The sequence below is a fragment of the Diplotaxodon limnothrissa genome, linkage group LG18, assembly GCF_057381915.1.
Source record: "Diplotaxodon limnothrissa isolate DT_005_m linkage group LG18, D_limnothrissa_male_GT1.1, whole genome shotgun sequence".
In the NCBI taxonomy this organism is placed as follows: domain Eukaryota; kingdom Metazoa; phylum Chordata; class Actinopteri; order Cichliformes; family Cichlidae; genus Diplotaxodon; species Diplotaxodon limnothrissa.
In genome coordinates this window covers 16,140,723-16,284,901 of record NC_140613.1, presented here as the reverse complement: position 1 = coordinate 16,284,901, position 144,179 = coordinate 16,140,723, and the positions used below count along the sequence as shown (strand labels likewise).

Genomic DNA, 144,179 nt, shown 5'->3' with positions numbered 1-144,179 from the left:
CAAAGTTTACTGCAGGTCCTCTTGATAGGAAACATCAGAAAAATTTATTTTCCTTTAAAAAAAAAATTAATCTCGTTTGGCGTTCGCTGTAATGGTCCTTGATTAAAAGAAGATTCCCTCATAGTTTGCCACATGCACGCCAGCAGACTACAGCTGATAATGGTGGGGTGTTTCGGAGGTTGGTGTGAATTATAGTGAATTATAAAATAGGATAAAGGATGAGGTTCATTATGTACAATACAAGCACTGCAGCGGGTCAAATAGTGCTCAGTCACCTGAGATGCTGTCTGACCCGGCTAATATACAAACACTACTACCCTCATTTCGCTTGGCTAATGACTTTCACACAGACACGCATTACCTCAAATAACGTGAATTAATGGCTCCCTCATTTCATTTCTCACGCTGCAGCTGCAGGCGAGGGCTTGGCTCTTCACGTTCCTCATTTAGGGTGAAAGATAATATGCTCCGCAAACTGACTTTGATTCAAGTTCGACCCGCAATTTTGAGAGATACTCTCGCTGTCTCTCTGTCTGAGAATAGCAGTCATGCAACCAGCCTGTCTTGTGAACCGATGAGTGGCGTATCCTGGGCGACAAGGATGCTGACACTGGTGGCTTTCTTCTATTAGCAGTCTTGTCAGGTGAAGGTGCTCCTTTCATGTAGACCTTTTTAAGTCAAGGACAGGACAGGCATCACAATTAGCTGGGGATGAGGAAGGATACGCAGAATGCAAATGCATGCAGATTAGCGTGTTTTAAACGGTTCACTGGAAACACACACGCCGCTCTCACACTCGCTCGTGGAAAGCAGGGAGATTCAAATGCAGAGGTCGATTTGATTTGAGCCACTGAATTTCACAGCTTCTTAATTTGTCACCATTTGATATAATAATACAATGTGATGATATAATTTGGGTTTCTGTGTCTCAGCGTGGAACAGAGGGTACAAAAGTGTTATTTGGACTCGCAGAATGCGGCTTATAAGCCATATATCAATTGTTTTCTTGTATATTTTGTTATCCAAATTGGTTGTTTATTACTCAGAGCTGCTATTGTGGTTATTTGGTCCGACATTAGCCTTAACAAGAAGAGTAATTTAAAAAAAAGAAGAAAATAATAGACACCAAAACCCTGTTTCCTAATTTCCATGTTCATTCTGCAGCGAGTATTCTCAATGACATTTCATTTCATGGCCAGTTAATTTAGTCATGGAGGGATGATGAATGATTTTATCTCTCTGACTGTTCACAGACAAAGACTGGGATTTATTTGATGCAAGAAGGTAATGAGGAGCCGTTTAATATTCGACTACACTTGGCCAAAGATATTCTGACCATTCAAGAGCAAGATGTCATCTGTGTGTCAGGAGAGCCTTTCTATTCGAGCGTAAGTAACCCAGTCATAATTACAGACGCTGAAATCAGTAACGTATACAGCAGCGCGGGGTAATGAAGGTTACAACACAAAAGTGCTGAGAACACAGCTCAGTGTCTGTGTTAATGGAAAGCCTACATGAGTGAATCTATTCCTCATAAATCAAGTGTAGTCATTAAATAATAATTCACCTACTGAGTTTAACATTTAGCTCTCGCTTGTCATCACCCCTGACAACTTTTCCTTCACATTAATTATTGCGCGGGTTTCTTGTGCGAAAAAAAATATTCAGCTGAGACCCGAGACCGTGACCTTTCCCAAAATGGAATTATTCATTCAATAACATTTTCCTGGATAAAAATCCTCAAATGACAAATGGAGGTTTGTGTCCTGTGAAACATCATTAATAATCAGCGAAAAGGGCAAAGGCACCGGTATGCAAATACAACTGCAACGTATCAGTCCAAGTGCTGGTGACCAAGTTCAGTTGAATATTTGGATTGAATTTTACATTTCATTTAAGAAATTGCTGAATACGCTGCATGCATGCACCTTGAGCAACAGAGTGTTCATATTCGATGCCATACAAACCTGACTGTCATTGAAAAATGTATCAGAGCCCACCCGAGACAACTTTTAACTTCAAAAGTTGTTGCAAAACATAAAATACACTCACTGGTGACGTTAGTACCGTAATTGTCGGGCTATAAGCCGCTACTTTTTGCACAAGCTTTGAACCCTGCGGCTTTTAGTCAGGTGCGGCTTTTCTATGGATTTTCCATGATTTTTGTGATATCGTAAGACGATTTGTTTTGTTTGTTCCGCTGTTGTACGGCACTACGTTGCCTGGCGGAAGGATCGGGGTTCAAGAGTGGTATGTTAGTCACATGTCCGTCCGCCAGGCAACATAGTGCCGTACGAAGTAGCGCGAAAAACAAACTTCAAAGTAGCGCTACGCATTCAGCGGGAGTCGTGGATGACGAGCGGCGATAAACTTGCGAAAAGCAAGTTATGCCCAACTCCACCGGTGGATTCTGACAGCGTGGAAAAGTGCGAAAACATCCACGATCACCAACGGATTTTGAAGGGCTGGACTGCTGCATGATGGAGAGGAGGACACCGCCACGGCCCTTCTGAGGGTGTTCGACTCTGACACTGACAACGAGGATTTCTTTGGTTTTGAAAGTGACAACGAAGGAGAGAAGCGGAGAGTGGATGACGAAGCCACCCTGAGCCTGTTCGTTTCCGACATTGGAGAAGAGGACTTTGGTGGTTTTAGAGCGCAGGAAGAAGAGAAAGATGGTGAATGACTGACTTTTCTTCTTGTTAAAGCCGTGTCACTGCACCTGAGCCTAAAAGGTAGTCCGAATCTATTTTCTGGTGTGCTGTAGGTTACTGTTATGTACTACATGTGCAAATATGTACCCATAACTTGTTTTTCAAAATATTGTAACGATGGTTAAGTGTTACTGGACAGTGACATGTTGGTTTTCTCTGCACACTGTTGTTGTTCCTTTAAGATTCATGTTTGGTTGGGCTGCAGGAAGTAGTGAGGGTGGTGTACAGGAAGGGGTGGGGGGACCTGGTGGTTCTGTGTGTGTGCCAGGCTGAAGAGAGGTGTAGTTCGAGAGCGCTTCCCCCTGAGTTAACAACCCGCTGGCTTATGTGCCGAATAAACGGACAAACTGAGACCCCAACCGTCTGGTTCTTGTGAACATTGGTGTCAGAAGTGAAGAAAAAAAAAAGAACCCCAGAACGCCCGAGACCCTGTTGCCGGCGACGCTTGCCGTTACGAGACGAGGATGTTGCCGGGCAGGATTAAGAAGGAGACGGAGGAGAGGGAGGTTCGTCCGCGCTCGCCCGCCCATGGAGTGAGGGAAACGGCGCTGCGGCTGTCTGCCGAGGCTGGATTTTCTCCAGGTTTGACTAGGCTCGGGAACTGTTCGCACAGCGGCCACGATTCCGGCGGGAAGGAGTCGACCTCGCTTGGCGCGCCGTCACGTGATGTAAACAAACATGGCGGCGCCCAGCAAGCTGCAGCGAATATAAAAACGCCTAAGTTCAGCGGCAAGACGCCATGGGAAGTGTTTATCGCACAGTTCGAGCTGTTAGCTGTTGCAGCTGGCTGGTCTGAGGAACATAAAGCTCTCCAATTGGCTTTGTGCCTGTGTGAGGATGCAGCTGCATGCCTGCTGCTGCTGACCGAGGAGCAGAGGGGAGATTATAATGCTCTGGTCGGAGCACTTCAGAGGCGCTTCGGGCAGTATAACCAACCAGTGCTGCTGAGGTCGGAGTTCCACAACAGACGCAGATTGCCAGGTGAGCCCCTCCGCATTTTGGCCCATGAAGTCGAGTGCCTTTGCCGGAGGGCGTATGACAGCATGCCACCATCAGTGCAGGCGGAGTTAGCTCGGGACCAGTTCCTGCAGGCCCTGAGCCCTAAAGAGCTCCGCATGCAAACTCAGCTTGCTCGGCCGGCCACACTCAGTGCAGCCCTGGAGCTAGCGTTGGAGAGGGAGATGCTTGCAGGATCCTCTGGGGGCGCTGACGACGCACACGTGGTGAGGGCTGTGTCAGCACCTGTGGAACAGATGGAGACGCCAGCGGGCCTGTGCAGTTTGGTGCAGACAGCTTCGCTGCAGTCGCCTTCCCCTCGGGCTGGCCCACACCGCCGACCTCAGAGCTGCTGGGGATGTGGACAAGTCGGACACCTCATCAGGCAGTGCCCCAAGCTTGCAGCGGTTCAGGGAAACGCCCACGGGCCCGTGTAGGCGGGAGTACACGGGCCTGGGAGAACGACATCCCCACACCACCGCCACCTCCACCCGGTGCGGCCATCACTGTGGGCTGGACCCAGGTTGGCGGCTTTTGCCATGTTCCAGTGACGATTGCGGGGGTGTCCTGTACGGCCCTGCTGGACACGGGATCCAATGCAACGCTGGTCCGACCCGATATTGTCCCAACCGGAGCTGCTGTACAACCGACTAACGTGCAACTTAAGACTGTGACCGGTGATCTGGCCCCAATGAGAGGGAAGGGAGTGTTCCAGTTCAAGGTGGGGGACCTCGGTGTGTCTTATGCTGCCTGGGTGGCTGACGTGCAGGACGCCTGCATCCTTGGGCTGGATTTTTTACGAGCCATTGGTGGTGTACTGGACTTAGGCAAAGGCCTCCTCGTACTCCCTGATGGGAAGAAGGTGCCGCTTATTCCTCCCCCGGTCTGCACAGCATCTGCCGCGGCGTCCACCTCCACCGCAGAGACCCCTGCAGACCCGCCAGCAGAACAGCGAGCGGAGGAGGAGGAGGAGGAGAGGCTCTCAGCAGTGAGGAGTATCTGGTCAAAGAACTGTGAGGGGCTGACTCCACAGCAGCAAGAGAGTCTATGGCAGGTACTAAAAGAGTTTAGTGACATTTTTGCCCTGAAAGAAAGTGATGTTGGCTTGACACACTTGGTAGAGCACGTCATTGAGACCGGGGATGCCCAGCCTATTAAAGTGCGCCCCCGCCGCCTGCCCCTGGCTCATCAGGAGGCTGCAGACAGGGAGCTGTGTGAAATGATGAAGGCGGGCATCATAGAACCATCTGATAGCCCGTGGGCCTCCGCGGTGGTGATGGTGCCTAAGAAAAAAAGTCCTAGGATGCGTTTCTGTGTGGACTACAGACCACTCAACAAAGTGACTAAGAAAGACTCTTACCCCCTTCCCAGGATTGATGAGTCCCTCGACTTAGTAGCCGGGTCCTCCTGGTTTTCCACCCTGGACCTGCGGAGTGGCTACTGGCAGGTGCCACTGTCCCCGGAATCCAGACCGAAGACAGCCTTCTGCACTAACAGGGGACTATGGCAGTTCAAAGTCCTGAGTTTTGGCCTTTGCAACGCTCCTGCGACCTTCGAGAGGCTCATGGACAGTGTGCTGGCTGGCGTCCCACGGCAACGGTGTCTGGTTTACCTGGATGATCTTCTAGTGCACGGGAGCTCCTTTGATGCTGCCCTGGATGCCCTGAGACAAGTGTTGGAGAGGGTGGCGGCTGCAGGCCTGAAGCTGCATCCCGACAAGTGCCACTTCATGAGGAGGGAGGTGGAGTTTCTGGGCCACAAGCTGGGTCGTGAGGGCATCAGCACTTTGGAGGAAAAAATTCACACCATTACCGAGTGGCCCACACCAGCAGACCAGAAACAGCTCAAAAGCTTCCTAGGACTGGCGTCTTATTACAGGAGGTTTGTGAAGGGCTTTTCCTCCATAGCCGCACCACTCTTCCACCTGCTGCAGAAGGACCGTGACTTCATCTGGACCCAGGACTGTCAGCAGGCGTTCGACACCCTCCGCAGATCGCTGACAGAGTCCCCAGTCCTTGCCCCCCCTGACCCCGCCCTGCCTTTTGTCCTGGACACTGACGCAAGTAATGTGGGGCTGGGAGCGGTGTTGTCGCAGGTTGGACCGGAAGGGGAGAAGGTGGTGGCGTACTTCAGCCGGGTCCTGAACAGGAGCGAGCGGCGCTACTGTGTCACACGACGAGAGCTGTTGGCTGTGGTGGCGGGGGTGAGACACTTTAAATACTACCTGTGCGGCACAGCATTTGTTGTCAGAACTGATCATGCTGCCCTTCAGTGGCTGATGTCTTTCAGGGAGCCAGAGGGACAGGTGGCTCGCTGGCTGGAGGAGCTCCAAGCCTTCAATTTCACCGTGGAGCACAGAGCAGGGACGCACCATTCTAACGCAGATGCCCTCTCTCGCCGCCCATGTGCTGCAGCTGGCTGCCGTTACTGTGAGAAGCGAGAGGAAATAGAGCGGGAACTCACGACAATAGACGGAGCAGCACAGCTCGCCTGCAGGGTTCTTCTGGTGGTGGATGCAGCGGAGTGGAGGGCACGGCAGGAACAAGACACAGACCTGCTGCCGGTCCTGCAGTGGCTGGAGAAGGGGGAGCAACCCCTTTGGGATGAGGTCACTGGGTTTTCCATCTGTACCAGGGGGCTGTGGGCCAAGTTTGCAGCTCTCAGGCTGAAGGAGGGGGTGTTGGAGCGTGCCTGGAAGGATCCTGCCACGGGGGAGGAGAGGTGGCAGGTTGTGGTGCCAAGGTCGCTGAGGTCAGCTGTGCTGGGAGCCTGCCATGGGAGCACTGGCTCTGGCCACTTTGGGGTCTCCAAGACTCTTCGCCGCCTCCGCCAGGGCTATTACTGGGGTCAACAGCGGAGGGATGTGGAGGACTTTTGCCGCAGCTGTGATGCATGTTCCTCACACAAAGGGCCACAAGACCAGTCCCGGGCTCAGCTTCAGCAGCAACCAGCAGGAGCCCCAATGGAGCGAGTAGCTGTGGACGTCATGGGCCCATTTCCTCGCACAGACAGAGGAAACCGCTATGTTCTTGTGGCCATGGACTATTTTACCAAGTGGCCGGAAGCATACGCCATCCCAGATCAGGAGGCTGAGACGGTCGCTGATGTATTAGTGGAGGGGATGTTCAGCCGCTTTGGAACAGCAGAGACCCTCCACAGTGACCAGGGGCGTAACTTTGAGTCCAAGGTATTTGCTGCCATGTGTGAACGCCTTGGGACTAAGAAAACCCGCACCACCCCACTTCACCCCCAAAGCGATGGGCTGGTGGAAAGGTTTAACAGGACGCTGGCCCAGCAGCTAGCCATCCTTACCTCAGAACACCAACGGGACTGGGATTACCATCTTCCCCTTACCCTCATGGCCTACAGGTCGGCAGTGCAGGACTCCACCCAATGTACGCCTGCCCTGCTCATGTTAGGGAGAGAGCTGAGAACTCCTGCAGAGTTGGCTTTTGGGAAACCCCCGGACGCGCCAGAGGCACCACCGGGCCGGGACTACGCAAGGAAGCTGCAGGACCGGCTGGATTCTTCACATTCCTACGCCCGAGAGCAGCTGGCGAAGGCAGGCCTGCGCCAAAAGAGGAATTACGACATCACCACTAAAGGGAGGCACTTCCGTGCTGGGGAGCTGGTGTGGGTCTACAGCCCAAAGAGGAAGAAGGGACGGTGTCCTAAACTGGATAGCAGCTGGGTGGGGCCTTGCAGCGTCCTAGAGCGAGTGGGGGAGGTTGTTTACAGGGTGCAATTGCCTCCTAGGGGGAGGATAGTAGCGCTGCACAGAGACCGGATGGCCCCCTACAGAGGACAGTCCCTCCCCTCCTTTCCAGAGGGACGTGTACAGAGCGTCCATGACCCTGCTCAGAGGGGCCCCCGACCGGGGCTGCGTTCCCCCCCCTCGGACTCTTCACCCCGAAGCTCCGCGTCCTCCTCAGGGGCTCAGGAGGTCAAGGAGGGAACGTAGGCTACCGCCCCGCCTCAGAGACTGTGTCGTTCCCTCGGGGACGAGGAACTTATTGCTGGGGGGGCAGTGTAACGATGGTTAAGTGTTACTGGACAGTGACATGTTGGTTTTCTCTGCACACTGTTGTTGTTCCTTTAAGATTCATGTTTGGTTGGGCTGCAGGAAGTAGTGAGGGTGGTGTACAGGAAGGGGTGGGGGGACCTGGTGGTTCTGTGTGTGTGCCAGGCTGAAGAGAGGTGTAGTTCGAGAGCGCTTCCCCCTGAGTTAACAACCCGCTGGCTTATGTGCCGAATAAACGGACAAACTGAGACCCCAACCGTCTGGTTCTTGTGAACGTTACAATATTAATAAAAGGGGTGTGTCTCCAAACAGCCATCTTTTTCCTGACAATTCCCTTTGTGCATATTCTCTTACATATGATGAGTCAACATTGAAACACCTGCGGCTTTTAGTCAGGTGCGGCTAATGTATGTACAAAACAGGATTTTCCCCTGATTTTAGCTTGTGCGGCTAATATTCAGGTGCGCTTTGTAGTCCGGGAAATACGGTAGGTACACCTTCACCTACACTTCTTTAAATTCTCATGGCATCGATTGAATAAGGTGCTGGAAACATTGCCTCAGAGATCATCTTTTGGACCATGTTGACACGACAGCGTCACACAGTTGCGGCGGGTTTGTTGGCTGCACATCCACGATGTGACTCTCCTGTTCAGCACAACCCAGAGGTGCTCTACTGAGACTGTGGGGGCCATTTGACTGCAGTGAACTTATTGTCTGTCAGTCTGACTTGAGCTTTGTGACCTGCTGCGTTATCCTGCTGGAAGCAGCCACTAGAAGATGGGTACACTGTGGTCATAAAGGGATGGATGTGGTCTTCTGTGTGGCAGTGTTCAGGTAGACTGTGGTGTTTAAAAACACAGAAAATATCCCCCACACTATTACACCACCACTAGCAGTCTGAAATGTTTACACAGGTCAGGATGGATCCACGCTTTCATGATGTTTCTGCCAGATTCTGTCCCTGCCATCTGAATGTTGCAGCAGAAATTGAGACTCATTAGACCAGGCAACGTTTTCCAATCTCCTGCCCGCTAAGAACATGAACTGTATCCTCGGTTTCCTGCTTGTAGCTGACAGGAATATCACCTGGTGTTGTCTTATGCTGCTGTAGTCTACGTCTTTCAATGTTCTTGATTGTAACTAGCTGATATTTGCCTTTCCATCTGCTGGAAGCAGTCTGTCCATTCTCCTCAGACCTGGCATTTTCACCCAGCACTCACTGGATATTTTTACTTTTTTCTGACGATTCTGTAAACCCTAGAGATGGCTGTGTTTGAAAATCCCAGTAGATCAGCAGTTTCTGAAACATGTTTCTGAGCACAAACAACCACACTACATCAAGACTACTTCAAAATCACCTTTTCCCCTGCATTCTGATGCTCATTTTGCACTTCAGCAGCTCGTCTTGACTATTTCTGCATCCTTAAAGACACTGAGTTGCTGCCATGTGATTGGCTGATTAGATATTTGCATTAACGAAGAGTTGAACCGGTGTACCTACTAAAGTGGCCAGTAAGGCACTGTAAAAGAAAATCCATAAACTACACCTGAGAAAAGAAAACACACCCAATGCAACAAAAAGTACCAAAAGAAGGCAAATATTTGTAAAATGCTCAAACTTATGCTGAAATCAATAAACCACCTTCCTGTTTTGTATTAAAAAATGTTGTAATCATTAAAACAGTTAAAGAAAAGCTTCAGGAGTTAGATCGTTTTAATTCCACATTTCCACAGCTTGAAATCATATCCTGCAGTCTAAACTCGTCTTTCTAACTGCAGGAGAGGACTGTAACGATCAGGAGACAGACGATTGGAGGGTTCGGTCTGAGCATCAAGGTAATTTAGATCCCAGCAGATTAGGGCCGCTCCTCCCAAGCTCCTAGAATTAAGTCTGAACAAGTGGCATTGATTATTTCCTTGTCAATGTGCAACAACTGTGTCAGCCAAGGATGTTGATCTCAAGAGTCTTGTTCTCCATTTGTGATACCTTCGTAATCCAATTCTTTTTGATTTCTCTCTGTAGGGTGGAGCAGAGCACAAAATCCCTGTTGTGATATCAAAAATATCAAAGGAGCAGAAAGGTATAACGTCAGGGTTTTTTCTCCCCACTTCCCGTCATTTTCCCCCTCCTCTTGTTTGTTTGCGTTAAAGCGACTGTTCTCTTTCCAGCTGAACTGTCTGGGCTGCTTTTCATCGGAGACGGCATCCTTCAGGTAACACGCCGCATTAATGCGCGTTTACACATCTCATCCCACACCGCGAGCTAACACGTTTCCTCGTTCTTTAATAATTCATGCGCCACATGTCCATAAAACTGTGTGGCGTAATTATGCGTCCCTATAGGCTAATAAAGGTCTTTAATTTGTTGCATCTCTTTCAGCCAAAATAAATAAATAAATCGATTAAAGAAAATCTCCCACATGGCAACAGTTTTTGCCGCAGATGTCATAACAATTATTATGCTGGCCCCATTAATCATTTTGAAGATAAAGCTACAGTGATATGATGCCAGCAGTATCATTTAGGCTAACCGTGTTATTGTTGTTTCCAGATAAATGGAATAAATGTCAGGAGCTATCGCCACGAGGAAGTGGTAAGCTGTCAGCTCATATCTCATAGTTTCTCACCGCTGCAACAACTCTTTCAACAGCTTATCTTGTCTCACTTCATGATTTGTATCTTTCTGACATGTAAAGCCATTTTTTCTCTTTCATTCCTGCCTAAATTCATCTGTAAGCAATATGTGTGAGTAAGGAGCATAAAAGTTGCACTCTGTAAATCCCTTATCTTGGATTTCCATTCTTAGCGAGGCTTTGGCACACCATGTTTCATCACAGCAAGCATTCAGCGAGAAAAACCTCACAGTTTACAGCTTCTGTAAAGAAGACCAAAAAAAAAAAAATATTCCCAAGGTTTGTTTGTTTTTCTGCTTTCCAGGTCCAGGTTTTAAGAAATGCTGGTGAAGAAGTGACTCTCACGGTCTCTTTCTTAAAGAAGACTCCAGCCTTTTTGAAACTGCCCCTTTGTGAGGACTGTACATGTGAGAACCCTCTCATTCACCCCGGTATTAGGTCTAAGTACATAATCACTATTACCGCTGTGGAAAATAATTGGCCAAGAGTATTTATAGCTGGTGGGGTTTTTTTTTCCTGTCTAGAATTGGTCGCCCTGGAAACAATAAATTTGAGTCGACTTGAGAGAAATAAAGAAAAATACGCCCAGCTCCTGCTCCATTTATTTTGGACTTCCTGTCTTGTTAAGCACTGAGTAAAGATGCTGCTTTGAGGAGTAAACCCATCTCAAGCTTCAGAAAAGATGCTAAAGACTAAACTGCAGTAATTAACAAAATCTCAGGATTGATTGCTCTCGTATGTCAGAGCTTTATTGTGAGACATGAAAGCATTTCATGAAATCCTTTCATTTGCGTATATAGGGCAGGTTGACTGGCCATCCAGCCAGTCAACGGAATACAAATTGGCAGAGAGCTGGAGCCGACTTGAGCAGCAGAACAAAGTAACACGCTTTAGATGATGGCTGTGATTCATTGCTGCTAGAAACCTTGAAATAGACGGGGGTGTAGCTGTGGGTTTATTGTTGTTTTCCTGTATGCTGCAGGCATCCCCAGTGACCAGAGTAGTGGGACCTCCTCTCCTCTGTGTGATAGTGGCCTGCACTTGAACTACCATCCTAACAACACGGTACTTTTTCATTAGCCTTTCTTTTGATTGGCTGATTTAGTAGCTGTCCTTTTGTAACTACGCAGCAGCAGATGCCAGAAAGTTGTTTCCATGCAACTGTCACTGCTTGCTGATAGCTAGGATGTTCTATCTTTATCTTTTGAGGACGGCAAATCACTTTTAATCTGCAGCTTGTGCTGTCTGTGCATCCGCAACAACCGTATAGTTGCAGCAGGACTCGGGCTCTTTGACATGGGAACAGCTTCAAATGCTGGAGGTGGGAAGGGGCTATCTCTTCTAACTTCGGTTTCACACTTCTGCAGGACACCCTGTCCTGCTCGTCCTGGCCCACGTCCCCAGGGCTTCGCTGGGAGAAGAGATGGGTGGACCTGCGCCTTATTCCTCTGCTACACTCACGCTTGTCACAGTATATCCCCGGCTCTGACGTTTCCAGGTGAGCTCTGGGACTTCGTGCTGAAGTGTCAGTTTCTTTCTTCTTAAGATGTTAGTGCAGAGATCTCTTACATTTTAAATGCTTGGGGATTTTCAAATAGAGCACACTGCAATGCTCCATCTATAAATAGACTGTGTAGAGTGTACCATTAAACACACGATCAGTATTTGGCTGGGTTAACACTTTAACTTATGCCTCACTGGTGTCTTGTGATTTGGTTGGGTTAGTGAGTAAAGCCAGATTTATGTTCCTCTGCTCGTGTCAGTTTGGGCAACTCTTTGGATACGCAGAGAAAAGGATTATAGTAACTGAACCAAAAAGCCAATAGTTCGTTGCCTGGCGCCTGTCTGGAACAGAAAAGGGACATGATAGTGAAGTTTACCACAAAGCAAAAGAAACGATTTTATATACACAGTAGTACATACACTGTATTTGTAGTTCCAGTTCACAACAGCTGTCCGATGGTGCTTTACAGTGTAAAGTAAAACCCTGCAGTATTAGCATGAACTCCCACAATCATACAGTCCCTGTAGGAAACACCCGGTGCCACCTGTGACTCAGGAGGTAGAACAGATCATCTACCAGTCGGAAGGTTGGTGGATCAATTCCCTGGCTGCTGTTAAATACACCTTAAAGTACTCTTGTGGAAGATACTGAACCCCAGATTGTGTGCACCCAAAGCTTGTATTAAGTGCTCAGTTAGAGCAGAAAAGCTCTATATATATAACTTCAATAAGGAAGATCTGTAATCACTGAGCAGCCTGCTTTTTAAAAATTTTTTTTTTTTTTTTGCCTGTCCCATTTGGTTCTTTAGCCGTCAGAATTGTTGTCTGAAGACCAACAAGGATACCCAATGGATTTACTTTGCCAAATGGATCATCACGGCATTGCCGTATTGGTCCATTTGATCAACCTTTGTTGTTATTGTTTATTTTATTTTATTTTCAGTTGTTACAGACGGGACAGACATGACTGAGGGATAGGAAAGGGAGAAAGAAAGAGGAAGGAAAAGAAAAACAGAAGGGAAGAGGGACAGTGAGAAAGGGCACTTAAAAAGAGAAAGAAGAAAAGAAGATCTCCTGGATCACCTGTTGAGAGAAAAAGAAGAGAAAACAAGCTCTCAATAAATATCTTTAAATCGTCCAAACGATCTCTCCTTATTGAATTAGCAGAGGACTTAATATGTGTTTCTAGAAAGATTTGTATAACACACAGAGACTAACAATTCTCTACCATTAGATGGCATTTCATAAGTATGAGCAGCTTCACTGTCTGCATCTCTTTATATTTACTCCTGCAGGTTCCCTTTAAAAAAAACTAACTGTGTGAACACAAACCAGAAACAGAACATGGCATATGATGCCATGCAGCTGCCAATAAATGCATTTAAACCTGGAATCTGGGCAGATCACATACAGTGGGGCAAAAAAGTATTTAGTCAGCCACCGATTGTGCAAGTTCCCACACTTAAAATGATGACAGAGGTCAGTAATTTGCACCAGAGGTACACTTCAATTGTGAGAGACAGAATGTGAAAAAAAAAATCCATGAATCCACATGGTAGGATTTGTAAAGAATTTATTTGTAAATTAGGGTGGAAAATAAGTATTTGGTCACCTCAAACAAGGAAAATCTCTGGCTCTCACAGACCTGTAACGTCTTCTGTAAGAAGCTTTTCTGTCCCCCACTCGTTACCTGTATGAATGGCACCTGTTTGAACTCAACGTCTGTATAAAAGACACCTGTCCACAGCCTCAAACAGTCAGACTCCAAACTCCGCCATGGCCAAGACCAAAGAGCTTTCGAAGGACACCAGGAAAAGTATTGTAGACCTGCACCAGACTGGGAAGAGTGAATCTACAATAGGCAAGCAGCTTGGTGTGAAAAAATCAACTGTGGGAGCAATCATCAGAAAATGGAAGACATACAAGACCACTGATAATCTCCCTCGATCTGGGACTCCACGCAAGATCTCATCCCGTGGGGTCAAAATGATCATGAGAACGGTGAGCAAAGATCCCAGAACCACACGGGGGGACCTGGTGGATGACCTGCAGAGAGCTGGGACCAAAGTAACAAAGGTCACCATCAGTAACACACTACAATGGCAGGGAATCAAATCCTGCAGTGCCAGACGTGTTCCACTGCTGAAGCCAGTGCATGTCCAGGCCCGTCTGAAGTTTGCCAGAGAGCACATGGATGATACAGCAGAGGATTGGGAGAATGTCATGTGGTCAGATGAAACCAAAGTAGAACTTTTTGGTATAAACTCAACTCGTCGTGTTTGGAGGAAGAAGAATACTGAGTTGCATCCCAAGAACACCATACCTACTGTGAAGCATGGGGGTGGAAACATCATGCTATGGGGCTGTTTTTCTGCCACGGGGACAGGACGAGTGATCCGTGTTAAGGACAGAATGAATGGGGCCATGTATCGTGAGATTTTGAGCCAAAACCTCCTTCCATCAGTGAGAACTTTGAAGATGAAACGAGGCTGGGTCTTCCAACATGACAATGATCCAAAACACACCGCCCGGGCAACAAAGGAGTGGCTCCGTAAGAAGCATTTGAAAGTCCTGGAGTGGCCTAGCCAGTCTCCAGACCTCAACCCCATAGAAAATCTGTGGCGGGAGTTGAAAGTCCGTGTTGCTCGGCGACAGCCCCAAAACATCACTGCTCTCGAGAAGATCTGCATGGAGGAATGGGCCAAAATACCAGCTACTGTGTGTGCAAACCTGGTAAAGACCTATAGTAAACGTTTGACCTCTGTTATTGCCAACAAAGGTTATGTTACAAAGTATTGAGTTGTATTTTTGTTATTGACCAAATACTTATTTTCCACCCTGATTTACAAATAAATTCTTTACAAATCCTACCATGTGAATTCATGGATTTTTTTTTTCACATTCTGTCTCTCACAGGTGAAGTGTACCTCTGGTGCAAATTACTGACCTCTGTCATCATTTTAGGTGGGGGAACTTGCACAATCGGTGGCTGACTAAATACTTTTTTGCCCCACTGTATGTAACTGTTCTGGTTTTATCTCAATAACTGCATATTGCTGAATATGTTTTTGCATTTATTTTTCATATTGCAGGCACAGCTTTTGGATTATATTAAAAAAAGAAGTGAACATTTAATATTTTGAGGTTTTTCATCACCTGACCAGCCTGTTCCAAAAGTAGTGCAGTATTCAAAAAAATTAAAAGAGAGAAAGAAATATAAATTCCCCCAAATCTGTTTTCATATTATGCATGTGGATCGCCAAAACAAGCAAAGTAACTAATTAGTGAGCTTGCACTTAGCTTACGTTGCTAAATTAATTAATCTTGGAAAATTGGACGCTCAGTTTTTCAAGTTATTAAACAGCAGCATTTTTCACCACAGTCAGTTTTGCTTAGTTTGTTATCACAGGAATCCCAGAGGAAGAGTTTCCAATGCTGGGATGCAATGAACTGTCTCTAATCCCCTTTTAAAATAAAAACAGAAACTAAATATGAATGTGTAAAATATTTGAAATCCTCCCCTGATCTTTGGCTTGTGTTTCTTTTACTCTTTCAGGAAAAATGCTTTCCAGGTCATAGCAGTGGATGGTGTTTGCAGTGGAGTTATACAGTTTCCCACAGCAGAAGAATGCTTGGACTGGCTTCAGGCAATTGCAAGCAACATTTCCAGCCTCACCAAGCACAATGTGAGTAAGAAGCAATAACAGTTGTTAGCTCTCGTGGTCCCACATGTAAACCAGCAGGAAATTGGTTTGGGTGTTCATGCAACACGCTTGCAGTTTGTGGATTATCTAACAGTTCCTTTCTGAATGTCACAACATTAAGGGCCGTAGACACGTACTAGTGGGCCTTCTCACTACGAATAAAGTTAAATTTTATTCCTGAGTGCTCGAAGTCACAATAACAGCAGCCTCGCTGTACTACACTTATTCCTTCCAGCTGCCAGTATGCACTCATATTATCTATAATTCATCCAAAAATATTGCATTAAAATGAAACCACAAGGCAGAAAGAAACAAAGAAATGACTGCGTTGTATTCTTTCTCTTATTGTGAATACAATTTTCCAAGCTCTACTTCAGCTTTGTGGAAAACCTGTTTATGTGTTTTCAGATGAGTGGTCATGCTCGGCAGGGGTCTGAAATACCAATACTGCTTAACAAGCTCCATTGCTGCACATCATTGCTCATATATGAAAAATTGATACATTTAACATTTTGTATTTTGGTTTATTTTCATTCATTTCCATGTAGAAACTTCTGGTATTTTTTGGGAATTACTAGATAGATAAAAACACGGGACCGACTGAGCAGCAGTAAAAATCAGGGATTTGTAATTATCGTGTGTGTGTGTGTGTGTGTGTGTGTGAGTGTGAGAGAGAGAGAGAGTGTCTTGGGGGGATAATGGAGCCCTGATTAATTAGAGTGGACGAAGTGAGGGACATACTAAACATAACACTGATGACTCACTGCCAGCAGTTTTAACAGTTGAGAATGTATTCCTGTTCTGGCCTGAGTACTTAGTGAAGGATGTGAGTGAGCTGGTAACATACAGTAGATGGATTTGCTGAAATAAAATGTGTCTTATTGCATGACATTTTAAAAAAATGTAGTGATCTTACGGTTCATTTTGCAGCTTGTCACTTGTCTTTTGGTCACATGCTGATGTGACTGAGTAATTCACATCAGCATGTGAATTGCATGTGAATGTGAATGCAGAGAATGTCCAGATGCAGTGTAATATTCCATGTGAGATGGGGTTTTTTTTTCTGCACTGATTTGTTCATGAAGCATCACCGACTTCAGCGGTACTGCTGGTGGTGGCCTTGTGTCCTTGAGCGAGATACTAAGCCCCAGATTGCCCTGGATATTTCCGCCGGTGTGTGAGCTGCTGTGATAGCTTAAGTGCTTGGAAAAAAGCACTGTATGATGTGTGGATGGCTAAATGTGGCTCGCAGTGTAAAAATGCTTTAAGTGGTCAGCAAGACTAGAAAGTGTTACACAAATACACATCCATTCACCACTCACCATGGTCACAAACTGCATTGTTGTTGTTTACACTGCATCATTTACAACCTTTCACTGTTGTAGGAGTGAGCAGATTGAGGAAAATGCAGTGAAATATTGCACACAAATAAATTAAAACTCCACATTTAATACTATGCGATCATCAATGTGATTACAGTTCATGATGAGAGGATGATGACTAAAAGGCTGAGAGTGCAAGCTGTCCAGTTGTTAACACAAATGTCAGAAGATGAAGATGGGCTTTGAAAAAATGTCAGGGGTTCCCTGTATTAAAATTGCACTCTGTTTTCTTGGGATTTACAAATCTGTTATACTAACTGAAAGATATAGCCTCGAGGTCTGAACGGTAAAGCTAGTGGAAGCTGCATTCTTTCTAATGGCCAGCAGGAGGCGACTCATCTGATTACAAAAAGGAGAAGGTTGCAGTAGGGCTACAAGAAAAGTAGCCCACTACTCACTGAACCCAAGAACACTTTCTTCTAGTCCCCTATTCAGAAGGAGTCACTGCAGTGGGTAGCTCTGCATATTTTCAATTGAATTCAGTACAATTTTAATTATTATGGCTTCAAATTTATAACAACAGTTGTCTCAAGATGCTTTATGTTGTAAGGTTAAGACCCTCCAACAATAAACAGCCCCCTTTGAGTAAGCAGTGTGATGGTGAAAGGACTATTTGATGCCCTTCCTGACGCAACCCCAAAGGAATTTGTGTCTCCTCACAGCATCAAACCATGGTTGGCACATGTGTAAACCACTATGCTGTTGAATTACTACATTGAAAATATATTTAAAAATGATCCAAATCAAAAAAATTGTCTTACGGGAGAAATCAAGGCTCCTCCTGCTAGTGCTTTGAAACTGTTGAACATAAAGCTTTAGGTGACATCATGGCGACTCCTTCCATGCATGTTTGGGAATCACAAATCTGTCCAAAATCTAAATCCAGATGCAGATGTTGAGATATTTTAGTCTGGAGCAAATCACCAGACCAACATGTCTGCACAGTGTAGCTAACCACACATACTGTAAGTATTAGAGAGTATTACATAACTATTTAATTTGCGTTTTCCAGCTACATTGTGAGTCCAGATACACTTTAACCAGTCAGGGTCTGGCATATTTTAGAATTTGCATAATAATTGTATTTATATTACATGCTAATGTGCTTTGTGGTTTCATCCTGTTGTTATTCCACCACTATAAAACTGATTACGCTCCAGAGACAAATAAAGGATTTATTGATTGCTTGATTGTGCTGCACATCAGCCACAAATTGTCCTACAAAGATTTTAAAAACACCATAAAACCGCCAAACTTATTTGTGGCTTTGCATCGTGAGCTCAAAGTAAATGTTAATAGAGTGACTTAAGAACCGGAGAAAATCATGGAAACGAGACAGAGATATATTAAAATTAAGGCTCTGATGGGGGCCGGGGGTCATCCTTCGCTCGCTTACATTTCAGCTGATCTGTTTGTACTCAAACACTGAAGCATTCGTCACGAAAAAAGTGCCTCCAGTTCTCTGGGCGATGATGGAGGAGGAAATCCACTCAGCACTGCACAAATCCCCATAAAGACTCCGTGATGTTCAGGTCTGGTGACTGGAGAGGCCATCCCAGTGTTCATGAAACCACTCTTTAATTTATTTAGCAGCGCACTTTAAGGCATCATTTGAAGGAGTGTGGAAACATTAGGAAGGGAAGTTTTTTTTACTCCATTGCTTCTAACAACTCCCACTAGTCAGCTGCACAGCGAAGCAACAGATATCGTAGGCTGAACTCGTCCTGCCGCCTCCCTTCCAAATGTAATTGTGAATCAAATCAGAAGTAAGAATGAGCTTGAATCGTGACTCATTCGTCATGACTCATTTCTTTCTTGTTTACTGCTCCCCACACCAGGTTATGTCTTTGTGCCTTGACCTTGTGGTTTCTTTAGCACAGCTGTGCTTCAGGTTTTCCAGCTCGTTCCAGTATTTTCTGCCGAGACTTGGGCTCAGAGGAGCTGATTCGATTCCGAGGCAATTTTCAAAGCTGTAGCTCAGTGGCATTGAGCAGCTCCACTGTTAAGTGTCTGTCCACCTCTGTCAGCGAGCTGTTCACCTTTCATTATGCAGTTGTTTGGTTTACAGTGTGCTGTCATGAATTTTGAGGCCAATTTTCTTAAATTGGAAGGCAATTTAGTTGTTTTTATAACAGCCGAAGACTGAATTGCTCTGTTATTTAGTTTCTAGAAACAACCGAATAAAGCACAAGCTCCCAGTGGTGGGAAGCACCGAAGTATATTTATACAAGTACTGTGTTTAAATATAAAGTTATTTATATTTTCTCTGATGATTTTCATTTGAACTAAACAATATTTATTCATTTAAAGGTTTTAACTGCAGCTGTTAACTTTAAGATTTCAAATAAGTAAATTAGAAGATATCAACAAGGAAGAAAAAAAGGTGTTTTTTTTCACTTCTGCTGAACAGTGATGCTTATTATATAGATTTATTAAAAACCCCTGATATTTATCATATACTGGCATATATCACCTGTTGGAGAGTCTGGTACCCAGTGGATACTATTCTTCTTCTACTATGAAGTGCAATCCTGTGTAATGTGTAATCCAGTAAATTCATCATAACTTTTATTTTTACACTTACTGGCTAAATTTGTGCAGTTATACTATATAACTATATGAATATAGGGTGTTTTTGCTACTGGGCTCGTTAGCCTTTGGTGCAGTTCATTTGTGCAGCACTTGCACTCATTTGTGGACCAAGCAACCACCAAAAGACCCTTTGGAGGAGGGTTGTCTTTGTGCGGTTACAAACAAACTCCAAAGTGGTTTATTTCTTTTTTTTTTTTTAATTCATATTTTTATTAAGGTTTCAAAAGCAGGCATTCACAGTATGTACATCATGTAAGCATTCTTCATACTTAGGTTATCTGCCTTAAATACTGAAATAGTATTTTAATTTACATCCAAGTCATAAGGGAAGAATACTTACAACGATAGAAGTAATTGAAACCATCACATAATCCGAAAATCAAAAAACAAAACTAACAAACCTAAGAAAAGAGAAAAAAAAAAGAAACAAAAAAAGAAACAAAAAACAAAAAAAACAAAAAACAAAAAAAAACACGGATGTGTTGGTATGGGGTGATCCTATAAATATATATACATACATCATAATTATTGGTTTGTAATAGTAAAATCTGGCCTATGAGGCGTGATATATTTAACCCAGTTTTCCCAATATGATGTAAATTTCTCCAGCTTGTGGTTAACAGAAGCTGTTATCTTTTCCATGTTATAAATTTCCATTGTGATTTCCATCCATGTACTTATGTTTGGGCTCTCTGGGGATAACCATTTTCTGGTGATATTCTTTTTACAGGCCACCAATAAAATATTTATTAAATGTTTATCATATTTAGGCCATTCCTGAGGTATATATCCAAAGAACATAGTCTTACTCTCGAGAGATATTTCACGTTTAAAGATATCCTGTAAGGCATTATGTATTTCTCTCCAATAATCCCTCAAGATTGAGCAGTCCCAGAAAATATGGTAATGATTTGCACTTTGATTTCCACAGTTCCTCCAACAAGCAGGGGGGTTATCATCATAATGAGACTTCTGAGAAGGTGTTATAAAGTATCTAATTAGGCACTTCCAGCCAAATTCCCTCCACTTTTGTGAGCTGGTACACATCCACTGATATCTCCATATTGCCGTCCATTCTTCCTCTAATATTTTTATCCCTCCTTCCTTCTCCCATTTTGTTCTAATATATGAAGTCGAATGTGGTTTCAAATCCATTAGACCCTTATAGAGACATGATACAATTCTATCAATAGTTTCTGAGTTATAGCTTTTTATAAACAGTTCCATCAAGCGTGTGTTTATCATTGTTACGTTTCTCATCTTCGTGTCGGCATAGTGCCTTAACTGCAGATATCGATAGAAGTCTTCTTTTTCTAATGAAAATGTTTTTCTAAGCATGTCAAAGCTGAACAATTTTCCATCCTTCATTATACTGCACAGGGCTGTTATGCCCTTACCTGTCCAGTCCTTGAATCTAGAATCCAGTTCATTAGGTTTGAACTCTGAGTCGTAAGCACACCATTTAAGAACTGTAATATTGGTCTCGAGTTTATATTCCTTTATAATAGTTCTCCATGTTTTAAGGGTCCTTTTCACCCACATGTTATCAGTATTTTTTATATAGGTTTGTAAGTTATTGTCAGCTAGAGTTGCCTGAATAGGTATAGACAGCATTTGTTCCTCAATGGTTTTCCATTGGGCAGTGTATGATTGGTTACACCAGCATATTATTGCTCTCATCTGCGCTGCAAAATAATAATATCTGAGGTCAGGGAGGCCCCATCCTCCCTTTTGCTTAGCCAGCTGTAGTGTTTTAAGGCGAACCCTTGGTCTTTTACCTTGCCATATATATCTAGATAACATTTTATCCCACTCATTAAATTGACTTTGGTTAATCTCTATTGGTAGGGTTTGAAATAGATACAAAAATCTTGGCAATACATTCATTTTAATAGAATCAATTCTTGAATTAAAACTAAAGAAAGGAATTAAATTCCATCTTACTATATCTTCCTTTATTTTTTTGTATAAGGGTAGGTAGTTCTGTTCGAATAGTTTTGTAAGGTCTTTCGGTAAATTTATGCCTAAATATTTAAAACACTCCGTTTGCCATACCAGAGAGTAGCTACATTTTATTTCTTCTGGTGGGCTGTAGTTATATGAGAGTAGCTGGGTTTTACCTATATTAATTTTATAGCCTGATAATTGGCCGTATTGTTCAAATGACTGCATCAGCTTGGGTAAAGAATATGTTGGGTGTCCAAGGTAAATCAAAATGTCATCCGCGTAGCAAGCCAATTTATATTGTGTCCCTTTGATAAAAATTCCCTTAATGTCCTTATTTTGCCTGATGGATTGAGCTAGTGGTTCCAAGTATAGTGCAAAAAGTAACGGTGACCATGCACAGCCCTGTCTAGTGCCCCTTTTTAGGGTAAAACTGTTGGATAGGCATCCATTAATTTTGATCCTGGCTGTAGGATTATCATATAATCCTTGTATCGTTTTAATAATCATATCATGAAAGCCAAATTTATATAGTACCCTGTAGAGGAACTTCCAATTGACAGAGTCAAAGGCTTTTTCAGCGTCTACACTCATCACAATTGCTTTGATTTTGTGTTTTTGTATATGGTCCATAATGTGTAGTGTCTTTCGTATATTGTCCTGTGTTTGGCGTTGATGTATGAAACCTGTTTGATCATTACATATCAGTGTTGGTAGGAACTCTTCTAGCCGTTTGGCCATGATAGATGTGAAAAGTTTATAGTCCACGTTAAGAACAGAGATTGGCCTGAAAGATCCACATTCCATTTTATCTTTGCCTTCTTTTGGTATAACTGAAATAATTGCCTCCTTCCAACTGGGGGGCATTTGTGCCTTTTTCAAAACCCAATTCAATGTAGGCAGTAAGACAGGTATCAGTTCCTTTTTAAATTCTTTATACCACTCTGCCGTGTAACCATCTGGTCCTGGTGATTTACTTAATTTAAGCCTATTAATTGCAGCTTTTAATTCTTCCTCAGTTATATTCATTGTCATTGCTTGATTTTGTTCTTCATCTAGAGTGGGTAAGTCTAGAGAGTTCAGAAAGCTATCCATCTGAGCTTCAGTCCCACCCGGGGCTTCAGAGTATAGGGTTTTATAAAATCTTTCAAAGGCTTCCTGTATTTCATTTAATTTATTTTTTATCACTTTTGTACTTGGGTCCCTAATTTTATAAATTGTATTTTCCGCTATCTTTTTTTTCAATTTCCACGCCAATATTTTGGTAGATTTAATGCCACTTTCATATTGTCTCTGTTTCAAAAACATTAAATCTTTCTTGATTTCTTGTGTGGCTATATTGTTAATTTCGTTCCTAATGTTTTTGATGTCCCTTAATATATCCTGTGTTAAGTCCCTTTTATGTCTTCTTTCTAATTCCTTTAGTTTCTTACTCAACTCTTCTAATTTTCTATTCTTATCTTTTTTCCTAAATGAAGCTATTGCTATAATTTTCCCTCTTAGTACCGCCTTCAGAGTATCCCATAGTATGGGAGGTGGTACTTCTCCGGTATCATTGAACTCTAAAAAGAGACTAATTTCTGATTTAATTTGTGCCTTGAAAGGTGAATCATTCAATAGACTTGAGTTCAATTTCCATGTATTATTTTTTAACCGTAAGTTAAAATCAATGGATAAATATATTGGTGCATGGTCACTTATATCTATCGTTCCAATTCCACAAGTATATATTTTATCCTTATCTTTACCAAATGTTATAAAATAATCTATCCTTGTATAAAGAGAGTGTGGGGCAGAGTAGTAAGTATAGTCCTTTCTATTAGGAAAAAGGTCTCGCCATATGTCCATTAATCCTACCTCCTCAAAAAGTGCATTCACTTTGATATATGGAGATTTCATATCGTATGTTTTCTTGCTAGACGAGTCTAATTTTGGCTGCAGGTGTATATTTAAATCCCCTCCACAGATCAAAAGGCCTTCTGTTTCTGTTACCATAATATTAATAATCCTTTGGAAGAAGCTAATATCACTCTTTGGTGGGGCATAAACATTTAAGAGGGTGATCAAATTCCCATCTATTTTCCCTTTTACTAGAATAAATCTGCCCTCTTTATCACCCATTTCAGATACTTTTTCAAAGTTTAATTTGCTTGAAATAAGGATTGCAACTCCTCTCCTATGTCCTGATTTGTATGAAGAAAAAAACAGATTAGTAAAACCCATTCTCTTTAATTTTACGTGCTCCTTATCTGTCATGTGGGTCTCCTGTAAGTAGACTATATGGGCTTGTTCTGCTTTCACTTTAGTTAGGATTTTAGTACGTTTAATTGGATTTAACAGCCCATTAACATTGAAAGATATAAATTTTACTTTATCACTAGCCATATGTAATCAGCGTATGTCCATAAAGCAAGTAAAATTAAACTTATCAGATCTACTCCCTAAACAGACAAACATATCAAACATAAACATCAAATACAGAGAAAAAAAACAAACAAAAAACTGTGATTCCAAGGCTGGGGTCTCTAAGAAATGACCCTGTGTAGAGCTAGAGAAAACGTCTAGCTGTGGAGGAAAGCCTCTCCCATATATGGGCTGAGGGCCCCCATCATGGCACTTGAGGCGGCAGAAAACAAAGTCTCAAAGTGGTTTATTTCAGGTGAGAATGTGATCAAAGCCTGATCCAACCCAACTACCAGGTGTACGCTATCCTGTTGCCAGGTATTCTTTCCAGATATGGAAAAGTATCATAGCTGTGTAAAATGAACCAAGGGCTCATTTGATATCTGCTAGTCCAGAACACAGCACCTTCTTCCTGTACTTACTTTTGCTGCTCCCGCCTGAGACAGATCTGCCCAATAACAGGACTTGAGCGTTCTCATGTGGTGTGTAGTGACACATTTTGATTCACTTTTGAGAGTTTTCTCTGTGTGAAAAGAAACCAACCCACAAGAAAAACCTGCAACTTTACAAACTGATCAGCTGATTTAAATTGCAGGTGTGAAAATGCCCTCAAAGAAAGGGTCCAAGTACTCCTTTCACCACTGCCAGCTCCTGTTGTGACGTAGGGTGTTTTTAGCCTCTTTAAACATTGCTTTGTTTTCCCCCTTGGTGTGGTTCATTTGTACAGATGTGGGCACAGTAATCATACTCAGGTAAAGACCAGAAAAACTGTACTGAGTCCGTTTGAAGGTGTTCTCAGTTCTCAGAGTGCAAACTCCAGAGCAGTTTGTTTGTTTTGCCTCGGGTGCCTGAAAAATCACACAGATAAATAAAAACTCATTAGGAGTAAATTATCCATGTTTTCCACTAATCCAGAATATGGTTCCTTCTTCCTGTGTTTACTTTTATGGCTCCTGCCTCAGACACATCCGGACTGTAAGCAGACTGGTTATTCGTGACGCATGTTGGTTCACTTGGAGCTCACTTGGAGTTTTCTTTGTGCAAAAAGAAACCAAACAATGAGGAAAATCTGCAAGTTCACAAGCTCATCAACTCATTGGAAGCAGAATGAACAAACTATAGGTGTGAAAACGCCACCTCCAGGGCGCCCACAAACTTCAGTCAAACTTCTCCTGTTTGTATTTTTAGATACGGTGAAATGTGCACAAGCTCCTGCAAAACTTGAAAAACCGGACCCTTCAGAATTTCCTAATTTGTGTTAGAACAGGATAGACCTGCCATCTGAACAAACCCACCGTCACCGCTCACATATATTCAAACCCGGCTCACATCCTGACAGTTCATCTTCTGGAAAAAAAAAACCAAAAATCGTGTTTTCTCTCTGGACCCAAACTTCAGCTACATCTCACAGTAAGCTGCTGCGACATTTTCCTCCTTCTATAGGAGGACGGCATGAGGACCGGACAGCTTAATTTGGTGTTCAGCTCCTAAGGAAGAGTTATTTTGATAGTAAAGTGTGGATTAGGTGCAAGCGATACCTGTGATCTGAGGAGAATGTTTTAATTTAAAGGCTGACTGCTCACTCTGTAGTCCCCCCGCTTTTATTACCACAGAGAGAATGGATTTTAAAAAAAGGATTTCTTTTAGGAACAGCCTCGGGTCCTTGTGGAAATGACTCTATCTCATTTTGAAATTTGCATGCTTTGACTAAATGAAGTATCTCAAACCGTTTTCCTTCAGTGCCGTGGTTAGTATGTTAGCACGGAAACTGTAATTCATGTTTATTTATTCTTGGAAGCTTTGTCACTGATTGGCGGGCCTCGTGGGCTCCTGCAAATATGTCGACCTTGTCAGCTGTGTCTGATTGTTAGCAGGAGATATTTTAATGAGTTACTGACATTCTCACAAAATTTCACAGGTGAAGAAGATTAACCGGAATTTTCCAGTTAACCAGCAGGTAAGATGTTTTTCCTCCTGCAGCGGTTGCGTCTTAAGATCTTCATTTTGCGTTGTCGGGCATTCATTTCATCCTTATCCTGACAATCAGAAGTGAATATAACCAGTCAAGAAAAATAAATAAATTAAAAAGAAGCCATCTATTGCAGCACAAGAGGAGCGTTTGCATCATTTTTGTCCGTCCACTGAGACATGATCAGAAAACTGTTTAAGCGCTTTCAGCCAGTTAACTCGCAGAGCGTCATCTTTCATTTAAAAAAACCACAGCGAGGCTCTTCTTTGTTACTTTTTCAATCTGGTTTTCTGACCCACAAAGAGACATGAATCCACTTGACAATTCATTCAAGAAATGAAACAGCGTGAGACGTGCCTGTCCCAAATCTTTCACTTGCTTGCAAATTCTTTAAAAAAACCCAAATAAACAAACAAAAACCTGCAAAAAGAAAAGCAAACAAATAATTTTCTCTTGGCACAGTCAACCTGTGGCTTCCTGAAGAGTGATGCTATGATATCTTTAATATCTGAACTGATGTCTTGCAGCACTGCCGATTGAGGCTTTGCTTTCTTTTTCTTCATTTCCCCGTCTGTCTAGCTGCTTGTCCTTGCTGCGAGTGCTAAATTACAAAGCGTTTGCTGGGGTACGCAAAAGAATGAAGTACACACATCAGCCACAACATTAAAACAGACAAAGTAACATCACATGAATGTCAGGCACCAAACTTTCCGAGCAGAACGCTGCACCGTAGCAGGTGGTAGGTGGTTTTAATCTCGTGGCTGATGGCCGTGTGTCATCATGAATCAGTGTCAGTTTTCTCTGTAACTTTCCTCACCCATACACATCACATGTAATTGTTTTGGTCAGACTACAATATAAAGGACTGAAAAGGTGTACTTGTGTAATTGGACACATAAACAGATCCGTAAAGTGTGAGAAATGAAACTTTCGGGTTAATTTTTTGACTCACATTAATAAACTTTAAACTAATTCATCAGAGAAGAAAAAATGCACTAATACAATCAAATACTAGTCACTATAGCTTTACAGGTGATATGAAGCTATGGTCAAATATATATTTCAGCTCAGTTCAATTCAATAGTTTATTGTCCTACAAGGCAAATTAGGTTAACAACAGGGGCCACGACAACTAACACCTGCAGTAGGTCACTACAAAAGCTCAATGATGGCCCCTTATTAAATATAACCCCTAAAAAAAAGTCTTGTGTCTGCTTAAAGCAATGGGACAAAATGCTATAAACTATTTATTAAATGCTGTTTTTAAAAGCTTAATAGGTAACTAAACCTGTCATACTGCAGTATTAAACACCTATAGGCATTGTAAACCTTTGTGGGCAAATCTAATAAACTGTTGCTTTCTTGTGTTTTTATGTTTACTTTGTGACCTTAATTTATCAGGTTTTTCAATCTGTTGGAAAAAAAGAAAGACTACTGATTTCCAATCCTAAAAGAAAAGTTTGTAATTTTAGTAAATTCACTTATTCGCTGTCCTTTCTGAGACTCTGATTTCACTCTCTGTGCTAAACGTGAAGCTACCACCCTCAGCATTGAGACAGGAAATTGGGGAAAGGATAGTCTTTCCAAAAATAACAAAATCCTACAACATCCCTAAAGCTTAATGATTAATACCTTGTAGCTAGAGCTGGGCGATATGAGATTTTTTCATATCACGATATGTTTTTTTCATTTCAGGCGATAACGATATCTATCACGATATAAGCCAAATAACTATATTTGTAAGATTTAAATGTGCCGTTGCTCACAAGTAAAATGTGAAATAATCAGCAGCTTGTTTTTATTTAAATATTTATTTCCCATAATAAGTTCAACAGGGTAGATGTACTTAAGGAACATGAGACTTTTTCAGATAGATAAAGGCAAATATTGCAAACTACACAAAAGGCAGCCGCTAAAGCGTTTAAGTTTCAAAATAGAACAAACGAAACAGACTAAATTGTCAATTCCACTTAGAAACAAAATATTAATTCTAAAAATAAATCTTAGTTTGTTTTACAGAAGAACAGACAAAACTGACTAACTTTTGTCAATATCAAATAAACTGAGAACTAAAAGGAAATTCTCAATCTCTCCTTGTTGTATAGCTGAGCTTTTCAAACAGTTTTAACAGTTACTTTAGTCTGACAAAAGCCGAATGACGAATTAGCGCTTCCAGTCAGAGACTGAGGCTACGTCCACACGTACACGGGTATTTTTGAAAACTGAGATTTTCCGTTTTCGTTTTAAAAAATAATCCCGTCCACACATAAAGGCAGAAATGAAGGAAAACGCTGCTATGAACATGCCAAAGCAGCAGGTGGCGCTAGACTCCTAACCGTGCCGAAATGCTGGCCAATCAGAAGTCTAGAAGCCTCGGTGGGAAAAAGTAAACAAAGCTGGGGCATAGAAGCAGAACCGAGTCGTATGTGTGGAGGGACAGTAACTGTGTGTATATGTAAGCATTTAAACACTGCAGAGAGTAGAATTAACAGTAACAGTATTGTAGAAATTCATTTCACCGAAACAATAACGCGGCGCACAGTGTGACGCATGCACCAGTTTATTGTATTTCCAGACTTGCTTTCGGCACAATTTACAGTGCACGCTACTCTGTTTTTTTTGTCAGACTTGAAATAGCCGAAATACCTTCACACTACGGAACTTCTTTGGCTCTTCCGTTCGACAATCTCTCCGGCATTGGAACCGTCATCTGTTTTCTCTTCGGTCACGCTCGGTTGATTTTTCTAGTCGGCACACTCATTTCCTCCATTACCCGCTGGCTGCTTCCCAAACAAACACACGTGCGGCTTGGCACTTGTGCTATACGGTAACAAGTCACGCGACGTGACGCTGCGGCTGTGATTGGTTCGGCTCCGCGCTACTTAATTTGGATTGGCTGACCTTTTTTTTTTTTTTTTTTTTTTTTTTTTTTGAGGACAAGAGCGGCGAGGTCTATCGCGATAGCTTAATTTCTCTATCGAGTAAAAGTTATATCGCGATACATATCGTTATCGTTCTATCGCCCAGCTCTACTTGTAGCTTATGTGTTTAATCTTTCCAAAAAAAACCACAGTGTAAAACAACAAGCCAGCGTCAGCACCAGGCAGAGTGTGGACCCAATTGCAGGATTTAGAAGCAGAACTAAACTCAAAACAGCTTTACTGCTGGAAAACTCACAGGAAAACTAAAATGCAAAAACTAAGATAGCTGGAGTCAAAAATGCAGGAGACTCAGAATCTAAGAGAAAACAGGTAAAAGGGAACATGCAGCTCAAGAGGACGACGTGACAAAGAACTGAGGACTTAAATACACACATGAGGGAAGAAGGCAGAGTGGAGAGACCTGATAAATCATCTCTTAAAACCAAAACAAATCATGAACTCAGAAAGAGCTCAGGGTCCAAAATGCAGGGACCCTGAAAACCAGTCACCAGTTTGTTCACTGATCTTGGCCAATTTGGAAATTCTGAACTGGGTTATTTATAATAATTGATAATTTGGTACTTTATCTTTGGATTTTTATTAGAATAATAACATGTTCTATTTGCTTTTAAGAAATTATAGAGTTAGCTTTGTGAGACGTTGGCAACTCTAGGTTCAGGGTGTACTCCTTCAATGAGTCCTGCACGTGTTTGTATAAACGACTCAATAATAATCAATAATGCTCAAAAATAAAATATATAGCATAAAACATATAATAGCTTTAAAATAGTAAAAGGGGGGTTAGGTGGGGTTAGCCAGTTTTAATCGCATTTTGACTAAAACCCAGCGACAGATGCACTAAGCCAGCAAATAAATTTATGTTAGCAAAACAAATTAATTTAAAGGCAGGGGCTGTTTCAGTTAGCAGGGGGGCCCACAGGAAATCCGAGTATTTAAACTGAGTCAGTGTAGAAACAGCCCCCCCCCCCCCGTCATCTCTGTGACATATTAAAAATGTATTATTATGTGAAAAGTGGCACTGCACAAGGGTTTAAATATAATTTTGTGTTGGGAAATTGTTTTGTAAAGTGAAAAAACTGTATTTAGATAATAATAATAATAATAATAAGAAAAGCTACAATCCTACTTACGTAGCTTAATAGTGCACAGGTCACATATTCAAAATATATTTAAAGTAGCTAAAGTAAATGTTTTCATTAGGTGGAATAACCGCTTTCTGGGCCATATACGTAATATTTACTGAATATTGAATTACTGACATGTAAATCTTCATATTGCTGCTGTTGATGACTGATTTTAATCACTTATATTGTTGTTGATCTGTTATGATACATTTTAACAACGAAACAACAAGTAATTAAAACTTTCAAAATAAAAGCAGAATAACGTGGAAATCAAACCTCGTTAAAGTACTCGTTAAAGAGCTAATATGCTCCATTCTAATGGTGTTGGAGATCACAAGATTAACAGTACTCTGATCTAGTGCTTTGGTGGGAAGGATACACCAAGTAATCCAGGGGGGCTGGTGCCACCCCATGGTGGGGTTCTGGACACACCCTTGAATATAGACATACTTTTTTAAGTTTTTTAAAAGTTTTTTTTATAGTTTTTTTTTTTTTTACTTTGATGAGAAATACAATTTTAAACAATTAACTCTGCTATTTTCCCTTTCATCTAATTTTTTGTGAAAGCCACAGGAAACCAAAGGCAGATGGGAAAAAGAGCTGTATGTAGCCATGGAGCCACACGTTTGAGACATCTGAGCTCGATGGAAAATAGATTTTAATTTAAATCTTTTGTTATTAAAGGATCATAAAACCCATAAAGTTTATTCAACTTTAATATTAGATCAGTATTTCTCTTAAAGACTACAGTGCACTGCTTTTCGTTGCCCTGTACCTGTGCATGTGCAATGACAATAAAGTTGAATTCTATTCTATTCTATTCTATTCTATTTTATGACTACCGTACAAGCCATTTGTACTCGGTCAAATATAGCAGCACCGAATAACCACTAAACTAAACTGACTAAAGTCTGTTTTTAGAGCTTTTCAACAACTATTCATTAGATTTTACAGAGTGGCATAAAATAACATGCCTTTGTTGTCTTTACCCTCTGATAGATTATCTACATGGGCTGGGTTGACGAGAAGGAGCAGGACTCCGTTCAGGACCGAATGTATTCACCAAAGTTCCTCGCTTTGAGGGGTTCCTCCCTCTTCAAGTTTTCAGCACCTCCTGTAAGTTTTCCTGCCAGCGTCTGCATTTGAATGGATGTCATTCAGCTCCATCGGGAGATTTTCATTTGATGCTAATGTATTGTTTAGGGAGAAAATGCTTAGGCAAAAAGGAAGCAGCTCACTCATAATCATTTGTGCTGCATTGATCTTTCACTTGATTGATGGCGATCATTAAATCTGTTTACATTCTGCCAGCCACTTAGGTGATTATGACAAGAGGGATAAGCTGTCGATGGTCCGGGAGATGAGAAAAGATTGATAGATAACTGAAATTGCCTTCTCAATGTGAATGTGCTGATATAAATGGAAAATGCTAATGTGAATAGATGGTGGGATGTAGGAGCCTGCCTATTCAGCAGTGACGACCAGATTCTTTATTGTTGAAGTTACCTGTGACAAATATTTCCATTCACGTGGCAAGGAGACAGCTGAGTCCGACAACCATTCATCAATAACTGTGGACACAAATAGCTATTGTACAGTCATGTTTTAGAAATCTGTGGATGGGCACGGCAAGCCTTGAGGGCTTTGGATTTCAAACATTTCTATGAAACTATAAAGAGTATAGGTTGGTGGCTTCTTTTCTGTAGACTTTTCAAAACCAAAAATGTAAACGTTAAAGTGTAAAAGATTAATAAATGAGTTTATCTGTTGTGTTATTACTTACAGTGTAACCTCGGATTTGTTCTAAATTACATAACATTAACCAACTGTTTTATATCAGTGGGTAAAAGATTACAGTAAAAACAATTCTTGCTCAGTACAACAGACTATATAAACTTTTTAGAGCCAGCATGATATTACCTATTAGTATCACTGTAGGAATCTATAGAATAGGTAGGAGCCAGGTGCTGCTAAACAATGAACTGATCATCAGCAATGCCAGTCTTCCCAGGAGTGGATGCCCCTGCAAATTTACTACATGATAAGACCATGCAATGCTCAGAGAAACTGCAAAAAATGTTCATGATAATACAAATAGAAAAAGACTCAGTAAGTATGAAAGGAGAGAGCCTCTGTTCTCTAAAAGAACATGGCAGCTTTAGGTTTGCAAAGTTGCATTTGAACAAACTCCAAGACTTCTGGGACAATGTCCAAAGTGGAGACGTTACCCACAATGTGCAACATCACAGCATATCAGCACAAACACCTCATACTGACTGTCAAGCACGGTGGTGGAGGGGTGATGATTTGGGTACCCTGCAGTCACTGAGTCATCGTGAATGTCAGTCTGACTCTGGAAGCTAAAGTTTGTCCTGTTACACTGGATCATGTAACAGGACAGGGATCCCAATCACATCAGCAAATCTAATACAGGATGGCTGAAAAATGGCCAAGTCAATATCCATGTGTCTTTCTGTTGTAAACTTTCTATGGGGATTGGCCCCTCTTTTGGAGATAGCCTCAAGTGGTCATTAGAGGAACTGCAGTTTTTGGAGTTTATAGTAAATATAGCGGCTCTTTATTTGATTTTATATTTCAAGAATGAAACACAAACTTATCTTTATGTTGTCCTGACATTGTTTTGGTTTTTTTTGTTGCAAATAATTGCAATATTATTTAAAAGTATTTCTACCAAAACAAATACATTCCTCAAATAAAATTTGAAAATTGGATGTGACATTTTCAGGTGACAACATGGGACTGGACGAGAGCAGAGAAAAGCTTTACTGTGTACGAGATAATGTGCAAGATTTTAAAGGTATGTCGGTCCTTCTTTTAATCTGCTTCCCTGAACATTTACAGAAGCATCTCTCAGATCGGATACACTGAGAATACTAAGTAGCAAACTGAATCTGAGGAATGCCCTTATATAACTCACTTATTAATTTGCATGTGTTCTTTTCCAGTCCCACAGAGACACTCAAGGTTCACATTTCATTGTTCATTCTCTCCAGGTTCGAGGTCACTTTGAATTTCATAGTGGGAATTTATCTTGAGTTCATTATCTAGAAACTCATTATGGCAAACCTAATTCATATAGATTCACATATTCAATCAGATATACAGTAGGCTGACCTTAGACTGCCTGTACAATTTAGGTTATGTAAAGCTATGCAAAGACCCATAAGAGGAAAACATTGTCTGCTAAAATGCTTTAGTAATTCGCTTCAGGAGACTGCCTTGCTGTACTTATTTTAGGACAGTGACCTTCTGGACAAGAGGAAGCACTGCTTCAGTGTTCAGACAGAGAGCGGGGAGGACATGTTCTTCAGCGTGGAGCTGGAGTGTGAGCTGCTGATCTGGGAGAAAGCTTTCCAGATGGCCACTTTCCTGGAGGTGGAGAGGATACAGGTCTGCGCCTGAACGGCAGGAAATGTACCGGGAATTGTGACAGTTTAAATCTTGCATGCGGTTCCTTCTCAGTTGTTTTAGTGCAGAGATTGATAACGCCCACATGACTTTTAGCAGAAGAGCAAAGATGCTCTTGTGTCCTTATGTAACTCCTGTGGTTGACATCTTCTTTTCTTGTTATGCAGTGTAAAACGTACGCCTGTATTATGGAAAGCCACCTTATGGGACTCACTATTGACTTCGGCATGGGCTTTGTGTGCTTTGATGCTGCGTCAAAGGTGAGTGAAGGACAGTGTTTTGTCATCAATACAAAAATGGGACACTTACAATAGGAGATTCATTATTTTACCCAGTTTGATGAACCTAATCACGGCACCCCAGCTTCCCCTTTTCCTTTTTATGGTGCTGCTAACTTATTCTGCACTGTGTGCATTTTGAGTTTGAGCACATTCGTTTTGACAGCTGGTTCCCCCAAGCTCAAACGTCTCACTCCTGCCTGCAGTTCATTTTGGCCTTTCACCAGGTCTTAGAGCAGACTACTCAACTGGTGCACATTATGTGGATGAGCAGGACACAAGCACTGACATATTGTTCTGTAAGATTTTGGCCCTAATTCCTGCAATATGAAGCTCCAGTGTCCCCCAGGGATGATAAAAAATGTTGCCAGAATATTGTTTACAGGCAGAAATGCACAAATTACAATCCAAATGTAAACTGCAAGTGCAGACAAATACATGGAGCAGAATTACTCCATGATTGAAAGCTGGAAAAGGCAGGATTTAAAAACCGGGTTAATGTGAATTTCAGTGAGGAAGAAAAAAGGCAGGAATATAACTGAGGTGTTTATTCATCAGAATTTGCCTTTCCATAAAAAATCTTAATGAAACATACAATTAAAAGGTGAAAGCTATCAGTATGATATCAGTACAGTAGATAAGATAAGATATGGAGACAATATGGCAAACACAGGAACATGTATAATGTAAATGTGGCTAGAACTTGTGTGTAAGACAGTCTCTTTTCAGCCTACAGTGCACTATTACACTCATGCAACACAAATATTCACATCCTCCACTTTTGCAGGCTGAGTGAAAAAAACACATGAGAAAAAAACATCATTTTTTTCTTGATGGTTGTTTTTTTTTGGAGATTTTAAATCAAAGGGCCACTCGTGTATCATAAAAAAGAAGTACACCCTGGAAGAAACAGTTGTAACAGTGATTTATATAGGAAACAAAGAAATCATGGCTCCCGCTGACACTCTTTCTCTTGTTAAACTGATGACTGATGCAGTCACTCTGGTGCTTATTTTTGGAGAAAAAAAACTGAGGCACTTATAGTGCTGTTTAACCTATACAAAACAATAGAAAATAATCAGAGCAAATACCAAGCACTAGGTCACTATGTTAGATAACTTTGGTTACTGGAGACAAAGTATGCAATCAATGAGAAACGTTGAAAACATCACATCTTTAAAATCTTCTTGCTGTTTATTTTGTTCTGTTTCTCCGGCCACTTAATTAGATTCAGCTGTTTGGTAGCTAAAATATCTAATCAGCCCATAACAGGATCTGCAGAAGTTCAAACTGAGTATCAGAATAGGAAAGGAAGGTGATTTCAGTGACTTTGAGCATTGGCTGCTCTGAGTATTTCAAAAACCTGGATTTTCCCACAGAACTGTCTCTAGAGATTATAGTACAAGGTCCAAAAAAGAGGAAAATATCCAGTGAGCGGCAGTTCTTTGGGGTAAAGAGCATCAAAGGATGCAGCAGATGCAGCAGGAACAGTAGCTCAAATAACTACGCGTTACAACCAGCGTGCAGAAGAGCACGCCAGGTGTCACTCCTGTCAGCTAAGAACATGAAACTGAGGCTACAGTTCACACTGGCTCACCAAAACTGGACAAGAGAAGGCTGGAAACACGTTGCCTGGTTTGAAGAGTCTCGACTTCTGCTCTGACATTCAGATGGTAATGCCAGAATTTGACGTAAACAATATGAACGCATTGATCCATGCTTCCTTGTATCAGTCGTTCAGGCTGGTGGTAGTGGTGTTGATGGTCTGGGGGGTATTTTCTCAGCACATTTTGGATTCCTTAATATCAACTGATCATTTACTCACCAAACCCTTCCTGGGTAATGTTGCTAAACCTGTCAATCCCTTTATAACTACAGTCTATTCATCTTCTGATCGATTCAGCAGGATAACACACCATGAGCTCAAACAAGCTCAAACTGGTTTCTTGAACATGACAGTGAGTTCTCTGTACTCAAATGGCCACAACACAGTCACTAGATCGCAATCCAATAGAGCACATTTGGATGGCAGTGGAACGGCAGATTCACATCATGGATGCGCAGCCGACAACTCTGCCGAACTGTGTGATGATGTCATGTGAATACAGACCAAATCTCTGAGGAATTAGTGCAATACTGAAAGGAACTAGGAGGGTATACACTCGCCTAATAAAGTGGGCGGTGAGTTATTTTGCAGTTAATTAGATCATTTGTCCCTGAAATGAACAGCAAGACTGAAATGATAGGTTTTCATATAGTCTGTATATGACCTACTCATCGCAAGCAGCTTTTGCTTATCTAGCATTACAGTTGCCCTGTGAATGAAAAATAATATCTGATTTCAATAAACTGAATATTTAAAACAAATAAGCAATATAAATGATTGTTACAAACATTCTCATTATACAGGTCATTAAGCACTCGTACTGCTATATTTTGGATTGTAATACTGACACAGTAATGTGCAAGCCTTGGTTCAATGCTTCATGCAGTCAAAATGGAGATGCTTTGATTTAGTTCAGGATTTGTGGTAATTTAATCATATCAGAGTATCAATATTTACTTCTTTCTTTTCATCTGTAAATGAACTGCAAATTAATGTGTTGATTTTGTGGTACAAAATAGAGGAAAAGTAAAAGCAGGAATAAAAATGAGCATTGCACTGGTCGGGTGTGGCTTTAGGAGGAAGCTGATTTTGTTCTTTATCTTTCATGCAAGAAAGATACAGAATATGAAATGCAGTGATTGACATGAAGGAGATGGTGATATCGGCACCTCTGACAAGGTTAGCGGGAGCCAGATTGAATTTTAAAGGCAAAGCAGAGGAGAGGTGACACTTCTGTGGCTGCACACCGAAAATGCTTCGTGAATATCTGCTTTAAGTTAAATGAAAAATGTTCATCTGTATTGCAGGGCTAAAAGATTTAATCAGACTGATGTTGCAGTTTTAATTAGGCTGGTGGGAGTTGTTTCAACAGTATAGGAATGTGCAAATAACTTGGCTAGCTGTCTACAAGAGGAGCCATGAAACTGAGTCAATGCACAGCTTTTGTTTATTCGGTTCGGCATTAATTGAATCACCGAAGCTCTGCTATGCAGGTGAAATTACTGTGGCTGGTTAAATTTCCCCAGTGGTAAAAATAACACTCCAGTTTCTGGTTGATCTGCTGACGTGCCCCATTTCTCACCGGATCCGCGTGGATTTTAACGTGACTTATTCATGAAAAAAGTGACACCAGAAATGATTCACAAATCTGAGCGCGGAAAATAAAGACATATTGTTTTTGCTTTAGTTATGTTGTTGCGTTTGCGTTTCAGGCAGTGCTGTGGAGATACAAGTTCTCCCAACTAAAAGGGTCGTCTGACGACGGGAAAAGCAAGATCAAGTTTTTATTCCAAAATCAAGACTCCAAATCTATCGAAGCAAAGGTAATTAAATTTGACGGATGTTTAATGTTGCATGCCAGAAAATAAGTCAACAAGATTTTCAAAGCAGCACGGCTCTATAAAAATTAATCGCTCGTGTGTGATTTGAGGATTGATTTTCTGTCTCTCTCAGGAGCTGGAGTTCTCAAACCTCTTCGCAGTGCTTCACTGTATTCACGCTTTTTTCGCTGCCAAAGTCGCTTGCCTGGACCCGATGTTTGTGGAGAGCCAAGGCACCGCGACCACCACTGGGATCGCTTCTCTTTCCAGTCTCTCCTGTAATTCACAGACACCTAAGCTGAAATACGCCACTTGACAGGTGCTGCTTTCACTGACCCCTTTTAAAAAAGGACGCTGCACTTAATCATGAATGTGGCCTGTGTCGATGGTGGACAGGAGACCTGGAACACGTACAAACTCGGACATTATGGGGGGCAGCTGTGCGCACTGCTGGAATAAAAGACCTCTTTGTGAGAGATTACTTGACGTGTCTGCAGATTTCTCAGATTTCTGGAACAACTGTGGGCTGAAACTTCACAGAAAGACTCAATGGACACATAAGGTGTGACTCAAAAGGGTTTTTTTTAAATGTGATTTTGTCTCAGACATCCTTATAATCATTTACAAAAGAAAATGCAGTTCTTTTCCCAAGCCAGTCTGCTTTTCTATGTAATTTTATTGACCACTTGCAGTTTAAGCAACATAGATTCTAGCCTTTTCCCCACTTCAGATGGTACATCACTTGAATTTCTGCAAGGTAAAGCGTGGACACTGGATATGATGGTATGGTGTGTAATTTGTGATACTTGATACCTTACGTTTTCTTTTTTTGGTGTGTTTTTGAGGTGGAAACTTTTATCCATAATTCAATTTGCTGAAAGAAAAACCATTTTTCAGATTAGAGTCTAACTAAAAGCTAAATGGCAACATCAGTCTGGTCTTATAACACAAAATCAGTTTAATTTTGACAAAATTTAATTACACAGATGTTCGCTGGCAGCGTTGCTGGATGAAATGGATTTCTTTATATTAATTTCCTCTTTTCTTTATATACCTGTGTGAGGTAAGAATATGTCTATGTCTTGGATTACTGACTATGAAGGCACTTTGATGATCAGCTTCACCATCAGCTCAGCCATAAAGGGACGAAAACACTCGAAACATGATTAGAAACACCTTCCACGATGTTTATAGCACTTTTGATTTTTTACCCCCAAACCTGATTATGTAAATAAACACTGACATTCAAATGAACTCAAAGAATTATGAATTATGGTGATTACTTGAGGGATTACTTGTAGGGATTAAGGCATTTGTTAATTTGATGTGCACCCTAGACAACTAGGTTAGGTAGATAGCTCATAACCTTGTGCTCTCTTCATCATTTACTCTATGGACCAATTTAGAGGAATAAAATCAGCTATGGTGTATTTTTGAAAATATTTTACCTTTGTTTTTTTGACCTGTAAATAAAACAAAGAGGAACTTTACATTCACAAATGAGAAAAAATGTTTGTAATGCTGCAGAGCGACAGCTAAACTATCATAGTCAAAAAGAGTTCAGGTCAATTAGCGCAATTAGTGATGCTCTTACCTTCCATTTACAAAGAGGAATCCAAACACAAGGGGCCCGTTGGTAAGTAAACTCTAGAGGATTGCGAATTAAACGGGGTCAGTGCTTTGTACTGTGCGGCCTTGTTAAGCTGATACGAGTGTTTGATGGGAACTAATGGTGGTGCAGTCTATGCAAAGAAAGTCTGAGCTTTTGTGCTTTAAAATTATCCTGGTCGCATATACCCTTATAACACGAGATCTACAGAGTGAGGTTGATTTTATTTTTTGCAGATGTTTTATTAACAAATATCCTGTGTAATAAATGAATAAATGAGACCTTTTATATCATGGCTCACTTGTGGTCGGCTTTACTTTTTTACAGTTTCTGGCTACGCCGCTGATTTTACGAAGAGAACTCACTTTACTTTTCTTGAGAAGTCCTCAAAGTTGTATTTTAAAATTCTAGTACATATCCGCAGCATACAGCAATTTTGTCAACTCTCCTTTTTTTTGTCAGCAATAGAGATGTCATTATACTCATCTTTGCTGAGGTTCATAAAAAACTTTTAACACTGAATAAAAGATGCCATTGAGTACTCAAAGTCAAGATTTCTCTGCCGCTGCTCCATTTTCACATATTCTTCTTTGTGTCTGCCTTTTGTCTGTCCCCACAGTGCGCCGCTGGGCTCCCTTTAAAGTCAGAGAAGCCTTTTTTTCATATTTGTGCAAATTAAAAAATCAGTTTTAAACAAATGGTATATACTTGACTTTTTTTTCAGTAGTTTTAGTTTATTTTAAACTTTTGTTCTCAGTTCAGTTCAGCTCACATTTACTTTAGTTTTTATTCTTTCACATTGCTCCATTGTTAGCTTTAGCTTTTCGTTATTATAATGCAGATGGTGTATGTCAGACCCAAAGTTTGAGACGTTTACATCAGGTATTATGGGACAAACACACACAACTGAGGGCACTTTGTACATATTTATACTTTAGTCTTGGGAATACACTTCTCATTTTTCTCTTTAAACTCCTTAATTTTGGTTAACCAAAACAGTTTTCCACACTGTTTTTGGCCTAGTGTTACTTAGATATAAAAATCCTTGGGTAAAGCAGATTCATAAAGTGTACATTTTCTTAACAAGCAGCACTGTGATGCTGCATAATTAAACTGGGCAGCCAAATCCACATTACTTTCTACTATTAATGTCAACTATAATGTGCTAAATACATTATATTAACACATATTTTAAATATAGACATTATTATATTATTAGAGCTGTCTTAGAGGCAGGATACACCCTGGACAGGCCGCCAATCTGCTGCAGGGCTAACACATAGAGACAGACAACGATTTGCACCTATGGGCAATTTAGAGTTGCCAATTAACCTATCCCAACTAACTGCATATCTTTGGAATGTGGGAGAAAGCCAGAGTACCCAGAGATAACCCACACAAACACAGGGAGAACATGCAAACTCTACACAGACCTTCTTGCTGGGAGGCAACAGTGCTAACCACTGTGCCACCGTGCTGCCCCTCTGGAGCATTTAGTTGTGTTTTAATACAACACCACAATCCCAGCAAATTCACTCCAAGGTCAGATTGTACAATGCTCAGTGAAGCTGCAAAAATCACCCAAGAGCTCTAGTACATCATAGACTTTAAAGGCCTCAGTCACATATGATAGAAAAACACTAAACAAGGATAGCTTGTTTAGGAGGGTCTCTGAGAAAAGCTTCTTCTCTATAAAAAGAACATGGCAGCAAAGCTGAGTTTCCAGTGAACTAACTGCATGACTTTCCTGATCAATTTCTTTTGAACAGGTGAGACTAAAGCAGAGATGTTTGGCCATAATGCACAGCGCCATGCTTAGTAGAAACCGAACACGACACGTTAGCACAAATTTTATACCACATGTCAAGCACTTTGGTGAAGGGGTAATTATTTGTGTTTGTTTTGCATCCACAGGATCTGGACACCTTGCAGTCATTCAGTTGACCACGAACTGCTCTGCAAGTATTCTGGAGTCATATGTGACAGTGAAATCTAACTGGAAACTGGAGGTTTATAGGTCATTATAAACTGGTCATAGGTGTGTGAGTGCGAATGGTTGTCTCTCTGTGTTAGCCCTGCGACAGTGTTCCCTGCCCTGTGGTAGCTGGGATAGGCTCCAGTCCCTGATAAGGATAAGGTGAAGAGAATGGATGGATGGATCTTTTTCATAAATGGTAAATGGCCTGTATTTATATAGCGCTTTACTAGTCCCTAAGGACCCCAAAGCGCTTTACATATCCAGTCATCCACCCATTCACATACTGGTGATGGCAAGCTACATTGTAGCCACAGCCACCCTGGGGCGCACTGACAGAGGCGAGGCTGCCGGACACTGGCGCCACCGGGCCCTCTGACCACCACCAGTAGGCATGTCACTTTTTTTTTAATTGCAGAGTTTACAGTTTCATAAATTTCACATTCATAAATTTGCTGCCAATAAATTTACCGAACTTTCCAAAGTCCATTAAACCCAACATTAGCCGACTTAGCTTAAATATACCATGGTCCAGTGGGTCATCAGATATTATTCACTCCACAACTACAATGTGACACAAGAGCAGCGGCAAGAAATCTAACGAGGAGAAAAAAAAAAATTGTAAGGACTCCTTTAACTAACAGACAACATTTAGACATCATTGGTAAATAAATAAGATTGGAAAAGCAGAGTAATTAGAATGATTAGAAGACACATAATGTGATCGTGACCTTTATTTTTGTGCCAAACGTTACGGAGAAACACCACATTTTCAAAATGAACTGCACACACTATGAGTAATCAACCTATGCCTGAAGAAAAAAAAAAAGCTAACAAAAAAACAGGAATAGAACTCTTTTGGCTCTGAACAAATGATCTTAATATAAGAGCACATAATTGGTTATGACTTGGTATTTACCGGCTGCCATTTTTGTAGTCGAATCTCATCCACATTAAATGTAATCACAGCAGTCCCATTAACTTTGGTGCAAGGCGCGACCTGAGAGTCGAGGTTGTAGGTCCCCTGCTTTCAATACTTAATGTGCTCGCTAATTAGCAATTACATTTTCGATAATGGTATATAAACTGTTGCATGGCTGTAATTGGTCATGTGAATTTTAATGGATACCAGGCAAATAAAATGGGACTATGTTGTTATTGGTAATTATAAGCTGAGAAATTATTCCATTATTGCTTACTTGCACAGCTCTGCAATGAATTAATCTATTAAAAAAAAAAAAAAGCCTTACAGAAAATAAATGTTACCTCTTCACACACAAAAACTACTAAATAGAATAACCAGCCCCGTTTTCAAACAAAATATTCGTCATTACACCAGAACAAAATGAAGACCTACAGCACTAATATATCTTATCTATTTAACAGACAGCAGTGGAGATTTGATCTACAGAGTTCCCAGTGTCAAGATACAGTACAGCAAGAGGGCGCTACAACAAATCAACTGCAACTTAATCCAACTGTATGCAGAATCATATGATAACAATACATATATAGATATATCACTTTAATATTGAATAGAATTAATATCAACAACATTCAACTCAGCTTTTGGAATACTAAATTTATGCATTCAAAGTAAGATGAAGGAACTTTCCAAATGCTGTGATGGTAAAGCGTGAAGAAAAACGGTGACCTGTCGGATCAGTGATGTGCCGTTTTGTTTTTAGGGTTTTTTCCCCCTTTTTTTTCTTCTTTGTTTTTTTTTTTTTGTTGGTTTTTTTCTTTGTTTTTTTCACTGTGGAATGTTTTTGTAGAAATATATCATCCTTTATGGGGGAAATTTACTGTGCTGGAAAACTCACAGAAGTCCTAATGTGATGGGGCGAGGGATGTTGGCACTTAAAAGTCATCACTATCAGGAAGGTTCTGCAAGCAAATTGTACTTAAAGAGGATTTACATTACATTAAGTCCAGTCCACAATACAAATGAAGCCCAAAAAAAGTCATCTTTTTATTTTTATTTTTTTCCTTTTTTCTCTGTCTTGAGGACTGCAGATTAAGGTGCTTTGTTGTCCGTGATACAAAAGGCGTCAGATTTTGCATTGTCGTTGATTTTGTTTAAAAAAAGAAAAGTACTATACAGAATTCGAGATTTGTGTCAAGGCCATCAATCTGGTTCACCATCTTGAAACCTTTTTTGTTGTCATTTGTAAAGAAACATTTCAAAGTTTGATCACTTGGGACATCACCTCCAGTGACCAATCACAAGGAGCAAAGTCAGGAACACCCATATACAATATATTCATGCATGTATTCATTATGTATGAACATCATGCCTTCACCAGTTCCCCTCGAAATTAGGTGAATATTTAAATCACCATCGTATCCATGTCACCCTTATTTTAAACCTCTGATGTGGTTTATTCAAATACTAAGAATTACATCATTATATTATAAGAATCCAGAACAGGGCAAAATAAAAAGAGAGAAGGAGGCCCGCGACAGCCTATCAGATCAGGTAGTAGTGAGGAAACAAGAATGTCAGCACCCTGTAGAAAAAGTTTCATTAAAAGGTGCCCTGTAGAAAAAATTATGAACCACTCTGGTCTTTCAGTGAACTCTTGTAATAGGAAGTTATAAAACACATTAACCTGAAATGAAATACCAAGAAGAGTAATGACATACGTGCCCCATTCGGGCTTATCGAACATCTTACTCTTTAACTCTCTTTAACAAAAAAAAAAAAAAAAAAGAAAAAGAAAAAAAAAAATGGGAGAAAGTGGCTTTATTTGCCTTTCAGTGTCTCCTCTCAGTATCATTAAATCATCACACACTGAAAGTAAGTTAAAGCTTCTAAAAAAGGTGCAATAAAAGTCTTCAACTTAGCATGATCGTATTTTAACAAATATAGTAAGAACTCTTTTTTAATACAATTTTTAATCTGCACATTTCTGCAGAAATTCTGACATTGCGATAAAATCGGAATCTCAAAATTGATTTTTGAAACTATTTTCATTTACTTTATATTTTTTTCCATTTATAAACCAAAAGAAAAACAAACATGTCAACAAAAAAAATTAACACTCAGGACAATCATAACATTATTATCCAATATTATCTGTGACGTCTCTTTCCGTTACAGTTTTGCCATCAAGATTAAGTGGAAATAATGCTACATTTGTACTGAAAAAAGATGAAGAAAAGCATTTCAGCATTTCGCTGCACCCATTAAGAAGGGATATCAAGTGAATAAGTCATTTCTCTCTGTAATACAGCAAATATGCCTTCAGTGACTCAGGCAGCGGTAAAGCCATTATTTGGTCTCTCAACACGTTCACTTGCTTGAGGATTTCAATGTCGCCAATGTCTCTGTCCTCCTCTTCCTCCACCTCTTTGTGCTCTTCCTCGGTGTGCTCCTCCTCTTCGCTCTCCACCATCCGCGGGATCAGCTGGTTGCCTACAAAAACGTAAGTGTTGATGCGTCGCCTGCGACAGCGCCTGCGTTTGCGCTTCTGGGGGACTCTCTGCGTCGTCCCCTTTCCCTGGCTGTCCTCGTTGGCCAGGTTTCGGAGAGTGCGGCGTATGTAGATCCGAGAGAGATCCTGAAGGCTGCGGACAGTCACTGGGGCTGAGGACAAAGAGAGATGACACGGTGCTTCAGGGCGGTGCGCCACACAAATAAGAATAATCCATACAGCCGCACCAGTCCTTCAACTAGGTCAGCATAAACGAGCGAGGACGTGAAAGAGAAAAGTGTCTCGGTATTTCAAGGAGAGGAATAACTGGGTCTAGGAAGCGGCCTCGGGGCGAGCTTCATATGTCAAAGCCAATATCGCGACAGGACTCGACACATCACGCGTTGAATTTAAAATATTGCCTGCTTTGCATTTCAAGATGAGTTAGAGATAATGAAACACAAAAACTGGGAGGGTTTTTTTTTTGTTTGTTTGTTTGATGAGGCGTGGGAACTTACGCAGATGGACAGTGTCGGGCTTCTCTCCATCAGCTCTGCTCTGCTGGACCAAGGGGGCAAAGGACACCGCCAAGATGTTTTTGCTTTCCCACATGCTCTGGCCAGTCCTGGTTATCTGGGTCAGCTGTATAAAGAGACAAAAACTGAACTTTACACTGAAAAACATCAAATGCTTCATATTTAGCAAGGAGTGGAAACATTGGACTCAGGTGAATCAAAAGATGACTTTTACTCGAGTCGACATGTACACCTGTTACTGTGGGTGTAATAAATCCCAATCCAATAAGAGGCCTCTATCACACCACCATGGGGAAAAGTCATCCTTCTAACTGCTTCCATCCACACGCGCCAAGTCTTACACAACCACAGCATGCTTGTTAGGCTCATTTGAATTGAACAGACAAGCTAAAGGTAGCTTCATTTTGCATATACCTTCCAAATTTGGCTTATTCTTGTAAACTTAGCTGCAGGCTTAGACATCCCTGCCCCAAATCTCTTTCTCTAGCGGCTATAACCTGCAGGCGCTGAATAAAAATCAGAGGACCAAGGAGACGACTTCTGTCTGTGCTCCTCGTTCTTTCTCACCTTTACCCAGTGTATTCAAGCCAGAAACATCATTTAGTTTTATGACTTTTAGCATTTATTTCCAATGAGCTATTAATGGACTTACATTGTGGGTTAAACTTCATTGCCATACTTTTTTTTTTTTTTTTTTTTTAAATAAACAGAAGAAAAAATTTAACATGAAAGTTTCCAAATACAATTAGCTTCCAGCAAAGACTCAAAAATGTCTGAGCATTGCATAAAATTGTTTGGCTATTTAAAAGCAACCGCTAATCTGGTGCATTTAAACTTCTGAAAAAAGACATTTAACACACAGAAAATTCAATTCTTAATTATTAATTAATTATTTTAATCAGATCTCTTTTGCAAAAGAAGAGTTAAGTAGAGAAAAGAAGCAGCAATATACAGCCTGCCACAATGCAAGCACTCCACTGCTGCTCTTACTAGAATCTGGCCGATACCAATATTTGTCAATTTAAAATCCGATGTATAAGCCTATACTTACTTTCTACCTTCTTGCAGACACATGACACACAAACAGATTTCGCTAACATATTTACTTGATTACGATCTGACGACTCTGCTAGGTTCAGCTGCTTGTTCCAAACAAGTACTGCCAACAGGAAAGTTGCGGCGTGCCCTCTAGTGGACAAACTATTCAATGTCAAAACTGGTTGAACAGTTTCTCCTGACACTTTTCCAAATTTTATGTATTGGCTACTGTAAGTGCTGTAGCAGCACATAGCTGACATCATCCGATAACATCGACCTGCTGATAAATCAGCCGGGTTCTAATGTGAAAGATAAAATTGAAACAGTAACATTTTGCATCTGAAAAGCTAAAAGCCTTAAAGTCTTTGTCCTTTTGCTTCATGACATATCAATATGAAAAGACAGAAGATTAATCCAAGAGACATAAATGATTACCGTATTTCCCGGACTACAAAGCGCACCTGAATATTAGCCGCACAAGCTAAAATCAGGGGAAAATCCTGTTTTGTACATACATTAGCCGCACCTGACTAAAAGCCGCAGGTGTTTCAATGTTGACTCATCATATGTAAGAGAATATGCACAAAGGGAATTGTCAGGAAAGAGATGGCTGTTTGGAGACACACCCCTTTTATTAATATTTTGAAAAACAAGTTATGGGTACATATTTGCACATGTAGTACATAACAGTAACCTACAGCACACCAGAAAATAGATTCGGACTACCTTTTAGGCTCAGGTGCAGCGACACGGCTTTAACAAGAAGAAAAGTCAGTCATTCACCATCTTTCTCTTCTTCCTGCGCTCTAAAACCACCAAAGTCCTCTTCTCCAATGTCGGAAACGAACAGGCTCAGGATGGCTTCGTCATCCACTCTCCGCTTCTCTCCTTCGTTGTCACTTTCAAAACCAAAGAAATCCTCGTTGTCAGTGTCAGAGTCGAACACCCTCAGAAGGGCCGTGGCGGTGTCCTCCTCTCCATCATGCAGCAGTCCAGCCCTTCAAAATCCGTTGGTGATCGTGGATGTTTTCGCACTTTTCCACGCTGTCAGAATCCACCGGTGGAGTTGGGCATAACTTGCTTTTCGCAAGTTTATCGCCGCTCGTCATCCACGACTCCCGCTGAATGCGTAGCGCTACTTTGAAGTTTGTTTTTCGCGCTACTTCGTACGGCACTATGTTGCCTGGCGGACGGACATGTGACTAACATACCACTCTTGAACCCCGATCCTTCCGCCAGGCAACGTAGTGCCGTACAACAGCGGAACAAACAAAACAAATCGTCTTACGATATCACAAAAATCATGGAAAATCCATAGAAAAGCCGCACCTGACTAAAAGCCGCAGGGTTCAAAGCTTGTGCAAAAAGTAGCGGCTTATAGCCCGACAATTACGGTACATGAGACATCAATCACCCATTATGTTGGCTCGGGTCATAACGAGTCTGCACTGTGACAGTTCTCAAAACACGTTTAAAGTCATTTGAAGTTGCTGACTCAGTGTGCACTGTTAGAACTTCGCAGGGGGAGGTGTGATGAGGCTTGGAGGGGGGCTGATAAAGAAGAGGCTGTGAAGTCCATCCATTCATAGCCATCTGTAAGGGGCACAGACATACTGCAAAGTCTCTGTGTGATTAAGACAACCATCTTCTTTATGATAGCATAATAAATCCACAATTTTCCCAATGTCTGTATTTTTGCCATAACCGAGCAGTCTTTGGCTTTACTCTGACATTTTTCCAAGTCTAACAGTAATTCCCAAATGAACGCATGAAGATTTTTATGGTTTGCTTTGGACATCCATAAAATTCACTTCCTTGTGTCAATGTATAAAATGAGTGGGGGGTGGGGGGGTGGGTGGATGGATACAGATAATAAAGTTTCTCAATGCTGCTTCCGCACAGCATAATATCTGAACAGTGCTGAAGGGTGTCATTTTCAGAAAGCTCCACACCGCCTTTCCGGTTACTGAATGGGTGTTTCATATTTGTCCACTCTGGGGAGTAATTTCAAAAAGCTCCAGAGGAGATGGAGATGGGGGATGTCAGCTTGGTGCTGATGAAAGGCCACAACAGAGGAAAAAAGATGCATTTTGAAAATTATCCACATCAGTGTGAACATGGCCTGGGTAAATCTGGGGCTTTAGTGCTTTCAAGCTGTTAGATCAGAATTGTGTTAATTATTTTCTCTGCCATGATTAATAACTTTGCTGCTCCCCTCTCCCCTCCCTTTTTACTTTATTTAAAAAAAAAAAAAAGTATAAAATCTGATTGATTTCCTTTAAGCATGTTTTCCCTCTATGGTCTGACTTCAGAGTGCCATCCTGTATAACTACTAACATAAAACATTCAACCCTTGGGTTACGATATCTTATCAAGTCCAAGCTTCGCTTTACTTCAGTTCCTTTTATGGCCCAAACGCACTGACCATGAATCCGTCACAATCTTTAAACTTCTTACTGGAAAAGGTTGCTGTCAACCGTTTCCCCACCAACATCCCGAAATATCCTCAGTGCCCTCTCACATGCCCTGCAGACTGTCCACACTCACCTGTCGTACTTTTTAAATAAAACATTTATTTATACAGCACTGTGTGTACTCTGTACACGGCTGCTTAAATCCAGGTGCAGCCGCGGCTCAATAATGCATGGGAAAGTTTCATAACTAAGCCTACTAGGTCAAAGCCATTTTCCCTTGTTTTCCCTTGTGCGTTAGCATTTTGAGCAGCAATCACAATGTGTTGATTTCGTATCAGTCCGGTGACTTGCAGCACTTACCTGATCCTCTATAGGCATCACCAGAATGCCTCCAATTTTGAGCAGTACTTTCATGTAATTTTCATGGTCCTTTTGCACTCCAGCGCCACAATAAATGCGATCGTACTGGTGGCTGTCTGTGGAGATTTCAAGGCAATTCCCCACCACAAAGACAGGTTCACAGAACTCAAACCTGTGAAAGAAATAATCAGACAGGTAAGGAATAAAATCATGTTTTTGGGGTTTTTTTGCAAAGCCCATCACATTTGTAGATTGTGGCAGAAATATACATGAGAGATTACTTATTTAAGACGGCAAACGGTCACTAGTGCCTCCTATTCAGTAACAGCTACTTCTTTTTCAAGAGGACACTTTATGTTTTGGGGGATACATTTATTAGCTTTTTTTTTTGGCAGGGCGTTAGATAAGAGGATTGACTCTCACTCTCATGTCTTTATGATAAATATGCAGCTGGAGCCAGCAGGTGGTTAGCACAGCTAACCCATTTATTGCACCGGTGTGACAATTAGTAACAGATTAATGCATTTAAAGGCTTATGAGATGCCACAACAGAGCAGAGCACTTTGTAAAAGTCACACACAGCATTCAAAAACTGTGAAAAGCCACAACTATTATAAGTAAATTATGTGCAATGAATAAAACTTGGGTTTTTTAAAATCTATTTTTCTGTAAGAAAAAAAAAGATCAAAGAAGTCTTTTAGTGCCTCAACTTACCATCTTTGAATAAGCATAAATGTATTCAATCTTTTTTGCAAGCAGCAGTCAATAAGACTAAATTGGCCAACTCTGATGTTTGACAGATAAATTGGTGCATGACAAACAGAAATTCCGTATTTCAGTAAGGCAGAAATCTACCAGGGATGAGCACTTGCATACTGAGAGGAACCAGTGCGGCACCTTGCCAAGGACAATGCTTTGCAGCAAAAGTTGAGCTTGGTTCAACTTTTTTTTTTTGTGCCAAATGACTTGTTTTGCTGGAGTCCTTTTTTTTGGCACCCCGCTGCACTGACTCACTGGCTTCGTTTAAATGAATGAGAAGGCTGCTTTTTGGGTGCAGGGCTAACGTCAGCCTAAAAACTGCCTGAACACTTACTCGTCGTTTTACAGGCGGTCATGTGCATAGCGGTTTCCTGCCGAGAGCCGTTCACCAGGCAACCACCAGCGATTCAGGTGAATGTGTAGTCAGAAAGTGAGCTTAAAAAAAAACATAAGCATATACTCACTTATCAAAGCTGTCGCTATTCTTTATGAAGTCATCCAGTTTCTCTCTGGCATATTCAACGACATCTTTGTGGAGCTCAACTCCATGGTTTACACCAAATGGCCCTAAGGGGGAGGGGAGGGACAAAAATGTGGCATATTAATTCATGGCCTCTGTTAAGCAAAAAAAAAAAAAAAAAAAGCCCAATTCTTGCTGATTTCTGCTTCTCAAATCTGAACATATGCAAATATACACTGCTTATCTGACATTTATTAGGTTTTTAGTGCTATTTTTGGGGAACGTATTATAAACCAATTGATCGATGAAGACCATATTCAGTAGCATCAGTGATGTCATTTATTGAAGTTACTTAATCATTTCCTCTAAATTTGTCCATGTAGACTTTAGAGAACATCTAAACACCTCCCACAATAAGGGTAAGCCAAGATTACCTATGATGAGGCCAACCATTGTGCTCAGGTAGCCGGTTCCACTGCCCAGATTAAGGAAAGAAAGTCCCGGCTGCAGTTTCAGTGCCTCCATCACCTCGGAGTATATACACGGAGCAGACAGGTGTATGTTACCGTGCTTCCAGGCCAAATCTTTGTAGGCATTGTCCCGATAGCCGTCCAAATAGTAGTCACCGCGGTCTATGGCCCGAAAAGCCTGCTCGACTTTTTCTGTGCGGATATACTGAGCCTCCTTCAGGTTATCAATTAGGTCGTCATTGTCCTCTCCGGCGCTCACAGCTCCCCCCATGGTGAAAAGAGCAGAGAAACCCTAAGGGGTGAACTCGTATTCAGGATGACTGTTTCGTCCTCAGAGGTGCATGGAGATGAACGGCTGTGCTGCCGCTGTGGCTCCTCGTGTCAGTTCAGACAGAGTTCATGTCCAGGCAGCAAGTGACCTGAGAAACACAAAAAAGTGAGATGAACACACTATGACATTAACGCCTGTGAGGGAGCAGTGTCTGGTTAAATCTACAAGTGAAGTGCAGATTTAAAGTGCTGATAAAAACAGTTTTATTAATCCACAACTGGGATTGTCTTATGATGAAAAATTGATGAGTGAGAGAAAGGGACTAAAAGAATGAAACATGTATTTTACTACCATTTTTTTAAGTATCCCTTCAGGATGAAACAGATTTACAGAGTATTAAATCTGCAGTGCCTTTGTGAAAGAATGGCCATCAAGCTGTAATGATGAAACAAATCCAGTAGTACAGTGACAAGCAGGCTTCCCCTCTACTGGTGGTTTATGCTTTATCTAATGTATGTAGACCCTTTTCCCCAACACATATCAGGCATGTCACAGCACAAATACAGTTAGTGACCCTAAATTAAATTTTGTTACAGAGGCTGTGGAATAACACATGGCTCGCTGTTGCCAAAAGACAAATGCCAACAGTTCATCATTTAAGGTTTTAAATGCTATTTATAAACTGTTAGAGCCCTGCAAAAATGTGCTGGACAGAAAGAATTGCCAGTAAATCAATAGTAAAAATAATCACCAATATTTTCAGAATCACATTGGATCCTTTGACTTTCAGATATTTTCACAATAAAAACCTGCTGCGAGGCATTTGCAGCTGAGACTCTGTGCCCCCAATGTCATGTCATATTCTACTGTGCAGTCTGTTATGTCCACAGGGCAGATGTGGAGTGATGTAACAGAAAGCTGACATTAGAGGAGGGCAAGATGGACACAAGCTTCCATCACAGCACATATGAAAGTTTCTAGAAACAGCATTAAAACAGCCGTATTTCATACGGGTCCACATTTCCGATGCACGCTATTTTCTGCAAGTACCGCTGCTTCGCCTCTGGACGCAATCGGTCTCTATACAGTCCATTCTCTTTTGAGCTGCTTTTAAGCATCGTGTAATCGTCGTTCCAACACAGTGTGTTTGTTTTGATTCGTAGACCCCGAAAATGGTGCCGCGCTCCCACAATACATTGCGGCGTGACGTCAACTCCAAAGCCCTATGAGAAAACACAACAGTTTGAGGTTTTTTTCCTTCCCAAGCCAAAAATAATATCCAAATCTTGTGCAAGACTTCCTGATCCTCAGCACTGGCTATACAAGCCTGCACGCTGAGAAATCTCAAAGAAAAAAAACCAAACACAACTTCCCTAATGCAACCATTCCAGCAAAATCTGCAATGTGAGAGTTATCAGTTTGTACATCACCAAAATGTCAAAGCCCAAAGACTAGCCTGATGCTAATTAAATTACAGGTTTGTTTATGATAGATTATGATAAGAGATATCTACAAAGGCTTCCAGCTTCTTCCCACAGTTCAGAGACATGCAGTTAGTAGTTAGGTTAGTTGGAGAATCTAAATTGCCCATAAGTGTGAATGTGAGTGCAAATGGTTGTCTGTCTCTTTGTGTTAGCCCTGCATCAGGTTGGCGATCTGTCGAGGGTGTACCCCATCTCTCACCCTATGGTAGCTGGGATAGGCTCCAGCCCCCGGTGACCCTAACAAGGATAAACAAACAAGAATGGATGGATATCTACAAAGACAGACATTGTAAACATAGCCATTTAGAGCTCAACCAATATAGAATTTTAAACGTGTGTGGAGTTATTCATTCACTTGTTCTCCCTGACTTTGCTTGGATCAAGAGGTTGTGCATGCGCCCTCTACACAGCATCAAATCCTGTCATATCTTTACTTAAACTTACTTAAATTTCTATGTAGATAAATCACAAACAAATAGCCAATATCGACTGATAATATCGGCCTATCAGTCGGGCTATAAAAATATTTTAGTTGTAAGCAAGAATGTGCACATAATACAGTTATGTTGCCTATGATCCACTTTTATTTTCAGTTATATTATGGAGGGATTTTTTGTCTTCTAAATCTTTTGTACAGGTGCATCTTTGCCCTGCCCTAAAATGCATCACCCAGTCACCATCGAGCAGGTTACAATCAGCATTAGCCAAGACGACTGAGATTCTATGCCAACGAAAAAGGTAAAAGTCAAATAATTAAGCAAAACAAAAGTGTTTCAAGAAGTTTGTGAAGACACAACAGGACCAGCATATCAAACACAAAGAGTCAATAGTTTTAAATATTTGTATCTCAAGTTTGAATCAAATTAAGTGGGAGTGTTTTCCCTTTAGAAAGAAAGACAAAAAAAAAAAAAAAAAAACAGCTCTAATTTTAATTTCTTTAAATATTTTATTACTGTTGATTGACCAGATACTTAAGCTGCTTCTGGCCACTTAACACAATTACACAAATAAAACTGCTGTTTATTTGAACTTCTTACAACTAAGCTCAGACTAAAGATGAGGTGTCAAAAAAAGGAATAAGGAAGGAAAGAAGCCAAACAGCTGTGAAACCTGCCATTTAAGGCTGAGCTTCAGCTGAAATATGAACTGCTGTTTTGGTGCTTACATTACAAATAATGACCTGATGGATTTCCTATGTAATACAGCACAGTAGCTGTAAAGAGAAAACTCCTGACATGTGCCAGTTTCTCATCATTTTATAAATGCTTTGATGACAAAAAATATCAAACCCTTCACACCCTGTGATGCAGCCGACGGAGACAGGTTCTGAATTCCTTCTCTGCCTCCTCAGCATCTCCACATCTGACTCAGCTAATAAAGATTAAATTCAGAGGTGACTTTGTAGTGGGAGGCCTAGTAAGGTAATTTTCCATTGGCAAAAAAGGAACCATTGATTCGCTCACCATCACTTGATGCACAGCGGTGTATTTTTTTTTTTTTTTAAATCCTCCTTTTCACTCTGTAAGCATTGAAAGAAAATCCAGAAAAATGGGTCAGTGGAGGTATTCAAGAAAAGTGCTTTTGGGCACTGCTGTACACTCAAACCTCTGATTATTAACAAAGTCCTTTAAAGACAAATCAAGAAAGACCAGCCAGGCAATAAGCTTATTTTAAGCAAAGAAAAATACCTCTTTGTAACAAGTATTCACTGGTAAACACACACATGACGTCCCGAGTTGGGCCCCCCACAAACTGAAAGTGCGTCAGCGTATCAGGTCATGAGTGTCTGCTTGACCCGGTTATAAACACCTCACTGAACGTGTAACAGATCCTCCAGCAACACAGGATCAGCTCTGGAGCTGCAACCAAATACGACAGGCCTGTTTAGGCAGTGCACCAGCACAAGCACTCGACCGATCAGCAGACAATGTGAGGTAAACTGATAATCCCGATGGTTAATAGCATTTAGTGTGTAAACTCAGACAATTTACAGCCTTGTTGGCAAAAAACAAGAAACTAAATGCCTATGTGCCTGTGGCTTAATACCGCGGCACTTTTCCAACAGAATTTGTATTTGCAGAAAACTAATCGGTAAATCTTGTAAGAAAGGTACAGAAACTAGTCTCAATTGTGCTATAAAGAGCAGGCCGGAGTCATTCTGATGCTGTAAAGCTAGGATTCAAGCAATGAAAATAAATACAAGGTTCAATAGGAGGACTTAAAGCTGTTCACCTATAAATTCTACTTTTATGATACCTATAATGTTAAGGCTCGCTGACACTCATAGTGAAGTTAATTCTATTACCCGTTTACTGAATTTCTACCAGCTCCTAAAGTTGGACATAAAAGATAAGATAAGATAGAACTTTATTAATCCCTCGGGTGGGTTCCTCTGGGAAATTCGACAACAATGCAGTCCAACTTCAAGGTCACTATGTAACTACATAATTATTTACCTTGTAAAGCTGGACTTTAAACCTGCATAAGAAGCTGTATTCGAGTACTTCATTTGTACTGGTGACAGATGAGGACATTCATGATTCAACTTTTGTTTTAATTTAAGTTTCTTGAGGCAAATTTATGATAGTTGTGTCTCAATTTTACTGCAGCAGAAAAAGTTAGGATCAAACGTCTACTGCCCCGTTTTGTGTGTTTATGTAATAATTAATGTAAGTAATTATTAGTACAATGTTGATGTCTGTTTTGCTCTGCAGAGAGAGATTTTTGGAATTCAACCAAAGGCAGAGGCTGGACTTGCATGCAGCCCTCCACAAAGCTAACAGCACGTTGCCCAACAGTAATGATGCTGTGCATAGGTTGAATGCTGATTAGTTTACAAAGTTGGCTTGAACAGGAGGAAAAAAAGCAACAGTGGAAGTGCAAGGAAGAAGAAAAAAAAAAAAAACCCACATTAAAATGGCTACAGTGAACAGTTTACAGTCTTTCCACTGAGTTTCACTTCACTATAGGATGACTACCATCTTCCCTGTGGCATGAGCTGATCTCTTACGTTACTGGTCGTTCAACATACTTGACTCCAGGTCAGACATAACTACAGCATGTAAATGGAGGTTTGCTTCGTAGCATCTGCACAAAGTCCTCCTGGAAGCAAGATGCACTTAATTTCAGTGGTCTCCAATACAGAACTACACGTATAAAATCAGTCAATTTTTCCCCAAAATAAAAAGGCAATAAAAATCTTTTTCCCCCGCTGGGAAATTGCACTTCTACCACCATCATTGTCATGTCTCCCCTAGATTTAATGCCAGGATTGTTTAATTTGCCACATCTCTCTTATGATATTTCTGACCTGCAGACCACCAATGCACTCCAATGTCAGGACCTTTCCATTTTAAAGAGTGCACCCAATAAGATTCAACCTAATTGTGTCATATCCACGTCTGTATCTGCTTAGTTCATGTGAAGTTTACCTAACGATACAGTAAATACATTTCATTGAAAGATCTGCACAAGTCCCATGAGAAGCTGCAATGATGGTGAGAGAATTTTCATTTAGGATTACTTTTGATTTGAGCCTGTTCGTGTTGTACTGAAAAGGCCAGATCTAAGCATTTCTACACTAAATGGTGCAAATGGTAATCGCTCTTTAAGATTTAATCTTTTATTTGCATGACAAACTAAGATCCTGGAGTCCAGTGTGCTGCTCACCATGACGACCTGCTGACCAATGTACAACCCGCGCACATGCAGGTCATGGAGAGGCTTTTCCTATGGCTCCACCATCAGGCTAGTGGTGGTAGCAATCAAATAAAAAGTGCTTTTGTTACGTGTCTAAATTTCACCACGGGATTCTGTGTTAATTAGCCACAAACAGCGAGAGGACATGACCGTAAAGGTGTGTGTTGTACCAGACTAACAACAGGGGCCGACTCTTCGTTCATGCGAACCCGCTCAGATTTATTAATATATATTTTTTAAAATCCACCAGCTATTTTTACTTGAATCCTCTAATTTTTGCCCCTGCCGTCTTTGTGTACTTATGATTAGGAGTCACACAGTTCCACGACAAGAGTGAATTTCTGGGTCAAAATCAAAGCAATGTTTTTACTCAAGTAGGAATTACTTTATCTCAGTTTGGTGCTAGATGAAAAAAAGAAGTTAAAATGAAGTTATTTGTATGTTGCCTTTGAAATCCATTAAACAGTTTCCTAAACAACACATTTAAAATAGCAGTTTGAGAGCAAAAAAAATACAAGATATTCAAGGATATTTTCTGGAAATCTATAGATTTTTACTCAAACATAAGAATGTAATCAATAGATAACTATGACTGCAACTTGCTGTTGTCGAACTATCAGCATTTACCATTGTTGGTTTGGAATACACCTGGTTTTGTAACTGCTCCTATTATACTCTGAAATGATGTTTTTCTACTTTTGTTTCAAGATATTTCTTTTTTAATTTTTTTCCAGGTCAGTGGAGCTTAAACCTTAATTGCAATAACATCAACAGGCAGCTTTACCACTGGTCAGGACCCCGAACACAGACTTTTTGATGGTCCATCAGCCTGGAACACAGTACTGCTGTCTGTTTTTATGACTGTATCAACAACTATATTGAACACAACGGCACAGGAAAATTGGATGATGTCACTACAGAAACTAATACAGTCCACATGGTTTTTACTGCCCTATGCATCGCCAAGAAAACGGTCCTCATGAACTGGAAAAATAAAAAATAATCTTAATTCTAGCCAATATAGAAACCATCTAATAGATCACATTAGTCTCGATATAGCCTCTGCCACCACATTAGATCAATCCCTCTGGGCTCCTTTGATCGGCTCCATCACCTAGCGGGGGTAGGGGGTCGTGGTTTGGTCCCGCCTTAGCTATTGTGGTTGATGTGGAGTTGGGACGGGCTTAGGGCGCCTGGAGGACCCCTAGAGACGTTATCCCTGGAGGGCTTAACCCGGGGGTTGTGTTCCTGAGTGGATCCGGGGCAGGCGTGGGGGTTTGGGGTTCGGGGGTGCTTCGCCTCCGTGCTGGGGCTCTGGCTGGGCCTTGGGGGCTTCGGTCCTCGTCGGTGTGGCACCGAGGTTGTGGGCGGGTGGGTGCACAGGGGCTCAGCCCTGGCACAGGGGGCCTCTTGTGCATCGGCTTAACTGGGGGGCTCTTCGACTGGCAGGGAGGTTGTTCCATCCTTGCAGGAGTCCACTCTGCAGGTGGGGGAGAGACATAGGAGAGGTGGAGAATAAACTTAACCTGGATGTCTGTTGTCTTGTGTAGTCTGGGAGATGATTGAATGTTGGGGTGGGTACAGTTTCCTCTGCGGTGGGGTAGGGTGGGCTGCCCCAGGTCCTGTGGGGCTTGGCAGTGCTGCTGCCGTAGGCCCCGGTCTGGATGGGCCTGGGCTCCCTTGCCTTGGTGGGTACCAGAGGACGGGGGTGCCTACTGGGGTCAGCGGGGGAGCTGGCCCTAGGGAGGGGCATCCTCCCCTCCCTTCTTTTCCTCCCCATCCCCGGCTACCTCCCTCTTCCCGCTCCACCACACCCACCCACACAGGTAGGGCCTTGGGGTGCGGGTGTGTCACCAGGGTGCAGGGGAGACATCCCCCCCCCTGTCCCCTTCTGGCCACCTGGGGCCCGTTCTTCGTACGTCGCTCACTACATCCAAGATCAAATGACACATCCAAGACCAAACCATCGCGCTAACCGTGAGCTCGCTAATCCGGTTCCCCGAACACACCTGCTGTTGACGATTAGTACAGCTGGACGCAGTAATGTGACATCACTGGGTGTCGTAAAAGGGGCTACGCATCGATAGTGGAAACATTGATCGGCAACCCTCTGATTGGTCGGCGAAAATGTCGGTATTTTTCGGCAGCAGAGCAAGAACTCTTGAGTGAGGGATTTCAGGAGTTTCAGAGTTTAATCAGAACGCAAGGGAACACTGCAAAGGCTGCAAAAGCAAGGAGAGAGGGCTCGTAAGTAATTTAATAATAATAATAATAATAATAATAATGGATTGGATTGATATAGTGCTTTTCAAGGCACCCAAAGCGCTTTACAATGCCACTATTCAGTCACTCTCACATTCACACACTGGTGGAGGCAAGCTACAGTTGTAGCCACAGCTGCCCTGGGGCAGACTGACAGAAGCGAGGCTGCCATATCGCGCCATCGGCCCCTCTGGCCAACACCAGTAGGCGGTAGGGTAGATTTATTATATTACACTATATTATCCAATATTATATTACATTATATTATAATATGTTATATTATATCCCCTTTCACATTAGAGCCACAACAGGACCCACTAGAACATGGGAACAGGTAAAAGTGAAATATAAGAATATTCTACAGAATGGTAATATTTATCACTTATATTGCTTTTCGTCTCTTGGAAAGAGACCCTGGAATAATCTGTTTGTTTATAACAGCAACCAAGAAAAGGGCAGAGCAAAAAAAAGACAGGTGGTGGTCCTGCACCCCCTCGTCAACAAGTTGGTTAAGTAAATAATATCCTCACGGGAAAATCGATATCTCTCTATGAGCACACTGTCGCGCTGAGCTAAAGGATCCTGTCTGTCCCGCAATATACGCTGAATTCTGAAAACTCTCCTTATCAATCTTGCACCTTCCGCAATGGGTGGCTCGCGTATACGGACAGGACATGGCTGCGACAGGCTTCCCAAATCCACCTTCGCTTTTATAGCCGTGGTCTCTCATCTTGATTACACAAAGTAATTTGCAATTGCTACTCTGAAATATGAATTACATCTGTAATAATCACATACATGTAATAGAATGTTAATAGTACATTTCCCTTTTTTAGGAAATGACCTGTATGTATCTGTGTGAAATTAATAAATGGATCAGGTGCTGCATTGTCTTTAGTTACATTGATGTTATTTGGGTTCTCGGGAGGGGCCGTGCTAACACCTGCTGCTCTCTGGCAGCAGCACCATGCTCTCCCTTGTTTTAAATGCACTTTAGAGCAACACGCAGCAACACTACACATGAGCGGGAGGAGGGAGGTATGGGGTCTTCACACACCCCCGTTCTCTACTAGCCATCGGGGCGGGGGGGGCTGGGAGGAGATGTTGGCTGTCCGATTGGCCTCCCTGCTGCTGCAGAGCCTGGGACGGTCTGCTTGCCTCCACCCCGGGGGGAAGGGTAACATCTCTTGGGTCTGGGTGCTGTTTCCCCCCTCTGGGGGCGAGGGTACCTGGACTCGGGATATAGAGTATGTTTGGGGAGTGTGATTGTGTGTACGTGTCCATTTATGTCAATCCTTACGTTGGGTGAGTGCTGAGTGTTTGTATATGTGTGCACGAGGGTGGGAATGCATGTTTGTGTCTGTGTGTGCCTGTTTGTCTGTGTCTATATGTCAGGTCGGGTCTTAGACTCCACCTCTCTGGGAACTCCCAGGACCTCCAAAGTGTGGAGGGCTATCTCCCCTCACCACACTCCCTGCCGTTGACTGATGCCCTCAGGGGTCGGTGCATTGGTGGCCGAGCAACAGGCGCCAGGCCTCTTCCGGGGCGCGGGGGGCCCTCGGGCCTCCGGCTCGGTTCACTCTGGCACAGCTGGTGGCCGCCATAGCCGGCGGGCACGCCACTGCAGCCCCCTCTAGCTTCTGCTCGGTGGCTACTGGGTGACCCCTCGTCTGGGGATCCTCAGCCCTTCCCATGAGGGTGGCACGGATGCCCCTCCGGTGGTCCTCCTTGGGCTCTCGCACTCTGGGGCCTCTGGATGTCTGGGGCCTCTGGATGTCTGGGGCCTGGATCTCCTCCATACCTGCTTCATGCCCTGGGGGACATGGCTATGATTCTCTACATCCTCTTGCAGACCATTACATGTGGAAACCATTTGAATACAAGCGCGCTGATCCACACGGATGTTCACTGTTCGTAGACTTAAATTACACCTTTCTTGGCTGCTACTTCAAAGCACATTGTGCGCTGTCTGTCCTGCGTGCTACACAACAACATTGAATATTTAGTATTTACTGCTGTTTGCACTTAGCTAGATTAATGCGATGGTGTTGTGTTTAGTATGTTGCTTTGGTTTTTTTTGCTTGTTTTCTATTCTTTCTCTCTCAACAGGTGATCCAGGAGATTTTTTTCCCTTTTTCCACTGTCCCTCTCCCCTTCTGTTTTTCTTTTCCTTCCTCTTTCTTTCTCCCTTTCCTATCCCTCACTCATGTCTGTAACAATTGAAAATAAAATAAAATAAATAATAAAAACAAAGGTCGATCAAATGGACCAATACGGCAAGGCCATGATGATCCATTTGGCAAAATAAATCCATTGGGTATCCTTGTTGGTCTTCAGACAACAATTCTGACGGCTAAAGAACCAAATGGGACAGGCAACAAAACAAAAAAAAAAAAAAAAAAAAAAAAAAAGGGATCACAACGGCATTTATGAATTTCAGTGTAAGCGTGCATGGTGGTGCATCTCACAGTCACACTAAATGCGTGGATAGTTATGGGTCATGTCTGCAGACCTAATTTTTAGTATCCAGAAACATAAGAACTCCCTGCTTCTGGCATCCAGCTATTGTCTACTCATCGTTCTTGTCTGCTTTGGCTCTGTGTTAGTCCTGTGGACTATTGTGCACCTGTCATATAGCTACATTTGTGGACAGATTTTTAAATACACTCACCATGAGTGTCATGGCAATGTTGGGCTTCCAATGATTTCTTTGAACTGTTGAGTATACATGCATACAGGCTCAAAGTTATAAATACACCCTTGTAAATATTTGAGTAGTTTAATGTCTCTTACCGAGTTGCACCTCGACCTTGGTAGCCATCAACAAGCTTCAGGCATAACTCTGGCTGAATATTTGACCACTCATCTTGGCAGAATTGGTGGAGTCCATTAAAATCGATTGGTTTTCTGGTGCGCACCCAGCTTTTAAGCATAGTGAACACATTTTTAATAAGGTTGAGGTTAGGGCTTTAGGAAAACTATTCCAGAATATTAATGTTAGCCTGCTTTATTGATTTCATTTTACTGAAGACCAGTTCTGATGTGTGTTTGGGATCATTGTCCTGTTGGAACATCTAACTGTGTCCAACTCATTTTCCACCGCGGGCCACATCATGCCCACTTTGATCTTAAGCAGGTAGCTCATTGCTCAGACTGTCCAGTTTTCTTTTGTGGTTTTTTTTAACTAGTCGTTATAAAAGATTTCTATAGCAATGGTAGATTGGTCCGAAATAAGAAAGCGAATAATGCAGCAAATAGATTTTTTAAATGGGAAACTACAGGTCTCAAAGTACACAGAGAGAAAGCAGTGCAGGAAGTACGATTTTATCGTGGTGAAAGCAAAAGTAACAGAAAAATCACTATAGTCAGTGGGGTTTTTTTTGTTTGTTTGTTGTTTGTTTTTAAACGTGAAGCGTAGTTTCGGTCTTCTTTTGCTGCTAGTTCAGTGAATTTTAGTCAGAGTGGTTTTGTGGGCTTTGAGATCCTGATGTTTCAGCGGATACCACCCATGTCTATATTCAAGTAACAGATCTGGCGGTACATGGAGTTAAACCAGAGTTCTCCCTCTCGCCTCTGGTACCAGGGGCATTGGAGTGGAACAGGTTTATTGTTTAATTACTTTGTGTAGCATTAATGGCCATTAGGGAGGTTTTCATTAGTAGGAAAAGCTGTAAAACTTATGAAAATACAGTTAAAAGACCAAAGTTTATGCTTGTGCTTGTTGTGGTAAGCAGCACATCAAACAAGTTAAGAATTATAAATGGCTTCAAGCGCAAATGCAGATACTGAGCGATGGCCTGCTGGTACAGTTAAGGTGAAGTTCAAACTTTTGTAGTCCTTCATTATTCCATCTACCTTGTGCAATGTACAAGTACCACTGGCAGCAAGACAACCGCAGAACATGATGTTACCACCACCGTGCTTGACAGTTGCTACAGTGTTCTTAGGTTTGAAAGCGTCACTTTTACTTCTCCAAACATGCCTCTTGTCGTGGTGATCAAATACTTGAATCTTTGTTTTATCTGACCATAAAACTTTTCTCCAAGCATTTGCCTTGTCGATGTGGGCAGCTGCAAATTTCAGTCAAGCTTGAAGGTGTTGATTTTAGAGTAGGGGCTTCTTTCTTGGTCTGCACCCTCTCCGTCCATTGATGATGTAAAACTCATTTCACTGTGGACAGTGACACTCGGGTTTGAGCAGTTTCCAGTTTGTGACAGGCTGCATCCTTGGTGGTTCCTGGGTTGTTCCTGAAAACCCTAACCTATTTCCTCTCATCGCAGCAACACTGGTACATTTTCATCCTTGGTGCAGGTGTGAACTCAGTAATCGCACTTCGTTGCGGACCAAAACAACTATATCGAGGGTATGTTATAGTGTATTTATATTTAAGCTGTGTGTATACTTCTGACCTTATGGATAAGAGAAAATTAAAAACAAATGTAAACCAATTTGTGTGTTGTTTTTTTTTAAGTTGTTACATGTGCGCTGTGCAATCGCTCCATCCTGGAAAAAGAACAGTTGAAAGAAATCACTAAAAGCCCCAAATTATTTTTAACAGTCGCACCTGTATGCAAACTTCTGACCACAACTTTAAAATAAGACAGGGGCGTAATTTCCAGGGGGGTTATGACCCCCCCCCTCCCCCCAATAATCAGACCCAACCAATATAACCCCCTCCCAATAAAATTATGAATTATCTTGCAATTATTTTGCTGGTAATAACTGAAATGAGTGAAGAAAATCAACAGACTATTTATGCATGTTTAATCATCTGGGAATTTACCCAGATTTATTTATTTATTTAGACAGAGATCTTGACCCCCCAATGTTCAGCACAAAGTTACGCCGATGAAATAAGATGAGGTTTATGGCAAGGGCTTAGCCTAAAGGTTTCCATTTTCTGGTCCCTTGCTCATATAAGTATTAAGTTAATAATCATGAGGTTATTTGATAAGATAGTTGCAGTCATACTCATCAGAATTCAGAAAAAAATACTTTAGTTTTTAAGTTGTGGTGCTTGTATATCTATATAGGTATCACAACCTACATATATTTGGTTTTTTTAGCCTGTTGAATGGACTAAGATATGATCAGTGACACCTCCCCAGCGAGGTGCTGTTTATGGGAGGAATGCAGTCCCCAGGTTTGCGCCGTTTTCTGGTCTCTCGGTTTTTACATGCAATGGTGTACACAGATGTTCCCCAAATTACCACAACTGACACCTGGTGAAGCCAATCCGCGCGCAACCTGGTCACGTGTTCGCGGTTGCCACACAGACCGCAGCTCGTCAGCCAATCAGCGGCCAGTCAGACTTTCTTCGCACTGCGTGTGACGATGGGGCAAAACAACAACAACGGCGTTTTCATGAAACCCTGTCAAGCGTTATTAATCACGGCTCACCCTCAATCAAAGCCGTCCGCACCTGTGAGAAACATACGCCAAGCACTTATTAAAGCAGCTGTCAAACAGCGAGAGGCTGTGGTGTGTTTGAGGCTTTCATGCAGCTTTTGTTCCCACTTGTCGACCAAAACGCAGTTGCTGGCCAGCTCTCTGCAGTGCGATTAACCCCAGTCTTTAACAGCAACTAGCTAAACCGGTTTGGTAAGGAGAGGATAAAATATCAGACTCGTGTAGCATAACAGAAATATTCTCACAGGAAAAAAAACGATCATAAATCAGAGATCTTTCGGAGTATAATTTCGCCCGAGAAAGCTCGCACTTCTGTTAGAAAAGTCACCCCAGGCCCACTCACAGCTTTAGCGTGTGCGCTCCTCAACATAGAAATAAAGCAGAATACGAATTTAGATGTGAAATTATGTGTTCCAGGTAGAACCTGAGGGTTTGAGTTATCATTCAGTGCAACACAACGCTATGCGAGTTGCAGTTAAAGCGGGCTAACGTTAGCTTTTTGTGGGCCTGAGTGCGCCATCACTAAAAACAGACAAAGCAGGTTAGGTAAGCTCGCCTCTTTATCCTGCCGTTACACAGTTAGCAAACACACAGCGCAGCTACTTAACAGTGTCACACCACGAAAAGCTAATACAGCTGCCAACGACAACACAAAGCGTGTAACTCTTACACAAACAGCCGCTGGCTAAATAACGAAATCCAAATAAGAAATACTCACAATGCCGTGTCGCATTTACTCATTCCTCGTAAAGTGCTGTTCAGTGCGACGGTCAGTGACAGCTACTTTCACACACCAGCAGCTTCTTCAATTGGTTAAGTACTAGTTTACTGCGCTAACTAACCAGCTGGTTGGTTGGAGAGATAAAGTAGCAACAGCAAGCAGTTGTGTCGAAGTGGAAGAAGAAAGAAACAGCTGAGAAGAGGATGTAAACACAGGTCACGTGGTTTTAAAACGTCGTTAGAAGGAAGCACTGTTGCTCTCGCTGCTATCTATGCTATCTGTTTATCTTTGCAAAACCAACTGGGATTTTGTTTTATTAGTGTTTGTGTGCGCGTTTAAATTATGTTTGTTTACCTTTATTTCACCAGGACGTTGCGCTCAAATCAAAGTTCTTCTAGAAGAGAGACGTATTCGAGGTATAGTAGCAGCACAAATTTAGTATATTATAAATGCAACAAAATACAACTTATGCAAGATACACAACATCAAATCTCCTAGTGCATCTCACAAATGTAGAATGTCGTGAAAAAAGTTGTTTTGCTTCACATTTTTATTTAAAAAAAAGTCTATATTTAATACATATAAAGCAGAGTATTTTAAAGTTTTTGCTGTTTTAATTTTAAATATTATGGCTGGTGAAACTCAGAAATTCAGTATCTCAGATTTTTAGAATATTTCATCATGGTTTTGAGCAAAAAGTAGTGTGCAAAGGTTTTGAGTCACTTTTCACCTTTCTTTGTATTTTACTTCCAAAAAGCTGATTTTAAATAACAGTTCTTTGGGTTTTCTAGAGGTCTTCCAAACTTTAAACAAGCATAATTTTAAGAAGAATATTTTTTGTTTTTTGTTTCTTTGTTGAGTCGCTTGACCCTGACCTATGAACCAAGCATTAAAAAGTACCTTACCAAAGGGAAGAACCGGTGTTGTTTACACATAACAGATGACTTAGCAAATAAACAATTTTAAATGGCATTTTTAGGCATTTTGTTGCTAGCAGCTTGTCACAAAAATCGTTTGTTCAAATTTCTTTAGTTGAATCTATGGAAAATGCCAGAGATAAACTGTGTCAAATTTTGTTATCATTTTTGCACCAACAAGGTGAATCCCAAAGTGCTATGTGCAGAAAACTTGGCATATCTTAGCATGGTGTGCAATGCCTCCCTAAAATATTGAGGAAACTGGACATGTCGAGAACAAAAGAAGTAACAGGCCTAAAAAATGCATCAGAGTGTCTGAAAGTCGTGTGCTTAAAAAAAAAAAAAAAACCAATTAGCAAAGACACAGCACCTCAGAGATGGTAAATGTAGTCTTCCAGTCAATGATTCTTGTACAGCACTTTTCTGCTCTAGCACTTAGTGCTTTACACAACATGCACTCATTGACACATGTGCTTTTTTCCTTAACACTTCTGACTTTCCATCTAACAATTACACACATTGATACTTTTATATAAGTAATATATCAGAGAGCAACTTGAGGTTCAGTATCTTCCCCAAGGATACTTGGGCATGCAGACTGGAGCAGCCAAGGACTGGACCACAACCCTTCCAGTTAGTAGGTGTCCTGCTCTACCTCTTGAGCTACAGACACCCCTTCTGGGGTGCAGCTGTTCATTCAGCTGTTCCAGTTCACTGAAGCCCGCTCAGAAATGGTCTCATTTCAAGAATGGCTGTCAAGAAGCCATTCTCAATGAGGGGAAAGGGGAGAAAATGCTGTTATATGCCAGATCACATGAGAACTGATCTGAAAATAAGAATCCAAATTTAAATGTTTTGGTTCAAATTGTCATCAATATGTACAAAGGAAGTCAGGTAGAGATAAAACAGTATCTACAATCATCTGTAAAACATGATGGAGGCGGGATCATCTTGACAGAGTTTAGGCTGTGTTGAAGAATAAATGTGGTCATACTAATTATTGATGTTCAAGCTCATTAGAATTGTACAACCTCCGTTTTTGTCTTAAATGCTGTATTTCCATGTTTGTTTGTACATGTTTCAATAAATCCCAGCACCTATTTCCCATTTTCTTAATATAATATAAAAATATAAAAGATCTTAAATTTAAAGAAATGAGAGGTGACACTGGAGTTTTGCTTTGTGTCTTTCAGTTTAGTTTATTAGACACAACCACAATCATAGGGAAGACTGCTGATTGACAGTTGTCAAGATGAAAATCCACAACAACCTCCACAAAGAGGTTAGGCCACAGAAGGTCAGTGCTGAAGAGGCTAGCTGTTTGCAGTGTGATGTATTGAAGCGTAATAATAGAAGGTTGCCTGGAAGGGAAAAGTGTGATAGTAACAGAGATGATCGCAGCCCAGAGAGAATTGTCAGGACAAGTCAACTGAAGAGCTTGGGCTTTACAAGGAGTGGACTGAGGCTGTTGTCAGTGCATCAAGCGCTACCACGCACAGACATCTGCAGGAAAGGATATCCAATGTTGCATTCCTAATATCAGGCCATGGCTGAACCAGTGACATCAGCAGCAGCATCTGACCCTGGTGAGGAGAGAAAGAACTGGACTGCTGCCCAGTGGTCCAAAGGTTTCAGATGAAAGTAAGTTTTAAACACAATTTAGAGTCTGGAGGAAGACTGGGACAGAATCCAAGGTGTTTTAAGTCCAGTGTGACATTTCTGCAATCTGTGATGATTAGGGGTGCCGTGTCACCTGCTGGTGGTGGTGATGGTTGGTCAGCTGTGTTTTATCAAGTCCAAAGTCAACACAGCCCTCTACCAAGAGCTTTCAGACCACTTCTTGCTTCCATCTGCTGACAACATTTATGGAGATGATGATTTCCTTTTCCAACTGGACTTAGCACCTGCCCACAGTGCCAAAACTAGTAATAAATGGTGTGGCATGTCTGATTGGGCAGCCAACTTTTCTGACCTGAATCCCACAGAGAATCTATGATTTCTGTTGAGTACTGTGAGTACCGATGATGAGAATCACCCAGCCCAGAAAAACAGAGGATCTCAAGGCTGCTATCAGACCAACACCTCAGCAGTGCTGGAACCTGATCCCCTCCACGCTACGCCTCATTGATGCAGCACTTCATCAAAGAGGTCATAATCAAGTATTGAGCATATAAAATGAGCATGCTTTCCAGAAGTTCTATTCTAAATCCTTTTTTGATCTATCTTAAGAAATATAGCTAAATATCTTGAGCTACAAACCATAATAATCAAATTAAATTTAAAGCAAAAAAGGTTGAAATGTTTACATTTACATGCAATAAATATAAAACATATTAAAGTTTATCTTTTAGAAATAAATTAGGAAAAAAGAACTTATTTAGATGCACTAGTAATGCACAAATACCCCTGACAAAAACAATCACCACACTGATTATGATGCCTTTAAATTCACTAATAGATATAAGCAAAACATATCTAAGGTTAGGTCTATTTGAAATCGTGGCATTATGGTCCAGTGGTTGGCACGGTCACCAAACAGCTAGAGGATTCTTGGCTGAGGCTTTTCTGGGTGGAGGGTTCAGGTTTTACCTGGACCTTGTGTGGATTCTCTCCGGCTACTATACCTTCCTCCCACAATCGAGGTGCATGCATGCTAGTTTAATTGGTAATGCTAAACTGTCTGTCCCTCTGTGTTGGCTCTGTAATAGATTAGCGACCTGTAAATGGTGAACCCTGCCATTCGCCCTTTGACGACAGAGACAGGCTGCAGACCCACCCCCGTGACCCCGAATGGAGAGGCTGTTCAGAAAATGAACGGCTGGATGGATTTATGGTTATGAAAATCAACGGATCTTTCTGGAAAGTATTCCATGTCCAAGTAAGAAAACACTGTTTTCCCCAGATCCGTCATGCTTTATATTAAAATGAGTTTTATCCTTTTTACGTGACAAAGAAAACTAATCACCTTCAATGTTTATTTTTTAATTAGTTCTATGTAGCTGCCTGTAGTGTTTTCACAAGTGTCTGTGTATGTAGTTTCTGGAGGTGTTTCAGACTCAGGTGTTGTATAATTGGTAGATTATACCAAGGACTTCATAGAAAGAGTCCTAAAGCCTCCAATCATAGCCAGGCTCCAACATTATAGGAAACTGATATATATATATATATATATATTCCTCTCCTCGTGCCCTTATAAAAGGAATCAGATATCAAAGTCGATAGAAAAAAATCTATTATCTAAAAAGTCTGACACACTTCTTTGCCCCAGACAGCAAGAAATCTATCATTTATTACACCTCGCGAAAATGAGCTTTTCCCCTTATCATCACTAATTATCGCCATCACTCATGTTAAATTGGTTATAACTTCTTTTTTCTTTTCAGCTTTAAATTTTCAAAACCAGATAAGATGCTCGTGTAATATATGAGATATACTTTCTATTACATAAGAAACTTACTGTAAGCTACATCCCATAGCCTAATGTGCATTACAGCAATATAATTTCCATCGATGTTTTGATCTTAAAGCATGTAAGTTACACTCATGATACACTGTTCTTGTTCATTACCGTGACTTTAACGGAAGAATCTAAACTTAGAAAGATCCTGGAAAGCTCCACACACCTTCTAACCTCACACAGCTCCCTTAAGAGGAGCTCCCTTAATATGCAGGCCTAAATTTAGCCTGCAGATGGTTTCTGGCCTGTTGGGGAAGTGTGTGGGAGTGGAAGGTCCTCAGGTTTAATAAGGAAGCAGTTGTGGTCAGCAGACACACATGAGTCTAAAGTCTGCTCTCTCTAAACACGCTTTGTATTGTACTAAGGTTTTACTTCCCATAGTAGGATGCTTGTCTCTTTGTAATGTTTTAGACCGTGGAAAGCATGCAGTCAGATCAACAAAGTTGATGTAAAATTGTTTTTCTTAACAAAGGAAATAATCTGTCATCATCCACTTCAGTTGTCTTCTGTCATCTTTCAGATCTTTTGGCACTGCTGAGCTGGTCAGTGAATTCATTCTTGTCGAGACTGAACCAGATAGTTGATTTGGCCACTTCTGAAGTTGTTGCTCTCTCTGTGGTAGGTTTATTTTAATTTTTCAACCTAATGATGATCTCCATCACTTATATCACTTTGGGTTTCCTGTTAAGAATTCCAGTGAAGAGCTACAAAACACAAGTTTGACACATTATCTTCAAATATTATTTCTGCTTTAATTTACATAAAATATTGGAAGACCAGCACTCACCTGACCATGACACCACTGTCCATTTATATTTGAGCCTCTGAACATGGGAACTTAAACAGTTAATGCAGTGCATTTCTTAGACCCCTTGACCTAAAAATTGTTGTTTCACTTTTGGGCTTAACTCTATGTTTTTATTGTCTTTGCTCAGGCTGGGATCCACCTGTTTGTTTATTTTTCAATTAACAGTAAGCAAAAAGTGGCAATATCTGCGGCCGCAGGTCGTGTGAGGAAGAGAGAGAACCCAATATCAGATTACGCAGGACAACAGGAACCAGTAAACAAAAACGAACCATTTATTAAAGTTGATACAAAACAAGGAAAAACCAAAATGAACTGAGAACCTAAAGTGGGAAATACTAAAAATACGAAACTTGAGAGACACAAGGGCAAACGAGTAGACACTCCGACAAGGGACACGGAGAGACTGAGACAATATATACACAAGCTGGGAAACACAGTGGGAACAAATTAGACATAACAAGTAAGAGAAGGAAACTGATCGTAAAACACAAGAGACAAGGACTATCAAAATAAAACAGGAAACGCACTGAAATGCAGACTAAGACACACAACTTGATGCAGGGAAAGAGTGAGAGGGCACAAGAGAGGGCGAGAGAGATGGACAGAGAGCAAGGGACAGAGAGAGAGAGAGAGCGACACAGGAAGGTAAATAAACAGAGACGAGACTCTGAGGAAAAGACAGAAAGAGGGGAGCGCTAAAGGAAACCGAAGAACCTAAAATAACCCTGAATCAGATAAATAGCATAATGAGAAAACTCATAAGAAAAAACTAAACTAGAAAATGTAACCCACTCTTCACGATCAAAGCAATAATAAATTAATAAGATTCACAAAGTCCAGAATACCAAACACTGGGTCAAAGACCTGGAACCATGAAAAAAATAGTAGATTTCCCCTGATTTTACATAAAATAGAAATAAAAAATAACAGAATATATTTAAAGACATGATCTGGTTGGACTCTGCTGAATTTACTTTCTGTTACTGTGGTGCAAGCTCCTTCACTCCTGCAGATGCTCGTCTTTTGTGTAGAAATTGTGTACTTTCTCAGTCAGTGATTTAATTATATAGCAGGAGGTATTGATCTCCAATTACACAACCACAAATTATTAAAAGTACAAAATACACAAGGAAGCTGAGTCTCTAATTTGGGTTCATTCGAGGGTCTTTAGTAATTGAATACCTCATACAGGATCATTAGTCATGTCACTCATGGGCCACTAAATAGGCCTGACTAGTAAATCAAACAACGTTTCCATTAAGAGCATGTTTTTAGCATCATGATTTGTGTCTGCAGCTCGCGATTTTAGTGATACTGTGCACAGCAGTGTGATCATCCTAGAAAGTGTTTACTAGCAACAGTGTTCCCACACGTCTTCTCCACATACACACAATCCTTGTAAATTTTATACTCACTTCAAACCGACTGTAGTGTACGTAGCCATCAAGAGGCTTTAGATATCTGCCACGTTCTCGCAGTTTACACACAACATGTCCTTTACAGGAAGACGGCGCCTTGTGTGGTGTGACAGGAAATGTGTTTGCATGCCCTGTGTGTGTGTGTCTGTCTGCATGCCTACCTCAAACTTTGTATGTGGTTTTCTCCCACCACATATTGAACTTTGGTTTTATACTTTAGCTCATATTTCTTTTACTGGTGCAGCATAAGCGTACATATGATGGTTTTTATTTTTAAACAAGGACATTTCAATACGGAAGGCATTTTAGATATAAACTCTGATCCATCTAACTGATAGTAATCACAGTAAACAGTAAATGGACTGGTACTTATTTAGCGCGTTTCTACTATAACTGAGCACCCAAAGTGTTTTTAACTACAAGCCTCATCCACACTTTCATACAAGGACTTTTTTCTCTACCTAAGCACCTTCTTACCCGCTTACACTGCAATGGATGCATAAGGAGCAGCTTGGGGTTCAGTATCTTGCAGAACAACACTACAGGGACAGACTAGAGTAGCTGGGAATCGAACCATTGACCTTCTGACGGTAGACAACCCGCTTTGTCTCCTGTGCCTAAATGCTGGAATTAACTTTACTTTAGCAATAGAAAATAAAATAATAATAGTGATGATGATGGTTTGGGTAAAATTTAAAAGTAAAGTCCAATAATATTGACACTGAAGTTGAAAAATAGTGACAGTGATTTTGTCATTTTAATTTTTTTTTTTTACTTGCCTATTTTACTTTTTACTTACTTATATTTTTATTTTTCTGTTGAATGATTAAAGTTTTTAGGAATGATCAGGTCCTATTTCAGTCTCAAGGCCTTCCTCTTTGTCTTGTTTTTAGTAATCAAAAAAGTGACATTCTTAAATGTACATTATTTCATTAAAGTTGCATTTTGTTTTTGTTTTGTTATCATTATTATTATTATTTTTTAATTGAAGAGTTTTCTGTTTAGGGTGGCACGACGGTGCACTGGTTAGCACTGTCACCTCACTGTAAGAAAATCTTGTGTTCAAAGAAAGCTGATGTTGTCTCTGGGTTTTCCCACAGTCTAAAGACATGCATGTTAGGCTAAACGGGGATACTGTGTGAATGTAAGCATGAAGGGTTGTCTGTCTGTCTATGTTGGACCTGTGACAGACTGGCAACGTGTCCAAGATGTACCCAGCCTCTCACCCTATGATAGCCTTTTAATTACAGCAATCCAGCAGGTATTCTTCCTGAAGTCCACAAAACATTTTACACTGTTTCAGTGGACCATAACAACTTTCATAATGTCGCATTTATGTGACAAAAAGGGGATCCACACAAAAGGTTTACTTGAACAATAGATAATTGTTTAAACATAAGCTAACCAAGACATAAAACATCAAATGGGGTGGATGCCAAGTGCAGTGGAAGAGCGAGATTGACCAGTTTTTCTGATCCAGGTGTTATAACCTGGAAAGCCCAGGCGGGTTGCATTAGCTGAGGTCTCCCTTATGCCAGCCACTCACCATTATAAACAGGCCAGGACTTTCATTGAGACAACAGGAGGGCTGTCACAGCAATGACACAACTCTATTAAAATAATTACATGTCTGTTTAATAAAAGGCTGACTCTTGGTCCAGATGGATAACCTTGATATTTTCCTTTTTTTTGTGTAGCTGGCTATTTCGATAATTGATTGGCCTTTTATGTTGTTTTTAAAGTAAAACTGAATTAATGTAAGTTATGAAGTGTGAAGATGTGTGTTTTTGTGCTTTGGATTGTTGGTCAGACAATAAAAGCAATGGATGATGTCACATTTGGTTAAAGGAAATGCATTTTTCACCTGTTTTTGTTTTTACATTTTATACACTATACTAAACAAATAATTGAATATTGGGGGCGTTTCTTCAATAATGATCACTAGTTGCATCTCTAAGCTGAACATATGGGACATTATTGAGGTCTACAGTGTTTTTCATTGGTAGGATTGGCATGTAGCAAAGATACATATCTGTACTTGAACCTGTGGCAGTCAACAGCTAAAAGCTCTAAAGCCATGATATCCCTTTATTTTCATTTTAGCCCCAAATGGCACAAAAACTGCACACAGAGAACTGCCAGCGTCTGCTGATCCAGTCCCTGTTTTTCACCACTAGGTGATGCTAATGCATCGTGAAAGCTGACGCCTGCTGACTTATTGGGGAGGAAAACGGGATGCAGTCAATTCACGGTGGACTCAAAACGTTTGAGAAACCACACAACCATTTGAAAAGTTTATTTCTACCATACACAAACTGTACAACACAGCGCATATCTTTATTATGAAATATTAAAAGTAATAGGAAGTTTAAATTTACAAACTACCTTAACTGAAAAAAGCATTACATTTTAATGTAAAAGAAAAGAAAAATACAGTACAATTTCATATCATACTAATATCGTTCCACAAAAAAGCATTTCACATTACAAAACATCAAATACTAACAGGGAAAAAAATAAATATTATTCACAAAACTTCCTGAGCAAACAATGTGTGGTATAGGAATTACATATAAGAAGTTACAAAGAAAAAGATTTAAAGACTGTGATTCAGTTTTTAAAAGATTAAAATTGTTTAAAATGTGTCGAGTATTTGGATAAAACAGGGTCTTGTTTTTCTGTAATTTGGCTCTTCTGCTGTTACATTTTCATCTTCAAAATGTCCTAGGCTACATGTTGTTGATGTCTTTTTGCAGAAATTAAAAGAAATGTATTGCTGAAATGGATAGCTCTCTTTTTTTTATTATCTGGGGATTAACCAGCCGGTCCTTTTCTTTTATCAAAGGTCAGTATGGGCAACTAAAAACACAAAATAACTCATATACAAAAGTGCAATTGATGCAAACAAACAACTGATTAGCCAACAACTATCATTTTTCTATATATTTTTTATTTTTTTGCTTGTAATGATTGAAACTAAAATGCAGGTTGCAGTGGTCGTCAGCTCGGTTTTGAAATAGCTACTATTCAAATCTGCCCAAGGATGTTCAAACTGTAAGACTGGCTGAAATGTTAAGGCCTTTAAGCAGATAAGAGATATCCACTCCTTCTTATTTGCCCCCTCTCTGCGCTATCAAAGAAAACAAAACAAAACAAATTAACACCAGACTTTCAATCTCAGTCATGATATTTCAAAACCTGACTCTGAGATTACAGCTACTGAGACAACGGCTTTCAAACAGTCATCAGGAACGTTTCCGCCTATGAAAATAATTGTACTGTATATTAAATCAGACACCATTCACATAATACTGTCCTACCACAAAACATAGTACTTGTATATTTTTATGGATTCATATACATTTAGGCACATACTATATGCACACTAAAAGTGTGCACAGAAGGCAGTTTAATATCTATATTTTTTCGTTTTGTTTTTAAAAAAAAAGAAAGACATCTTGACAAAGTGATCGTTTTGATTTTTGTTGCACTCTTTTTGTGGTCACACTATGCAAAGCAGTATCCGACATTCAGTTCACAGAATGATGTTGCATTTTTGCTCAGTGTCACCTCCTCATTGCATTCAGCTGTTATTGGTTGAGTAGAAAAAGGTACAGTACATTTGCATTGCAATTTCTTTTTTTTCTTTTAAATCTTGGTGTTCACTTTGTCTTACCATACATTCAGTCTCCAATAAGGAAAGAAAGCAATGCTTAAAAACATTGATGCTTAGTAGTTTTGGTAGGTTTTCACTTTGAAGGGAGATTCAACTTATGTTCTAATAATAATAATAATAATGATAATAATAATAATACTAACAATAATATAGGTTTTTCAACACTAGGTGGCGAAAGTATGCCATGAAATTGGAATGTGCTTCTATGTAATTTACAATGTGCAGAAAGTCAAACTGATTTCTCAAATATTACGCATTTACAGTTTTTAGAAATAAATAAAAATCGAGGAAATAAATACACTGATGAACAAATATAGTAATAAATAGCAATAATATAAGAGTGACATGAACACATACAGATTAAAATCAAGCAAACCATACAAAATAATTAAGTGCAAGAGGGGTTAAAAAAACAAATCTCACCAGGATAAACATATCGAGTGAATGCAGAAACAGTAGAAGCATTACAAATCTGGCTGGTAATTTTCTCAGTGCAGTGTATTTACCAGAAAATGCCAAACACATTTCCGAAAGCCTTGTCTTATACATGCAGCCAAGCCAGCACTCTTCAGTAAAATAGAGCTATCTAGTGTCATTATCCCAAGTCAAAGAAACCTCTTGGTAGCTCCACAGCTTAAACATGGATGCCCTTAATAGCCTGTTTGATATTATCCAAGAGGGCCTTGCACTCTGGAGAGTATTCATGCTCCGAGTTGTTGTACATATCAGTTAATGTGTTCACATAGGCTTCAAAATTATGCTCACTGATGGGCCCCTGCAACAAAAACATGTTTGACTATTAGTGAAAACAGCACAGCAGAAATGACAATTTCAGGAAAATGATTATTTATTTTTTTCTGGACAGGTTAAACACTGTGAGCTGGAGTGGATACTGTGGTCAAGGCTTACTGTACCATTTGAGGCAGCTGAATGTCTGTTAGACTGTTAATAAGAGCTTGGCTTAGGTGAGCCAGCTCCTTCAGTAGGCTATCGTTGTGCTGTTCGATCATCTTGTTTTCCTCTTCAATTGTCTTCAGGTTACATTCCATAGAGGAGATCTGCTTTCGGGTACAAAACAACAGGGATCTCATCAAATTGAGCGGGCAAAGATCTCGCGCCTTTATTTTAACCAATGATTTTTGTGAGAGTAAATACTTACCTGGGTTTGGAGCTGCATCATGTCTGCTTCTATTTTCATGTTGGATTCGTTCAGTTCTTTTATTTCATGATCCAGATGTTGAATATCATCTTTGTTTTCAACACCTGGGTTAGAGGAGATAGTCTAATTTATCATGTTCCAGCAGAGATCACAGATTTTTTTATTTTATTCATTCACTGGGTTTTTTTGTACCAGTATATGTGTCACTAATAGAAAAAAACTTGCCATGCCACACAAAATGTCAGAGTAGCTTACCACTGCTGGCTTTAAATTTGATAGTCATCATCTCTTCCTCGGAGTACTTTTTCTTGATATTTTGTGCGTTCAGCGGGCAACCGGACAAACTAGTTCAGCAGGCCATAAATGACAATTTTAGACAGGAGAAAATCACCGAAACTACTAAACTTTAACATCTTCAAGACTGTGGATAGAGTAAGACTGCAACATGTCGACTAGCGGTATTGTTTAGAGATAAAATGGAGGACAGGCGGCCTCACCTTCTGTGAGTGGCAAACACATTATTGGCATGTCCAAGGCCATTGCAGCCAGGCAAGGGACAATGGGGCAGTTCCTGTTTATTGGATTTCCAGGCAAAGGGCATCCCATTGATGGACGACTCCTTCTGTCTTTTGGCAGCGAGTGGACAACTGCCTGCACTGCGGTGGGATGTGTATTTTCCCGATATATGGCCCTGTCCGTCACATCCAATTACCGGACACCTACCGTAGTGACAAACAAAGAGGATGAGGCGCTGAAAACATGCATACACTACGGAAAAATCTAACTAGCTTGCATTTAATAACATTTGTTATTTTTTGTGGTACCCACTGAACAAAATCCATCCAGCTGCGCAAAAACAACAGCAACTGCTTTATTGTTAAACTGCAAAAAAAAAAAAAAAAAAAAAAATCTCTGGGACCATTAAAATAAAAAAAAATCTCTTTCAATAACTAGACCGGAAGATTTGTTAACCATTAAGTTGATTAATCCATCTAAATGCTGATTAAAAAATGAAGTCGCCAAAAACTAGAGATGGGCTATGAAAAATCACATTAACTGTAAGTAACTAATCCTCTAAACTTGAGTTTGAATGGGCCCTCTGTTCACTGTATACATTTCCAGGTGGATGGTATTTGTGTTTGAAAACATAAGCACAACTCACATTGAATATCATTAAGAGTTTGTCAGTTGCATTTTCAGGCCTGTTTTCTGCAGGTCAGTAATGGAGTGACATGAATTACAGATAATTGTCATGTATCCCCTCATGCGAAAGAATGTAATTTGGAGGTGGCTAACCCTTTCCCTTATTGATAAAGGTGAAAGGTCACCTGAGATGATACAAATGGCACACATGCTGTGGAGTGCTGCTGCAAAAAGCCTGTTTCAGCATTTTGTTACTCAACAGCAAAGCAGCACTTAGAGGACAAAACAACACCGGTCCCATTACTTACATCTACCACAGGTAGGTAGCTTGATGCAAGGCACCCGGACAATGGAGGCATGCCATATGGCCCACTATTTACAATAATCTAGGGACATTTGCTACCCTCCCCCTTTCTCTTCCTTTCTCTCTTAATGTGTATGAGATCTATTCCAGTTTAATTCCTAAGCTCGTGCCCTTGCATTAGTAATTAAAAAAAAAAAAAATCAGTGTCCAGATGTATAAGTAAACAAGGGCTCATATATCAGACTTTGGATTTAAGCTGCAAATCAATTCCATTATATTTTTTTTCCAATAACACTTTAACAGACAACAGTGATTAAGCTCCAAATGAGTGCAATGCCATCACAGCCGGCAATTCAACATTTTCTTAATATACTATAATTATAAAGAAAGCACTCTGTGAAGAGTGATAAGCCAGATATCCCATTCAGAAAATAGAAAAAAAATACAAAAACCCTGGTGAAATCCTGCAGAAAAAAAAACATGTTACTAATCCTTTGAAAATAATTCACTAATGTTAGGACAAGAGAAGTATTATTTTCTTTGTTTAACTTAATGGCCTCCAGGTACTATACCCCCGGGCACAAAAGCATGACGCATTTTCCCAATGTTTTCTGTTGTTTTATTTTTAAAACAGAAAAAAAAGCAAACAAAAAACAAACAAACATGACAGCATAGGATGAGCAAAAAAGAAAAAAGAAAGAAGAAAAAATCGTACTTAAGCTCTTGCTCATCTTTGTCATCCTTGTTTGGTGTGAGCTTCAAACCTCCTTTTCTGGCACGTGGACATCCTGACAAGCTGAAAATGGTTGGAGACAGTGAGTTAACTTGAAAGAATCTATTCATGAGGTACAATAAAGGCTGGAATTGTACAGGCAGCCGTGAGGTTTAGGAAGTTGCAATTTTTTCATGTTTAAAAAAAAAAAAAAAAGATAAGTTTTACTGCATTAGCACATATGTAGCTGAAATGTGCCTATAGATGGATAGACAGATAAAAAGGCAGTCAAATGAATCGAGAAAAACAAGAAATCAAAAAGTGCAGCGTGTTTTTAAAGTGAGACTTTCACCATCTGTTTGAATGCCATGCATCTGACAAATGTATTTCATGCTCAGTTGTGATGATTTCTCTCAGCTACCTTCTGTGCGAAGCATAGTTCCCAGTCACATGTCCAGATCCATCACAACCAGGTGTTGGGCACCTGCAGGTTGAGAGACACAGAGACCAGGTGCTTTTTACAGCAAAAGACTGGGAGCAGAGCTGGGGATTCATGCTAATATGCAGAAAAGTAGCACAAATAGAAAACAACTTCATGTTGAGTAAATGGAAATCATGCATAATGTGAAGTGAAAAGGGAAAGGAAAAGGAAAGGAAGGAAAACAAGATGACCCAAGCTGAAGCAAAAACAAGCTGCCTAGTTTAATGTGAAAAATCCTTTAGCAACAATAACAGTTTTCAGAACACATACTTTAGTTCCTGAGAGTTGGCTGCCATCAGTGATTTGAGTGTTTTGTCAGCGAGGGGACATCCAGACACACTAGAGAGGATAAAGAGCTAACAGTCATTTTAATTCACTCTTTGATCACGACTGAATTAAATAATCTTAATACAATGCACTGCATATTTATACAAAATTACTTTAAAAAAACACAATTCTGCTTGTTCGTCACGAGAAAGCTTTTTTGTGTCATCACATTTTTAGCACATGACATATGCTGCAAAAAACCCTACGAGCTACAAGTGACAAGTTTTCACTTGTAATAATCAACATAATTAAACAATAAGCATTGTTTCCCTTGTCTATATATCTGCTAGCTGGTACTAATGAGAGTGTAATTAATTACAGTACCTCCGATGTGATGCATAATTCCCCGTCACATGGCCACTGCCGTCACAGCCTGGGGTCGGACAGCTGCATGAGAACACAAAGCATTTAATACGCAGATTACTCCACTTCCCACAGACTTTCCCAAGCTTGAACTGAATCTTTCTTATACAGGGGGAACCTTTTTATGTTCATTAGAGAGAAAAAAAGAGTTAGTACAGCGGAAAGTTTAGTAGAAATTTTTCATTACATTGCTCAACATTCAGTTTAATAATGTCTCTGAATGTCACAGGGGAGGGGATCTGGTGGGGGGGGTGCTGTGCTGCGGAAACTAGAGGATCCTACGTTTCTCGTGAGGAGACCCAGCAGAGCATGCACTCTAACTACAAAGAGTCAAGAGTTGTGTTAAGCTTAGGTCGGACATACGGGGAGAAAACTCACTTTTTAAATAGATACATTTCTTCTCCACATGAACCTGCAGACATACCAGTTACAATCATATGTAACAGTGAGTTTCATTCCAGTGTTTTGACCCACTATTGGAACAAATGTATGGTTTGGAGTGACACTTTTTCTTATTAATACTGACCATCTGCCAGCTAAAAGGAATGATCACATCACACGTGTCTGGCTCGATAAAGCTGCTGCGAGATGTTTTGCTGTTTAATCCCACATACCTCAGAAGCTCTTTCTTCGAATCCCGTAATGGCAGCTTGGCCTTGGAGCTTAACATGCTGCTATCTCCCTGGTAGTGTTGGTCTTCCAAGGAGACCTGATCATAATCCTCCTGCTGAGGCAGAAATAAAATAACAGCATGACCTTAACTGTCCGAAGTATCAGACATCACTCTGCAATGACAAGTGAATAATTAACAAAATCCCTGAATAATACTCTTAAAACAAGTCCTGGGGGTTGCGGTGCACGACGCAGACGAGATTACACTTGCAGTAGTAAACCACACATCCATTTAAAGTCATATTTAATCCACGTGTTGTTTGTGATGTACAAACTCGACGTATGGGCCTTCTTTTCTGTGCCATCACCAGATGTTGTGTGTGATGTAAAAGCAGGGCAAATTTGACAACTCTTAATACGTGGTACAAATGAATACCACCTGTGAGATCAAAAGAAACGAAACCTTTAGAGCCCAGATTAGACTCATTCAGACCCTCGGGCAATAGATAAGCACGTCCTCAGTGTAAATATAATTCATACATCTTATAGATTAACAGATTTGGCTCGAGCTTCTGCTTGGCCTTAGAACATGTCTCCATAAATGCTCTTAGAAACACTGCATGTCATTCAGCCTGGGGGCGAGGTCTACACTTGGATTTTTTTAAATTTTTTTAGGTAGGTTTAAGTTTATTTTTAGTCAAACTATTGAGCAAAACTGAGTAAATCTGGCAGCACTGATACATTTTTTGTTTGTTTTTATTCCTGTCGGTAAGGAAATGCTATGAAACAACAATCAAGGTGAAAATGAAATGGTAACACATATCAGGATACTAAATTCCTGAAAATTCATTTTCCCCCCCAGTTTCCTTACAAGATCTGTGTAATCTGGTGACAATGACAGAGAAACTGAAGAATTAAGAATTCAGCGGGTAGATTTTGGGAAATGACTGCAGACGGTATATTTAATAGCTAAATACATGAATAAAACACACACAAAAAAAGAACCTAATTAGTCCTGGAGGGAGTTCAGGCATTAACTTATTTGGTTTATTTTCTTATTTATATTTTGTCTCGCATATAAATTCATCGTTTGACCCGAACATTTCTGATTTGGATAATCCAAATCTTGTTTATTTTACTTCTTTTTTTACCTCTTTGTCCTGTAAAACGCGAGCTTTGCTGAAGTTGACAGGGATGGGGCTCTCCCAGCTGTCTCTCTCACACAGCGGCTGGTAGAAGGCGGGGCTGATGAGCACACTCCCACCTTTGGCCACAGCGGACTCAGGGGGAGACAGCAGGTCGTCGGGAGGCGTCCTGCTCTGGGCTTTTACGTTTTCCTTGCACTTCTTCATGCTCAGGTCCAGGGTGCCGTTTTCATCCACCTCTATGAGCATGTCCTAAAGACAACAAAGGTGAAATGCACAAAATCTGATGTGCTACAGAAGAGTACAATAAATCGGATGTGGCTTATGAAAACAAATAAGCCAGAGGATAAAATTAAAAGGCATTCTCTAATTACAGCCTCAGGAATGTAAATAAGACAGCACAATACCTCATTAATATGACAATGAGGCAATATGGCAGACTTGAACCCCAGTAACATTTCTCTGTAAACACGAAAACTGACTTGAAAAGCAGCGCAAACAAACAGTGTATTTATCTCACACCAGACAAAGTACCAAACTAAGCCAGCGTTAATTCTGCTGAACACAAAAAAAAATATAATCACTGGTGTGTAGTTTTTCAGTGACAGCTGTGTCATCTGTTTTCTGGGACACACAACCAAGATGGCAGCTGGGGGGTGGCTGCTGGTTTTAGGTCATCATTATTATAGCAAAAATTAAAAAGCTTAATGTGGCATAAGTTTCCCCGCTGACAGATGTGTTTGTCGTTTTTGTGCTGAAACGCAATAGCATGATGACTTATGGCTGTTTTATGGTATTAAAAGTTGTACCTCATTAGATGTTAAAATCCTTTCCCATAAATGGAACCAATTATTCAATCCATATGTTTCATTAGACCCTATACATCATTATTTTTTGTAACAAAGAGAAGTGTGTGTGTGTGAGATCTTTCAAATTAATTAAAGGGGATAATTTTCATGAACACTGGATGAGGCCGTCCAGTTTAATTATCCAGCCATTTGATGGTGTGTGTACCTAATCAAAATAACATCACTGTAAAACTAAAGGATGCGCAGACTTTTTGTGATTTATTTTCCCTCTAACGTCAGCTGGAGCTAAAAACAAAGACTCTAAATCTATATGTGTTTTTTTCCATATAACTGACATGTAAATACGGCCTTTAAACGTGCAAAATTATTCCGTTTTCAGCGAGCGTTTTTCTGCATTTGATATTTCAAAGCGTATAAGTTAAAGCACCAGACGACATATCACACTCTAAATATGGCCCCCTTTTTTTCAGACTTGAAAGCTGTTCTTTATTTTGTACGTCTCTCCAAGACAACTAAGCTGTAAACGAGAACAGATGATTAACTTGCTAACACTGTTTTATTCATTCAGTGGGCTGGTACCTGGTACAGGGCCACATTCTCAGCTCAACAAGCTGGGAGACAAGGATCTGTGCTGTGTAGGTGTGGAAACCTTGAATCATCTACAGTACAGTGTGCATGTATGTAACCCACAGAATGCGATCAATATTAATCATGAAGTGACTTGGAAAAAAAGTTGACTACAATGCCATATTACAGATAATGACAGCAGAAGAGATTTTGGATCTATGCTCTTCTCCAAAAAGAGTTTGGATTTTGTGTGAATTAAACTTTTGCTATGTTAACTCCTTTATCTGATGGGCTTAATCCACTCAAATGCTTTTAAAGACTATCTGGTGTAGACACACAGCCTATGCTGGATCATATAACTAAGCAAAATATCCTCTGCCATCTGCAGCGGGCAAGATGCATTCTCAGACAACAGTTCAAGGTTTTTACATGCCAGCTGATGTCGAAACAAAATACAATACCACATGTTTTATTAAAAAAAAAGGCGAGTAGTTGTAATTGAGAAAGAAGGCTGATTGTACTTCTTCTTTTGATGTGATTACACAAATTTTCATTTGTGTACATTAAAGCTTTATAGAGTGGAAACCTCCTTGTTTTTGTGCCACCAGAGTGCCAGGCTCTCTTTGCCAAATCCAGTCTTTTGATGTCTTCCCTTTTTATACACAAATCAGAGTTCCTTTAAAAATGACCACATTAAATACCTTTCCAAGTGGTCTAATTTGATTACCTTTGTGGAGGTTGCCAAGGGCCGGTCGGCGACAGCCTCCATGTTCTTCCGGTAGCGGGTGGAGAGGTTAAGGATGGCGGCTGTCGCTGCTGCGGCTTGGAGACCGTCTTCTTTTTTGAATTGACTCGGCGGGCTGTGTTGACCAGAGGTGGGCAGGCGGCCACCTGGAGCACCAAGGAAGCCAGGATACTGCTGAGGGGCTAAAAGACAAATAATTAGCAAATCATTTAGATATTGAGACACCAGGTGTTCAACCCAAACTTAAAAGTACCCAGAAAAAAGAGGAGATTTTTTGTTGTTGTTTTAGCATCAATCACAGATATTTAAATAAAGGGCAGTCTTTGCAAATATATACAATGTAGATCTGTGTCGTTTGTAGATAGAGGTTGTAATTAGTGGCTAAAAAAAAGCATCCACATTTATCCAACATCCTTATTTACAAGTGTTTTTTTGTTTGTTTTTTTCAAAAAATGTGTGAAACTTACAATCAGGGTAATGCATCATTTCTGGGTCCTGGTTGGTCCCCATCAGAGGCTGCTTGCCGAAGACTTGTGCATCAAAGCTGGCGTAATCAAAGCGAATTCTGCTGTACTTGTCCATGTCTTTTGTGAGGCTAGTTTGTAAGGCTGCTACCGGGTGAGAGAGCCTATAGTTCAGCTGGTTCATCTCGAATTTCTTTATTAGGCCGAGGGCTCTACGAGGAGGAAAACAGATGACAATAAAATGCTTTACCGTGGTAAAGAATCGCCTAGGAACTTGTGAGAAAGGTGCTTAGAAAGTTAATATAAAGCAGTAAAGAGCAGACATTGTTTTTAACCATTGAGGGATGCCAGTGCTTTTGTACACTCAGAGTCTGGGATCTGATGTGTGTTGTAGATCCACAGCCAGGTTGCCAGACTAATTAATATAGTAGGAGTGGGCATCCTGCCCATGATATATCCACAGGGAACAAAGAGTTCTGCTCTTTTATCATCTCTAATAGAGAGGAACTCACAGGGACCAGCAACCATTGCTTATGTCTGCTTGGAAAGCTCAAAATAGGCATGTTCTGCTGGGATTGCTGAATAAAAATATTCTACACCGCCCTTAACAGTAATAGTGTTTATCACTTTTTTGCATAACCTCAGTTATGTCTGTAGAACTTCAGTCCACTACAGAGCTCGCTGTAATTATTTTCCTGCATGTGACCACACTGAGAGCACTGAAAACGTCATGTGGCATAATACCTCGGTGAGCGGTCAGGTGTTTGTCTGCATTTCAGGCTCTCATCCTGAGGTTTGGAGACTTTCACTGCAGCAGCGATGGGGCAGCCTGAGAGACTGGTTGGGGAGGAAATCAAACACATTAGCCTAATACTGTAACTCATGTATAAACAGGGTGCAGAGTTTCTAATGGATTTCTCCTGTGGATGTACCTCCGGTGGGTGCTACGGTTGCTGTTGACATGGCCTCTTCCTGTGCACCCAGGCGTAGGACATTTGAGGACGTTCTCGTGCATCGCCAGGACTGAGGGGATGACAAAGAACAGACAGACATGACATAAGCTCAGATAAGCAAAGATAAACATTTCTAAATTAGCAACATGCGAGACATAATCAAGCTTAAAGATTAGGATGGTAAACACACAACGTATATATATGCCGAGCATTTTGGAAATAAAACAAATACATTTTCCTGCATTAAGTGAAGATTTATATAACCGGCACATTAGAGCCTACACAGCAAAGATCCTACAGAGACAGAAGAAGAAGAAAAAACACACACGCACACACAAACGGCTTTTCTCATTGTGAGGAATGCTGTAATGTGGCTGAAATGTAAATAGCTTAGTGCAAAGAGAGAGCGTAACAAGACAGCTGATTATATTCTTCAAAACAAACACGTCGTTAAAGGTCCGCTCTGTATCCTTAGAAACTTCTTTTCTGTACATATCCTCCAATTAGTTTGTTGGAGTTGTCTATTTATTTTTGAATACTGCGTTAGCTAGCCCTTTGATTTGCAAATACGGCCTCCAGTCTAAGAGCATGTGCTTTTTTGAAAAAGTTAATTACTTTTTCTGTTCCTTTTGTAACATTACTGTTTAATGTTGAATGTTTGTTGACTTAACAATCGCCAATGCGGGGGAAAAAAAAAAAAGAATTCAATATTCACACATTACAACACATTACAAGAAAAAGAGGGAGGGGGAGAGAGAAAATCCTTTAAGTTTATTTGAAAAGTTTTGTGCACGTCTTTGAATTCAGCTAAATGTATAAGCAGGCCTTTCTTGTTTTGGGCTCGTGCTAAGAGGATTTCAATTACCGTCGGCTGATTGTAAAATGTAAAACTGGTCGTTTTTGTGAGTGTAAACCATCCATTACACTGTTTGCACACACAGAACCGCTTAGTGACTTACTCTCTGGGGGGACTCGGACTTTATGAGGACACCCAGACAGACTCCTGTGATGAGGGTACAGGCCGGTGGCGTGACCAGTGCCATCACAGCCAGGAGTTGGACACTTTATATCCTTTTTATCTGCCCGTGGAGAATCTGTAGAGTCAATAAAGAAAGATTTTACAATAAAGAAAACACCATAACCACTAAGTGATGGCAAAATGAATGCAGCTACGCTGTCTTTAAGAGTAGAACTAAAGAAATATGAGTGTCATATTATATTGTATATATTGTTCTGAATGCATATTACACAAAGGTAAAGAAACTGAAATATCATGCAAAGTCAGCCTCTCTTTTTTTCACAATACCATCTATTAATCTGTCATTTTAGTTATGGCTGCAGTTTAACGGAGAGCATTCACTTCTTAATGCCCACCCATCGAAAGATTACATCTAGGATTACACATTTAGCTGCAGTCATTTGAAGAATCAGAGGGAAACATGAGAGGTACTTTAGGAGGATTTAAGACTTATGGTCATGGTTAAATATCCAGTTGATTCCTATCAAAATCCAATATTCTGAGTAGACGCAATTCCATCAGAAAATTTTGTTCTTTTTTTATTTTAGACTGTTTTTTATTACTTCACTTGTTGCCAAAATTTTTTAGTCTTTAAGAGGATTTCCTCCCTCTGATTACCCCACCCCCCTAAAAGAAAATGCTTCTTTTATTCCTTTTAATGTTTTCTGAGCGCCCAATCATCCAAATCACAAGTGGTCCATCTGATTTAAACTGGATGAAACTGGATTTTTCTTTAGATCAACCTTTTTATTTCTTATTACCTTTTCCTCCATGATAGGTGAGTCTGCCGTCCATCTCCATCATTCTGTGGTGCCTCCTCTCGGTGGTCATCTGCTCCATGAGGAACCGGTCCATCTCTCTGTAGGCATGGTGCAGGACCTGCCTTTGCTCTGTCTGCAGAGCTATGGCCTGCTCCAGCAGGCTCAGGTTTACCCTCCCTCGGCTCATTTCAAGGCCTCTCTCGTGGAGGCCCAGAGCCCAGGCGTCTAGCCGAGGCGGCCTATCTGCCTCTGCTTCCCCTTCACTGTCCGCCTCCGTGGGGAGCAGCCTGTATCGTAAAGCTTCAGCCTGAAAAATGTTCGCTCTGCCCAGTGGACCACCTAATTCTAAGTGAGGCTCTTCTTTCACGTGCCCATTCCTGCCTGTAACATCTTCAGAGAGTCTGGAAGGACTGCAGTCTGAGCTGTTCACCTTGGCAGACAGAGCCAGAGGCTCCCACTCGGCTTCCCTCATGTCTCCATATTGACTCTGTGGCGAGGACGTACTGCTCATCCTGTCGTGACTTTGGTCTTCTTCATTATTAAGAAACTCCTCGTCATCTTCATCCATCAGAGGTTCAGATGTGTCCGGCTCACACTGTGGCGAGCCAACAGACGTAACTTCAGACCAGCCAAGGGAACTGCTGGACTTTGCTGCCACATCATGGCAGCCATTTTTGTTAGTCACTCCATTGACTGTGTTTAAGTTTCCATCTAAAACAATAAGACAACACTGATTATTCTACACGTTCAAGTCTTTGCATGCTGAACTTGCTCATTTGTGACCCTTTAGTCACATAGCATGATAAGAATTGTGCGCCCATGGTAATCTTCTGTAAATCCTTTTAAGGTTTTAGATTTTGTGTTACTTTTCTATGAAAAATATCTTGCGAAAAACATGTTTTTATAACCATTTATGGGATTTAAAAGAGTACATGATGCACTGGAAAGATAATCACAAGGTTGTCAGATTTCCAAGCAATTCCTCAAGCATATTTTAGATAACATACATAAACCTTCATTCTGCTAGTTCAACATGAAACCCAGACATGAGGAAGACAATTGTTTTTTCACTTTGTTGTTGTTTCCAATTGGAGCAACAACCCAATATAGATTTAGGACAAGATTATGAAAGGATTTACACCGTGTTGGGTGGAAAACATCAGTTTATAATTAGTTATGTGTATTTTAAAGTGCAAGCCAAGCAGCAACATGTTGTCATCCGAAAAACCGATTTGAAAAACATAATGTACATCTTGTTTCGAGGGATAAGAGCAAGAAAAGTGAAGAGGATTCCTGCAAACAGAGAATAGAGAAAATAGATAAAAGAGACAAATCTCTGTAAGATGGTGCTGTGTGTGTGGCAGAACCTGATTTAGGAAAAGCCAGCCATACACCGCACTCACAAAACTGATGATAATATTTGTTGGGTACAAACGGGAGCCCGCTTTGCCCACAAAAATGAGAGACTTAGTGAACTTGACCCAAACTTGCTGAAAATATGAAATCTTTGGCTTAATTTGATTAGATTAAAAAAAAAGAGCCATTACAGCACTTTAAAAAATAATAATTTTCAGGGCATTTACATGGAAAATTAATGGTTGTCAAAGTGTCAAAAGCTGAACTGAAAATAAAAAAATTATCAAGCTTTTACAAGTAAATTTGACTGAAACTGTTAAATTAAAACAGGTGTTTGTGAAATATTGAAATTACATGTCCAATGTGTGATTGTGTACTGTATGCGGAGCACAGAATAGCTGCTGATACGAGCCTTTCCTATGTTCTACATGCTATTTGCTGCCTGAATTTGTGCATGTAATATAATGAGCTTATTAAGATCTTTATTTTTTTTTTTTGCCTCGACATATTTGCTGCTTACTGGGAAGCTTAACCACATATAATATTATTTGAGATTAAAATCAAAGGCGGGATACTGCAGTAGGAGGTAGATTCATTACGAAAAAGTTTTAACGAATAAAAGCTCTTCAACAAATTCAGATTTTTATTAAATCAAGCAAATTACTCAGTGTTTAGCTTTTGGCATTCTGTATCCTATGTGGGTGTTAAAGAAACCACATATAATGTTTCAAGTGCAGATGAATAAAATATGCACGCATGTCTTCTTATATATAATCTCTTTTTTCCGGCTTATTTTGCTGAGTGCTCTAAATAATTCAATTTGCACCGACCTTTGGCCTGCCATCTTTTTGAATAAATCCAAAAATCCCAGTCATACGCACAGAAAGCCACAAGATTGTGTGAAACCTTATGCACTGAAAGTCTGATCAGTGGAACAGACAAAGAGGGTTAGGGTTATCCCTCAAAATGCATCTGAGACAACGTTTTATTAACGCCACTGATCATATTAAGTCATGGTCAGTGATTAACAATGGAAAGCTATCATCTGGATTGATTCAACAAAATCTCTCTTGATCCTCGAAAATCATACAAACTTATGCGCTATTAAAGCTCTTTGGACTGTGAGGGGTTTTACTTTCAGTAGGCTGCACGGGAAGTCTATATCCTCTTAAGTAGCCACACATTAGAGGCCAAACCAAAAAGTAGGATTCAATAGATTGAGAAGATAGATAGAGATGGATTGTGAGAATCAGATCACACAGTGCAGAGGACGGTACAGATACAGGCATTATCAGACAGCTGCGACTCATTAATGGGAGCGACACAAAAACCTAATCCTTGCCAAAACAGCTTTAAAAAACGACAGAAATTATGTGGCACTAATGAAAAAAAAAAGCTAAATATACGATTTCCTGCATTGTTAAGTGCACATGTCTGGTTTGACATGTCTGTGCTTTTACATGCATTTTTGCTCAGGCGACATTACGGTGTGTTACTATCTGTTCCCTGCTGTGAAAAATATTTCGAAAGAGGCATCTAAAGACAAACCCTGTTGAATGAAAAATTAAAGCCAGTTACACATATTTACATTTATGAGGCAAGCAACAAGGGTTTTGTTTTTCATCCAGATGGACTCCCAGGCCTGACACAGCCGCATACAGTCAGACAAGCACACAGACATCCACACACACAAACACACGTATATATATGCACACACACACACATACACAGCAGTGCAATGAAAAAAGGAAAGACACGGAGGAAAAAAACTTGGATCCCTCCGGTGGTTTGTGTGTTGGAACAGGTGAACAGTTTGTACTCCAGAATAGCCATTACCAGCACTCTGCAGCAGGGCTGCAGTTGGCTGGAGTTGAACACAGTGTGGCTCAACCAAACGAGAGGCTTATTTTTCTCCCTTTTTGTTAAAATGCAGATATGACCAGCTCCCTTCTGCAAAAATTCTTACTGCCTCCAGTCCACTTTTCCAATTTTTGTTTTTACCACAGGAAAATAGCCCCCACATCTGACAATCACAGCAAAATATGTTCTGAATATGTTTATCAATATTCGTGTTCTTTTGACACATTCAGATTTTTTTTAGTTTTTAAAAAAATTCTGGCTTGATTTTGTTTTGTTTTAGTGAATATCAGGTTCAAATAAGGGGAAAAAAATATATAAAGCAGTCAATCAATGATAAATAGAAAAAGTATCTGGAATACACAACAACAAAAGGAAACACTGGTGATGCACAGTGAATAACTTAGATAATTGTAATGTAATATGAACCCAGGAAACAAATAAATTCCATTTCCAATGAATCCACACAATTTAGTGAGCTACTCTCCTGGTCCATTTAACTACACACATGTGTACTATAATGAGCTGTAGACATTATGCCTAATTATGTATTAGACTGTGTTAGAGGGCCTAACAAAAGCTTTTGAAAGGGACAATTACGTTTGTTGCTTAGTTACATCGTTAAAAATATACCAAATCAGTGCAGATTATAGTGGGCGAGAATGCACATGTACACCACGAGCATTGTTGCCAAAATGCACAAAATTCAATTTATTAGGAAAAAAGAAAACATTTTTGCTTGTGAGAAGGACGGCGGCATAAGTGAAAATCAACAATTTTTAACTGCTGCAGATGAAGTGTCCCTGCGGGTAAGTAAAAAAAAAAAAACAAGAAAAAGAAATAAAACAAAAAAAGAGAGAGTAAAACAGCGGAACGCCAGCCAAGCAGCGGTGACAGCTCATTTGTTTTTCACAAAAGGCAACTTCAATAAAAATTTTGTAGAAAAGAATGGAGGAAGTTTAATTTAAATCAAAGTGAACTGGTGCACGCCTCCATTCAGTTTCTCATTCTATGGATTCAATTGATTTGGACTGGCTATTGAAAAAGGACAGATGAGGGGTCTGAAATTTGGCCTCATCAAAAGAGGGTAAAGCCACGCCAAAAATATCATGGCAGATCAGCTGTCAAAACTTCAATTTGTGGATGTGAGACACAACTAATGTGGACCCAGCAGTGTAGTCTTTCACTTCCACTGCACAATGACTGCGGCTGCTGGCTGATGGTAGAGGGAGGGAAATATGAATGCAACAGATGGGATTTTAAAATTCAGCGTCAATTGTTCATCAAAACAGACAAAACAACAGGACATCTGTTTACCTGCTGGAGTGTCAATGTTCCTCAGCTCTTCTTTGTCCTGTGGCGGTGCCAGGTCCTCACTCTCCTCTTCACATGCCTCGCTGGGGCTGTAGTGGCGGGGCTTCATCAGCAGGGACTTTCTCTTGTTGATGGGGGCACCCTGCACCCCTTCCTGAGCACTCCTCTTCCTCGCCATGGACCCATATGGGCTGGAGGGGAACAAGGGAATAGAGGAAAAACCCAGCAGGGTCAGCGGAGGCCTCAGTTGGCCTATTTTAAACTTCAGACTACAGTTTTTTTTTTAGCAATCACATCTAAGATTTGGGAAGAACGTGATTCCTTTCTGGCTTAAAGGCGAAAATGTGCGCGCACTTCATAAAATGCTTACCTGTGAGTCTCAGTGATGGAGTCAGCCAGCCCTGTGAAAAATAAAGGCCAAGAAATAACAGATAAAAAAAAGTTGTGTTTACATTTCCACTGCAGCAGCACAGCATCTGTCAACATGTTTTTCATCTAAGGGTTTAAGGCAACTGACTACTTTTGGGCTATTAGTCACGAAATTTTACAACATACTGTAAATATTTGTTTTGTAGATAATGTTTTAGGGGTGATACCACATGGGCTACCCGCGCTTTATCCAAGCTTTTAGCATAGATTTTTTACTCCCTTTTACAATGCCATCGGGTATAATCAGCATAAGGATGTAGAAGTGGTCTCTTCATTGATCTGAAAAGCTTTTCATTCAGTCTGCTCATTCTCTGGGAAACCAACAGTAGCTCATCTTTTGACAGTGTTGACAACATGATCTAAAAGGGTAAATCAATTTTCCCAGAGGCCTGCATAAATCTCATTCACAAGTTCTACCCCTACTCCCATGAAGCACGACCAATAATAACACTTTTCATGAATTTTCCCAGTTGTAGTAATAGCTCCAGCGTGAGCAGGAAGGCCTCAGAGGCCCTGAACACTTGCATAATGACATATCCAGTCTAGAGGTTTTCAATCACACAATATATACACACTCCTTAACTAATTTGAGCCAGTGTTCCAATTTAATGAAGTTATTCCCCTCTGAATAATGAAATGGCGGTGCAGTGCTCTTCAGACCGGTAAGACAATACATAAAATTGACAGTTATAAAGTTGGATTGTTGAACTGATACCCCTAGCCCATGGTGATAAGTGGAATGCGTGTGTGTGTGTGCGTGCATATCTGTGTATGTGTGTGTGTGCACATATTTAAAAGCAAACTAAACCTGAAAGCTGCACTCACCTGTGTTACTGTCACATGTTTTCAAGGTTTGCTCCTCACCTTCAGAATCCATCTGCAATAAACCATTAAATGTACAGATGAGCAACTAAAAGAGCCTTTTTAATCCATTTAATGTGTATTAATTAAATTCTCTTAAATTACAAAAGGCTTAAATACTTAATAGATTAATGTGCTTTTTTTTTTTTGCCTTGTTTGGCAGGTAAGCAGGGTAACCAGAGCCACTGAGCCTCAAAATCTTTTTTTTTTTTTTTTGCGGGGGGGCAACATCACAAAGAGCTCTAAAAACACCAGTAATATGCAAACACATAAAGTATAATGCCAGGAAAAAAAGTTTCAAAGGTGAGTAAAAATGTAATGACACTAAATAATGACATTAAAGTACGGACAGCACCTCAGAGAGTGTGTTTAGACAAAAATAGTTGCTAAAATCCATCCACTCTCGCTGGCTGTTGCTTGTGGGTCCCAAATAAAACCTATTAAACATAATTATTCCAGGCTGATGGTGGCGTATAGTGGTCACAGGCCAGTGAAATCTGTGAGTCATAGGATATGCTGTTACTTTTCCCTGGTAATGGGAAACATGACTCCTCTCTCTCGTTTGCTGTTGTGATTGAAGGCACTGACCTGTCATACATTTATAATAGGGGAGCAGGTGTGGCAGTGATGGACCTTAATTTCCTTTAATAAACCTTTTATGTGCCACACTCTTAATGCCACGCCGGGCCCTCAGAGGTCCTGCTCATAATAGGTTCATTACTTTTGATTACTAGAGCCTATTGAGACAAACAACTCCCAAACACTATAGATTACATTCTGTAAAAATGAATGTACCTCATTAGTTTGTAACACTTTTCCACACAGACATGCTTTAACATTTTGTATAAATGTGTTGCTCTGAAGGCAAAATGTTGGTCTTGCATCATGCAACCTGAGATTATAACATGGACATTAATCAAAGTTCAAATGATGTTATCAGTGCACTGAAATATCACAGCTGACTCATAATGTTACCAGGGTGTTTTTCCCCCCCTTTCTTTATGTGACATTTTAGATGTGCCTATCTTATGTAAATATTTACATAACTTTCTTATATTATTTTATAGTATCTACATTTTCTCTGATCAGTCAAGAGTATTGTGTGTTATGTACGTGAAGTAAGCAAACTTCATGACATTAATGATTATATTAATAGGAATAATAAGAATAATAGATGGTAAGTATTGTGAGCCTAACCAGTAAAAACTATTTTGATATAAATAGTTTTAGTGGCTGTTTTGTATATTTAACTAGAGCTTCTTTTTCAATCAATCAGTTTCACGTATAGAAGTCTGAGTCTGTTTGTGAGCGCTGCTCCGAAATGGAGACACACAGGCATTTCTGACGCACTGTTAGCAGTCGTCGTGACACAGTACAGTTTGTATCAAATCCATATAACAAGGAGTGACACGTAACAATAAAACAAGGAAGGCCTTGTTAGGTATCTGTGGTTTCCTAACAGGTATTCCTGGCATGGCAACAACATGGGTAAACATGTGATGTGGAGTGTTTACAAAAGCAGAACAAATAGATACAATCAGGGTCAAATGGGAGCTTTTATTGACATCCCCTAAACAATCTGGCTAAAATCATTATGTAAGTTACCTTTTCATTTTTTTTCTCCTATGACAGTTCTTCTCGTTAGTGGATTATACATTTTACAGGGTGACTTGTGATGGTGTACAGGGTAATAATAATAATCTATATCAAACCTCCACATATGGCATTTATAAACAACATTTTGCACATTTATGTAATTTATCATTTATATTTGTCAGGAAGTACAGCCCCAAACCCTCTACACTCACAAAGACAGGCAGGTGTAATAATGTCTTGTCTGTACTGAGAGGAAAAGTCACAATTGTTCACAAACATCTTATGTTAGCAAACATAGACTGTCCTTAAAAATGTTAAAGGGACAGGTTAATATAAAATTTTACCGCTGGAATTTAAAATATGCATATTTTTACTGTATAATATTCTAATTCTAACATATTAACCACCGTAATTATCTGCTAAAAATCAAATTAATTGGTCAGTGATATTCAGTCGAACCAAGTTAAATAAATATAATTTGTTTAAGTTATTCTGCTGATCTTAAATTCATGAAAAAATCCACTTTGTAAAAATTGTAAAGTAGGTGGTGAGACTTTTTTTCAGATTTTCAAGGTGTGCAAGTCAGAAAAAGTTTAGATCACTGATCTAAATCTAAAAATAAAAATCTATAAAGAAAGATAAATATATAGAGAGTTATATCACACACACACGCACGCACGCACGCACGCACGCACGCACACACACACACACACACACACACACACATATATATATATTTTTTCTTTCTTTTTTTAATTTCTTCCAACTGTGCACACAATATAGAGGAATAAATGGGATTGCTGTAAATGCACTCAGATTAGAACAGAATATAGGAAAGAATAACGACAACAGTAAATTTTAAAGCTTAATAAGCTTTTACTGTATTTATATTTTGTCTATATGAAGTCACTGATTTATCTTTACTGATATATTTGTGAGTTCCACACCTACACACTAAAAAGCAGCACAAAAAGGAAAAGAGCAAGTGATCAACATTTTGCATACTTTAATGTTGGTGAAACACTAGTGTGTCTTTAAAGTCCTTGCACTGAAATAGTGCTGAGTAAATCTCTCTCTAAACTTTCTACTAGGCTACAAATCCAGTTGAGACAACCTGACATATAAAAGGCAATCATCACTTAACAAAAAGCGGATTCAGCAATAGCCTGTAAAGAGTATAGTATCTGCCAGCCACCCACAGCCCTGCATAAGTAAAAACCAATCTCACTTTATGATCACTGTGGTCAAAGGGGCAGTGGCACTCCACCACTTAGCATGCTACTTATCCAAAACACTGTTACACAAGCATTTATCCCTTTCTGTCCCTAACAAAACTTATTTTTTACTTTGTGTTTACACTCTAGGCTCTGTCTGTGCCACGTCTGTGACAGATTATTTACCTTTGATTGTAGTTTCCCAAGCGCTCTGTAGACTAAGATGCCAGATCCACACTGTTCACCCTGGTCGATGATTTCACGCTTGTTATCTTTCAGGAAATGATCATGTAATTCATTATCTATGAAGAAAAAATAAAGACATAAGTACAAGTTTAAAATCTTACCCCACAATCTGTAACTTTTTCACATATCCCAAAACCAACTTTTGGAGGGTTTGTATTCATAAATTTTTAAATTGTTGTGTGAACATGAACATGTATTCAGAAAACAGGTGGAAAGAGCATATTAACATCTCACATGGAATAAGGAACACGATGCAAATTGATTGCTTGACAGGGATCAAATTGCTTGCTTCTAATTAATACAAAACATCCAAGAGGGAAAACAAGGATGAACACAATGAGTACATTAAGCCTCTTCACTTCACAGATCTTATTATGGAATTATTTATTTCTGTTAGCTTTGAAAAAAAGAAAAAAACATCTTCTTAATTATAGCTCACAGAGCGTTTCCCCGGAAAAACAAAACTGGGGGGAAAAGTAGGGGGGTGGGGGTTATTCACTCAGTTTCATTAGCATATGAAAAAGACTCACTACTATTCGGGCTTGTTCGTCATCTGCTGAATCATATTTATGCCCCCCGCGCACACACACACACACACACACACACACACACACACACACACACACACACACACACACACACACACACACACACACACACCCCAAGTCCAACATAAATAATGCTTCTCAGAGGATGGTTTCCCTGCGTCTAGGGCAGATTTCTCAGGGGGAAAGGAGGCAGCCTGATGCTGAGGGTCCATGAGATTTTCTATGTGTTAATCTGGCTGCTAGCTGTCCTTGAGCCCAGCCCATTCCCCCCTAACCCCATCTGCTAGCATTCCCACCACAGAGGAGAGAATGGGCTGCGACTGGGGATAGAAAAAGAGAGAGACCTTCCCAGTCCAGCAATCATGAATAACCATTGCCTCGCACCATTATCAGAGAGGCTGGATCCAAGCTGAGATGGTGGAGAGCAAATGTCTGTAAAACACCCCAACGCTCCTGACGTTACTCAAACCGCACTCTCGCATTTTGTTGTAAGTGATGCTATTATTATTATTTTCAAATAATGCCTTATTAATACTGTGCAGCTGCTGTGGATATTCATCACTGACCTTGAGTCTTTGTGTCCCCTTGTTCCCAGCTTATCCGTGCACTTGGGACGCTCTCGTGTAATTAACGCAGACATTATTGTGATGGAGTAAAAAAAAAAAAAAAACTCTGAGCAGATACCTCATCTTGAAACCAATAAAGCGGGCCAGAGTAGCAAAGTAAGATTCTGGAGACCATAAAATTAATTACATTATTTACATTTCCTTTAGATAGGGGGGTACAGGCGAGATGATAGAGGCAAATGAGATTACACAAAATAAGATTTCAAAATGTCAGTGCTGCACACTCAACCAACCAACTGTTATGATTAGATTACTCTTTTAATATAATTACTGTCTAAGGCTGTGCGTGTGTGGAAACAATGCATACATAAAACACAGGAGCTGATTCCCATCCTTTTCTCCGCGAGTCTTTTTCTCTTAACCTTTCTTCAACAGTATCATTTTGAATTATAGGGAACGGATGGGTGCTCTGTGCAAGGTCACTGTCTGGTGTGTACTCCCCCCCCCTCCTCCCATCGCTCCCTGTTTTTGTTTCCTCTTCCAGAAGCACACTGAGTGAAGGGTTAAAACTGGAATGGATTTAATTATGGAATGAATGGAATTATAATGCGCCTGCAGCAAGTTTTCCTCCTTATTTATTAAAGCAGCTGATGGGCCAGGTTTGATGAGCCACTTCTGGCATAATTGAGTCATCACACAAAGAGGGTTCCTCGCATTCAGAGTGGTTTTATCAGCAGCAAACAGACCTGATTACTGGCAATTACACTCTGATCTAGGGGAAGGAGAAAAAAAGGGTAAATGTGCGGGGTAACTTCTGTGTTTATAGTTTACCCCGGGAATAATTTTCACATTAATTTTACATGCTAAGTGTTTTCTGTTTGTGTATAATAAAGAGTGAACGGCAGGCGATAGCACCTTTTACTTTCATATTTTCTTGTAATGAATTTCTGCGAGGAAATTGTGAACTGATCTCAGTTCATACTGACCCTATAGGAGGTTTGAGAACCAGCCAGACATACAGCCTGCCTAGCTGAAGCTAAAGGGTGAGCTACCTGCTTGGAAAGTGATCCCATCATCTCTGTAGAAGCAGGTAAAACTGTATGCACAGCTAAAATGACAGATTTTGTTGTTGTTGTTTTTTAATTATGTCAGATGGAAAATGGATAAACTTCTGTTCAAAGCGACTTTTTATGTCTTTTTGAGAGATTTCCATGAACACAAGAAAAAATATGTAATTTAGAAGGTGAAGTGATCATAATTTTTAGAAGTGCAATTTATAGGTTTGTTTTTTTTTAACATTTCACAATGTGTAATTGTCAGTTACCTTCATGGTAAAATTGACAGTTTATCAACACTTCACGGCGCTGGCAGATTTGCTCTGTTCATAATATTATTACATATTTTCACCTGAATCTAGGGACAAAAGAGGATGAACAGTCTTGCATTTCCCCTTATATTAACAAAAAAATATTTTGCACAACTCTACTTTAAGAGCTCAGAAAAAGAAAAGTATTAGGCTTTTTTACATGTGCAGTATGTATGTGCAAAAAAATACTGTATCTTAAAAAAGAAAGAATCTGCCAGCAATTTATGAGCATTCCTCTGTGTAATGGAGGTTTCTGGATTCATGCAGACACAGTCAAAATCTTGAAGTCAACTGCGATTTCAGATATAACAGCCTCACAGCTACCCTGACGGCCAAGCAAAGTGTTTGTGCCTTTTGCCAAAGAGTACTTTTATAGAGAAGCGTATTGGCATCTTATCACTTCTCCAAGACAGAGATGCTTCAATAAAAGAACACAGCTCACAGAATTCTTAACAGACAATTAGGAGCCTGGCTAGCCACTAACGCTTCAATGATTTGTTATGATGGCATAACTACAGGGGAAACTTGTTATTGGACAGAGTTAGCAAGAGTCCCATAAAAGAGTCAGATGGTGACACCTTTGCCGAGGTGATTTATGAATCTTGTAATCGCTTTCCAAAGTCATCCCAAAGCCTTCCCTCTAAATTGAGTTCATCTGGAGCCGGACCACACAGAGGCACCAAGTCCAGATTGTTTCTTCTGACATCAAAGAGCCAATTTTTGTTTTTGACCAAATTTCTGCTGCTTTTAGTTCCCTCATCGTATGAAAGGCTAGATGATATGCTATTTTATTTGTGAATTTCAATCCAATTACGGACACCAAAATATTGAGACAAATAAAATTAGTATCTCCTTTCACTGCACTATCCATCAATAGGATAATAAATGGAGCGGCAAACAATTCATCCATTGGCAAGTCTCCAGCCTGCCAAACCGCTCTCATGTTAGTTTGAATCTTTGAATTCTGTCATGTACATGGTTTTTCAAACCTGTCTAATTTGGGGACAGGTGTTTGGGGAGAGAGAAGTTCCAGCCCCGGTGTAACAATGAGCAGAGTAATCCTGCTCATTGTTCCTGCCCAAGGAGCCCCTTTCATGAAGGAGGTTGCATGAATGCTACCAGGTGGTCTGCAATTTGGAGAAACGTAGTAACCGTTCCAGCTAATCCCCCGTCACAAAAGGCAGGTCTCCGGCGCTCTGGGCCTCTCCGGGGCAGAGGGAAAAGTTTACCTTGAACACATAGTGTCTGAAAGGAGTCAGGACTCGAGCAGTGATTCCTAATCAGATTGCGCTCAAGTGAACAGCTCGCATGGCAGCTGTAGTTTTCCCAGGGTTAATTACCTTTCACTGCTCTCTCTAAATGAGTCAGCTGTTCCTGTCATTAAACAACTCCACTCTATCTCTGCTCCTCTGTCCTCCTCACACATGTGCACAAGTGCACACGGGTGTGCACGGTCACGCACACACTGACACTGCGCCACACGCACACGGACATGCCCCTTTGTTTTTCTTACCCATTATATTTAGTGCATTGTGTACGGTGATCAAAGAGTGTTAAAACATTATTTAGATATTAAAGTGACTTTGGTCGAACTGCAAGTCAGTCGTGGCCACAGAAATGGAGGTTGCTGTATTTTTATTTATGCTATGGATGTTTATGCAGATAGAAGGCAGTAGTCCCAACACACCTCCCCTACCCTGCTGAGGAAAAATAAGACCAATCTGTCAAGGTCTTATTCTAAACAGACCCTTTAGTATTAATTGAGCACATATAGGAAGCAAACATGGTCACATATGCGCACACACAAACACGAGCATACGTACATACACAGAAACATGCGGATACACATACATGCACACACAGAGACAGAGTCCAGCTCTGTAATAGTTGTGCTGTCATCAATTCTGAACAATCTGTCTACTCACTGGGCTCAGTGGCTCAGGATGTTGGGGGAGTTTTAAGTGATTTTTGCCACTGTATGGTAAAATCCCTCGGCCACCTGGATTACAAACTCTAGTCCTTTAACTCATGCCAGTATAAATCCGTGTTAACTCGGATTTACCTCTGGCATATGAATTCTCAATCTGCGTAAGCTTTGTTTGGAATGAGTCGAACATAAGTATTTCATGCAGTAAGGATGCCCAGTGGTGAATTCCTATTTCTGTGAAACACACACTGGGACACAGTTCAGGACTAAATCAGTCATCAGAACAACTAGAAAAGCCTGAAGCTGTGCTTTAGTACGGTCAAAAGGTGAGACCCGTATGGCCGCTCGCATCCAGGTGGAAGTGTGCAGTGCTGCACTGTGAAATCCACATAACCATGGTGAGAGATATAAACTCTGTGGTCAAGAGTTTAATCAGATTCCTCACTCCAAGCTTTTGCTTTGCTTATTGTCAGGCAAACATTATTTGCTCAGTTGTTCAAACACAAGTCCTGGTCTGCTACCAAAGCGATCATGATAAAATAAAATATGGCATGAGCAGCCTGGAGGATCTAAATTAAGTATTATCCAATATCCATACAATCTCTCGCACTCACACACACACACAGACTTCTGGGATAGCAGAGTTAAGCCAGACTATTTTGTACTTAAAAGGTTAGCAGGGCTGTTTTGTGAGTTTGATCCACGCTTGCCAAATCAGCAGATGGTCCATGAATATGATTATATGCATCAATAAAAGGAGTAATCTTTAACAAAATGTAAATTTGACTTAAGTCCAGGGTTTAATATACAAGATGGACTTTCACCCACTTCCCAGCCTGACAGAAGAGCACGATAAGCTAATGCACTTCAAATTTCGTATTACAGCAGCCACTACTGACGCTGCCTGCTACTATTGTGAAGATCAAAATAAGGAGTCGGAGGAAAGGTAAACGATATCTGCACGGCGCTCAGATGTGCGTGTTTGCACTGAAACGTCCGTTCACTTTGAACGAGCTAAGCAGTAAAGCAGTCGATACCAACCGAGCCTCTCTCGTGCTGTCCTGCCTCTTTTTTACGTTAAACACTCAATGCATTTTAGGCAAAACCGAGCAAAACAACAACATTAAGATATCTGACCATCGCAAAAATAAATGAACCATTATATGTATAAACATCTCTGATGACTGAGAACCTTCACAGATATAAACATCTCTATTTTTTCGTGAATAACAACCAAGTCATAGCTCCGATGTAAACTAACATAAAGTTCAAGCAGCCTTGTGGCGAATGGAAAGAGACGAAAAAAAAGTTTGAGCAGGAATTGAGAAGTTAAGAATGGTGAAGTGAAATGTGGTGATCTTACTCTGAGCCACATAAAACAGCATCACTGTTATTGACCCGGCCATGAATCTACTTATCTGAGCCCGAGGCTTACACAGCACATCGCATCCTCACACAGCCACAATCACTTGTCTTCTGCATCTAAATGCACTCGTGTTAACATGTCCGACAGGGCAGAATCGCGAGCTCGACTTACCATGCCCCCTTTAGCCTTTGTTTTGCATCTCTCGGGGACATCGGGGAGGTAGACGGAGCAGAAGGATACCGAGGTGGGGTACAGGGTAGTCCAGAGTCTCGCTGCTGAGGAGAGTGTGTTTGGTTGGGGTTTGTGTGTGTGTATGTGTGTGTGTTGTGTGTGCGTGCGTGTGTGCAGGGACACTGTGATATTCACCCGAAACGCTAAGCTTTTTTCCCCCCTCTTTTTTTGTAGCCTTTGTGTCATTCACTTAACAACCAATCTCATTAGCTGCTGGGCTACAATGGTCTGAATTATTTTCTGTATAAATACACCACATGGTGATCTTCAAGGTAAGACCTCTGAAGGTCTTTTTCTAAACCAAAGAAAGGTAGATAGCCCATAAATAAATAAATAAATACAAAAATATATAAAATAATTAATAAAATGGGGAAAAAATGGATAATAAAAATAAACTGAAATAATTAAACGCAAGAGTCATTTAGAGTGGTTTTACTGTAACAAAAGTGAATGATGATACTTGACGGTATACATACAGTATGCATTAGAATTTGTGCTCCAACTTAAAGGGGGGAAAAAAACTTAAGAGGACTGTCGAGATTAATTATATGACCATAGTTGAATAAAAAAGAAATAGATGTCTTAAAACTGGGTACAGCTTTAGTTATTTAACACTTCGCTTGCTGGTGTGTTGTTGCCGAACCCTGAATGCATGTAAAATGTAACTATTGTAAGTACTTGAAGTCATGACAGCTGTCTATAAGCATCAGGGACATGTCTATTGGCCAACTTGACCCTTGTTAGAAAACAAAACAAATACAAAAAAGAGAATACTGCAGCCTGGGACTGCCGAGCCGGGTCACTGGAGATTTTCCAGACAAACGCCGCACAGGGGAGGGGAGGGGAGGGGAGGAAGAATAAAAAGGACAGGCTCAGAATCTCATTTTAACAGACCGCACACAATCTGGGCTCCCACAGAACTATCTCTGCCTGACCGCTTTCTATTTATCCCTTATCAGTGTTTACCAACCGCTAGTTTTCTTTCATTCACACTGTGAGGCAGTTCTCTTACTATCAGTCAACAGCTGACACCGTGGAACAGCCTCAAAGGCAAGAGGAAGGGATCAAAACTAAACCAAAGCTGTTTAAACAATACAACAGAGGAAATAAATTCATAAATCCTAATTCTTCCCAACCCACAAGGGTATAAGCAGATCCTTTATAGTTAGGCCAACAAACAAAACCACAGCCAATGAGGTACATTACAATCAAGGTAAATTCTGAAATATATTTAGAAGGGAAAAAAAAAGAAGGAAAGAAAGGCATTTAAAAAAAATCCCATGTAGTAATAATTGGGAACATTTCATAGTCTTGCCCCTGTCAGGCAAATATATGTATTCACTTAAACCTCCTTTTTTTCTCTTGTCTTTTATTGTCTTTTCAGGAAAATCCCACCTGATTCAACATTAACGTTTTTAGATCATTTTATTGTATGCTACCAACAAGCTTAAAAACATGTGTGACATTATAAGCAGCTCCAAATATTTTATTAAGATTTGGAATAAATGCCCAGTTACAGTGCTTTGGTTAGAATCATTCCACTTTTAAAGCACCAATCAGTAAAAATACAGCTCAAACCTGTTTTAATTTATATAACATAAATTGCCTTTATCAGTAATTATGCACAACTCATTAAATATTATAATATTGACTTTATTACTGGCTCAATTTGAATCAATGCAATATCACCTCTTTTAATTTAAGGGACATATTTCCACTGTGACAAACTATGGCTTTTTACATTTATAAAAGAGCATATTTAAACAATACTTTCAGACTGCAGGCAAATTATATTCAAATGTTCAGAGAAATAAATAATAATATTGAAAGGTACTGTTAACACTGTTGCTTTACATTTTTCTCCAGCAGGACAAACAAACATCACTGTTTTTTTCTGGAATACTCTTCAAAAGTTAAGTAATTAATTACATTTATCCTTTCACCAGCTGCTCAACAGCAGATGGATCATTTCTGAGACCTTGTTGAATTAAATCCACATAATTCATTTTCCTGGATTAACTAACTGAAAGTTTGAGCAGTGGAAAAACAGGTAACACATTGTGTATTCGTCTGAAATGTATTTTATACTTGACAATGTGAAGACCCGACGGCAATTTGTTTATAATTAAGACAAGCTCTTCGTGTTTTTTTTAAAGGAGGCCAGAAGTTAAATAACATTCATTTAGTTGTGTGCTAAATACATGAAAATAGGTACAAACCAAATTTGCCATCACGGTCATTTAAAGTGTATTTCAGCTATGTGAATGGGTTTGTGAATCCAGTTTTGTTGAGCAGCAGGTACCATGGACAGTTCCTGGAGGCAAACAGAGGTTACGTTAATGTGTTGTGTAGCAACTAACTTCCCTGTGCTTTGAAGAGGAGGGTGTGGAGCAGAGAGGAATAATGCCTCTTACTTATCACTGCTTTAGCACACAGCCCTACCACAGACTCTGCTGCTTTTATAATTAAAACAAAGTGTGGAGGTGCAACTTTGTAACTTCGCTCTCCTCATATGTTTTAATCTCTGTATAACGGGGCAAACTTTTCAAAGGATTACTCAGATGTGTTACACAATACTGTATCATCTGATGTCTTTTTCATGTTTATTAAGAGATGAGTGCTGCCTGTCATGAGATGATGACAAAACTTATGATCAAATGGAGACAAACGGGCACAATGACAAGTGGCATTTAATATATTTTACCACTGAGTCATATCAGTGGGAATTCTTCTAATGTAACAATGACAGAAAGAATCATTTCCCTCACAAAAATAAAAATCACTGGCAAATATAAGAGATTTAGTTTACATTTATATAAGTTGTATAGAAATACTGAAGTATTTAGCTTATATCATTTAGATTTTTTTTTGCTGAAAAAAAGAGAAATAATATTCACGTTTTAATAATTCATACACTAATCTACTCTTGACTCTCATTTAAAAGAAAATGCTCCTTAAATTAAAAAAAATAAAAAAAAATAAAAAAACAGGGATCAGCTTGAAGATGGGTCATACAAGCAGATTCTGAGGCATTAGTGTGCTCCAACTTACTAGTAAATGATGAACTTTTCCAACCAGCATCCATCCTCTTAAATCAATAGTTGCTCTGGAGACTGTTGAGTGCTTTGACCCCTTACAATTTGGTCAAAGCTAAGTCTTGCCCACGTCTACCACAAAAGTTCGCTAGTGGACTGTGTTACTGTCTCACTACATTTGGCATTAGCATATAGTTTTGTAACTTTGCCACAGTTATGATGCAAATGATAACATAAATTCAAAACAGACTGTAGTGCTTCGGCCCTGTGAATTTGTCTAAATCTGAGATTTGTCCTCAGACAATAACACAAAAGCTGATTTGTGGATTTTTTTTTTTTTTTGTCAAACTATGATCACTATTAACATATCTTTTTCAGACTTGTAATACAAATTACAGAAAGCCAGGACAGGATGCAATAAAATACTTGACTGACTGCTCAAACACGTTATTGGAACACAGAGTCAATGTTTAAGTGCATTAGGCTCAGTGGTCTTGTATGTACAGCTGTCACTGTCAAAGCCACAGGCAACCTGACAATGCTTTGTCTCTACACACAATACGAACATGTGTTATTCCTAAGACAAGCTTATACTCTACACAAATGCTGTGAACTTAATCTAGGTAGACAGTATCTCATGCTATCTGGATGATCAAAAATAGGTCATGCCTCTCAAAAAGCAGTTTGAGCCATTTAATCTCCTCTCAAACTGTCTGAAACCTGGACAGAAGCTGCGCTCGCTTTCCAGCAAAGATTTTAAGAACACTGATTTGTATCAGGAAAGCAGTGTTCATGTTCATCTGTGCAACATTTTCTACAACAAACACTCCCTGACACAGTTAAAAACAACTGCCAGCACAATTCTTTTTCACATAGTCATGCAAATTCTGGACGAGGCGAGTTCCGCAGCCGAGTAAAAAAAATCAAAATTCAAAAATCTAAGTGTAAATCTAAATAAGTTTCTAACACTTGTGCGTTTCAGCTGCTGCTTTGGATCGCACAGGACAGCATCTAACAGCGTGAGCTAAAAGCCTTGTCGTTCACATTTGCGATACAGCATATCACTGATGACAAATGCTGACCAAACTGACAGTATATTAAATAAAAAGAACTTTGACACCAACCTAGTGCTGTGATCCAAAAAGTTTGATTTTCTCCCAGTCTCTTGATAGCTTAGCTGGTGCTGTGGCTTTGAAAGGTAGTCCCCAGGAATATGACATACTGTGCCTTTGACAGCCTCGAGATAAGCACCTGCGTTCGGGTCCCTTTTTACGTCACACCTCCCCATTCACAGCCCTTCAACATGATGCACATTTGCACATCAACAGCCACCAACCCCCCTCCTCGCTCTACTCCCACATCCGCAAAACACACAAACAGGCACACAAGAAGGCAGATGCGCGCACTGGGCTCTACTCATGCGCGCGTACTCTCACACAGACACACACGCAGGCACCACAGATTTGTGTGCGCTTACTGAGGATGCAGCCTACATGCAGGCAAACACACATGTGGACACATATACACTCACGGTGCACTCACAGATGATTTATTCCTTTTTCTTTTTTTTAACTCCTTCATCCAGACTTATTCATATATTGATCCTCGTTTTATGTGTTTAAAAAAACAAAAAACTTTCCCTTGGTTTGTCATAAGACCAGGGCATATGCCCTCCCAAGCTCCTCATACATCACTCATCATGCAAATGAGAGGGAATGTCACTCCTCAGCAGCAGATGGCCAGGGATGATAACAATGGCTGAACAGACCAGTTTCAATGTCTGCGACTTTATCGCTACGGCAACAACAAAAATAGATGATATGAAATCCTTGTCTGTTAATTTGATTCTCCTCCTTTTTAGTGTTTGTACCTGTCAGCCTGTTTCGTTTCTCTTGGACCATTTCAATGTAAAAGCTTTGTCTGAGGTTTTTCTGTCATCAGAAGTCTGCCTATCACTAAAAGGCACAGACCTGGAAATGATTTTTGGTGACTACGGAAAGCTGCTGCCTAGCAGTTATTCAAGTAATTAGGTGTAATTCCTCCCTGTAGTCCATGTTAGCCTCCTGAGTTAGCTCATGCGTTCGACAGGCCTGGATAGAGACAGGGAAGAATAAAAGAAGAAAGGGGCCCCGAGAAATCACAAATGCAGCTTTTCAAACCACCACCACCACCCCCCAGCCAAAGTGATGTCACCCTGCATCCTGCTGACTCCTGTTCATACAAGCCCCCATAGCAGAGAGTAAACAGTGGAAGCATTTAGCAAACAGGGCCAGATTACAATGACAAAGGCAACCACACTTCTGGGTGGAGCCTGGGGCGAGGGGGGCAAAAGAGGGGGGTGGGTTGGTGAGGCTCAGGATTTAAAATAAGTGATACCCATGAGGGGGCCCCCCCTCAAGATCCAAGCCTAGCCCTTCCCCAGCTGATGGTAGGGGCCACCCAAACACGCTTATCTGATGGTGATGTCCCCCCAGTCCCCGGGGACTGACGTGTGAACACAATATGTAATAATAATGAATTTTCAGTTCTTTTTCCTGTGATTTGTGCATTTGGTTATGCAAGGCTGGGGACTTGAGGATGGAGAATATCATTACTTAAGGTTTGGCAGTTGATCATCACCTTGTTTAATGCCTCATTTGAAAGTCTAATTTCTAACTGTCTTCAAGAGCCAATTCATGGTACACTGTGAAAGAGACATACAAAGAGAGCAGACATGCTCTGTTTTACCCTCTTTTTTCCACAATTTGTACCTGATAATCGTACAAATATATGAAAGTAAAGGATCATCTATGTAAGCATCTCATCACATGGCATGTTCTCTCATTCCTGATGTAGACAATCTCACTGTGAGGCCATGGCAAGCTTGTTCTAAGAGATGATTATTTCATGTCCACGACCAGACATCAGCTTTGTTTGAAGAAAACACAAAAACAATCAACTCGTGTTAAGCAGTCCCGGCAAATTGTGAGAGCATATTGAAGACCGCGCAACAACACCATTTACGAAAATGTAACATTTTCTTTTGCCCATAACATCTGTTCGGATCTCGAAAAAGAGAGAACTCATTCAGAGGCAACATGCAACATAAACTAGTGTTTTGTCAAGCTATTTCATCAACTGAAAATGTGGGCATAACTGGAGAGAGCTGATGGAGAAATGAAAGAGGAGTGGGTTGGACAAAATTACATGTCAAACAAGGGTTCACATTTAAAAAAGTCCTGCTCATATTTGTAGAAAGTGTTTGATTGCATTTAGAAAGGTATTACAATGGGTCACATCTGTGTCTAAAAGCTTTTTGCATTCTGCTGCAAATTATGTAAGCAAAGTGAAGTGTCACAGCACCCTGTTGTTTTGAGCACTATACCTTCTTCCTGTGAAACCTACACAAATATGTTTAACTGAATTCTTCTAATGTACTGCAGGATCAAAATGTCAGCGGTATAACTTCAACAAACCCCCTCACTCAACACCCCGCCCTGTAATTTCAACAAAGCAACACGACTAATTTTGCGTGGCAGCCCGTACAGCCAAACAACAATGCATACTCACTGTCCCATTGAATGTGATAGACACGTAGAAATCTATATTGAACTGTGGTTAATTTCGGCTGTAATGCTTCAAGCTCGGTCTAAAATGACACAAATGGTATTTCTTGGTGGTACTGAACCCTCATTGTGCAACCACTTGATGCCGCTTGTTCATCGCCACAAAGTCACATAAAAGGACTGAATTAAATTTTAAATAAATTATTTGCATATGCAAATATGGGTAACCAAACATAAGTACATGTTGTTGATATGGCTCCAGGATGTAGAACTATCTTTATGTTAATGTCAACAGACAGGGAATATTCTTTTGAAAATACAGTGCATTTTTCATGGGGATCATTATCTACACTGCATGTCAGTGTGTCTCAGTTAAAGGAAATGATTAGATTACTTCCCAGCAATCCCCTTTTGGGCGATTTATGTGTGACCGTGGGCAACCTTACAATATGTTTATTCAGTGTCCTTTGAAGAGACTTCAATAACATTTGGAATGTTTTGTGAACAAATGTAGGTTGGTTTTATTTATCTCTTCATTGAACCAATGCCTTTGGAGCTACTGTAGGGCCACGGTTATATTTGAGTTTGAAAAAGTTTCTCCAAACTTGATAAATCCTCCTCTAGTAGGGTGTGAAATACTCTTTTTAATGAACTAATACAAATTACTCTGTAGCCAAATTTCTGTTTTTTAAAAAAGAAACAGGTGACCAAACTTTTGAGGTGAAAAGGGTTATAGGTGAGCTTGTATGTCACTTGCAAATGTTTACTGAAACTACATAGGAAGAAATGTTGTTTAACATAATTACAGTGGCATTAGCATCCATACATCCAGTACATTCAAAATGAAAAGGAGCTTTTATTATTAGCTTTGCATTTATCTGACTGATGAATTAACCAAAGAGCCAAACTTTAAGGTTTGTATGGCAGAAAAGCTGCACACGGGATCATAAAATCCAGAAACCACGGTGATTATTAAGACTGCATCACAATTCTAATTGATTCCATTTTATTTTATGTTTTATATGGCATAGCTCACAATTTGCTATTTACCAAGACGTTTTACCATTGTAAGCTTAAGCCCAAACAATGTAAAAGTGAGAACACAAAGAGTCCACAATTATCTATATAATGTATTTAGCAATTTCAGTGAAAAGCCTCATTAGTCAGCGATTGTTTGTCCTCTTTCTCTTTTTCCCATGTTGATCAGATTTTACAAAACGGGGCAGGTAATCAAGCAAACATTATTTTCACATCTATAAAGTGCAGTCATAGAAACAAAATAATAACAAAATAAGAGTTTGGTTTAAATATATTTACATCTATAAGTATCAGTGGCAACAATCACAACTGGTTCTTACATTTACCAGCCTAAACTGAGAGTGTCTGATTGGTTACATTTAATAAATCAGCACTTGATTGGTCAGTCGATGTCTTCTTTTTCAAAGGCCTGTAGACTCACTTTGTTGTGTCATTGAGAGGTTAGGTCCAGATATGAGTGCCCATCTTTTTCACTCAGGCAGGCAGACAATGAAGCAGACACGCCTATAAATGGCGAGATAGGAGCTTGGATGTTCAGCCAAAAACGAGCATCTACACAATGGTAACAGGTGTGTATAATGCATGCTTTGATAATGACCTTGGTGGCTGTAATAGTATGTCTAGACACAACTAACAAGAGGCATTTGTGTCTGGTCTCAGAAGTCCTAGAGGTGCTCCGTAGCAAGATCCTAAGGATAAGATATTCATTAGAGATTGTTGGTCATTAAAACTAAAGGAAAAATGTGTCAGATGTATGTAGGCTACTAAAATAAAAGATTTTTTTCCATGACACTGGAAAAATTAGGTATCAGAAAAGTTTACTTTATCACTCAACAAAATATTTGCAGGGCTGTTTGCATAATAAGCTAAAATCATCTTGAGTATTCAGAGATATGCACTTGAATAAATAGAAAAAAAAACTCCATTAATGTGGATGGCTTGCAATTTTTGATTGCGCCAGATACAGGAAGCTTGCTGACATGAACGAAAATGCAAATGCCCTTTGAGCAAAACAAAGAAATTGATTATGAAGTAAGTTTCTACAGCACAAGTAGCTGGCTTTGAGTGATTAATGGGGGTGGGTCATTGATTTCCTTTTGTTTAGATCTTGGTTAACTTTCTGGAGACACAATTATAATTTGTTTCCAAACAATAAATCCAATCTAGCTTGAGCAAATTAAATTTCCCTATGGCCTCTTCTGCGTCATTTTACATCTGAAATGGATTGTTATCAAAAGGCATTGCATGTAAATGTCTGCTGTTTCTGTTTATATTTGTTACATTTTTGATTAGATATTGTTTTTCTCGGTATACTGGAAGGTGAGCACTTCCTAAGATTAGAAAGAGCTGTTTACAGAGATCTGCATGACTTGTCAGCTACAGTGCCAGGGGTTAATCCCCCAGTTCTCTCTTCAGTAGCTGTTTGTAACACATATCAAGATTTCTGATATCAAATCTATCTAAGTTGTAAGAGAAATGTTGTTCATCTGTTGTCTGAAACATGCTAAAACGTTTTGTATTCACTGAATGAGCACACTTATATTAGCTTTGCTAAAGGTTGGGGATGTTTGAGATATTGCGGCACAATTTACTTGCAGCATATTTACAAGTCAAATTGGAGTGTTACTGACTACTTTATTTAAAGGCTTTTGCCATATTCTTCAGCTTTACAACTTTGAAAACTTCCACAGATCCAGACATTTATACTTCCTGATTTCTCGCATCATCTCTCCAAGATAGTGATAATACGATTTCTGTGTTTTTCGCTGTTGAGAAACAAACTGGATTATGAACAGATCACTACATAAACAGCTTTCTAAAAGGAGGCAGCTATTTTAAAAAAGGCTGAAGAAATGCAAAGAGGGATTTAAATTTTAATTTGAATTTATTCCAGCAAGTGAAAGGTTCTTTTGAGAGGGGATTTCAGCAAAGATGATGGTATTTAAAAGTGATAAACAAGCATCTAAACCTCCAGTGGAAAACAGTCATTCTGCTTCTTTCTAGTGTAGGGGAGGAATTGGGCTTGCTATGGTCACATCCAAAAAATAAGAATAAGTAATAGTAGTAATTAAAATGTAAATAAATGGGATCCGTGGAGATATTTCAACTGATTTCTCTCATAAATTGTGCAATTAACATTTTGTCTTGACACACCTTGCGACTCCGGATGTAAAGCTATATGTCCTCAGGTGCAAATTCATGTTCTCCGTGTACTTGGCATCGCATACTTTTTACTGTATTGGATGCTTAAAAAATCGTTCACACTTATCACATGAAATTTAAATCCTGTGCCTCAACATGACAGAGGAACACCAGGCAAAGTTCAAATATAAATGCTTTACAAATTAGAATTTGCTTTTAATTAAGGATTGTGGCTGTGCGGTTTGAGGCAGTATCTGAAAAAAATCTAGGGATATTTTTTTCTTCTTCTTTTTTTGGTGAATGACTCACTCTGGGCAGTGACATATCACATTTGGCTGACAAAGAATGATTAACCAAGGCTGTCATCTATTATATATATAATATATGGATTATAATGCTGTGACTGGATTTCAAGTGTTTCTATTCTCTACCGGATGACCACTAAACTTAAGCACAGAAACCTATGCCACACAAGAAAGACAAAGAGTTACATCATTTTGTTGAAGAGTTAATCCGATCACGGACAGTGTGTGTGCATTTGCTATCTTCGGAAAATGCCAGCAAAGGCGCTAAGTAAACCTATTTTACAAGACTCCCTCACAAGGATACAGTGCCAGTATCGGGATAAAATTTCACACAGCGGCATGGCTCAGTCACATAACCTAAGCAGGCTTAGGAAAAATGGAACACTACAAAGTATTGCACTTTCTTCTGCTCGTATGTCTGTTGCAGAATACAAAATGCTCAGATGCATGATGTGAGTTTGAGCATGAAAGCCAAAGAGAACTAATGGCTGAATAGCATGTAGATACTGTTGTTAATGCTCCGAGTTGTTTAAAATGGTAGATTATGGAAGTGTGCACCTGGCATTCTGCAGGCTAGCCTGGCAACACTCCTCCCTTATAATTATAATGAACACACTGTAATTCAGGGTTGAGGCTGAAATACGAATGATGTCCTCTGAGACAGCTTGTTTTAATGGTTATGCAGAAGAGTTCCTAGAAGTGCAGATGGCAGATGCAGTGCCTTTGAAGCTATTTACAGATTGTACACTACAAGGTATGGAAAGACCCATAGTGTGAAGCCATATTGCTTTTTTGTGCTCCTCAATTAGATATTGTGTTGGCTGTATACTAATAAAGCACTAATAAAAGCTTAAGATGTGATTTTGAATATTTAGAGCAATACTGATAGAGCACGTTAGATATCATGGCTACAAAAGCTTGGTAATGCCTGCACGGCCTGTGTGTTTCTTTCAAATTCTTAGTTTGACCACATAGGGGTGCATTTGCTCAAAACGTGGGTCCTCATGCAGTCCTTCATTACAGAGTTTTGGAAAGCTGGTATCTATTTTTTATTTTTTGGGTAGATGAAACTCCATAATACTGCATGTAAACACTCAGTGTATGGGAGATAATATGCTGCAATCAAGATAAGCGAAACCAAAAGAGCCCATATGGACACTTTCTGCTGTCCATTTAGACACTTTAACTTGAAAATATTGTCCACGTTTATAATTTTAACACAAATAATGACTGCCTATTTTAAAGTAAAATGTCGGTACCTGTTTGCATTGAAAATATTCAACCAGTGTATTTTCCCCCCCCCCATGTAGCCCATACTTAATGTATCTCTCTCCCTGGCACAGTCCCAATCCTTTATAAAAGAGTGTGGAGCTTTTGAATCAGTCCACTGCTGTGATACAAGAGCAGGTATTGAAACAACAAAAATGTTAACTCCAAGAAAAAGTTTTGCCGCATTAAAGTCACACAGGAGCCGCATTAGCATGTGAAAAGAATAAACAGGAGCATTCTCAGTTACACACTCCACCTGGCTGCTAACCAGCGTCCTTGTCAGAAGTCCACCCACCGCACTGGCTAACACTGAAAGACCTCCTGGGGACCGCAGTGACCATTCACTCGGTTCTCTCTTTTTCCCATGCACCTGTGACTGTTTTTGTGTTTGCTATTTTTTGCTTTGTCTTTTTCTGGCAACACTGTATCATCGGAGACACACTTTCCCTCAAAAGGAATTCTCTTGCCCAACAATGTGGTTTGTTTGTTCACCGGATATGGCAGGCCAGAGAGTCAAATGAAAAAAAAAAACACACACAAAAAAACCCAAGTCACTGCAGTAATAATTAAAATTGCCACAAGAAAAACAAGTGGATAGACACATTAGTATGAATAGACTAGAAATAAGAAAATAGTGTACTTTTACCAACTGGTTTCTTGCCGAGTTGGGGGGCTTCACAGGTGCAGTTGGAAAGGCTCTTCTCCTTACTCTCCTCGGACGGCTCATCCGGCTTCTCCATGGTCCTGGACCTTAGAGAGCTGCTTTTCCATTTTCCAAAGGACTTTGCCACAATCGCTTTGTCCGCTCCTTTCATTGTTTTCTGTAAAACACATTTACAGCATGACTTCCCAGGTTTATCCCTCTTGTGAGCCATCTGCCCCCTTTTTTGGCTCTCAATAAACCTGGGCTCATCTTTTCCAAACCCAAAGTAAGAGAGAATTAGGGCATTGTGTGCATATGCATTCTCTTAAGCATTCCAGAAAATTTCCTGATTGCCCTGGCATCTTTTGTAGAGAGAGCGCTTGGACATTGTTTTTCTCCTGACATTTTGCAATCCTGTGTGGAGAGAGTCGTACTGATTGAAACAGTATAAAACAATACTTTGCAAAGTACCCACACAGTAAACAGTAGATGGAAGCTGAAAAAAAAAACCAAACAAACATGTTTTCATATTTAATCCAACTTAAAGGAAATAAAAATAGCACATTATGCCCTAATTGAGTGCTGTACAGTCCACAAATACTATTACAAGGCCGATCAGGATTAGCAGTGGAACATACCTAGTTATCTATTTCTGAGTGCCAAGACTGCTAGCAGTGGGCAACTAAATTTCAAAAGCTGGCAAATCCAGTTGTCTCCTAAATACAGAAAGTACTTAAATCCAGAGCTAACAGAAGAAAAAGACGGATAAAGGGTGCTCTGCATATCACCGAAAAGCTTGTGCACTTTTCAGAATCACTGGCTAGGTTAAACAAATATGCTAAGTAGAGATCAAAACAATCCTTTGATCTGCAGCCTAGTTTCCAGAGGAATGGCTTGGCTGTTGTTGTAAATAACTTGTATAAATCTATATACCATTTGCCTTCAGGTAATATCAAAAGTGCCAGGGATTCACAGGCAAATACCTTGTGGTTAGGAAATAGATCAGATAAAAGCATATAAATATTTCAGCAACACTGCACTCTGTCATTTCCTGTATTACAGCAGAGCTTTTTTAACCCCATATGATCGTGTTACTTACTTTGTTCTATCACAGAGAAATGAGTGAGAAAATAAACTGCATACGAAAATGACTTTCTACTCCTTTCTATTTGATAGTTTTTAAAAAATGTTCCTACCTTCAGCATGCCATTCAGGTCAAACACAGTGTAAAACATTGTGCTAAACTTCATACAAAAGAGGCTTGAAGAATCAGAATGCAGAAGCTATGCAACTTGCTGACTAACTTTGCCCTGTGTTTTGATCGAGCACACAAAGAAAAACGCTGTCCATTCAAAACAGACAGCATAACTCTTTTCAGAGAGGGGGGACCGTGAACAAACGAGGCCATGTCCTGTGCTGCAGTCAGTTTCCCATCAGGCCTGCACAGTGCACGGTGAGAGCCACAGGGACTGGGACCGGCTGACACCACACTCACAGCCAACAGAACAACTTTTGTGCGCACTATCGTCCTTTGGAGACTTTTTTTTTCTGTCACCCAAAATTGGACAACCAGGCTTTTTGGTTTATAGCTTGCTCTACCTCATTGCCCTCAGACTGCTGACAAATTTAAAAAGCAAAAAATTGTCTGGTAAAAAATTTGATTTTAAGATTATATTCTTTAAAGAATATAATATGATTGACATTAAAAAATAAAACATGTTGCAAAGCTAAAAACTCGCAAATTGTGGGTGAACAGAAATTCTGATGCTATTCGACTTATTCAGACTTACTATTTGTGAGCAGACAAATTTCACCAGAGCTCTTTTAAGCAGCGCTCTTACCAGGGTAACTAGACTGGTTGAATAAAAATTGAGAAAAATGAAGCAAGGCTTAAAACATTTTTAATTGCTGGTAGCATGAATAAAGCAACTAGGTAGGGGGCACTTAAACACCAAGTTAAACTAGCCAGCACAGCAGGCAACGTTCACAGACTGAGATGCTTGGGTAACTGATGTACTATCAAAAGTATGTTTGGAAGGTAACAGACAACAAGTTAAGGGATAAGGATGTTTTAAATGGCCTGTGCTGAAACTGATACGCTTTTTCTGACGAGGGGCTGAGAAAAGCATTATATCTACACAAAGATGAACAACCCTGGACTTTTCTGTATCATGTAACCTACTGTAACGTGTCTGTAACATGTAGCCTACATGTTCTGTGGAATGCTGTATAAACTATAAATAAAAGTAGAATATAATTGTATGCATATCACTGACACCCTGTATTATTATTATTAATATTAGAAATAGTGCAAAGACAGCAATTTTAGTGAAGTTAGAAGCTGGCAGGCATAAGGACAACGCTGGAAAAGTTAAACAAAAAGCACCCGGGTTAATTAGGTTAATTAACAAACATGTCGGAGTATTAAAAAACACATTCTAGAGAGCATGGGTTTTTCTGTACTTCACATGGTGAGCTATAGCTATTTCAGCAGATAGTTCAATTTAAAAATAATTTTTGAGGGTCACTGATCTTTGAGCCCTGAGATAGCTGCTTTAAAAATGGACATTATTCTGTAGTAGAGATCAGTCAAGAGCTCAAAAACACTGAAAACAGAAAGCACACTTAGTCCCCGCATCCACAAATACAAGTTAGTCAGAAAGTCCAACATCTACAAAAAAACAAACAAACATATAAACAACATGTACGTGGGTTAACTCGCACATGTGAAGGCACCATTAATGCCGTACGTCTTTTTCAGGGAAGGCCTTGCTAATATCAGCAAAACAATGTCCATCTAACCCTGTACAAAACATGACGCTGTGGTAATTTATTCAGGCTAGCTCACCTGCACTCAAGATCTGTCCCTCACTGAAAGAAACATTATAAAATGAAAAATATAACACTGAAAGTCCTGAACTGTTGAGCTGCTGAAATACTGCAAGTACAGGAAAACATTTGCTTTAAAGACTACAGCAGTTGGTCTCCTCATTTGCCAAACACAGTGTTGTTAAAAGGAGAGATGATGCAACCCAGCAGTAAACATGCCCCTGTTCATGCTCTCTTTTTTAAGGGTTTGTCTTAGTACTCTTATGGTGTACTTTCTGCTGTCTTTGTACAATTATTAATAAAATAAAAGGTTTAAATGATTTGATAAACATCGGACTTGGTATTTTTATCCACATTTTAAACAGAATTTCAACTTCTTGGAAATGGTATTATACTTGCTGTAGCACCGGGACCCCTGGTACAAAACTATTTTTTTTTGCTGTGCAAAATGTGTTTGCAATAATCTGGTATTTGAAAACACTAAAATGCCACATTTTAAACATGTTTCTTGAATAATTTTAAAAATAAAGCTATTACTGTGAATTATATATAAAGGATGTATGCATTTTAGATTTGTTGTGTGATTGTTTTATGTGCTTTGTGAGTTTGAGTTAACAATTCTTAGGAGGATTGCTGTTTTTATAGAGTGTATATAGACACTTAAATGCCTACCAAGAATCACGTTCTATGAAAATTATGCAGGCACGAGTCTTTTAAGACGAAATATCCCATAATTTCATCGCTACAACCTATTTTTACACCTGACGAGACTTTTTAACCCTAAAAACTTCCCTTAGGTGTCTGGAGGATATCACGGGAGCTTTATCTACCTTCTCTAGAGTCCTGGAAAAGCAATTTTGAGAGAGAACAGAATGTACCATATTCTTGACCCGTCTGCCTCAGATGCTTGCTGTATATGGAACTGAATACTGGACGTGAATTGTATCATTCTCTGTGTCAACTTGTTAGATGGCAGTTGCTGTAGTGGAGTGGTGAGAGCGGCACATATGCATTATAGGAGAAAATTGTGAAATGACAGATTCCGGGTGTGATACTGAGGGAATGACTAACTAATAGGAGGGGTGCTCCAGGCTGTTAGCTTTGAAAAGCAGTTTGCACATTACTTTATCTTGTCAATCAGATTCCTGGAATGGAAGAGGTGACTGATAACTTGAATTAATTATTTTCTTATTGCATGCATGTGTTAATTCATGTTAATTTATGTCCCTTACCGGCCCAAGCCAGAATATCCAGAGTAAAGCGCCACCTCTGGCACCCAGATCACCACACCACTCTCTTTGCATATATTTATATCAAATGAAAGACTTTTTTTTTAATCCTGTTGGAACAAGGACTCACTGCCAAATTTGATTTTTAAATGTACTTTTAAGCTTTTCATGGTTTCTGCTTGCATTTTTTCATAACAACTGAGCATCATGGTGCAGTATTTATGGCTATGATGGGATTTGAAAGTTACAGATTATTTTTTTCTAAGCAAATCCTACACCTTCTTTTCTTAAAGAACACTCAAATAATACAGCTAAGGTCAACCCCGAGAAGGCATACTGCGTTCATACATACATTCTCTTCATCCGTAATTTAATTTCTTTAAAAAAATACAGTTTATCACAAAAATGGAAGGTTTACATTAATAAATCGGGCTTCCTGACTGCATTTCATCGCAAACATGAGCGGCAGCCATTCTGTACAATGCACAGAGCATACTTTAAACAATTGCTTTTCATTAAACATCTTTAAACATTCTGACAAATTTAACTTCCCATGAACACAGAGGATAAGAGGAAAAACATTTCTCTGATGAGAACAGAAACAGCAAGAAGTTCTAACAAGGAAAAGCCTGCCAGGTGGCGAACTGGCTGCACCAACAGAACGCACAATCTGTCTGCTTCTCCTTCCAAACCATTGACAGCTGCCATCACCAGCCTTGCACACTCGCACTCAGTGGCTCCTCAGCTCCCTGCCCATCCCTCTTTAGTGTTTCCTGCTAACCTCAGAGACAGGGTCACCTGGCCCCCTAGTTGCCCGTCTGTGGGGCCCTGCTGGCCCCCTGGAGACTGGCCTGCATGGGGATGCATGGCTAACAGAGGTCTAGTAAATCCTCTTTAATATGCAAACCAAGGGGCTATTCCTTTGACCCAAGACCGTAGCTTTTCTAACAGTGAAATCCAAAAATATTCAAGTGATGTACAACGATGAGATTCGATGAACCGTTTTTGATCTGCTGGCTGTTTGATATTAAGCCTTATCACAGACAAACAACAACATATTCAGGCTGTCTTTAGTCAGGTAGGATATTTCAGTTAAATCAGAGTCATGTGTCGTGTGATGGAAGCAGATTAACCTCCCCTTTTTAAAAAAAAAACAACAACAACAACTTACAGTTAATTTATTTGTAAAATTAGAGCAGCAGTTTTGCACTGAGCAAGACCTAAGCACACAGATGCACAGAGGCTAAAGTGAAGAGTGTTCCACAAAGCTAGCATTGCAACTGGGCTAAAAATAAAACCTGGCAAAGTTATTCTGATCCCTTATTGGTCCCATAGTTTGATTTCACATTTAGCATTTGCATTCCCCTCCACATAAACATTTCATTCTTCCCCTCCTGCAGTACAATGAGACTTGAGTGACTTTGGCAGCAGATTTTGGATCGGTGCTCCTGAATCCACCAGTGTATGTTATCAGCAGGTAAACAAGCTTTCGAACAAAGCCATAATGGAACTGCAAGCGGCATAAAGAGGCTCATCTCAAAAGCTATACAGCCCATCAAAGCTGGTGTCATTTCCTCAACACTGCACTGCAGCTGGAAAATGCATGGCTGTTAGTTACAGTTTAAATCGCCTGTCTATTTTCAGACACTTCGGAACTATTTGTATTGATTATTTACTTGTCAGTAAGCAGCCAGATTACCAAAATAAGACAACAGATTTTAATGTTTACTGGATTCTTCTCCGTTTTTGTTCTGTGGTAGGAAATCAAAAACTGTGTCATGCACTAAATTAAAGGGATTTGCACTATAGGGTATTTGAATAATTATTTTCTACTGAAAATGAAATAGTTCTATCTATATTTGGAAGGATTACTGATGGCATTGAACTTAATGTGAAAATAATTTGCCTTTTAAATACATAGTTAAGCTATATCCTACACTTTCTGCTCACCAGATGCAATCTTGTTAACCACACGCCTGGATGCTTGTCACCAAACTTTCCACATATTTGCCTTTTGGGTACAGCTCCGATGCACAACTAAACCTACGCACTCTCCTCCCAGTGAGTGGAGAAGCCTCAAAGCTTTTCTTTCACATGCTGCATTATCTCTATAACGGTAATTATCCATAAAACTATGCCATCAGATGGTTATGATTTCCAATATGAACCCAATAAATGTGTTTAAATTTTGAATTATCATATTTATGTAGATATGTGTTACTAATAGTGATTATGTTCGTCATGTGGGTAGAAAATCAACCATCCTTATATTCTCACATACTCACATATTTCTCAGACATTTCATCACACATTTAATCTGCCCCTGTCTAAGATTTTCTACTGAACCTGTAGTCAAGGCAGAGAGAGGACAATAACGGATGAGATTATGAAGCATGTCTGTTAAAGCATGTCTGTTTGATCATCATTCTGTTTAGGTGAAGTTCTCTACTTGGTCTCTTCAGTCCCTGACAGCAGATATATAACCTAATCTCTTTCCCTAACCCTTTTCTTAGGCATGAATAGGGTGGAAATGTGATGGCATTAAGTCGATTTACTCCTTGGTTTGCAGTTTCAGCCTTAATGCCTCTTGGCTCTTCTTCAACACACTCGCTCCATTTAGATTTCTAAAATATAAATGTTACGTTAAGGCTTTCCTATTTATTTTCATTTATCCATCATTTGAAGTTCATGCATATATTTACTCTACAAATAATGCTTGTTTATTTGCAGCACCATCTATCTAGTATAGTGTCAGAGATATTGGAAAATCAAATACAACTTGTGTATTATCTTCAAATACAGAATATATCAGCAACAAAGCGCAAGATCTCAGACTGTAAGACATTATTTGTGAGTCGTCTTTGACATCATTTTGATATTTCACATTTACTCATCTAAACCTTCATTTAGTGCCTCTGGCATATGTTGACATGCAAACAAAGGCATTTATAATGTGTCTTTGACTTTTAGCTGATGGCATTAGAGCGCTGCATTAATATACCTGTCCTTACACAATTACCTGAGTATATTTGTAATGAATCTTCCGAGTGCTTCAGAATATTAACAAGTTTTTTACTTTTTCATGCTAGTTATAAATGAAATACAATTTCAGCCTGTGCATGAAAAGCTATAGTCTGTTCCTAATGTTTTGCAAGGGGACTGTTTTCCTAGTGTTCTTTACAATGTTCCGTATACAGTAACCTAGTTTCAGTGTTTACTAACAAAGATGTGAAAGAAATATCAAGTCTTGCAATTTTATTTTTCTTAAATAACCAAGTGCAAGTTGGAAGAAATTTTTTTCTCATTGTTATACCTCTCGATTAAAATTGGTTTTTAAAGTGTAACTGTCCAAACTGCAGAAGGAACTACCTGATTAACTCAGACTACAGTAATTTCTATTTAAATCCTTTCATTATGAAATCAGATTTTCATATTCAATCAAATTAAATTTAAATGACCTGGTTGATCATATATACACACATACGTATATATATATATATATATATATATATATATATATATATATATATATATATATCAGATGTAGTCTACATAATTTTTGCTAATTGTCATTTCATTAAAGCTCATTATGTATGTGTGTGCGTGTTAAAGATATAAATAAATTAAACTGGTGACATTTAAATACAGACACTACACTATGACTTACTAAGCATGCAGCCAAATTTCACATTCATTACTAAAGATAAGAACTCAAAAATGTTACGAAAAAAAGTCTTGAGACTAGACTAGCTTGAGACTACACATGGCAGTGTTAAATCCCATTCAGCCTGATGAGAGTGACTCCCAGCAGCACTGAGCTCAGTGGGGGGTTGTAAACATTTACACTAAGAGCCTGTCCAGTGCACATGGTTGGTGCTTGCCAGGCACCTCGGTATCGAATGTTGTGTTGCATATTTTGTCATTCAGGCCTGTCCCGAAATTGTAGGAATCACACCATCAATTTATGAAGGAGCCATCCAAATGTGACAACAGGCTTATGCTAAATGGAGAAAATAGAGCTAAACATTGTTAAAACACCCCTAGACCCACATGGTAGAGAGTGCTCGGCGGAGAGCTGCTATGCTCCCCGCTGTGAACTGGGAAAGTGATGTTGGTGGGCTTCCTTCTCCATGAGGGCCGCATCGTTCTTGGGCCCCGATTTGAAGCCTTTTTGAAGTCTGTTTCCTGCAGCACCGTGCCAACATTAATGTTTCCACAAAAGCAAAAATGCTAAATCAAATGAACACTATACTATGCTATTCCACATTGACTCCTGAATTTCCCCCAGGAAAATTTTAAAAATCATCATTATAGGTGCCATTTACTATATATGCCTTAAAAGCTTCTGCTGTTTTTGTTTTATACAAAATGGTTAGAATGACGTGTCAGTGAAAAATAATAATTGTCGGCTTTCTCCTCCCCAATGAAACATAAAATATCTCACCTGTAATATTAATGTGCACATAAGTATTTGTTACATTTCTGCATCAGAGGAAAGAATGAAAAGGAAAGAAAAAAAACTATTGAATCCATTTGGGATCAGTCCTTTATTGTTTCAAAACTCTAGCTTTTACAATACAGTAATTTATTGTTACATGTGATTTGATGGGTAATATACAATGTCTCCCGATAATGAAACACAGTCACAAAGTATTCCTTTCTACATATCAATATTCTATGATAGTGAGAAGTTTGTGCTGATATATTTACTTAGTTCTGACAGCTCAATTAACTTCCCTTTTCAAATCAACAAAAGCATTGTTTTGAAAGTGCATTTCAAGGATTGCAAAGACGACTGTTTCCATTAGTCAGTCATAATGTACATTTCAGTATTGACACAGGGCCATACTGTTTTGTGAGTAACAAACAGCATTAACTACATTTCCAACTACAACATTTATCTGGATAAGTAAATCAAAGAAAATATATCAATATGCATGCCATGAACATTCCTCCATAAACATTTATAATAAATGTATATTTTTCATTTAATTATGCTGATAATGACAGTATTTTCCACAAAAGGACAAATGCTGATAATGAGAACTAATATTGAACATCCAAATTTCGTTTAAGTTTACATACAGGTCAGATGGCATTATGCCACAGTGTATAGGGCATTGCCCTAATAAGTTTAATAGCATTTGGTCCACAATAACAAATCTGGGTTTAAAAGAACAAAAAAAGTGATAGCAGGTGGGATTTTAAAATAAAATGCAAAACCATATGATGGCGATCTTAATTCTTTCCATTTTTTAGGTCTTTCGATTTTCAAGTTATGAGTTATTATGTGATGTTTCTGTTCAAAAATTAAACTATATAAATATACATTTTAGCTCATTACTTGGCTATTATACTTTTCTATTCCATGGAACAGCTTTCACTCTGTAGAACTTGGTTCCTAAAGGAACCTTGAATCTGTTTTGGGCCTGAGAAAGGAGAGGAAGAGAAGGAGAGAGAGATCATTACAAGAAACAATGAAGGTTCAAACTTTGTACTTAATTGTAAGAACATTACTGACATGACTTTAAAAAAAATCCAACTCTGATTTAAAAAAAAAATATAAAAAAAAAAAAAAAGACACTTATAGGCCTACAGTTGAAACTGTAAGTAAAACAGGGTTAAATGTTAATCGAATATGTAAACAAAGTATTTTTAGTACTTAAGTACCTTTTTTGCCTGGCAATACTCCTTCTCCATCACCTTTCCAAGCACCCACGGCCGTCTTGAGGTCCCTGATGCTAAACAAGAAAACAAATCGCATCGTTAAATAAACTTAAGAAAATGTTCACCAATTCTATGTGTAAAATAAAGCCAACAAGCATCAGTAGCAAGAACAAAGATTAAACTACATTTTATTTTAGCACCCATGTACACACAACACACAAAGCTCTCATGTTTGATTAATATATATATATATATATATATATATATAAAAATCAGAAAACAATCAGTCGTGCCTTTTTATTTTATTATTAAAAAAGAAATGTGTAAAATAAATTTCAATGACACAACGCTAAACTCAAAAGGGTTTGATGAAGCTGACCTGGTTTGAGGTCCAGTGCAGTAAGAGACTCAGAATGGAGGAAGTAGAGGGTGGGACCAACTGTGAAGAGCACGTAGTTGTCATGCCTTTCATCCAAGATGATTAGAACCAAATCGCCTACCTGGAAACTGAAACATAAAAAAAGACCAATAAAGAGACCAAATGATGATGAAACCGAATTGCAAAATGAAAACACAAAAGAAAATACATTAACGGTAATCATATGTGTATAATTATACCTACATACATAATAATGTACACAATAATGACAGAAAAACCACACACACATCAGCAAGGACATGTTAAGGCCCTGTGTGTTTCGTTTTTTAAAATTCACTTACTCTCTGATGGCGATTTTGTCTGAATGCCGTGATGACACAGACGACATGCTCTGAGACATCTACACAGAAGAGAAGGGCAACATTACTCACGTTATCAAAGCAAAATTAATAATATTAACAAGAACTGACTTCCACTGGGGATTATTAAATCATTTGTCTGTGACATAGGCTTTGAACTCTTATACTTTTACCACCTGACAGAATTATATCATAATCTAAACTATACCAGTCTTCGAGTTATGCAATATTAGTATTGACTAAATCTTTTCACACCAGAAAAGTACATTTTTGACATTTGTATTAGTATACAAGTTTGTGCTTCACTAAAATTCACCCCTTGTACATTTCAATGATCCTCTTCCTAAAGACTCATTTTTATTCACTGAGCTCGCTGGCCTCCTGGGTCAGGATTCTACTCTTTGATGCTAGTGCCACCTGGTGGAGAAATTGTTTCATAGCCTATAATGAAAATGATAAACTGACCAGTCTTTGACTGAGACGCTTGTTTTCTTCTTCCTTCATGTGCAAAGTCTGCAACATATATTAAATGAATTAGTCAGACATGCCTACACAAACAAACTCTTATCCAGTCAGATGCAATGATAAAGATGCAGCATGTCTAATTACCCTCTCAAGTAAGATTATCCGCTGTTTCTCCTCTGACATCATAGTATCACTACAAAAACAACAACAACAAAAATTAACAAGATGCAGTATACAAAAGGTAAAACTAAATAAATAAATCATAACATTTTTTGACTTGTGACCACTTGGCGCTTCTTAATATTAAGAATTTAAAAAAATATTTATTTATTTTAACTTACACTCTCGGTTCCTAGCCTCCCTTCCTTGGACTGTCAAATGTCTCTTCTGTTCGTCCATTTTTGGCTAGTTTATACAGTTGGCTCTCGAAACACAACACAAAAGTCTGTTTCTCTGGCTCGCAATCGATTTGACGGCATCTAAACAAAACTTACTGTCTATGAAGGAAACCTTTTTAGGTTTCACTATGAATTTGTTTGAGATTAACATGTTGGCGCAATAAAATCCACGTACTGCAGCACTGCGAATGCACAGAAATGAACACACTCAGATTCTCGTAGTTTCCTTGTCCAACTTAAACTGTAACTAAAATCTTAATCCAAGGTGCAGTCAAAGAGATCCCACTACCCAACCTATAAAAAGGCAAAAACTGTCCTCAAGTTCCATTACGGCCCTTTTGTGAAGCTCTACATTGTTCCCTGCCCTCTTGCACCTGTAGGGATTGTTCATTGTAGGAGCTACTCTGATCAACTGCGCCTGACAATATGGGAGGATTTTACTGTGTACATTCTTGTGAATACTGTCATTCCCCTGACTTTATGGACTTTGAGTTTAGATAGTGCAGATTCATCTGTCATGTCATTTGAGCACCGGTTGTCATTAATAGTAATGAGCCTTGTGAGGTATGGCCAGTTTGATGCAGACGTTACTGTCTGCTTTCAAAGTAAATGTGAGCTCAATGATGAAATAAAAAATGCACACATAAAAGTGGTCAGAACGGCCATCCAGGGAGCAATCTCAGTGAAGCAGGAGCTGCAAGCTATGCATCACTACGCCAGGAGATGACCTTGAAGGGGATATACTGTTAAAATTTTAACCAGTGATGGTTTATCCAAACTTTTGGACTTACATTACATTGTGCATCACAGATTCCACAAAAACTATTATGTATAGAATAACCAAAATTCTGTGCATTCCTTTTACATGGACCTCTCTATAAACTGTGGCTACAAGATCATGCGCAGGTGAGAAGGTTTCTTACGTATTTTGCAAATGTTGTTTGAAATATAAAGTGTGGAGTAAGGATAAACACATTGTCCAAATGCAGCCCACATAGTTGTTAACCAGGTGAGGTTAGGATAGGATAACTGGTTAGGATACCTGTCCTAACCGTGCTGCTAATGTGTGCTGCTCTGATTTTTCTTTCCCCATGAACAGTAATAGTGTCAGGCACATAATCACGTGGACGTATTTCAGACTCTAAACACAATGTTTATTTTAGAGTAGATGCTTACTGGACGGTCACCATGCTGGCTTCCACTGCTGAATCAACATGTTCGTCATCTCGAATGGCTGCCACAGAGGCCAATCTATCAGTTTCAGTGAGGGGCTCAGAAGAACAAGCCCCAGCAACGGGCAGAGCTCTAGCTGCTGCTGCTCCGGCTTCTGAGGCATCTTGAGCTGAGGGGTTAGGGTTGAAGAAGGCAGAGGACACCAGTGCAGTGCTGCGGAAACGGTTGAGCTCCTCTTCCAAATGTTTCTTTTCCTGCATCACACTAGCCCGGTCCTCAGACAGTTTCTCTATCAGAGCTGGAATAAAAGTATAAATAAAAACCACTGACAAACACAAAATAACATTATTTTTGACAAAAGCCTAAAAATGAATATTATGGCAGTGAGAACAAGCGAACAGGACAAGTAATGAATATTCATGAGGTGCTACCATGATGTCTCATTTCCAAAACTGTAAGAAAAACAGTGTTCAATGTGGACAGTACACACTCACCTTTATCTTTCTCCTGCTGCTGGGTAACTTTATGCAACTTCTCCGTGAGATCACTGATGATCTGCTCCTTTTTCATTTTCTCTCGTGTTAGAACTGTGTTGAAATTTGTCTGGATAAAAAGATTAATAATTATTATTATTAACATTTTAAAAATTTTGACAAGCTTAACAACCATTTTAGTGAGAACAGAGCATTTATATCAAAGCATTAATTATTTCATTTTTAATTGCCAATTTCTGAGGACACAGATCAGCATGCAGCCATGGGAGTTACAGTTGTTTTGTTAGCTTTTACTCCTAGTATTTTGATATTTTTGTATCGTACATCCATGTATTACACCAGACAATAAATAACAAAAGAAATCAAACTGTATGTGCTCCTAACAATTCTGTTTGTTGCAAGTCTCATCATGTTCAACTACAAAGGGAGATGTAGCAAAGTAAGGTGAGATGTCCTCAATTTTTTTTTCGTAAACAGTAAATGAAATAATACAAAATCTATAGCACAGTAAAATAAATGTCTGTCCACATATGAAGCGATCTGCTCATCGTCCATAGCATTGTAGCTAGTTGGTCCCTAGAGGAAAATCCAGACTCTGGTTCCCTAGGTGATCCTGAAAAATATTTTATGACCTGTAATATGTAAACGGTGTCATTCATCCAGTTGCCAATGTATTAGTCATCCCTACTTTTACTTAGGAAGGTGAGAAAAAAGACAGAAAACTAAAGGTAGGTTTTATAAAATGGATGAGATCTGACCCTTAAGTACTGAATACTCAGTACACAAGGGTTGTAAGGTCAACACTGAAACTTTTGATGGCATGTTGAAGGCTTTTGTCTATAGGGAGGATGAACTGTATTTAAAATATTTCACACTACCATAACGCTATACTGACAAGCACTTTTTCTACTGCTAATATTTCTCCATGGCAGCCTGCCATGCTAAAATCTTTGCTGCCAAACAAGAAGCGTTGTGCATATATAAAGAAATTGGGTCACCGTGCATCGCTTGTAGCTGACAGCTGGACACTATAGTGGACATTTTAGGCTAAGGTTCACTGGTAACCCTCTTATACATCCCCCGCACTGTCATGTCAGTCAATGGTATCTCTTTGCTCCCACTGTTTGCAATAATAATTGCTCTCCTCAAAACTGACAGTAGTTTAAATAGGCATCCACCCCTCTTTGCACAGCTAAAGGTTATTTAGCCTGTCAGTGCTGCAAGTCTCTGGTAATCAAATTGCCGCTAGTTTCTTCCTGTGTGTATGCTGCTTCCAGCTGAGTTAGTTTAGGTCTTATCCCCTTCACAAACAGCTTTTTCCATTTACAACACACTTTATGACTGACTAAATGAAGATGGCCACTGCTAATTGCATTCACTCTCCTATGGCCAAGGAAACACGTTAGTGCTACTACTACTATTCCCATTCATCGACATACACAGAGTCTATGAACAGTTTTGCAGATCGTTTGCTACATGTTATAGCTGTTTGCTGTCACCTGGGGGCAGTGTCACAAACAAGCGGTCTGTGGGCTACTCTTGGTAATGCTCTTGTTGGTCTTCAGCCAACTATCTGGTCTTTAGCCAACTATCTGGTCTTTAAGTGATGACGTATGAACCCTGCTTCTAGGTCCAAACTACTCTGCGTTTATTAAGGCTGTTGCGTTTTTAACATGTTTTAATTCCTTGTATCTTTTTCTATTTAATCTGGACAAGCCCCTAAAAAAAGGGCAGTGATCACTGTCGGCCTCTCTCTCAGGTTTTATTACCACTATTCATTTTAACGCTCAGTTTTTAAAATCATACAATGTAACTACTGCCCAGCTCATACAGCAGTATATTATTAACCAACCTCATATTGTGGATGGATTATCTCAGTTGTTCTTCTGACAGCATCCTGCCATGCAATCACATTTGTCCCTAACCATTGCGTTAATTTTTATCGACTGGAAAAAAGTTAGCATTCATCCTCTGGATTCACTGTGTTTATATTATGCTAACATAGCTGTGTTGCTAGCATTCACGTAGCACATCATTATATACAAGCTAGTTCAACTTCAGTAACACTACAAACATCACTGCTGTTTAGTTTTCTGTCTTCATTTATGCCAGAAGTGATAGCAGAGCTGTACATCTTAATTTGTTTCAGAAATCTCTCAGTCAGAACCTGGTATATTATATTTAAATGGAAACTAGCGAGCTAACTCCCTGCTAACTTCTAACTCCATTAAATTTCAGAAATTCTGTTTTTATGGATGCCTGGATGTTAAACTTAATTGTTACACCTGGTAGAGCAGCCACACTAATCATTTTATTACAGATGAAATAATTTAGACAGTTTTTAATCTCTTAGTGATGCCGCAGTGTTTGTTTGACTTTAATCACTGACGAGTTTGGACCCAGAAACGCCTAATAACGTCAGACTTAAAGACCACATAGAGAGGAGCAAAGTTAGAAAATACAAGAGAGCTGAATTGTGTTACATAAATTCTGCTGTGTCCAATGCAGTGACTGTCGGTGCGTGATGATCTTTGATGGTTTTTTTCCCCCACAGTTCCCCCGTTTATTATGAACTCCGCTGTTGCTCTCTTTTCTGTTCCAGCTTGTTTTCAACCAGCAGGCATTCAACCTATGCACAGCATCATCCACGTTCAGTCACATGCGGTTGGGTTTTTGGAAGACTGCACACAAGTATGTTAGCATAGGTCCGCACTCAAATATCAACAAAAGACAAATATCAACAAAAGCAGAACCCTAAAATAAGCTAACAAGAGCAAATACAAACCTGTTGCTCTGCAATAAGTGATGTTTTGATGTTCTGTATCTCCTCATTCTTCTTTTTCTCCATGAGCTCCATCTGTGCCTGCAGAGAGGCCCTTTCCTGTTGCAGACGCTCTTGTAGTGCTGAGTCTAGAGACAGAGGTGCTCCAGCATCTGCACGTCCGTCAGCATGCAGGGACAACCCTTCATCACTGAAAGGCACATAGCAAACAAAGTTATCAACTTAAACTACTTAAAACTAACCATGAAAAACACTTTAACTGAAATAAAAATAGATAATAGAAATCCAGAAGCTACGATGTATGGCCTCAATATTACACTTTATTACTGTACTTTTCCTAACTTATTACATCTTAAATTCTGAAAAAACGACCCATGTAATAATAATAATAATAATAATAATAATAATATTAAAGTTAATACTAAAAGGAATGTTAAACTAACCTAAGCACAGGAAACTGTGGAAACTAAACTGAAAACCCAAATTTAAAACTAAAAACAACTTACAGAAAATGCAAAATCATAATACCTCTAACAAAAACATTAATCAGCCAAGTGATGAACCTGTAACTGTGAAAATAATGTGAAGAAACATGAAGAGCAAACTTGTTTTGGATTAAACATTTACCTTTTTGAGGACCGGACCTCATGAAGCTCATTTTCAAGTTGTCTAATCTTGCCTAAGAGTCTCTTCTCCATCTCCTCTTTCTGCTCTAAGTCTTTAAAGACATCTGGTGCTGCAGCCTCAGTGGCCTTTTCTTTCTCTAAATGTTTCTCAAATGCAAGTCTGTCCTGCTCTACTTTTTGCGAAAGCAGGTCATTTTCTTGCTGCAAACTGCTGATAACAGTCCTCAACTCCTGCTCCTGTTCTTGGAAACTATTCAGTTGCTTTTCTTTTTCTTCACAGACAGCAGCCAGTTGCTGATCTAATTCCTCTTTAAGTTTCCGATGCTGCTCAGCGTGGTTCCTCTCAGCCTCCTGGGCTTGCTGCTGCAGGGAAGAGAGCTTGTTGCTCAACAAAATAGTCTCCTCTTCGTGTCTGTCAACAAGCTCTGAGATGCAGTGGTCCTTCTCAATCCTCATGAGAGTCCTGAGCTCTGCTAGGTCCACTTCATACTCTTCATTCTTTAGCTGAAGCTCTTTTTTGACAACTGCCAGTTCTTCACCAAGAACTTTGGTCTCCACCTCTATTTGGGATTTGACAGCCTCTTCCTGCTGTATCCTGGAGTCTTCAAACAAGCGCTTTAACTCTTCTGTCTCTGATTCTTTGAGGGCTAACTCCACCTCTAACTTGCAGCGGAGTTCTGCAAGCTCAGCTATCCGAGCCTCCAAGTCCTTGACCTGACTGTCCTTCTCTTTTATAGCAGTGGCATGGTGATCAGCTGCCTCGCTTAACTTAACACTATTTTCAACAGCAAGATTTTCCAGAGCCTCGTGGTTACCCTTGGTCAGTGTCTCCATTTCTGCCTTGTGTTCATGCTTCATTCTGTCCTCCAACTCTTTTAAATTGGTCTGTGCAACAACTTCCAGCTCCTGTCGGATCTTCTGCTGACTGCGTTCAATCTCAAAGTGCAGATTCTCAAGCTGAGTGGCCAAAGAGTCTCTTGAGGCTGCAAGCTTCTTATTTTCTTCAGCTTGATCACTGATAATCTGCTCCAGGTTGGTGATCTTATCAGTCTGAATACCATCCGTTTGAATCCATCGCTCTCTCTCATTCTCAAGCTGAGTCAGTTCCTTCTCCTTGCGCTCCATAAGCCCTTCGAGCTCCAGCATTGCACGCTGAACATCTCTAACAATATTCTGGTTTACTTGGTTTTCCTTGGTTAGTGTCTTTACCTCCTTCTCAAAGTCCTGCCGTATGGCCAGAAGCTCACTTTGATGCTGCTCCTTCAACGCTTGTTCATGGGTCTGACAGATGCTATCCACAATATTGTGCACCTCTGTGCTCATACTACGCAGAACAAAGCCAAAGTCATGTTGTTCTTTTAATACTAGACCTCGTAAATGACACAGGTCATCCTTTGCATTTCTTAAGCTGGAATGGGACTCCTCTGCAGCACTTCGATACCTCTCAATAACTTGCTGAAGAACAGCGATCTTTGAGTTCTCTCTCTCTAGTATTGTGGTATCTTGCATTCGCTTGTTATCAATAGCGTTAATGACTGAAGAATACAAAGATTCCACCATCATTTCAGGGCTAGTAGGATCACTGATAGGGTTTGGAGAGGTCAAGTTCTCTTCAATCACAAACTCGTTTACAGCAGACATGAAGTCTGATTCAGGGCTTTCTGCCAGAGAATCTAAATCAAGGGATCCCTGCTGTAGGACTGGATCCATGTTTGGATGGCCAATGGTTTCAAAGTCAAATGTTTGTGCATCAATGCTGTCTGGCGATAAGTCCTCTAGAGGAGCTGGGACAGGAACATGAAGGGGTTGGCAGCTGGGGCCCTGAAGGCTGAGAGAGGAAGGAGTTTTGGGCGACACCGCTGTTGTGGTAGCAGGCATTTCAGACTGAGGAGACAATGTAGTTGATCTGTGGGCACTCTGACTACAAGATGCCTAGGGAGAAAAAAACAAAACACCCAAGAATAAATAAATATATTCTTCAAGTTGGAGTTTAATCTTAATACGAAAAGAGAAATTAAACAGTATTACAAAAAAAGAAAGAAAAAAATTAGAAAATGCTTGACCTAAAGTTACACCTCAGTATTGTTTGCTTTTTGATAGTTGTTCTAAGTTATGTGTTCATTTCAGACTAGGACAGCAAATACATATATGTGTAATATAACCAAGGTAAATCATTACCCTTTGTTCACTTAGCAGGTCAGTAATCGTCTGTGACATCTCGTCCACGCTCTGCGCAGCTTGGACCAGCTGGTGAAGTGTCTCTATGTGGTGATTTAAGGGCTCAAAGTTGCACACTGTGGGAAGCCTGCAGAAAAAGATTTTTTTAAACTAAACAAACACGGACATATTGGTAAAAACTATGTTGTGAATTTCTTCAGTTTAAAAAGATTGCTTAGAAGGTCTTCAATTTGATGCAATTAAGAGATAACAGAATAAATTTAGGCCACTTTTCACACCAAGAATCTGTTCAAGAAAGCAAACTGAGTCTAAAGCTGAAACTTATTTCTTGAATTGATTAACTTAATCAAGGATTAAACAGTTGTTAACAAAGTTTGGCTGATCAACTCCAAGTATGTTCCCTTTTAGTTAAGAGAGTACATGGCGAATGAAAAAGAAAAGGCATAATTAACAGAGTTCTGAGACCATGATCACCACAGTAATGGGTAAATAAAGAGCAAAGCCTTAATTCAGTAGAATTAAAACTGTGAACTATGTGATACATGAAACTATGCATCACTGCAGTGACAAATGCAACTGACGGCAACTGAAAATAAAAATAAAGCTCAAACAATACTTTAGATCGTTTACTTATAGATGATCATATCGGACCTTTACTTTATAGTCTTACCAAGTTATAATGATTCTGGTTATTAGCACTTAATTATAGTCTGACTTTTTAAATTAACTTTTTAATATCTAGTTTAAACTGAAATATTTTGCTCTACAGCGTTAGAGAGCCTGCATTTCAAAGTGCAATCTGCATAAAATGTTGTAAGACCACATTCAGACTATATTCAGATTATTCACATAATCTCCATCATAAAGAACTATAAACAACTCCAACTATGACATACTTGGTCCCCAAGTAAGACCAACCACAACATGTCCCATGATTTATTCATTATTCAGTTTCTTACATATCTAAAGCTTTTTATATCTTTATTGTTTTATTTATTTAAATAAACCAAAGATAAATGCATTTAAATAAACCAACAAACAGTGCCAGGGACCTGGTTGAACACTAAACAGCTTATTTTGATAACAAACCATAAATTCAGTTATGTTAACTATTGGTAGTTAACGAATAGTTTTTCCATTTTTTCTCAAAAAACCCCATTTAATGATATTTAAAACCACTAATGATTCAAGACAGTGACTTACATGAGGAAAGGCTGCACCTCAACAGGACAACAAGATTTCAAGTACTGCAGGTCCTCAAGTGAGATGTCTGGAAGTTCATCATCAAACCTTCTTGGCCTTCGTGTCTATAGCCAATTAAGAACCATGAAAAAAATAGACTGTCAAACAGTGTGAAACAATAGTGCTAACAAAGAAAAAGTGATACACACGATAATTCAATCAAACTTACACAAAATGATGTTGGAGGCCATGAATCAAGTCCTCTAAACAACCGATTTCGGAGAAAAGACTTTCCTAAATAATAAATAAAACAGTAACTGGGTCAAAATTCTGTTCTTACGTGGAATTGGTGTGTTATTTAATCAGAGTTTCTCAAAAACACTTACGAAAGAGTTTCCCAAAGGATTCCCGTTTAAATTTCTCTGCCTCATAAAGTTGTTTTCCATCCTTGACAAGTGCATTGGCCCACTGAAAAGATTTAAGAAAAATTTAATTAAGATTATGCAATAAATTTATAATTATGTTTCAAAAACATTTTCACAAGAAGATTACATTCCTTAACATCGTTTTAATGTTATTTAGATTTGAGCATTTAGACATAACTTAATGGAAGGCTTGCAGGCACTCTTCAAAAAAAGCCAATATGTATGCAGCGTCCGTCAAAACGAGCAGTTACATTTTTTGCCAAAAACTACATCAATCAGAGGAGCCATCTTTCAAGCAATTCCCAAAACACAAAGTGTTAACTTCTATTCTTTCTTGTGACTGTGAAATAATAAAGACCAAAAAATTAAGCTCAAATAAAGGAAAGTTTCATCAAAATCATCAAAAATCTGTCTTATTAGTCAAACCTTCTCAGAGCTAAGCACCCTTTTTGCACCTTTACCATAGACCGTACATTGCTTAGACACAAGTCACACACCTTTAGCTGTCATAACATATCACAAATTAGGCATTATTTTCTTTTCTGCTGCTGCCAACACAGCACACCACAAATGGCCAGATGTTAGAAAATTGGACACATCTAGACACTTCATAGCTGATTACAGTAACTTAATTCCCCCTGTTAGCACAGGCTTCCTAATGGTTGCAACTTTGTGTTGATAATGTTATTTCTTACACACTTGAAACAGAGCTGAATTCTCACAACAAAACCCCCAAAGACCATCCATCCATTCATTTCCCTCATCTTATTTAATTCAGGATTGGGTCATCAGTCCATTGCAGGGCTAACACACAGTGACAGACCACCATTCACATCTTTATAATTTTGAATAACCAATTAATATAAAGAGATAACTTTTTAGGAAGTGTAAATACCCAGATGGAACCCACACAGAATCTTCTTAAAAGAAACCCTTTCTTTAGGCTATATATGTGGTTTTATGTACTTTATACTATTTTTCATTATATGATTTCATACTGTACATTGTCATTTCTGTAAATCTTATTGAGATGACTGTTTTTGTTAAATTGCTACATCTGAATGCATGATTAGTTTCTAATAACAGTACTGACCTCTCTGTAGTGGCGCATGAACATTTTTCTCCTGACTACCTCTACGACTGCCAAGCAGTACATCTGGGGCACGGTACTGAGGGCCTCCACCACCCTCACTCTTTCCATTAGCTCGGTTAGAAGTCTGAATAGAGCCTGAAGCTTCTCTGCATCCTGGTCTGCATGAAGCATCACGTAGCAGCACCATCTAAAATTATTCCAATCATTAGAATTTGAAAACATAATTCTCATAATCACATTTTTTTAAACATATATTAAATACAGCAAGGTACAATTTATTAAACATAGGATTAGGGCTGTACGATATAACGATATATATCGGATGACGATATTAAAACGTCTATCATTTCATTTTATGCTATTGTTTGTTTCATGGTGTCACAAAATAAACTGTTTACTGCAATATTTTTTCATTATTTTGATGGTCACTGTAGTGGCTATATTAATTTCTTAAAGTTCTCTCTTTCTCTTATATTTAATATAACCACACTACAGACGGACAAGTGCCTGTTTTTATGCGCTGTCATTAGCAACAACAACAGTAAAACCATCGCGTGTCCGCTTGTTTATTTTCCACAACCTTTCACAATAAAGCTCAAGCTCCTGTTGAGACTTTTCAAAATAAACTGAATCACGTGAAAGAGTATGCAGAGTATTCACAGATGAGAAGTAAAAAAAGAGCCGTCAGGTGCTAAAAAAAATAAACCTTAGACTCAAACGTTAGAGCAGGCTTTTCCCCGCAGCATGCTGTGTAATAAACACTCACAAAGAAAACGGCAGCCGCTACAACTTATGTCTAAAATTAAAACACCTGACTCCAGGTACGCGACACCCAGCTGGAAACACTTCACGGAAGTCGAGCTGCCCGAGATTCACAGAATTTACAGAAAATGTAAAATTTTTGTAATTTATGTTGTTATCAGACGATAGATGTCTTATATGAGATTTTGGTCATATCGCACAGCCCTAGTCAGGATCAGCAATTAATATGGAAAAAGAAATGGTTTCCGGTTTTACTTAAGTCTGACTTGAAGGTTGTTTGCTAGCTCTTGTTTGGCAGTGGTGCACTTCTTTTTAATTTCCAGCAGCTTTCTGTGGTTGTTCAGCATGATCATCAGCTGGTTGGTGTGACTCATACACAAATCAGGCAGAACAGATGTATCCTTCAGGTTTTCAGCCCGCTTCTGATTGGCCAAAAATCCCTGGAAGCAAAAACATGTGAGCACAATTCATAACACAACAAAAAGCAGAGAAAACTATTTAATACTGCTTTTCTTTGCATACCTGAGCAAGTTCTTTCTGTTCATTCACCAACTTCTTGCAGCTTGCAAGCATTTGGTCTAGAGCATACAACCTGTCTTCAAGCCCTTTGATGGATTTCATGTTTTGATTATCTAGCTTGGAAATTGTGTCATGACATTCTGTTAGGAAAGGCTGAATGGTCCGCGGGTCAAGCTGAAAGACACAAAATCAAAGTCAAACCTCTTATTCCAATTTAACACAGCACATTTAAAAATCCACCAAGACCTTTTTAAAAATAGATCAATGACTTACCCTATTGATGGAGTCAAAACATTTCCTTACAACCGATTCCACATCATTGGGCCTGTCCTGGACGTTGATCCAATCTAATAATGTAACATTGAACACGGACGGGTTGGTGAGCTCTGGTGTGTCATCATCTAATAGTGCAGCTCTCAGGCCACCACTGTCAGTCATTTCATTTGATTCCTGGTCCTCAGCTGGCTCACAAGTGGCTGTCCCTGAAGCGGAGAAGGATGCTGATGACTTAGAGGGCATCTGTGTTTCAGTTGTGCAGAGCACAGAGTCAGTCGATTTTTCTTCTTCCGTCTCATCTGAATCCTTTGCAGGGGTTGAGCTGGACTTCTCCATGCTCTCTCTGTAACTCTGACGTGTTAAACATTCCAGCAGAGGTATCTTGGCCATTACTGAAACTGCTGTCCCTAACCTGCAATTATAACAAAAGATGAGTTGAGACTTGTCTTGATGCATGCTCATCCAGGTAAGTAAATCCCAAAAGGTTGATTCTAGTTTCAGTCTTTGTGCAAATTTACTGTTTATAAGGTTGGAGAAACCTGCAGTCAGCTGAGACTGAAGAAGGCACTTGTATGAGTGACGAAACATTTCTCCGACTGAAAACACTACATCCAGATGATCAGAATCAACCTTCTTGTGAGTTGAGACTGGTTCAATTTCTTTACTATTTTATTTGTTTTAAAAAAATAACATTATAACTACATTATTTAAAATGGTTCCTCTAGCATATTCTCTGTAGACTTATTTACCAATAAAAACACAATATTTTGCATTTTAGGTTTAAACTTATTGAAAAAGATCAGCAAACCAACACTTACTTACATTACACAGTTACACAGTAACACTTACTTTGTAAGTTTCACTTTGATTTCCTCCAGATCATGCTGATAATTTGTATAAGCTGTGTTGAATTTTATAAGCAACTTCTGATAAGATAGGGTGCAGTCATCCAGATTCGCCATTATAGCAGCCCAGCCTTGGTGTTGAAGGTGTTCATCATGAACCAAACGTTCACAGAAAGAGCAAAGTTTGTTGGCAACTTCAAACATTTCCTGGAGGGATTAACAAATATTTAACTCAACATTAGAACATTTTCAGAGTATTCTACAGATGATTGATTAGTTATTATTTCTTGTAAAGAAATTCAGTTGAAAAACATTTCATGGCAAATACATTCAAAAACTTTTTTCAGGCCAAGGTTTAAAAAAATGTTGTTAACTACCAGAGCAAGTTGTGTTCGAGAGGCAACAGTGTGAAAGACAGCTGGCATCAAAAGAGACTCCTCCACCTTGACCTGAATCTCACTCTCAATTGAGAAGGTGGTTTTGGGGATCGTTGGATCCCGGTCAGACAAGATCATCTCTTTGTTGAACAGGAATATAGGGTTGGTTTCCTATAGATAAAAATAACAGTGTTTAGAGCATTATATATATTCAAGGAAATAAAATCAACACCTAACAAACTGAAAAACTCACAGTGCCAGCACTGTAGCTGCAGACCCGTCTCTCTGCAGCCATACATTCTCCTCCATTAACAACGAGGACTTGATGTGGAATTGCAATTTTATATTTGGCTTGGATGGCATGTTTGAGCTCCTGTACACTGAGAAGAGGGAAAACACTTTTTAGGTCACACTAAGCAAGGCGTACTGACCACTGTTTCAGATTAATATTACAATGCCAGCTTCTTACGTTTGGACAGCAAGGTCAGTATCAAATGTCAGTGTGCTGCCATTGTTGACCTGGAACACATACAACTTCATGTTTGATCTCCCAGAGTTTTTCCCTCTTGCCTGTCTTGTTCATTTAGTCACTCACCACAACCCTGCAAAATTACACAATAACGCAAAAAATGTAGTTGAGAACAGACAATAAAAACATCCCTGAAATCATTAAATTGAATTATATATTCCTCTTGATTGTATTTATTTCTCCTGTTTATTATTTATTCCTGCTGTCTTACCATTAATATTTTATCCCTGCAAAGTTGGTGTGGAGCACCCATAATTTTGTTGTGCATGTACAATGACAACAAAGGGCTATTCTATTCTATTCTGAAGACAAGTAATGGTGCCATTTATTCAGAGCACAAAACTACTTGAGTAATATTTATATTATACTGATATTATACTGTTACACCGCATGTTATAAGTAGTTATAACAATATACTTTACAGAGTCTATAGAGTGTGCTTATGCAGTACAGTCATTTAAATTAACTCAACAACAAAAAGGCAATATAACTACATTTTACTTTTCCAAAGACAGCCCGTGCATTGTTTCCTACCGAATAATTAGCCTGGTAGCTGAGTCACTACACGGTAGGCTGGGCTATTAGCTAGTTGTTTGGTAACCAGATAGTGACCCAACATATTATTCTAACCAAAGACACAATCTGTCTTTTGAAACTACCTGAAGTAGTAGATTCTTCACACGGGTTTGCGTTTATTCTGAAATTAATAATGCAAAATGGGCTGCGCTAATTAAAGTTGAAGATAGAACAAAACAGTTAGCGCTATGTTAGCCGTTACAACGATAAACAACTTAAAAGCCACACTGCTTTCTGAATTGCTTGTCTGTTAATTGTCTTTAACAACGTTAACGGTTTGTATATCTGCGGGGCCTCCAATCCTTTAGGCATACTCCGGTACCGGGGTTCATGTTTGCCATTTTTATGTCTACTGAAAACACTCAACCGCTGTTAATAACCTCCAGGCCTCCAGTCCGTCATCATAAACACCGAAGAAGTGGTCACCAACAGCTGCTAGCAGGCTAGCTAGTCAATAATAACCCGTTGACTAACTGGCTATTAGCTAAAACGAGCTAGCGCAGGATAGTCAACACTAACGTCGACAAATTTAGAACCATAAACTAGAGGAGTTACAATCATTAGTTTGGATTTATAATTTATGAGAATGAGATATCATGTCGGATTTTTAAAATAAACGATGTCTTTAGTCTTACCTCACTTTGCTCATCTCCCTCTTCTCGCTCTTGGCTTCGCCTTGGCGAGCTGGCTAGCTAAAAAGCTAGCACTCTAGCTAGCTAGCTAACCCGTTTTGGATTGGCATACATAGAGCTAGCTTAGCAAGCCCCTCAGCTAATGTTGGGTATACTAAACCAGAGTAGAATAACTGACAGTCATAATTAGTTCCACAAAGTAAGCATGCTTCAGTATAATAACGTTCTAATTTGGCAAACTCCAGCCGTAATGGTGTAGCACACGGACTAAACCACTAGTTGTTTATCTCAGGTGGCTACCTACGCTAACACCCTCTCTAGTAGCTGTGCTTGTTTTGTTGTTGTCATCTGCGGATGGGAAGTCCGCGAACGACTCGTTCATCCGTTACGACTCAAAGCATTCAGAGTTCAGTCACAAGCCGAGTAACTCCTGTTTCAGACTGAGGACCGACTCTTTTTAAATAATAAATTAATAATAATTATTATTATTACTATTACCTTTGACAAATTTATACTAAAACTGAACATTTTATTATCACCACAGTAGTATTTTCAGCACAAAGATAAACTTTTTCTTAAAGTAACTTATTCACTGGCCTTATCACAGTACTTCTTGTGTATTTTTTCTATAATTTTCAAAGTTTAATTTTTTCATATTTAAATTTGAAATGATGAGGAACTTTTGCTTAATTTCTTTTGTGTATTTACTTATGTTTGGCTTACCATGCTGTCTTTTTTGTTGTAAAATCATGCTATCAAAAGTTTTAAAGAAAAAAGTTTTATAACTTTTTTAATAAGTTTTATAAATACAGTTTTACTATTTAATTACTTTATTGTGCTGTTTTTAATGCAACATTTTACTTGTTTCCACCACTTAAATAAATAAATAATTCAATAAATAAATAATTGTCAGGCAGAGGCGAGTCAAAAATGTAATTTATTGTCTCAAAATTTCAAGTTAGGTATATATTTCTATATTTATATGGAATTAATAAAATGAACGAATGAATAAACCAAAATGTGCATTTTTACTGAATAGTTTTAAAAAGTATGCTCTCAACCTACTGCTAAATTTTCCATCAGTATGCATTCGTCACTGCACTTTTCCAGGTGTATTCTGGGAAAAAACGAGGAAAAAAACCCCAATCTGCTGCAACATGAGAAGGGGTGTGGTTAAGGCTGCAGTGTGTGCATGATACTGCTGCAAAGAAAAGGTAGTTTGGGGATTAAGTTTATCACCAACTCTGATGGAAGATAAGACTTTATAGAACACCGTCTTACATAACATCTGAACATAATCAGAAAATCAATAAATAATACAGTAAACACAGCTTGTTTTTATGCGCCTTTAAGAAGCGGGAAAAGAAAAAGCAAAGGAACGGACTTAGTCCGACATTTAGTCAAATCGTTTTTTCCTTGATTGCGTATCTGCTGATCGCACTCTGTGGACAGCAGTCTGTGATGATTCATCGCATTTTCTATCTTTACCCAATTTCTTTTATTTTTAAAACAACCATAATAAAAAGAAGACATATTAGTTATGCAATGTTTAACATTTTTTACTCTCCAATGATGATGAGATGAAAGCCTTATATAAGTACACAATTTCTGTTCATTTCACAAAGATATTTGAGTTATTCAGCTAACAGTAGTCCTTGTTTCATGCTAACAGTCAGTGATCCACAATATAAGCAAAGGTTTATTGAAATTGGTTGACAGTATGCATTAAAAAAATCTGATACAGGCACCTCCAACCAAACTGCGCTGCATCATTTCTGTTACATTTTTTTTAAATGTATAAATTCTAATTTTGAAGAATAAACTCTGTAATCTCTGTGACGTTTTTAAGACAAACGCCCACTAGGGGTCGCCATATCACAGGACTTTTTTTCAACCAAACAATATGTTGAAAACATGTTATCACCTTTCACACTGCCACACAGTGCTTCAGTTTAAATCAGGTTTTCTCCCTGCAGACCATCATAACCTCAGATAATGACTATACACTTTAATGGTGAGCAGAATTTCTCCAGTGTAAATGAGACACAGTTATTTGTACTGTTTAACATTACAAGTTTTGACAATAGAGATTTTTTTTTATATGGGAATGACTTAACCCACCTAAACCAAGTCTGGTTATTTGCTAAAATTGAAAAACATTAAAAATGAGCATAGACATCATTTTTACATTGTTTTATATTATTATTCTAAGGTAAATATCAATGTCCAAATAAAACAAATAAAAGCACATGATCCCAGGCCTTTTGAAAATGCCAAACAGAAGTTTGGGTTACAGTAATGTACAAACACACAAGTTTCTCAGATTTACAGAAATTAATTTTGTTAGTAAAAACTTTTTAAAAGCATTACAACAACCATAAAATCATCAATCCATTTTGTTCTGCTTCCAGTTCAGAGTGGCAGGAGCCTATCCCAGCTGCCATAGGGCAAGAGAGAGGGCACACCCGGGACAGGTTGCTGTTGTAGGGCTAGCATAGAGAGACAGACAACTATTCACAACTGTTGGCCATTTAGAATAACCAGTTACCTAACTGCATTTTTGTACTGTAAGAGGAAGAGGGAGTATACAGAGATTCCACACAAAAATAGGGAGAACATGAAAACTCCACATAGAAACGCCCAGGCCAGATGATTGATTCAAACCCAGGACCTTCGTCCTGCGAGGCAACAGTGCTAACCATTCTGCCATTGTGCCTACTGCATGCTTTTATAGATTATTGCTCCTACATATTACAGAATCATCTTGACGTTTTCTCAAATTAAAGTGTGTTACATTAGGTGTCACCACATGCTATAAGAAAACAGACAGATTTATGTGCTGCAACATGAAACCAGGATTTTAAATACATTTATATTTTTTATAGAAATACTCATTAGAAAGCTTCTTCTTGTAGCCCAAATGTGCTGACTGGCAAAACAATTCAATACCAAGTTAGGATTTTTTTGTTGTTGTAAATAAACTCTATTAAAATTATGACCTTCATTCATTGGTGTTAATTACTGTGTTTGAAATGGTTTTTATAACTAGAAACTTGCACTGGAATAAAAAAAAGAATCCTCCAAAATATCCAGCAAGGTCATTGTGCTGGTCCAAGCTGAACTATCTTAAATCTCTGCGAGGCACATGCTCAGCAAGGCCAGACGATGTCTTCGCTCCACTGGTTACATCCTTAGATGGTAGTTAAAACTGATGTGTTTGGATGGCACCCAAGAAGGTCCAAACTTAAATGAGAGTCACGTCTTTCTCCAGCAATTACTTCAATTAGCTCATGAAATGATGTCAAGTCATGTGCATACTAATAACTCATTAAGCTGTGCATTCAAATTCCCTCTCTTCTCTATAGAAATTCACGTGAAAGATTCATGATGTCTGTGATGTTATTTGTATTCATTTCAGTGTGATGTCAAACCATCTCTATGTGTCATGGTCGTTTTGAGTTTTGGCGAGGTTTAAGGGTTTTGTAGTTTTGATTATTTTTGTATTACACTTCTCTATTTAGTGTTGTTGACATCCTGGCTTTGTGTTATAGAATTATGATTATGTTCTGTGCCTTCAATTGATTAGAGGTTGTTTATCTCCGTTTGTGTTCCCTTTCTGTTCCCTTGGTCTTCTCTCTGTGTTTTGTTTTCTCTCTCTATGTGAAGCTTGTGTGTCTTTATCTTGGTCTCGGTGTTTGTTCCTTCCTGTTTTATTTTGGTGGTCCCTTGTCCTGTGCATTTTGTTCAGTTTTGCTTCCTCTGTCTCTTTAGTCTATGATCCCTCATCAATCTGTGTATAGACTGTCTCGGTCTCTCTTTGCCCATAGTATAGTTTAGTATTTCAATGCGAAGTTCCATTGTTTCTTAGTTTGTATTCGTATTCCAAGTTTTTCCCCTGAGGCTTAGCAATAAAGCTCATTCATGTGTTTTGAGTCCTACATTTGGGTCCAACCCTGCCTGCCACACAGCCATCCCTAACACTATGAGGTTTGGAGACTACCTAGGCTATTCCATGACCTTAATGTTTTTATTATTTAGACACTCCTTTATTCCATCCGTGGTATGTTTTGGGTCATTGTCATGCTGGATGATCATCCACAATCCATCTTTAGTATTCTGGATGAGGGGAAAAGGTTCTTGTCCAAGATTTTATGGTACATGACCCCATTCACTGGCCCCTCAATACTGTGAAGTCATCCTGTACCCTAAACAGAAAAACAGCCCCAAAACATAATGTTTATGCCTCTGTGCTTGACTGTACTTTGAGTCATTTGTCTTTCTCCAAACACAGCAGCTAGATTTTGGTTTCATCTGACCGCAGCACTTTCTCTGAGTCATTTAGATATTCACTGGCAAAGTTAAAGCAGGCGTGTAGATTTCTTGAGCAGGAGTGCTGCAAGATTTCAATCTATTGCAATTAGGTGTGTTATCAGTATGTTCTTGGTGACTGTGGTCCCAACTGCCTTCAGATAATCAACAAGCTTCTCCCATTTAGTTTTGAGCTAATCCACTAACTTTCTTATGATCACACTCACCCCTCATGAGGCAAGATCTTGCATGGAGCTCCAGACTGAGGTTGTTTGATGGTTATTTTATATTTCTTCTTTCTGAATAATCACACCAACAGTGTCACCTTCTCTCCGAGTTTCCTGATGATTGTCTCATAGCTATTCCAGCATTGTGCAGGTCTACAATCTTGTCCCTGACATCCTTTAATAGGATTTTCATCTTGCCCATAGTGGTGGAGAGGTTGCAATGGAAGAAAGTGATTCTGTGGACAGCTTTGGTTTATACACCTAATGAGTTGAGATCAGGCAGACAGTCAATCTGTCTCTGGCTTGGTTACAGGGAACCAAATATTTGACTCAATGACATAAAAATCAATTCATAACTTTTTTTTGTTCTGTTTTTGTGTGTGTGTGGTTCTGTTCAACGTAACTGCTTTCATTGGAATTAGGGTGACTAGAGGGCAAGTATCAGCCAAGTGCTGCTAATGAAATCAACTTCATTATCCAATTATCAGCAACTGTGAGAACTTTTATAAAAGCAAAGGTTTTAGCATTCAAGTGTGCTTTAACAATGCTGCACTGTTCCCTGAAGTTGACATCACAGTAAGGTCAGTCAAGGCTAACAGGCAGGTTGGACTCAGGCACAGGACTTGGAAGATCACAGTTAAATGCGTTTATTTATATTGGATAGATATTTACACAATGCAGAAGTGGAATAGCCCTTCAGGGGGGTCCAGGAAGGAGGGGAATCCATTCATCCAACATTTACAGGCAATACACTCTTAATCTCAGAGTTAGGATCACCACACTCCAGCGAAAGGAATCCAGGAGTCTGTACAGAGGATCCACAGTAGCCAGAGACTCAAGAGCAAAGACCTAACTAGGTAGTTCAACAATCTAGCAAACAATGACCCTTAACCACTACCTTAAGTAGTAGCTGCTTCATGAGATCATCGTCACAGATGTGATTGGCCAAAGCAAGAAACCCGCAATGAGTCCCATCCACAACACAGACAGAAACAAACGAGGACAGATAAAGAAGAGACTAGAGAAAACCAAGGGAGAGAGCCAGAAAGCCAGGGAGGACTGAGGGACCATAACACTCAGACTGTACAATGCTTCAAAAACCCAAGACCTACATTTCAGACTCTACAAACCCGAATCAGCAAGTTAAATGTTAAGCTTCTTCTCTCTAAATACAACATAGCAATAAAGCTTAAATTTGCAAAGTTGTATCT

The 144,179-nt window shown here is 39.7% G+C and overlaps 4 protein-coding genes across 9 annotated transcripts in view; 1 reads left to right on the top strand and 3 right to left on the bottom strand.

Annotated features, from left to right (window-relative positions):
• Positions 1-37,378, top strand: part of sntg1 (syntrophin, gamma 1) — a 38,730-nt gene extending 1,352 nt beyond the window's left edge. Inside the window, exons 2-17 of one of the 3 annotated variants that reach the window (XM_085377249.1) lie at positions 1,254-1,388; positions 9,513-9,569; positions 9,757-9,814; positions 9,903-9,946; positions 10,285-10,326; positions 10,671-10,773; positions 11,349-11,431; positions 11,734-11,864; positions 15,426-15,555; positions 25,813-25,851; positions 30,929-31,045; positions 32,676-32,747; positions 33,188-33,340; positions 33,526-33,618; positions 36,955-37,065; positions 37,196-37,378. In XM_085377249.1, the coding sequence (XP_085233375.1) occupies positions 1,254-1,388; positions 9,513-9,569; positions 9,757-9,814; positions 9,903-9,946; positions 10,285-10,326; positions 10,671-10,773; positions 11,349-11,431; positions 11,734-11,864; positions 15,426-15,555; positions 25,813-25,851; positions 30,929-31,045; positions 32,676-32,747; positions 33,188-33,340; positions 33,526-33,618; positions 36,955-37,065; positions 37,196-37,378 (1,551 nt within the window). Of the gene's footprint in view, positions 1-1,253; positions 1,389-9,512; positions 9,570-9,756; positions 9,815-9,902; positions 9,947-10,284; positions 10,327-10,670; positions 10,798-11,348; positions 11,432-11,733; positions 11,865-15,425; positions 15,556-25,812; positions 25,852-30,928; positions 31,046-32,675; positions 32,748-33,187; positions 33,341-33,525; positions 33,623-36,954; positions 37,066-37,195 lie in introns of all 3 variants that reach the window. The other 2 variants (XM_085377250.1, XM_085377248.1) reach the window with 2 other exon arrangements.
• Positions 37,379-43,648: 6,270 nt separating this feature from the next.
• On the bottom strand, positions 43,649-64,154 carry pcmtd1 (protein-L-isoaspartate (D-aspartate) O-methyltransferase domain containing 1). Its single transcript, XM_085378232.1, has 6 exons — positions 63,943-64,154; positions 50,064-50,518; positions 49,634-49,736; positions 48,411-48,582; positions 44,581-44,704; positions 43,649-44,235 (listed from the first exon to the last, which is right to left on the bottom strand). Exons 2-6 carry the CDS (start codon positions 50,368-50,370, stop codon positions 43,862-43,864), a joined length of 1,080 nt encoding a protein of 359 aa, XP_085234358.1. The 5' UTR covers positions 50,371-50,518; positions 63,943-64,154; the 3' UTR covers positions 43,649-43,861.
• A 10,701-nt stretch (positions 64,155-74,855) lies between these two features.
• Positions 74,856-113,888, bottom strand: st18 (ST18 C2H2C-type zinc finger transcription factor). 4 transcript variants are annotated; one of them, XM_085377293.1, is made up of 24 exons: positions 113,835-113,888; positions 112,642-112,816; positions 94,598-94,713; positions 91,566-91,617; positions 90,682-90,712; positions 90,315-90,502; positions 89,081-89,083; positions 85,785-86,477; positions 84,965-85,099; positions 83,985-84,075; positions 83,797-83,889; positions 83,056-83,264; positions 82,571-82,770; positions 80,474-80,719; positions 79,325-79,434; positions 78,672-78,734; positions 78,291-78,359; positions 77,961-78,023; positions 77,543-77,623; positions 75,878-76,099; positions 75,636-75,724; positions 75,381-75,484; positions 75,136-75,282; positions 74,856-74,996 (listed from the first exon to the last, which is right to left on the bottom strand). In XM_085377293.1, exons 1-24 carry the CDS (start codon positions 113,886-113,888, stop codon positions 74,856-74,858), a joined length of 3,375 nt encoding a protein of 1,124 aa, XP_085233419.1. The 4 variants fall into 4 exon arrangements, with proteins under 4 accessions (XP_085233419.1, XP_085233417.1, XP_085233418.1 ...); XM_085377291.1 differs by lacking the exon at positions 89,081-89,083 and having other exon boundaries at positions 85,785-86,495; positions 112,642-112,820; positions 113,803-113,888; XM_085377292.1 differs by lacking the exon at positions 89,081-89,083 and having other exon boundaries at positions 79,325-79,437; positions 85,785-86,495.
• Positions 113,889-121,237: 7,349 nt separating this feature from the next.
• rb1cc1 (RB1-inducible coiled-coil 1) lies at positions 121,238-138,774 on the bottom strand. The gene is made up of 23 exons (XM_085377554.1): positions 138,437-138,774; positions 137,166-137,298; positions 136,950-137,076; positions 136,697-136,867; positions 136,324-136,526; positions 135,472-135,886; positions 135,202-135,372; positions 134,935-135,119; positions 133,918-134,104; positions 132,786-132,867; positions 132,629-132,693; positions 132,421-132,524; positions 131,218-131,344; positions 129,041-130,971; positions 128,417-128,603; positions 125,632-125,740; positions 125,141-125,435; positions 123,711-123,759; positions 123,567-123,614; positions 123,084-123,142; positions 122,743-122,870; positions 122,367-122,437; positions 121,238-122,125 (listed from the first exon to the last, which is right to left on the bottom strand). The coding sequence occupies exons 2-23, from the start codon at positions 137,234-137,236 to the stop codon at positions 122,048-122,050; spliced, it is 4,863 nt and encodes a 1,620-aa protein (XP_085233680.1). The 5' UTR covers positions 137,237-137,298; positions 138,437-138,774; the 3' UTR covers positions 121,238-122,047.
• Positions 138,775-144,179: the final 5,405 nt, after the last annotated feature.

What these genes read in the sequence shown, in the direction of transcription:
- st18 (XM_085377291.1), bottom strand. Translation starts at nt 113,888, where the DNA reads ATGAAGTTTAGCACAATGTTTTACACTGTGTTTGACCTGAATGGCATG. An exon ending in TTTAAAAACTATCAAATAGA is followed by an intron (nt 112,821 to 113,802) that starts AAGGAGTAGAAA and finishes TAAATGTGTTTT; the next exon opens with ACAGAAAACAATGAAAGGAG. An exon ending in TCCATCACTGAGACTCACAG is followed by an intron (nt 90,503 to 90,681) that starts GTAAGCATTTTA and finishes GTTCCCCTCCAG; the next exon opens with CCCATATGGGTCCATGGCGA.
- rb1cc1 (XM_085377554.1), bottom strand. Translation starts at nt 137,236, where the DNA reads ATGAAGTTGTATGTGTTCCAGGTCAACAATGGCAGCACACTGACATTT. An exon ending in AACCTTCAAGTCAGACTTAA is followed by an intron (nt 134,105 to 134,934) that starts GTAAAACCGGAA and finishes GAATAATTTTAG; the next exon opens with ATGGTGCTGCTACGTGATGC. An exon ending in GGCCTCCAACATCATTTTGT is followed by an intron (nt 132,525 to 132,628) that starts GTAAGTTTGATT and finishes AATTGGCTATAG; the next exon opens with ACACGAAGGCCAAGAAGGTT.
- pcmtd1 (XM_085378232.1), bottom strand. Translation starts at nt 50,370, where the DNA reads ATGGGGGGAGCTGTGAGCGCCGGAGAGGACAATGACGACCTAATTGAT. An exon ending in AATGGTTGGCCTCATCATAG is followed by an intron (nt 49,737 to 50,063) that starts GTAATCTTGGCT and finishes CCTCCCCCTTAG; the next exon opens with GGCCATTTGGTGTAAACCAT. An exon ending in AATAGCGACAGCTTTGATAA is followed by an intron (nt 48,583 to 49,633) that starts GTGAGTATATGC and finishes TTTCTTTCACAG; the next exon opens with GTTTGAGTTCTGTGAACCTG.